The 124412-nt window shown below is 30.3% G+C and overlaps 9 protein-coding genes, 1 non-coding gene and 1 pseudogene across 15 annotated transcripts; 5 read left to right on the top strand and 6 right to left on the bottom strand.

Moving 5' to 3' along the window:
* The first annotated feature begins 2790 nt into the window (after positions 1-2790).
* On the top strand, positions 2791-17852 carry LOC112786747 (DNA-directed RNA polymerase III subunit 1). 2 transcript variants are annotated; one of them, XM_072232205.1, is made up of 28 exons: positions 2791-3237; positions 3439-3588; positions 4172-4331; positions 5498-5685; positions 5876-5985; positions 6862-6958; positions 7352-7567; positions 7863-8011; positions 8105-8246; positions 8321-8461; positions 8823-9011; positions 9550-9766; positions 10064-10157; positions 10447-10681; positions 10960-11151; positions 11600-11698; positions 12029-12232; positions 12344-12610; positions 12805-12952; positions 13079-13230; positions 13418-13573; positions 13659-13775; positions 13903-13988; positions 14126-14330; positions 14416-14618; positions 15424-15559; positions 15638-15701; positions 16590-17852. In XM_072232205.1, exons 1-26 carry the CDS (start codon positions 3034-3036, stop codon positions 15476-15478), a joined length of 4176 nt encoding a protein of 1391 aa, XP_072088306.1. In that variant the 5' UTR covers positions 2791-3033; the 3' UTR covers positions 15479-15559; positions 15638-15701; positions 16590-17852. The 2 variants fall into 2 exon arrangements, with proteins under 2 accessions (XP_072088306.1, XP_025685910.1); XM_025830125.3 differs by lacking the exon at positions 16590-17852 and having other exon boundaries at positions 15638-15978.
* LOC112786770 (BTB/POZ domain-containing protein At5g60050) lies at positions 16238-18757 on the bottom strand. Its single transcript, XM_025830152.3, has 2 exons — positions 18049-18757; positions 16238-17548 (listed from the first exon to the last, which is right to left on the bottom strand). Exons 1-2 carry the CDS (start codon positions 18595-18597, stop codon positions 16586-16588), a joined length of 1512 nt encoding a protein of 503 aa, XP_025685937.1. The 5' UTR covers positions 18598-18757; the 3' UTR covers positions 16238-16585.
* Positions 18758-20697: 1940 nt separating this feature from the next.
* LOC112786739 (phototropin-1) lies at positions 20698-30447 on the bottom strand. The gene is made up of 21 exons (XM_025830114.2): positions 29544-30447; positions 29041-29223; positions 27265-27356; positions 26226-26541; positions 25853-26063; positions 25441-25511; positions 25064-25170; positions 24853-24902; positions 24655-24759; positions 24507-24566; positions 24338-24427; positions 24179-24255; positions 23820-23985; positions 23612-23715; positions 22860-22909; positions 22661-22767; positions 22427-22549; positions 22201-22252; positions 21810-21922; positions 21120-21260; positions 20698-21038 (listed from the first exon to the last, which is right to left on the bottom strand). The coding sequence occupies exons 1-21, from the start codon at positions 30041-30043 to the stop codon at positions 20931-20933; spliced, it is 2826 nt and encodes a 941-aa protein (XP_025685899.1). The 5' UTR covers positions 30044-30447; the 3' UTR covers positions 20698-20930.
* Positions 30448-37008: 6561 nt separating this feature from the next.
* On the top strand, positions 37009-39758 carry LOC112786695 (uncharacterized). Its single transcript, XM_025830066.3, has 3 exons — positions 37009-38254; positions 38418-38960; positions 39362-39758. Exons 1-3 carry the CDS (start codon positions 37322-37324, stop codon positions 39467-39469), a joined length of 1584 nt encoding a protein of 527 aa, XP_025685851.1. The 5' UTR covers positions 37009-37321; the 3' UTR covers positions 39470-39758.
* LOC112786724 (uncharacterized) lies at positions 39738-40697 on the bottom strand. Of its 2 annotated transcripts, none has more exons than XM_025830105.3 (2): positions 40328-40697; positions 39738-39961 (listed from the first exon to the last, which is right to left on the bottom strand). In XM_025830105.3, the coding sequence occupies exons 1-2, from the start codon at positions 40611-40613 to the stop codon at positions 39774-39776; spliced, it is 474 nt and encodes a 157-aa protein (XP_025685890.1). In that variant the 5' UTR covers positions 40614-40697; the 3' UTR covers positions 39738-39773. The 2 variants fall into 2 exon arrangements, with proteins under 2 accessions (XP_025685890.1, XP_025685883.1); XM_025830098.3 differs by having other exon boundaries at positions 39774-39964; positions 40328-40679.
* A 1364-nt stretch (positions 40698-42061) lies between these two features.
* On the bottom strand, positions 42062-45716 carry LOC112786704 (probable serine/threonine-protein kinase PBL7). 3 transcript variants are annotated; one of them, XR_003815603.2, is made up of 6 exons: positions 45388-45707; positions 44402-44655; positions 44062-44251; positions 43579-43970; positions 42857-43022; positions 42062-42582 (listed from the first exon to the last, which is right to left on the bottom strand). XR_003815603.2 is itself a non-coding variant. In XM_025830078.3 (5 exons), the coding sequence occupies exons 1-5, from the start codon at positions 45482-45484 to the stop codon at positions 42283-42285; spliced, it is 1233 nt and encodes a 410-aa protein (XP_025685863.1). In that variant the 5' UTR covers positions 45485-45716; the 3' UTR covers positions 42062-42282. The 3 variants fall into 3 exon arrangements, 1 of the variants encoding a protein (XP_025685863.1); XR_003194305.3 differs by having other exon boundaries at positions 42857-42998; XM_025830078.3 differs by lacking the exon at positions 42857-43022 and having other exon boundaries at positions 45388-45716.
* An 8808-nt stretch (positions 45717-54524) lies between these two features.
* LOC112786685 (two-component response regulator-like PRR37) lies at positions 54525-62930 on the bottom strand (annotated as a pseudogene).
* An 8466-nt stretch (positions 62931-71396) lies between these two features.
* Positions 71397-74627, bottom strand: LOC112786677 (mitogen-activated protein kinase 13). The gene is made up of 7 exons (XM_072232211.1): positions 74363-74627; positions 74151-74280; positions 73725-73862; positions 72550-72882; positions 72254-72437; positions 71996-72175; positions 71397-71872 (listed from the first exon to the last, which is right to left on the bottom strand). The coding sequence occupies exons 1-6, from the start codon at positions 74509-74511 to the stop codon at positions 72000-72002; spliced, it is 1110 nt and encodes a 369-aa protein (XP_072088312.1). The 5' UTR covers positions 74512-74627; the 3' UTR covers positions 71397-71872; positions 71996-71999.
* A 16157-nt stretch (positions 74628-90784) lies between these two features.
* On the top strand, positions 90785-93758 carry LOC112786669 (rRNA 2'-O-methyltransferase fibrillarin 2). The gene is made up of 7 exons (XM_025830035.3): positions 90785-90927; positions 91313-91629; positions 91778-91873; positions 91978-92055; positions 92136-92312; positions 93205-93273; positions 93430-93758. Exons 1-7 carry the CDS (start codon positions 90912-90914, stop codon positions 93604-93606), a joined length of 930 nt encoding a protein of 309 aa, XP_025685820.1. The 5' UTR covers positions 90785-90911; the 3' UTR covers positions 93607-93758.
* On the top strand, positions 92828-92898 carry LOC112793568 (small nucleolar RNA snoR60). The gene has a single exon (XR_003198262.1). It is a non-coding gene; the product is annotated as a small nucleolar RNA snoR60 (small nucleolar RNA).
* Positions 93759-111551: 17793 nt separating the features above from the next.
* Positions 111552-115410, top strand: LOC112786652 (ethylene-responsive transcription factor RAP2-7). 2 transcript variants are annotated; one of them, XM_025830020.3, is made up of 10 exons: positions 111552-112583; positions 112772-112797; positions 112922-112952; positions 113095-113182; positions 113278-113423; positions 113675-113719; positions 113835-113938; positions 114023-114144; positions 114316-114429; positions 114894-115410. In XM_025830020.3, exons 1-10 carry the CDS (start codon positions 112075-112077, stop codon positions 115167-115169), a joined length of 1461 nt encoding a protein of 486 aa, XP_025685805.1. In that variant the 5' UTR covers positions 111552-112074; the 3' UTR covers positions 115170-115410. The 2 variants fall into 2 exon arrangements, with proteins under 2 accessions (XP_025685805.1, XP_025685811.1); XM_025830026.3 differs by lacking the exon at positions 113675-113719 and having other exon boundaries at positions 111556-112583.
* Positions 115411-124412: the final 9002 nt, after the last annotated feature.

Raw genomic sequence — 124412 nt, 5'->3', positions numbered from 1 at the left:
GTCAGACTTAGCATTAAAATAGCCTGTAATAGGCTCTAGACCAGGTCCAAACTAGTAAACTATATTGCAGCCTCACCTATTTCCATTTGGCCAAGTTGTGTGAAAGTATATGTTTTATCTATGACTTGTGGATACTATTTCTTATGTTTCAATTATAATGTTTGATATAGTGGACGAACCATCCTGTTCAACCCCAAGAAAAAGATCCTTCAATTTACCCAGTGTTTCATCCATAGAAGAACTAAGAACTCCCTCATTTGAGGAATTGCTGAAGTCATTCTGGGATGCTAAGTCTCCAAAACAACATGCAAATGGTGATGTTAGATATAATAATGGGAACTATGAAGCTGCTCAATCTGTAACAGATTCCAGAGTTCCTCTCATTGCAAGTAACTAGGATAGTCGAATATTTGTACATAGTTTATTGTTTAAATGTAATTCTATTGAGAAAAAAATGCATTTGTTTATTGAGGGTTTTCTGGAGAAAGAAGGGGATAGAGAGTGAAAAGAAAAGAATATTTTTTCTGGAGGCAGAGGCAAAATATGTAAAATTTTAGAGAATCGAAATTTTGTTGGATTTATCTATCAATTTGATTTAACATATAAATATATTTTCTATTGCTCTTTATTTCTTTTTGGTTATACAATCACTCACATAACAAAAGGGATGGGATCATAAACTAAATTTTGCTTATTGCAGAAATTAATTTCAGGTGCACTCTATATATATCAGGAGTGTAAGATTGCCAAGTATGAGGTCTCTTACATAATAAGTCTTTTTGGTATACAAGATTATACAAGTTGGTACAAATCCAACAAAAATAACTCTTAATTTGTAGTGCTTGTAAACTCGTGCTTTCCCAACTCTTGAATAGTGCAAACGATTCCTCTCTCAATCAAAACCGCAACGCTCAAAATTCAAACAAGGATCAACATCTCTAAAAAATCTCTCAAATTATTGCAAAAAGTGAGGGAAGTTGCGAAGATGATTTTGAAAAGAATTATAAGAAAATGAAATAAGATGACGAAGAAGAAGCAGCAGAAGATAAGGAAGAGGAAGAGGAAAAATTTTGAATTATGCAGAACTTATTAGCACCATACATCGAAAATTCTTAAATAATACACTCAAATATCTTCGTGTTACACCCAAATTTGCTTCAAATACAGAAAAATGTTTCGTCTAATGCTGCATTTTTTCCTTCTTTTTTTCCTTATTTCTTTCTTTCTTTTAGTTGAATGAATGTAAGTTCATCATCTTTTAAGTAATTTTGCAGCATTATGTATTTCTTCTTCTTCTTTGTTTGATTTTTTTTGTTTTTATTCTTGTTAAGAGAGTAAAATAAGAAGAAACTTAAGAAGGTAAAACAAAAAGGAAAAGATAAATAAGAAAAAAAAAGAAGAAGAAAATGGTGATGATGATAAAAAAGAAGAAGAAGAAGCAGCAGAAGATGAAGAAGAGGAAGAGAAAAATTTTGAATTATGCAGAACTTATCAGCATACATACACCGAAAATTCTTAAATAATATACTCAAATATCTTCGTGTTACATCTAAATATCTTCGTGTTACATCCAATTTGCTGCAAATACAGAAAAATGTTTCCTCTAATCATATATTTTTTTTCTTCTTCTTCTTTTCCTTATATTTTTCTTTCTTTTAGTTGAATGAATATAAGTTCATCATCTTCCAAGTAATTTTGTACCATTATGTGTTTTTTCTTCTTCTTTGTTTGATTTTTTTTTGTTTTTATTCTTGTTAAAAGAGTAAAATAAGAATAAAATTGAGAAGATAAAACAAGAAAAAAAAGATGAATAAGAAGAAAAAACAAGATGATAATGATGAAAAAGAAGAAGAAGAAGCAGCAAAAAATGAGGAGGAGGGAAAAAAAAGAATTTTAAATTATGCAGAACTTATCAGCATACATACACCGAAAATTCTTAAACAATACACTCAAATATCCTCGTGTTACACCAAAATTTGCTACAAATACAGAAAAATATGTTCTTTAATGCACAACTTTTACATTACATTCAATTCAAACCATCAACGTTGAACAATAATTTTCACAAACAAAAATAACATTATTCACCTACAGAATCATAAACTACTAACGAAACCATTAATTAGAATCGAACTACAACTCAACCACTTGATTGGATTCAAAACAATAATCAACTTCATTATGGTTCAATTGACAATCTGGACTTGAATTCTTCAGTATCTTCAATAACGAGATAAATGCTCAAAACTGATTTTAGAGTTTGATTTAAAAAACGTAGAGAACGAACGAAGAGAAACGCAGAGAACACAGAGATGAAAGAGAACGTAGATCGAAAACGTTGAGAAAATTCAAAAACGGAAACGAAATCCTTTCGAAAAAGGTAGTTATACATTCGCACGTTGATTGAAAGTTAATTAGATTAAGAGGCACGTGAGGTGAATTCGAATAAAATGACTTGTATAAACTTGTAGAGAATATCTGAAAATATAAATAATAACATATGAATAACTATATTTCAATAATTTAAGAATGAATGTAGAATTTATAACTTAAAAAGATTTTGAGATGAATTTCTTACAATAATCTTATTCTCAAAAAGTCAGTTTCTCACCATAATTATAACCTTGAAAGTAGCTAAAAAATAAGAAATGTGACACTCATAAGTGTATTAGATATTTACCTCATTAAAAAAAATAAAAATAAACCTTAAGAAGAGAGAGGGAAACATAACATAACATTAACACATGATAATGATAATGAAATAGTATTTGGTTTCTCTCCTTGACTTTTATGTAATAAAAATTTTTTTTTTTCGGTAGGCGAAAAAAAAAAAACCAAAAAATAAAGTCCAAGAAAAAGAAAGTATTAAAGAAAAGAAAATAACCCTAAACCCTGAGAGAAGAAGAGAGAGAATCTTCTTCTTCCCATTTCCCCCACTTTTTTACTTCAAAACCGCGCAGTGCAGTTTAATTTGCTGCAGCTATTAACAAAGGTTGTTGCATTTTGAAGAAGAAGAAGAAGAAGAAGAAGAAGATGGATAGAAACAGAGCGAAAGGCATTACTTTCACGAAGGAACCGTACATCGAAGATGCAGGGCCACGCATTGTGAAGAGCATGAAGTTCAGTTCCTTATCTGACTCTGAGATTGGAAAACTCGCTGAAGTTCAAGTCTTCAAAGGCTCTTACTATGATCACTTCAAAAAACCCATCCCTGGTGGCTTGTTGGATCCTCGCATGGTACACTCTTTCATTCTTTTATTCAATTCATGTCCTCTTTTTCTTGTTAGTGTAAGTGTGGATTAAGTTGTTTTAGGTTATAAACAGTTTATAGATGTTTTCTTTCTTCCATTTGTAGTGGACTAATGATCATCTGGTTTTGTTGCATTGAATGCTAATAAAGATATGGTTTTTTTTGCTTGTGTGTGTGTGTGATTTCAGGGTCCTGCTAATAAGGAGCTTATTTGCGCGACATGCGGTGGTGACTTTGCTCATTGTCCGGGCCACTTCGGATACTTAACTCTTGCCCTTCCCATCTTCAATATTGGATTCTTGGGTACCATTGTGGAAATATTGAAGTCCATTTGCAAGGTATCCGAATCGTCTGTGTGTTCCTTGTCTGTTTGCTTTGTGGATTTTGGCTTTTCATTGATTAATTATCAACATGATACTCTACTTGTTAGTCTCGTTTATGTTAACTTGGCATATAAGTTATAGCAACTCACAGAACATGCACGTACTTGAATGTCATAATACCAGGATGGTTAGCTTTAGGGATGGCTTTTTGAAGGGCAGTTGAGATTCAAGCATCCTTTTGCACCTGCTTGAACTTTCAGTTATCTATGCTATCTTTAAAATTGCAAATTGAGTGACTACATGTCACTGTTATTCTTATAATTGCAGTGTTCCCTGATATGTGCAAGACTTTGACAAAAGGGCAAACAAAAGATATAAGAATGTTTGTGATGGAAGTTTGTTCACAAGTTTACATGTCATACTAATTACTAATAAACATCCTATTTGAGGCTGAGTCAAACGTTTCTTTTTCAGTACTGTTATATAATGTGAAAGATGTGTGTAGTATAGCATTCTTTTGAACATTTAGTCATCCTGATTTTATGCTTCTGAATATTTTGTTTGATCTATATGTAAATTTTTAATGCTTTCTTTACAGTGCTGTGCTCGAATTCTTCTCAATGAAGATATACGTAAAGATCGCTTGAAAAAAATGAGAAGACCCAGAATTGATGCACTGGCAAAGGCTGAATTAGCGAAAAAGGTTGTAGAGGCATGCAGCAAAGTATCAATGTGCTCGAGATGTGGATATAAGAATGGTTTGTTTTATGCTTTTCATTGACTTCCCCCTTTTTTAACAATAGAGCACTTTATTCAACTTCGTCATTGGAAATTGTTTTAAACTTGCATACTAGGTATAAGTTTTTCTTTCAATCAATAATACATATTTAGTTAGATATTTTAGAATCCATTTTCTTTCTTGGTCTTTTTGTAATGTACGGAATATGGATTTCCATGCTCTTGTCTTGACAGTTGACACTATATGAATTATCCTATAACGGCTAAATGGGTAGGGAAGTGGTCAATTCTGGTATGATATGGTCGTTACAGTCTCACATTTGCCAGAATTAAGGCCTATATAAGCTTTTATAACTATTTGGCAACCCGCCCTTGGTGAGCTAGCTTTTGGAACTAAGTTGAAAAGTAATAAAGTATTTAATTTTGAGATGGTATCAATGTATCCTACATTTTATGTTCAGCCACCACAGATATTCAGTCGTGCAAACGTTACGTTCCATCTGTTCGCTTGTGGGGTGAGTGTAGTGTGTTAAGGTCCCACATAGGCTTGGCAGTGTTTATAAGTACCCTATCAATTAGCTTTTAGGGTTAAGATAGATCCATTCAGTTCTAGCAATCAAACAAATAAGCTTTTTACTTGGTTCTAACAACTCTTGTACCCACATTATTGATTGAGAGGCTGTCACTTATGGCAATTCCATTTCCATGTTTTAATCTGAATCTAAGCATTTTAAATTACCACTACCCGCAATGCAAAAATCAATGCCTGGCTAGATAGATGTTCGATGTGCTGGGTTCTTTGAAGCCTTAAGGACTCACGAACAACCTTGTATTACATTTACATATTGGCTACCATGTGTGAGTTATTATCAAGTTAGGCCCCATTGTTAAACAAGTTTAGGCTTTGGGAATTTGATTCAATTCTTGTGTTAGCTTACATAACAATTGACATAGCAATGAACTAACATAGTCTCAAAAGGATTCTATTGTTGACTTGCTTGGAATGTTGCTGATATTAGACAACCATCTTTTGAACTAATTATGATTTTTTCTTAACTTTTATAGAAAATTACCATGTTGCTTGAGAGGATTGAGAATTAACTATTATTGTATTGCTTGTTGCCTCTTAAGATATGCATTTATTGTATTTTGTATGATGATATTGATGATGGCTATTGTAATACAGGTTCGGTAAAGAAGCTTGTGGGTTCGCTAAAAATCACTCATGATCGCTCAAAATGTAATGATAGTAGCATTGAAGAATTTCAAACAGCACTTTCACATGCAAGAGAATCTAGATTGACCAGCGCTGTGGATACTCATATTCTAAACCCATTCCAAGCTTTATCCCTGTTTAAAAGGATGCTGGATGAGGTGAAAATTTATACATATGCGGGTTGTTTCTTTTTATTTTTGGGCCTGGTTTTCCTCATCACTTCATTCTGAAGTGTGGATTAAAATAGCAATTTTTAAGTAGATTATTTTTCAAAGATTGCAATATTGCATGCCATGCAGAGGTTTACTTAACTCTCTAGTAAGAATAATTTATTACATATTGTTGTAGGACTGTGAATTACTTTATCTTGCTGAAAGACCGGAGAAACTCATCATTACAAACATTGCAGTGCCCCCATTGGCTATGCGACCTTCAGTTATAATGGATGGATCACAGAGGTAATACCAACATGTATTCGGCTATATTGACATCTCTCTCTGTTTTTCCCTTTTGTTAACTTTGATGCCATTCTTATATTTATGGTCTGATGGTATACTTGTTGCAAATATGCTACAGTGTTGTGCACTTTGTTTATGGAAAACATAAAAAACTACCGCCATTCCTGAGTTGTCAATGCCACTACCTTTTCTGTCCACCTTATCTGTGATTGAATAAATTTTAAAATATAGTAAGTGGGTATTTTGACTGTAGCACTTGAGGCATAAAGAGCTGTTGTGTGAGTGGCCATATTAGAATTATAAAAATTCCATTCTTTAATAGCTAAAGGAATGTTTAACTTCCAGTTCAGGTGAACGTAGAGGAAAAAATTTCTCTATTCCCAAGAACCAAATGTTTGAAGTCACTGTCCAATTATAAAGAACCTAAAAGCAATTTTACCATATGTTATAGATGTGTAAAACTCAGTTTGTTCCAAACCATCACATTGCAATAAGGTTTAAGGGTGCTATTCTTTGACAGAAAGCATACAGTGTACTTAGCTAGAGTGAAATGCTAGAATTTACAGCTGTTGGTGGTGGCAATTATGACGTCCAAATATTATTTGCGTTAGGATTGCATTCTGCGCTTTCTTGTAGAATTACTTTGTCCATCATCATGTTTTTAAAGGGTTTTATTTGTTGCACATTTTGATTGAGTAGAGAGATCATACGAGGTTATGCTTGTATTTTCTGATGGAATTTTAGCCTAACCTTATTTTGTTGTTTTAAGGAGGATTTGTGAACCATCCTCTGTATTTTTAAGCCTTTCCTAAAACAAAAAAAAAGGGAAAAAAAAAAAGAAAACTGATGTTGTGGCTATTGTCTTAATTTATGCAGCAATGAAAATGATGTAACAGAGAGGCTAAAGCAAATAGTCCAAGCTAATGCTCATGTGCGCCAAGAATTAGAAGAAATTGCTTCATTAAGATCTCTGGTATAGATGTGCCTTTTGAGTGATCAAAATTTTGCTACTTTGAGGACTTGTTGATTGATATAATGACAGGTTTTCCGAAATGTTACATGCTTGGAATAATTGAATGAGCTCATTTTTCATGTGTGCTTTAAATGTGATTATATAGTATGTGGTTAGTCGTTTGGATTATCCACAAATATTTATTCTAGAATACTGTCAATGAGATGTCTCCACTTCAAAGGGTGTAGAATTATCCCTATTTGGGCAGTGGCATTTGCCATGTCCACAAGTTGCCATATGTGAATAATAGAATTTACTTTATCTGCTCGCTTCTGATATTCTGTTTCATCTCGAGATCGTTTCTTTTAGTTCCGATGAATTGCGGTTGTGATTTTGTTGATGGTTCTGTTTTAGGATGGTTGGGAAACGCTTCAATTTGAGGCTGCTCAATTCATAAATAGTGAGGTTCGTGGTATACCATACCACCAGCAACGGGAAAAGACAATGGCGGGTTTAGTTCAACGCCTTAAAGGGAAGCAGGGACGTTTTCGTGGCAACTTATCTGGGAAACGTGTTGAATTTACTGGCAGGACAGTTATTTCACCGGATCCTAATTTAAAGATTACTGAGGTGAGACATTCGAAGCTTGGCATATATACTATCTTCTATCTTTTAGATGAAGCATGAGCCAATAACCTGAATATCTACTTAACAAAAAACAATGTGATGTTTGCTGTACAGGCTTATTTTTTCTTACTTACACAGTTCGTTCATTTTTCTTCTCTGTGACATAACCAATACGATGCATATTTCTCAATTCACATTCCCTAAGTATTATTCCATGAAAACCATAAGACCCTGGAGTGCCTTCCCTTCTCAAAGGTTCTTACAAGTTTTTGCACTGTGACTTGTTTTTTTGCTTCAGGTTGCAATACCCATGCTTATGGCTCGTATATTGAGTTATCCTGAGCGTGTTTCACATCACAACATTGAAAAGCTGAGACAGTGTATAAGAAATGGTCCTGATAAGTATCCTGGTGCAAGACAGTATAGAGATGCCTCGGGTTCCACATGGTTTTTGCTGTTTCTTTTTCCCTTATATTGATTAATCTCAAGCCAGCTATATTGTTTTGCTAATGATCTAATTCTATTTTCATAATTTTCCAGGACCTTAAGAGTTCCTCACAGGAAGCGCTTTGCAGACCAGCTGAAATTTGGTGATATAGTTGATCGTCATTTGGAAGATGGCGACATCATTCTTTTTAATAGGCAGCCAAGCTTGCATCGGATGTCTATAATGTGTCATAGGGTAATTCATTGAACTTTGTATATCGATAATGTCAAATTGGAACAAATTGCATGAGTCTTCTTTTGCATATGCAGGCGAGGATTATGCCTTGGAGAACTTTGAGATTCAATGAATCTGTTTGTAACCCATATAATGCTGATTTTGACGGTGATGAGATGAACTTACATGTGCCACAGACTGAGGAAGCACGGACAGAGGCTATTTTGTTGATGGGGGTAAAATCAGCATTTCTCATTGTCATTGAGGATTACTTGTCAATCAATTATAATCTCCCCCCCCCCCCCAAAACACACACACACACTCTCTCTCTCTCTCACTAAAAAAAAAAAAAATCACTAGCCATTCTATTATATTTATCCAAAAAGAAGTTAGTCCCAACATGCAATAGGGTTAGAATATTTTATTTTTACTTGATCTGGCTGTTTAGTTATCAGTATTTACAGTGTTGTGTTATGTGATTCGTTCAACTGTATATGATGGTCAATAAATTGTAAGCATTTCATGAACTTTTTACAATGTGTTTTTTGTTGCGTGTTCTCTTCATGTAGATCCTAATGAGAGTTTGCTTGTTTTCAGGTGCAAAATAATCTGTGCACACCAAAAAATGGTGAAATTTTGGTTGCCTCTACTCAAGACTTCTTAACCTCTTCCTATCTCATAACTAGAAAAGATACATTTTATGATCGTTCAACCTTTTCACTTATTTGCTCATACATGGGGGATGGCATGGATCTTGTTGATCTGCCAACTCCCGCAATTATTAAGGTGAGAGTGGGAGCTTTCATGGATGCACATTACAAGATATACTCACATGTTTGTTTATATTCTTGAAATAGAGAAGTGATCCACTTTCTGTAGGATCTTGCAATTACATTTTTGAATGACATTTTTCTAGTATTCAAGTTTTGGCCAATCAAGCTGTTAATAATGTGAAAAGTTATGTTGAAGTCTTGAAAGATCATGCAACATATAGTAGATGGTCAATGTCTATTAATATTTTAAAACAATACTGTTTACCAAATAAAGTGGCGTGATCAAATATCAACTAAGATTTAAAGTATTTGAAAATTTATGGATTTGGTCTATGCCAAATGGCAAATGAAATTTAATGGTGGTTGTGGTTAGATTAATGAAGTTTAACTTTCACCGAAATTAATATATTCTTTTTGTATCTTGTTTAGATCAGTGCTTCAGAGCTTTGATATAATAAGCTGCATGAACCAAACTTTTTCCTGGTGATTCAGTCATGTTTGCTAATTTATATATTTGGTGCATATTTTTACTTGCGCGATATTCTTTTCAGCCAGTTGAGCTTTGGAGTGGTAAACAGTTATTTAGCATTCTATTGCGCCCAAATGCAAATGTGAGGGTCTATGTGAATCTTACTGTTAAGGAGAAAATATACAGTACAAAGCTTGATGACAAGAAACGAGAAATGAAAACGATGTGCCCAAGTGATGGGTTTGTCTATTTTCGCAATAGTGAGTTGATATCAGGACAACTTGGAAAGGTGACTTTAGGTTAGTTTTTCTAAATGAACTTTGATCTTATCTATGATTTCATTTTGTACGTTCAATAAGGTTGTATTAATGTAGATATGTCAAGTAACTGTTAATACTACTTGCGTGCTTCTATTAAACATTGAAAATAACTCTGAATAGTGGTGCCATAGTTAATCTTTTATGCTTTTGCTTTCCTATTTTGTTCTAAGTTGTAGCTTTTTAATGTCAAACTTCTTTCAAACTCCACTACTTCATGCTTTTATATATATATATAAATATATAAGTTGGTGACCTGCTTTTTTAGCATGAATTCAGGGAATGGAAATAAGGATGGTCTTTTCTCTGTGCTACTAAGAGACTATAAACCACATGCTGCTGCTGCTTGCATGAATCGTGTAGCTAAATTGAGGTAAAAATATATCTGCATTATGTTTGATTTAAGTGCTAAAGGGGTAATAAATAAGATGAAATGTTGCAATGTTAGCTTGTAGGAAAGCACTTGTTTAAAGTGGGAACTGTTTCCATCAGTCCCATGAGTGAGGACTAGTCCCACACCCAGAGGGAGTAGAAAACATTGGTGAACAAAAAATGTTATCAAATGTAATCTCTGCTAATATTTGAGTTTAGGCAGTTTGATGTTTTTTCTTTTATCCATTGCCAAGCTAAAGAAAGTATATGATCCTTTTGCTTTGATGCAGTGCTCGATGGATCGGAAATCATGGGTTCTCAATTGGCATTGATGATGTCCAACCAAAAGAGGTTTTGATAGAACAGAAAGATAAAACAATATCTGATAATTATAAAAAATGTGATGATTTTATAGCAGCTTTCAATAAAGGAAAGCTAGAACTCAAAGCCGGTTGTGATGCTGCTCAGACATTAGAAACTCTGATAACTGGTGTCTTGAATGGTATACGAGATACAGCAGGAAAGGTATCTATTTCTTTCATGTGAAGTATTCTGTCCTTGTGTTTTCACACATATCTATCTCTTAGTGTTAAGATCATCGTCAACAAAATGGTGGATAGTCCCTACCTTCACCTTTACTTTTTTTTTTTTTAAAAAAAAAATTTTCAAAAAGAAGCTACATGTAAAATACAACGGTGCCCCTCCAAAAATCTAATCATTATCCCTCACATAAGAGAAAAGCAATTTATTCTGATTTTCCCTGTATCGGTAACTGACTCCATTATATTATACAATTTTCCCAGGTTTGTATGCAAACCCTACACTGGAGAAATAGCCCACTGATCATGTCGCAGTGTGGCTCCAAAGGATCTCCAATTAATATCAGTCAGATGGTTGCTTGTGTGGGTCAACAATCAGTTGGAGGTCGTCGTGCTCCTAATGGTTTCGTGGACCGTAGTCTTCCTCATTTCCCTAGAAAAGCAAAAACCCCAGCCGTATGTTCAGTTTCCATCATTTAGAAGTAGAATTTTAAATGTTTGTGCACAATTTCAATTGCCGCTTATCCTTAATTTGTTAATTTTTTTTTCATCCATACTGCTTTTGTATTTGTTCATTGATAATATTAATGTTGAAGTGATTCACAGTTGTGAAGTTAACAACAAACAGAATATTGCATACACATTTATGTAACACACCTATACATGAGAAGCTATCTGGAATTTGTACATAACTTTGAAGCTTTGTCATATATTGTCGTCACAAGCAATTGTTTTCACTTTATTATCAGGACAGGACAGTAGTAAACTACTATTGTAGAATATTGTTTTCATTTAATATTATTTGTTTGTAACGGACACCAGAACTGGTGTAGCTATTGCTATTATTGTGCATTACATATTCTGTTTTCTGACATCGAAAACTGGTATGTCACTGTTGATGCAGGCTAAAGGTTTTGTTGCCGAATCTTTTTACAGTGGATTGTCTGCTACTGAGTTTTTCTTCCACACAATGGGAGGGCGTGAAGGGCTTGTTGATACAGCGGTAGGGTGCATATTTTGAATATATTATGCAATATATAATCAATCAGAGCTGCTTTCAGTTAAATCAACAGTTACTATTATTATTATTTTTTATTAAAATCAGAAACTAACTGACAACCCCACCAAAGAAAAAAAAAAATCCTTGGATCTGAAATTATGAATGTCATAAGAGTGGACCTCAAATTTCTCACTTGGGAATGGTTCATGTTAATAAAATTGATAAAATGTAGGAGCTGCTGGGTTGGTTATTAGTTTATTATTATTGTTGTTTTCTGGTAGCCAAAACTTTGAAATTCATTAAATAGTTTGTGTGATAATTGTCACTTTGCAGGTTAAAACTGCAGACACTGGATACATGTCTCGTAGATTAATGAAATGTCTAGAGGATTTGTTCTTACAGTATGATTACACTGTAAGAAATGCTGCTGGTGGTATTGTTCAATTTTGTTATGGAGATGATGGCATGGATCCAGCTGGCATGGAAGGAAAAGATGGAAAACCACTAAATTTTGACCGGCTGTTTTTGAGAAGCCAGGTTTGAAAGCTGATACTGTTGTTTTTATGGTTTGATTATTTTTGTTTGACTCCCTCAAACTTATAAAATAGTTGGTTTTTCTTGTTATATGCTGTTTTATTCTCTTTTTAGGCCATATGTCCAAGTGATGAAGACGATGATATCTTGTCTTCCTCAGATGTGCATGAAGTAGTTCAAAGGAAGCTTTCAGAAGTTGGTATGTGCAAGTTAGTCAAGCAAGAGGCTTCAGCGGATGATTCCTCTGCCGGCTTTGTAAATTCTCTTCAATCCTTTGTCAAAGGGAAAATAGAATCAACAGAACCTTCCACCAAAGAGGATTCTGAAAAGCTGAAAAAGTTTATTCAGAGGATTTCTGGGATTACTCGCAGACAACTAGAGGTATTTATGGTCTAGTCCTTACATTGTTGTAAGCCAGTTTGTCCCCAATGCTAATCTTGTTTGCTTTCAGTTGGTTATGCAGTTTCTTTATTTCATTTACATTCCACACAGTACTCTAATTTTCTTATGCTATATATTTCTGCTATTTACTTTACTTTTGTTTTGCAATTTACTGTATGCTCTCTATATTTCAGGTTTTTCTTGATATTTGTTTATCTCGTTACCATTCAAAAAAAATTGAGGCTGGAACTCCCATCGGAGCAATTGGAGCTCATAGTATTGGAGAGCCTGGAACCCAGATGACTTTGAAAACTTTTCACTTTGCTGGGGTTGCAAGCATGAGTATCCTTTATTATTAGACTCTGTTGCCTGCTTTGATTATCATTATTGTCCTGTTTGACACTATACTGGAATTTTTCTGTATGTGTTGATGGGTTTTCAAAGTTGTGCCTTAACCTAGCGCCTTAGATGTGACCCTTGGAGTTCCTCGCATCAAAGAAATTATAAATGGATCCAAAAAGATCAGCACACCAATCATCACTGCAATACTTGAGACAGATAATAATCCAAATACCGCAAGGATAGTAAAAGGTCGCATAGAAAAAACCAACTTAGGCCAGGTATGCAGCTGTAGAGAGGGGGAAAAAATATTGCTTTTGTCAATGAATGACCCTTTGAACATTCTACCTAGTTATTTACATTTTTTTCAGCTGTCATTTAGGTATTATATCAGAAGTTTGTTGTAAATAGTGTTTATTTTAACGAAAGTGTCTCAAAAACACAATCATGTCATGCCAATTAATACAGGTCGCAAAGAGTATAAAAGTTGTTATAACTTCAAGATCAGCATCAATTGTCATCTCGCTTGACATGGAAAGAATTCGAGATGCACATCTGCATGTAGATGCCAATATTGTAAAAGAGTCAATTTTGCATACTCCAAAACTAAAATTGAAGCAAGACGTAAGGGGTTACTTGTTCTCTCTTGTAATTTTGAGTCACTTCTTCATTCATGCTTGCATTACTGAAAGTCTTTGTTGATATGCAGAATGTTAAGATCTTAGATATCAAAAAGCTCAGGATTGTTCCCCCAGATGGTGATAGAAGTAAAATCCAATTTCAACTTAACCATCTTAAAAATTTGCTTCCTTCAGTTGTTGTGAAGGTAATATTATTTGACTTTCTTGATAGGTTACCTGATGAAGAATATACCATGTTTGTTTTGATATCTTCATATTTAAATTTATTGTCAGGTTGAAAAGTGCACCTAACTTTTCTTTTCTTAATTCCAGGGAATTAAAACTGCTGAACGTGTTGTTATCAGTAAAGAAGAAGATAAAGAGGCAAAAACTGAAAAGTTCAAATTACTGGTGGAAGGGTTAGTTCATACTATTTTTCAATATAATATATGCTTCCTTCAATCCCTTGTATATATATACCTGCTTGGCTGTTGCGGCATTGCCGCTTCTTATTCCTTATTTTCATGTATTCTATTTTCTTTGTATTTACCTTCAGCACGGGTCTTCTAGATGTTATGGGAATTGAAGGGGTTGATGGACTTAATACTCTTAGTAATCATATAGATGAAGTGAGTGAGTCTCTGGGAATTGAAGCTGCTAGAAGGACTATCATTGAGGAGATAAAAGTAGTTATGGGAAGTCACGGTATGAGTATAGACATACGCCATATGATGCTTCTAGCAGATGTGATGACTGTTATGGTGAGTTATTTCAGTTATTCAGCAAAAATTATAAAGAAATTTTATGCTGAATACTTATATTTCCTCGTGCAATTTATTAATGCAGGGCAGAGTCCTTGGAATAACCAGATTCGGAATTCAAAAGATGGGCAAAAGTGTATTGATGCTTGCGTCTTTTGAGAGGACATCGGATCATCTTTTCAATGCAGCGGTACATGGGACAGAGGACCTGATTGAAGGAGTAAGTGAACGCGTAATCATGGGTATACCGATTCAGATAGGCACCGGAATGATCAAGGTCAAACAAAGGTAAGGCAAGGATGCATGTCATGCGAATGTAGCCCTACTTGTTGCATCCATCAACTCAAAATCTACCTATAAAATTTCTATAGGAATTAGGAAATTATTTACTGGTGTTAGCCTGAGTGAAAGTATATATTTATGAATGGGTCTTAGTTAATAATGTCTATAAATAACTTAAATTATGAAAAATATGATCATAAATTTGTATTGAAAACAAAAGCGGGTGCATCAAAATTAGATCATTATCTATAGATATAAGACATTTATCACTCTCCCTCTTAGGTACATCTTTGAATCAATTTAGCTGGATACAATAGATCCAATTTATTGTTCTAATTAAACATAAGAAAACAACCATGCTACGTCTACAGAAAAAATCAGTCATCTTTTGAAAAATATGATCATAAATTTGTATTGAAAACAAAAGCGGGTGCATCAAAATTAGATCATTATCTATAGATATAAGACATTTATCACTCTCCCTCTTAGGTACATCTTTTGAATCAATTTAGCTGGATACAATAGATCCAATTTATTGTTCTAATTAAACATAAGAAAACAACCATGCTACGTCTACAGAAAAAATCAGTCATCTGTATAAAATACATGTTGAAGTACATACACATTTAAAGTGTTTGAAATAACACATTTATTTATACACAAATACATAGTGATTGATTTGGTGGTTAATTTTTAGTGTGCACATAAAATTTTTTATATAAAAAAAGTGATGGTGATAGATAAAGGGGATTGCAGGAAGTATTAATTAGGATCATTGAAAAACTCTTTATCAAACTCTCCCATTTTTCAGGTTGAGCCCTCCAGAGTTGCTTCAAGGAACTCCTCCTATTCTATCTTATGTTTGAAGTTGTCTATGTGTTTGCGGCAAGAGTGGATTATGCATGATAGAGTGCAATTGAAGGGTTTGCGTTGACTGTTAAGATTAGGTAACTTGTTTCTCTTGTCTTTGCCTTTGTTGCTACTTTTCGTATTCAATCTGATGATGTTGTGTCTTTTATTTTCAGCTAGCTTTTCACCAAGTTGAATATTGTGAGCTGCTTACAATTGACACTGCAAAAGGGCTGATTGGTAAGGAGGGGTGAGGTTGATGGTAAAATGATCACACTACTATGTTGTAAATGAAAAGGAAAGAAACAAAAAGTGAAAAAGGGGGACGGTAGAGTTTAATTTTGCACCTCATTGTACAGATTTTATTTTCTTTTATTTTTGATGTTTTGTGCATAGAGTAGTTTAGTTGCCACTAGTCTAATGCTTTTGTTCCTGTGGATATAGTCATTGAGAAAAGTTAGATAACAAACAATTTTTTTATGAATCAATACTAGCCAACTTTCTTTTTTCACTAAAAGTATTGGTCTTCTAGAGACTTGTCTATTTCTTTACTATTTGCTCCGGTTTTGAGGGGGTTTACACTAGTATTGTGTTGACTAACCATGTTTTTCATTCCTTTTTAAAAAACACAAACAAAAGGAACTCAACATTAATGAAAATATTGATTCATGAATTTTAGTGCAAAATTTCAGTTTTACCGCAAATTCGTTTACTTACACCTTTAGCAAAACTAATAATTTATAACTTACGGCATAAACAGAAAACATACACATCAGTAGTTCAACAACATCAATATCAATTCTCTCCTGTAATATTTGGTATGCTGACTATTATATGCTCATGAATACATCAATGTCATCCCTCTATACTTTGCCAAACTTAACAGAATTCAAATCAAATCTTTACAAAGAGAAATTGGCTTTACATATTTTATGAACAAATTTTCAGTTCATTTCCCCTTCAATTATTTGTCCCTGTTTACCCAGAACTTTAGCTCAGGTCATAAATCATAGCAGCAGAAACTAGAAGTGGAAATGGAAAATATCACTTCACACTTGCAAATATGAATGAAGTTCATTTTCCCGTTTGTTTTGTTCTTTCATTTAAGGTTTTTCATATGACTTTCAGCTCTGGTAATCAGAGAGAGTTATTTGCAACTTGGAATGATCAGTATCTGCTGAATATTTTCTGATGAAAGCTCTTCTCCACCAAATCTCAAACGCCTTCTGAATATTTGGACAATCATCTCCTTTGTTAAGAAACCTGTCAAACCATTTGAGCAACAGAGCTTGCTGTTGAAGCAAAGGGAGTGTAAGTATTGTTTGGCACAGTCCATCCTCAACCGATTTCTTGTCGACAGCTCTAGAAGCTCGACGCATCCATCCAAAGTCATCATACAGAGCTTCTAGCCATGTCGATAACAATGAAAATCGAGTTTCCTTGGGCACCAATATGTGCCCCCTTCCAATGCCGATACAGAGTTGTGCAGTGATCCTGCTGATCTCGTGCCGGTAGACAGTCGGAACTCTAGAATGAAGTGCAGCGAGTTCTTTCTGATCAGCCCATATCTTCACGAATTCCTCGCCTATCTTCTTGGCAATCAAGATGTCAACAATCCACTGAATATTGTCAGCCTCCCGAGCTATTTCGGTAATTAAAGCCCCTCGATCCGGCCTCTCGGCAGTGCTGCTGGCGTCAGAGAGGCACAAGACAAGAGAATTGATGCAATTGTGGCAAAGATGATAAAGCGTGTCTTTAGAAACATCGAGTTTGGTTCTATCATGAGAGCAAGACGGATCCTCTTGAAGCAATTTTGATAGCAGAGCCTTCATTTCCCTACGAGCTTTGTCATCTTTTGCTTGTAAAACACCGGTCAGAAGGCTTGCAAAGATGTCGTCGGCACTCATTCTTGGCGCAGTAGATGGATCAGACGATAGTCTAAGAAGCAGTTGAGATGCAGAGCGATGAAGCTGAAGATAACCAAGCTGAGACATGATTTCATCTTGTTCGTCTTCTGTCCATGGAATTGCTTCCAAATAGTCTAAACAAGCCGCAACCCCAATATCAAACATGATAGCCGCTGAAACCTAACCAAAATTCAAAATTAGTTTTACATGCATCTTCTAATTGGTAGAAATTCAGCTGCAGTCGACTTCACGTGAAGTTGATAACTGAGAGTCGTTAGATGATTTAATTGATTTGACTAAATTTTCATCTAACGGCTCTCAGCTATCGACTTCACATGAAGTCAACTAAATCGACTGCACTTGAGTTTTCACCATTCTAATTATGATACAGCCAGCAAAAATGTCTACTCTTATTCAGGTGTAAACTCACGTGCAATTATTTTCGCCTGAAATTGATAATTGAGATTTTTTAGCTTACAATTTAGTCAAATCTACTGTGGTTCTCAACTATTTTGCTATTTATAGTGTAAATAGTCATCTAAAAAAAAGAATAAACATAACTAGAAGACTGGTTAAACCGTTTTACATTATGAATGCATGAAAATGAAAGTCCTAAACTGAAGAATTAAATGTTTGGATAATTACATAGAAATGGTTTAAGAGTATTAAGAGAAACTGACCTTGAGCAAGGTCAAGATTTTTGAAACAGATTGACCAATGAGCTTCTTCATCACATTGTCTTCGCAGTACATGAACACCACAACCTCCACGTAAGCCTCCACGTCATCACTCTCGCACTCGCTGATCTCCACCGTGTGCGACTGCGATTGCGATGAACCGCCGCGAAGCTTGTCGGCGAAGAACCTGCTCTTCTGAGAGAGCACACTCTTGTCCACATCCATGGTGACTCTGAACCCGTCCTTCTCCACCACCGTCACCCTGACGTCACCAGGGTTAGCGTGAAAGGGAGCGTGTTGGAGCAGCTTCGAGATTCTGTCTTGAATTCTGCGGCGAGTCTCGTCGGAGTGCTTGGTACCTGACATCATTTCGAAGAGCGTTTGTGTGTGCGGAGGCGGCGCTGGCGGCGGAGGAGAAGATGAGAAGGTTCTGGAAGGTGAGAGTGTTGACGGAGAGTCGGGGATGAAGCCGTGCTTGATCATGGCGGAGACTGAGACTTGTCTTTCTCTGTCTCTGTCTCTGTCTCTATTGGCAGATGCAGGTGCCGCCATTGGAGGAAGCTAAGCAAGCAATTGAGTTTGGAATCGAAAAAAAGAAAGAAAGAAAGAAAGAAAAGAGTGTGCGAGTGAGTGTGAAATTAGATTTTCAGAGAGACAGAGAATCCAAGACAGCCATCTTCCTGTTACAATTTACAAATATAAATATAAATATAAATAAATAATTAAACAAATATATTATGCATAACAAATTAAATCATTAAATCTATTATTATATAGACTAATTTTTTGTATTTGTATAATAACATAATGTTAATTAAATAAGTTAGATTAAGATTTTTGGGCATGATCATAAATCAATTCATGTTATAGTAGGAAGTGCCTACTGATATTGACTCTTTAGCGTGACTCAAAGATTCGATCAGGCGAGTGTATTATATCATTTGAGTTATAATTTATTGATAATATATCTTATTTTTTTTAGTTTATTGTATATTATGTATAGATTTTTATTGACTGAAGGCTCCATCTTCTTAATATAATATTTGGACTCGATTACTTTTCACTACACTTACATTGTTATATGGAATGGCTTAAATTTGTTTAAAGTAAAAATTAATAGTTTGTGTGTACTTTAATCTGTAAAAATCAAACATCACCTTCTTAAACATGTTTCTAATTTTGGATCTAGCAGATAGATGAAGTTCCTTTCCAATCTAATGTTTATTTACAAATAAAAAAGTAAAATATTAATGAGGGAAACCAAACAAAAAACAAGTGGGAGTTAGTTGGAAAGTGATGGGAGATTATTGCTGCCATGTGCATACAACTGCCTTCCTTCTTCGGAAAACTCTTTTTTTCGATACATTGATTTGCCTCTCATTTACATACAAATTAAACAGATTCATCACTCTCATCTCTAGGGACAAAATAAATAATAATTTATTTTTTTTCTTTCGAACCTCATTGACGTGCTGATCCAAATTACAATGATCTTGTTTCTACTAAATAATTCTTTACCTTTTATATCTTTATATTATATTATAATTTTTTTTTATGTTCAATCAATTTTAAGATATTGTCTGCTTTAACACCTCTCAGTTTTATTTTTATTATTCAACCCATCAAAAATTGTCTAAAAAATTATCCACATTCATTATATGTTTTATTCTCCTTTTAAACTGAGATGAAATTTTATAGAGTTCCATTTAAAGATTTATTGTCCACTAATAGGTTATTGCATGCATAAGATAAAATTTAAATTCTTGATTTTTATTTAAACAGATTAGTAAACTAATTTTTAGACCAATCTAATTTAATTATATATATTGTTAAATATGAATATGCAAAAAATAAGATTAATCTATTAACAATTAAATACTACAGTTACGGAAGGATTATTACACTTGAAGCTGGCACCTTAATAATAATTAAGATTCTAGTAAAGTAACTTCTTTTGTTAATTATTTTTCGAGATGTACAAGGATTTGTTGTGTTTTTCTTTCATGTGAATTACTTTATCGGATCGGAGCAAGTGCTTGAAACTACACAATGGCCCCAATATTGTGGCAATAATATACATATTATTAGACAACTTAGTTAAAGGGGCACAAACATTAAAAAATTTGTCGAAAATCTTGATTATTAATATCTGCTGAAAAGTTGTAGGTAAGTGACATATCATGTCATGATTAAATTAAAGGACTTAATTATATTATAGATAAATTAGGCAAAATATAGTTTCATGATCAATCTTTGAGGGTTTTATTATTAGTAAATTATACAATAATGAGTACCTTATAAAATAATTATTATTTCAATTTTTTTTTATATATTAAAAATTATATATTTAAATGTATTGACTTTTTAACAATAGAAATTGTTAAAATAATAGTTATTTTAAAATAAAAGAATGCACATAAATGATCAAACTTTGATAATCAATGAACTGGCCCATCTGGCCAACACCAAAGCAAATAAAAGAAATCATAATTCCATTAACTTTTCAATAAACCTTATTATTATATATCATAATGAATAAAATGAGACATTCTTGGATGCTAATAGAGTGCTTATTAAATATAATATAATGCACTCCATGATGTTGTTAATAATTTCATATTTTAGCTAAATATACAATACAAGAATATAGAATTTAGATGACATGTCACTTTATAAATGGCATGAGTATAATTTATTAATCAAGTACTTTATAAATTTACATAATAATTTTTATTATTATATAGATAAATAAATCGATAGATATACAAAATTTAATTTCGATGCACTATATAAAAGAGTTTAACTAAATATGTAAAATAATTTACACTGTGCATCAAAAATTAAATTTTACATATAATCATAGAGAGATAAGAAGAACATTATTTCTAAAAGATATTTATTTCTTCTATGTCTGAATTTACATCTTTTACTTGCTCTTCTTCTTCTTCTTCCTCAGTTTTCTCAAATAGAGGAGCATCAAGTGTAGGAGGATTCTGAAAAAGAAGATTATAGTATATGAGCATTAATTAATTAATTAAAAAGTAGCTAATTATTATAGTTATGAATGTTACTACCATGCATCTGACGAGAGCCCAATTGACACCACGAAAAAATGAGTGTGTCTTAATTTCATTAGCTCCTCCTTGTGAACCCATTCTACTTTTTGGATCTTTTTGTAACAATCCATATATTAAATGCTTTGCATGTAGACTTACCTGCATAATCACACACTCCATTCTTATTAGTATTATTATTATTGAGGTTATTTAGATTATTTTATCAGAGTCATTTTAAGAATTTTAATAGTGTTTAATTTGTAGTATAATGGCTGCAACACTTTATAGTAGATGTAATTATTTAAAAAAAAGTAAAATGAAAAATAAATTTATCAGAATTTATATTTTGAATAAATTAATTCTTAAAAAAATATTAATAAAATTTTTTAAGATAATAAATTAATTATAGGGACTAATTTAAAGATAGTGTGTCTATATTTGTTATTTTAAAAAATTTTAATAATTTTTTTTAAGAATTAATCTATCTGAAGTATAAATTTTTAGAAATTTATTTATTACTTACTCTAAAAAAATAATGAGAAAATATTGTTATATTATAAGAATGTTACATGATCAATAAAATTTATTATTTTTAATTAATATTTAATCAATATTTTATACTCTAAATATTAAATTTTAAATTTTAAATCCTAATAATAAAAATCTACAAATTGGTAAATAATTATGATGGAAATAAAACAATCTCACCTGTTTACTTTTGGGAAACTTAAGATCCTTATTGAGAATATTTGTAAATGTTTTTTGCCTATTCTTTCCTCTGAATGGCGTAAATCCATAAAGCATTTCATATAAAAGAATTCCTGAAAAAATATTATTGCACCAGATCCAAACAATTTCTAAGTAGGATTCATGAATATATATAAATATAGAGAATAAATAGTGTAAATATTTTATGTGTCAAGTTATATATTCATGTAAACATGATAGTAAAAAATTATGTTAGATAATTTAATACATTTGATTAAATTATTTAATATAATATATGATAATATTTTAATAATATTTTTATATAAAATATTTTTTTATTTAAACTCTTTTATTTATTGCAATATTTTTTAAAATCAAAATCAAAATTTACCTAGAGCCCACCAATCAACAGCACTAGTATGGCCTGCACCAGTTACAATTTCCTGCACAATAATTGAATAAAATTGTCGATAAAAATTGAATGAATGTGTATTTAATTAGCAACAAGCTTAATTATTAATAAAAACACATTAATCTTATCATGTATGTGATGTATGCTTCAATATATATACATAATCTTGCATTGATTTGATGAGCAGAAATAATTAATAACAAACCGGAGCTATATACTCTTCTGTGCCAACAAAAGAATTTGATTCTCTTATAGGTTCTGCCAAAAATATTGGAGTTTCTGGACCTTTTTGATGTTTCTTCTTTTCATTTGTAGTTGGAGTTATAAGCTGTGAATATATATATATAAGAATCAAATATAATATAAATGAAATTAGTTCAATCATCAAAGGTATATTAATATATCTCTTAATTAAAATGTAAAATTACTATTAAGATACCTGTGGTTTGCTAGATGTTAAACATGATAAATCAAAATCTGTTAGAGAAACATGTCCATTGCTCTGAAGTAACACATTCTCTGGCTTCAAATCTCGGTAAATTATTCCTGTATTAGTGTATTCTCACCAAATAATTAACAAGTTTTGTCAATTAAACGAGAAGTTAGCAACATCATTAGTAGTAGATAAGAGACTATACCTTGACAATGAAGGTACTCCAACGCAACCACTACCTCGGCAGCATAAAATCTGTTATTGTTATTCAATAGAATTAGTGATTAGTATAAAGAGTTTAATTTTGATGCTCTTTTGGATGATTATTATTCACGTAATCAATTTAAAAGGTAATTATTTTTATTGATGTGTCATTTTATAATTAGATGCACGTTATACTAACAGTACATTAAAATTAAATTTTTAGTATATATAATAGCTTATGAAATGAAAATATACATAAATGAAATTTAAAGATCTTTTCAGAAGGATGTAATTAAAACATAAAATTTAAGCAGACTGATCAAAATTATAGAATGAGAGAGTATATTTGATTTAAGCAAAGTGTTGAGTAATAAAAGATAAGCATGGACATAAGCTTATAGCTTAGTGGGACAAGTATAAAGATGTTTAGATGAATGAACCATTAAGTTCTTATAGACAAAAAGAAAAATGAGGATGTGAAAAAAAAAATTGTAATAGTACTTATTAATATAAATGTGGTAGAATACTATTTTAGATAGTTTGTACATGTGAAAAGAATATTGGTAGAACATTCGACTAAAAGGGTATATTGATAAGGGGAAATTGAAGAAGATCATACACAAGGTTAAAGAAAATTTATACATAAACGATTTCACTATAAATATGATACACAATGACATTATTTAATTTATATAGTCGACCTAATGAGATAAGACTTTGTTATTATATATATATATATATATATATAGGTACCTGACAGCATCTTCCTTGAGAACCTTAGATGGCTGGCGATCAAGAAGTAGGAATAATTCACCACCAGGGCAGTAATCAGTTATCAAACAAACATGGGTTTGAGTCTGTATATATGATGTCAAATGCAATAATCAGAAGTTAGTAAGTATTTGAATGCATTATATATATTCTCTTTTAAATTGAAATGATAATAATAATAATAATGAACCTGAAAGGAAGCATATAAAGCAGGAAGAAAAGGGTGGTCCAACATGTCAAGGATTTCTCTCTCAGTGGAAGCTCTATGCACCTTGTTTCGATTCATCATCACATCTTTCTGCATTGCCTTCATTGCAAAGTATTGTCCACTTCCACATAGCTCCACCAAATACACACTTATGGAAAAAAATAATCCAATAAATAATCAAATCGAAATTCAGAAGAACAATGTTTCTTGACATTAAAAGATACTATAAAAAATTGTTGGAATAACGACCGTTTTTAACAACCAATCAAATTTTTTTATGACTAAAAAAGATTGGTCGTTAAATCGGTCGCTATTCTAGTAATTTTTTGTAGTGGACCTACCTGCCAGTATCTCCTGTTCCCAAAGGTTTTATCGGCCTAAAATGCTTCAACTCTATCTGTTCTCCACTATCCAAAATCTGCAAAAACCCCATAATACCCTCATAATTTACCCTTAATTAATTAATTATTGGAATATTTAGTGAAAAATTAGTAACAAACCTTTTGAATAGCTGCCCAAGCAGCAGCATCTTTTCTATGAGGTTTAGGGTGAACAACTTTTGAATGGTTCATCCATAGATCTTCTGGTTTCTGAAAAGGTTCATGCATGCAAACACATTTATGAGCACTCAATAATAACAAGACTGGCCAAATAAATATAATTAATTACCATATTAGCATCTGGAAGTTCTCTAACAGCATCATCAACATTTTCAGCAGTTTGTTTTACCTGATCAACACAGATACATACCAACAATTATCCAATGTAAAATAGAGAGAATTGCAAGAACTAATTAATGATTAGAAATTAAACAGACCAATAATTGTCCCTCTTTGGCAGTATCATCTGCAATGCAGTTGTGAAGAGGTTCCAATTGTTGGCTACCATCAAGTTGAACACCAATAAAATACTGAACTTCTCCCTGTTAAGAAAAACACAATCTTAAAACTGGTTAATTAAATTTAGTATGATTATCTATATGTGCGCGCGCGTGCGCGTGCGTGTTGTTCCTTACCTTCTGATCTCGCATAGGTTGCAAATGAAACAAATTCCAAAACTTCTTACCTGAATTATTGAGTAGAAATTAAGAATCTTCAGTAGCAAGTAGAATAATAAGATTTACATTGTTACATTTGTTGTTTTTCTCTGTAGAGTACAGACTGCAGAGTAATCAAAGGATATAGAAAGAATAAATGTTAATCAAAGAAGCTTATATTAATTATTACCACTCTTTGTATAATTAATGAGCTGCACAGTAATTTCTATTTGGTTGTCAATGGCCTCCCTAATTTTTCTCACTGTAGCTCGATCAGTTTCAGGTCCTTGCAGAAATCTAAAGTCAACCAAATAGAATCAAGATTAAAATAAGCATCACTATGATCATAGAAACAATTATACATATAATAATTGAAGCTTGTGGAAAAGTTAGAAGCATAATTAATTACACAATGAAATTTATTGAATGCATACTTCTAGGGACTAAATTTCTACCTTATTTGTATGTCATAATATAATATATCTATTATGAACCAAAAGTAAAGTAAGTAATGTTGGTTTTTCATTTTCATAGCAGTAATTAATTTAATGCATGCACATACATTACCTGCAATTTCTTCCCAAGATCTCTTCTCTACTATACTCTGTAAGTTCCAAGAAGCTATCAGATGCAAAGATCTGAAAAACCATACACAAACTTTAGCTTCTTCACCATCTGCTGCAGAATAAAATGTATATATACACTCGACAGTGTTAAGCGTTTTACATGATCGATCATTCACTTAGATTGATGCGTCTAGAAGACTTTTTAAATTGTGAATTCAAAAATTAATTATTTTTGCTACTGTGAAAATATACGATTTGTTGTTTATACAAAACTTTTTTATACTACCAGCATGTGAAAATTAATAAATTCAAGTCGGTACAAAATTTTTTATAGTTGTGCAATCACATCATTTTATTTAATAATTATTCACGTGATCAATGTAAAAGGTAATTATTTTTATTGATGTTATTACTATAGGGTTATCAGGTAGCCTTGGATCAGTAATGACGAAGTTCTTCTCAATGCGTTCGAGTGTGGTAGCAAGATCAAACCCCTTTCTCTTTTCCCCCACATTACAGTCGTCATAATCTTCTTCTTTATTATCATTATCATCCTCTTCGTCACTGTCCTCATCAGCTTCATAGTTAAAACTTTCATAGTTCGACATACTTTTCCTAATTAACCTGTTATATAATATAGCAAAACAAAATAATTTTAAAAAATGAAGTCTAACAATCATGATAGGTCATTTTTTTTGTCTATTTTAAAATTTTTATCATTTTCAATTATTTTTGTTAATGTATGAATCTTTCGGATATAATTTTGATAGTTTATAGCGGACATACCCGATGAAAGAAAGGCGACGGCGGGAGGTAGTCTTAGTATGTTTGTTGTTGTTAGGAGGAAGAGGAGGAACGCGAGAGAGCATTGAGTTGCTTCTAGAGTGTTCTGAAAGTGATTTACGTGTAGAAGAAGTAATGATGCTACTATCTGATTTTCTTCTTAATAATGATGATCTTGGAGGAGCTGCTTTGTTGTTCTTCTTATTATTATTATTGGACTCATTAGAGTTTGTGTTTGATTCACTGAGCCTCTTCATCTTCATCTTCATGGCTTCCACTAACTCTCTTGCTGAATTCCCTGCCTTCTCTTTCTCTCTAGCTGCATTTGCATAATCATATTTCTATTTTATTATTACAAATTTATTAATAATTGATCATGCTAGAGAGATAAAAAAAATTAATTTATTTTATTTAATATTTATTAATTTTAATAACAACTAATGAATATTAAATAAAACAAGTTCTAATTATTTTTGGTTAATTTTTTTTATTATCAAACATTTTTTATTAGTAATGGTAAATGCTTAAGTTTCAAGTTTTTTTATTTAATTTGTTTATTTTAGTTCTCACTTCCTTTTATCTGAAAAAAAAAATTTCTCCGCTTTAATAGGCCTATCGTTTCTCATAAAACGATTTATTCCGAAAATTTTAAATACTTATATTTCTAATTGTTATATGTTTTTTCCTATCAAATAAAATTTGTGGGATAAATAATCTATTACTAATATCATAATTATACTGGTAAAAATCTAAAATTTAATTCTTATTCATTATAACAAATAACATAGTATAAAAAAATATAAAATATTCATATACAAAATTTTTACAATTTAATTAAAACAAATTCTTACATATTATAATATGTAAAAGAGTAACATTGAATAACCAACAAATTTATTATTTTTTATTAATATTTAATCAATATTTTATCCTTTAAGTATTAAATATCAAAGCTTAAATTTTAATAATATAAATTATTTATATATTTTGAACTAATTTGAACAAGTGATTTGATGAAAAGGAGTGTGGAAAAGTTGCATACCGGCATATCGAATCAATGATTCAGGGAGGCCATTGGGGCGTAACATGTTTTCCTTTGACCCCTCTGTGTGCTTGCTAACCTCCACTAACATTCTGCCACGTACCCATTTTCCATTTTTCATTTTCATGCAACGTATGTTATTATAAACACACATCATTATGTTACATCTATATATTTGAGTTGTATCTAAGATTCTAAGTATCAAACAGAATGAAAATTCACAAGTAATTATTTTTATATAAAGTTATTAGATAATAATTTAATAAAAAATATAAGTTATTTAATGATTTTTACCTAATAATTTTACGTAAAAATAATTGTTTCATTGTTTAAAGGTGTTTATAAATTGGATTCGATTCGCAATATCTACAATATTTATTTAAATCCGATCTAAAAATTGTGGATATGGATCTGATCCATAAAACTTTCGGATAGGATCGAATCTAACCTTAAAAACTGTGAATATTGGATCCGATCCGATCCGCAAACACCCCTACCACCCTCAAACAAATTATTTATTTTCCTTCAATTTGAAAGAACTATTTCAAAAGCGTAGTATCAATTCAATTCTTGCTATATAGTTAGTAGGTAACATTATATTCCTATCATGGTAGGACCATGTTTACAGAGACCTATCACGATATTTATTTTGTGCAGTCACTTAATGTTATTTATTAATATATCCAAACCCTACAAACAAGTAGTAATAAGTAGATATATGATATATCTGAAATTTGACACAAGAAGTTTATTAATAAATAGAAAGAAAAGGAAATCTGTGAGAGAGATAGAGAGTGGTCATTATCATAACTGGGATTCAATGGGGGCCTCCCCTAACTCTTATCCTGTGATTTCATATAAGACATACATTACTTATATCTATAAAATGACTATACCAACTAAAAGTCATCAATTGTTTTTGGACACTATATCTACAAGGTCCCAAGCTATATATACATATGCATATGCCCCATCAAATCAAACCAATATATAGTCAAGACAATGACATATATATGATACAAATCACAAATATCGTTAATAGCCAGCTATATATATATATGCTACTTGATTCAATTATTATTTATTAATATACCTCCAAATTAAAATGAAACAATTTAGTTCGTACGATATGGGAAAGTATAGTGGGGGCTAATTAACCGACAATGAGTTCTTATATATATATATGGTGTTATTCATATTAAGATGTTATTATGTAAAAATAATATATATGATTAAATTATTTAATATAATAATATTATATTTTATTTATCCTTTTCAACAAATACCAATACATATTTGAAAAAAATAAGTAATGTAGTATTTTTTTCAATCCTAAAATTTAAATACTAAATTCTAAACTCTAAGTTTTAATTTCTAAAATTTTGAATTTAAAATTTTAAATCATAAATATTAAATCTAAATTATTAATATAGAATATAATAAATAGCTAGAAAGTTCTTTGTTTAATAAAAAATAAAGAAAATCACAAATAAGTTATTACCTCTTATTTAAAAAACAAATAAATTATTGACTAATTGAAAATATAAAAACGTCTTTCACCTTTTAAAAATGAGACATTTAAGCTTTTTTAAAAAATTAATTTATTTTTATATATTTTGGATGAAAAATTTAAATGTCTCATATTTAAAAAGTAAATGATATTTTTATATTTTTAATTAGTAAAAAAGTTATGTATTTTTAAATTAAAAAGTAAAGAATTTATTTGTTTTTTTTAATATTTAAAATTAATAATTATTTATAGATATATATAATTACCCGATAAATTTGAGGACATTTCCATCATGGTCTTTGATTGGAGAAATAGTGAGAAGGTTCCAAAAGGGAGTGCCATCTTTCTTGTAGTTAAGCAACCTTCCACAATAACTTGTCCCCATGTTCAGAGCTTCCCTTATCTTTGCCACGTCAGCTGGATCTGTATCTGCCCCCTGTAAAAACCGACTGCACGCACAACAGACTCTCAAACTTTTGCATAAAATTAAACATTTGCATAGGCATAATTAATGTGTAGCATATTGTTCCTAGCTATTAAAAAAAATTGAATTCTATTAGTTTTATTTAAGATGGGACTCGACTACAGTTAATTTTACATGAAATTAATACTTAAAAATTGTTAGAAGAAAATTTAGTTAAATCTAAATTTTTACCATTATCGAAATATTCTATATAGCTCTCAAGTATTATGATGATTATTTACAGTTATTTTTAATTGTACCTAAATTTGCAGCTTAATTAAGATGGAGATAGATAAGAGGGGATACCAGTTTCTGCCAATGACTTCTTTGGAGGTATAACCAGTCATCTTGAAGAATCCAGCACTCGCATACAGAATCGGATAATCTGCTTTCATCGCGTCCGAAACTACGAACGTCTGTTGAAACGTCGACAGCGCAGCTCTAACATCCTCCGATACACGTGGCACTCCACGCGCCACCCTCACTTCTCTACTACTACTGCTGCTGCTACTCGCTCCGCCGCCAACCTCCCCGCCTGATGTCCGAGGCGCCACTCCCCGCGGCTTTCCTGTCTCCTCGTCTGTCTTCAGCACCAGTCCCCACTCCGCTGCCCTCTGCGCCGCCGCCTCCGACGGAATGGACGCTTCTGAAGGAGCAGATTTCGAAGCCTGAGATCGCAACGGCGATGAGATTTGCGGCGGTTTCTCGTTCGAAGAAGGGTTGGACAACACTTGGAGCGTGCCGCTAGGGTCTCCCCGAAACGACGTCGTTCTGTTTGACGGCGACGACGATGTTTTCTCCTCCATATCCCTCTGTAGCAGTTTAATTATATTATTATAACCTGAATTAGTAGTTGTAGTATGAAATGGGAATAATAATGGGAGGGTTTAATTTTAATGTGCAACTAAGTTATGTATATATGGTAGCATTTGTGTAGCTGAAGAGACTAGTGTAGTAGTTGCATATGCATATTTAAATAAGATGAATCGATGAATTTTGTTGTTGTTGCTGTTGATTCTTCTTATAGAGGATTTGAAGGGGAACCAATTATAGTGGGGGCCGGGTATACTGATTGTGGTGGAACGAATTGAAGCATGCATGTCATAGTGATGATACATATATTTCATCACGACCAATGCGAGGAGTTCATTAAATTTTATAATTTGTAATTATTAATTAATTATTATTAGTTATTATTATTATTTTTAATAATATGAAATTATTCACTCTTCTTTTACTAGTTAAATGTTGACCAAATTTTAATAAAAATATTGGCCATAAATTTTTTTTGAAAAAGTATGAAGAATCAATGGAATATTTGTACAATGTGTACAATATGGAGTATTAGAGATATAACCATTAGTGTTACTTTTTTCTATCAGCTGAAACTTTTGGGATGAGTAGTATCATAACATGGTATTAAAGCGCTAGATCCAAAAAGTCAAGAATTTGATCCTTTGTGAACTCCAAAATTAGTTTAAACTTTTAGAAAGATGTTTATTATCCATAGAACTCAGATGATTATTTTATATAATATGTGGGATGTTCATTTTGTAATTCAATAGCTCATTGTACATATTGTACAAATAATTCATTGTCAGAGACTCTTTTTTCTTTTATTATATACAGTAAAATTCAGAATTAAGATGTTATGAGGACCTCAGAAATGGATGGATTAAAACGTGTGGAGGAGGGAGGGTAATTAAGTAAATTAAAGATGAATGGTTTGTTTTGATCGACACAAATTGGTGCAACAGAAATTAAGACTATGACAATGTTTGCTAATTATGCCAGAAGAACAGTACCAGGTTTCTGTGTTTGGGACCAGCCAAATCCCATCGAGACAACAAGGACACCTTTCGGATTATAATTGAATTCAATCTCTCCATATATATCAATTATGCATCAAAGGAATGTTCCGATCCTTTATATACAGTAGTGGTATAGTAGAATTAATATAGAATACAATAGTATTCAAGAGTTAAAAAACTTTCTTTTGCTTCCTTCATCAACTGAACATAAGATGAGCTCAAAACCGGTCAAATTAATGAGTTTCTCATTTTATAAATCCATCACTCTTTCATATTTTTTTGAATATAAAACTAACTTCAACACTTCTCATACTTACAACACTAATAATAACAAAATATTAGGTCTTCTTAATATATGTATATAAAAAATACTTGGAGGCACCAAAAATCAATGACCGAATCCTCCATAATGTATTTATATATGAATATATATATAATTTAATTTATTTTTAATATATTTTTTATATTTTAAAATATTTTCTACAATTAATAATAATAATTTTAGTGATTAATTTTAATATATACCCAGTTTGATTATATATATATATATATATTACATGTTATGTATAAACTTTTTACTGGGCCTATATAACTTTTTTCCGAAATGAACAAAAAAGAAAAAAAAAAGGGATATATAGCATTATTCACAAAATTGGAGCTTGTCACAAAGATATGATTGATTGCAAGGTCCACGTGAGACCACACATTATATGTCTTCTACATTATTAACAAATATATATGATTTTAATTTCGTATAAAGTTGCATGCCAAAAGTTAAAAATAATTTTGATGTAGTGATGAATAAACGTAACCGAATTTCAGTTAATTCAATTCCTTGATCATTTTCAACTTCGTGGTGATGTCTATAGTTGGATACCTAGGACATATAACTAGATAAGTTATACTTCAACTATCAATCAATCATAGATACCTCCCAAGTCCCAAGTTGCAAAAAAAAAAAGGAAAAACATATTACATTATTCAATCATTAAGTCAATCGTTACATGCTAGAGTATGATAATTGGTTGATGAGATGAGATGGATTTGTACATTTAATTAAGTTTCTAATTCCAAGCAAATAAATATCTCTAGAATATAATTAAAATCTATATATCTATTAATGATTAATACATTATTTCATATAAAAATATTTTCATAAAAAATAATAATTAAAATATAAACATGTTATATTAAACAGTATAATAACGATTCTCAACTATTTTTTATTGCCCTAACCTTACCTAATAACCTGCAAGTTTGCATGCATGGCTGAAACTTTGTTTTGTTTTGATTTCGAGTAAAAGAATGTTGCCTTCTTCGGACACTATGCCACCTTGTTATTCATTGTCTAAAATGATACTTTTTAGTTTTAAATTTTTGTGAATGTTTAATATGATGAATAGTGTATATATACGAGACAATACAATAATGTCAAAATAAAATGAATTATCCAACTCATATACATGTATATTAAAAAATGAAGATAGTAGATAAAAACGATGAGTAGGCGATGCCCCAGAAATGTTGGTGATGAGGTCCCATAACCATGTGATGAATTTGTATATGAGTCTGGTAGGGAGCCAATGAAATATTTGTACAATGTATATGAATTATTGAATTAAAAAATAAACATCATTCATATTATCTGAAATAACCACCAAGGATCAAACTTTTAATTTTTCGAATCTAAAACTTTAATACCATGTCATGATACCATTCATTATTTCAAAAGTTTAAGCTAATAGAAAAGAATAACACTAATTATTATATCTTTAATACTCTCTAAACTTTTATTATATACATTATACACATATTTTATTAACTCTTTATACTTTTTCTTTGTATATTATGCATATTGGCCGTTGCATAAGTACGTACGAGGGAAATTGTTTTTTTTTTTTAAATCACGGTCAAATATGTTCAATAATTTTTCTATGTACTCGTCCATATCTAGCTTTATGAATAACATATATAGTTAGTGCAAAAATTCTTAAAAACAATTTATGAGTTAATATTTAAAATGGTTTCTAAAATTTGACTTTTGACTCAATTTAGTTCTTAAATTTTTAATTAACTCAAATTGTATCTTAAAATTTTGACCCGTGTCTTAATTTGGCCCTTCTAACATTTTTTGTTACCGGAAAGTTGATTTGGCAATTTTAAATAATACGTGACTCTGTAACAATTAGATGACATGGCCAAAATTTTCAAAATATCAATTTAACCCCTAACAATTTGAACATAAAACCTAGCGCAGCCCCAATTCCCCCAAATCATAGTAGTTAATGTGTGTACTAAGTACACATGTTAAGTTTATTATTATTAAATTTTTTTAAATATTTTCATTTAATAAATATAAAATAAATACATTAAAAATTTAAAATTTTTTATATTTTTAATAAAAAATTTATTAATTTATAAACTTAACATGTCTCCGTAAGACACAAAATAGATAAACTTTTATTTTTATTAGTGACAAATAATTTTTGTATTTAACATACTAGGAGTTTTCTTAAATGGGTAAAGTATATTTTGATTCTTGGTGGTTCAAAATTCTTTTTGAATCATAATCATTGAAAATTTGAACTAATAGTTAAGATTCAACCATTTTATTAATTATATAATAATTATATTTATATTTAAATATTTTAAATAATAATTTTATTTTAAAATTTCAATTTTACCTTTTTTTTCTTCTTTTTTTCTCTCTCACTCTCGTTTCTGTACATCACTACGCCTGATTCAATTTCGTTTGTTCCTTCCCTGTCTCCTATCATAAATAACATAATCTCACATAATACACAACAAAAGCTTAAGAATGTTAGTTCTTATATTTTATTTTTTCTATTACAACTGCTATTTTTTCTATTTTCTTTCTTTCATTTGACTCATTTTTTCACATATTTAACTTTTTAATCTCAAACCACCAAATCTCTATTAACATCTAGGATAATAAGTCTTGGGAGTCCTAATAAATATGGATGTAAAATTTTTGGTCGATGCCTATTTGACAAATTTAAAAATTGAAATCTCAGAAAACAAAGACCGAAAATTTACAAGCTCAAATTACAATGCTTAGTTACATATATAGGTGATAAAGTGCCATGAAAGAAGGATCATACGGAGAGCAATTCCCTGTCGAAAAGATTCATAGCGCCTCAACCTTCATGAATGTCAATGGCCACATTTGAAAAGGTTGGTGGAAGAACTCGAGGTTCTATATTTAAAAAAGATAATAAAAAAAAGGATATTAATGACATTTTGCAAAATTATTTCATATTTTTTTTATAAAGACCATTAAGATCTAATAATCGATTATAATATATTTTGGTGGTGCAGTGGTTAGTGTGATAATAACAATGGTGATTGTTGGATGGTAGATGTTGAAGAAGATGTAAGAAGAGAAAAAAGATGTGAGAGGAAGAAGACGAAGATATTTATGTAATTTATTATTTTATTTTATAATTTTTTTTTATCAAACCGTTAGGTTTATGTTCAAATTGTGAGGGGTTAAATTGATGTTTTGAAAAATTTTAGTCATGTCATCTAATTATTACAGTGCCATGTGTCATTTAAAATTGTCAAGTCAGTTTTCTGGTGACGAAAAACGTCGAAAAGATCAAATTGAAATACTAGTCAAAATTTCATGATACAATTTGAATCAATTAAAAATTTAAAGGCTAAATTATATCAGATATCAAATTTCAAAGACCATTTTAAATATTAACTCAACGATTTATATTTAGACTTAGTTAAGAGAAAGTCAATTCTCTCTGCTCAATCACATTTTGAATTATACTACGTACACCGAAGCGAGGAAAAATAAATACTACACCGACTTTTTCATTATTATATGATGAAATATGAAAGTTTTATTAAAAGGAAAATATAATTTTTAGTAGAGATGTATATGTTCATGAAAATATATGTATAAATGAACGAGAAAAAAATTTAAATCAAATTTTTTATTTTTTTATAAGTATTTAATATCATTAAACTAATAATTTTATTTGCTAATAATTTAAATAATATTTGATATTACGAAGTGTTAATGACTAAATATTATGAATGAAAATAAATTTATTTTTTACAAATTAGGTTAAATTGATCAGGATGTAGGCAAAAATCATGCAAATTGAAAAATTTAAACAAATGAATAAAATTAATAGAAAATTAATCTGCATTTATTTTTATGTAAAATTAATAATAAAAATTTATTAAATAATTTGACATTTGATTAAATTATCATTTAACGGTTCTTGATTGTCAATTTCACGTTAAATAACTATATGTGAATGTTTCCTGTAAAATTAAGATGAAATTTAAATAAATGAATAAAATTAGGAAAAAATTACTGTTTTCATGTGAAATTTAAAATTAGAATGCTAGATTCGAAAGGTTCAGAGTTTGATTCTTGATGAACTCTAAAATCAGTTTAAGCTTTTGGAAAGATGTTTATCATTCCTAGTACTCGGATGATTATTCTAGATAGTATTTGTAACTCAATAGCCCATTGTATACATTGTACAAATAGTCCATTATCTCTCTAGCGGGACTCATTTGATTAAATTATCATTTAACAATGTTCGATTATCAATTTCACATAAAGACAACTATATATAAATTTTCACTATAAAATTAAGATGAAATTTGAAGTCTATCCTCTCTACCTGTCACCCAAGTGTCGCTTGCCTTAGATCACTTTCAGATTGCAGCAGTTCCTTCTAGTCCTGAGTGAATACTATATAGTGAATGGTGATAGTACTTATTGCTCTTCATATAATTGGACTTTTGGTGGCGACAAGATCCTCACATTATTATTCATTTGATTATACTGCCACATGGGTTCTGTCGTTCATTTTCATCCCTAATAAGGAAATAAAGACAAGTGATGCAGAGATCCACATACAGCAAATGTACGTGTGGATCTGGGAAATTAAAAGAAATCAGGAAAATTAACAGTAAGGACCACTAACATGATTCGAAATGTGAGTCGATTGATGCCGAATCTAATCGAAGGTTAAAGTAAAGTGGCTAGGTATTAAGGTATATAGATGAGATATCAAATCAAACTAAATCTGAATTGAACAATTGAGCTGTAATTCTAATAATCTTCATCCGCACAATTATATGTTTTGTTCACAATTTTTTATATATTGTTTTCAATTTCCAATTTCCAACATTGATACTTTAATATGTTGTTTCATATATTATTTTTATCTTTTCATAAACAAAGTGATAGAAGAGAGTTAACCCTCATTGATACAAAGACATTGCTCATGGACAAAGATAGGAAATTAGGAACACATGAATATATATCATCATATTATGCGTCTAGTTAATTTTATAAGCATTAAAGTTGTGTAAATATTATATTTAAAAAAAAATTCTTTCTTTGTTGTAAACAACTTTGGCCTGTAAGAGAATACTATGTCCTACCAAACTAGTATGCTGCATGAAAATAGGTCAACACGACCAAAATCACTAATGAGCCACAGTTGCGACACTATTTTTATACAGGAAAAATATTATATACATTATTTATTTTTGTGTACTTTTATTATATATTATTTGTTTTAGTAATAAAAATAATTGATAAAAATGACAAATTTATTTTATGCCACAAAAAGTATACAAAATATATAAAAGTGATGCAAATTGCAAACATATTTCTCTTTATACAATTGAGTCCAGCCCAAAATTTCAAAAGCATGAAAGAAGCTGTCCACAAAGATATGATAGAGCCATAACAAAAACAAATGATAGAGCATTTCAGCTAATCTTTTTTTTTTTTTTGGTAAACTTTGAGATAATCTATGAGAATGCCTTTTTCTTCTGGTAAAAAAATGAAGAGTACAGACCAAAAAAAAAAAAAGAAACCCAAAGGATGATCCTTGTTCGAATTGGGACAAAGATTGAGGTACTAGTACTACATGTTAGAAACCAAACATGTAATGCAACTTTCAACGTTGCTTCCATTTTAACCGCATTCAACTTCGCTTCATGACACAATAACCTTGGCTTAGAAGCACACCCACAAACATCTAATCCATAGAGGAAACAAAATAGCAATGCCCCCCTGTCTCTCTCTCTCTCTCTCCTTCAGTGCGATCCGAACAATTCTGAGTTTGAATGCCTTTGTCACCACCACCTTTCTTCCATCCCTACACTTGGGAGCTGAAATAGTAATGCAACAACCAGAAAGGAACTGAGGAAGCTAAGGACTAATTAGGAGGAACAGATTAATCTCACAGATTAAACTGGAAGAACCAAATGCCCTCTTCTTTCAGGCAACGCTTCATCACTTGGTTCATCCTTGTCATGATTTTACTATACATCCTTTATTCTTCCAATCTTTTCCTCTTCACAGGCCATAAGAAAAATTGTCCCACGGCGGTGCGAAATTTAGAAGATGAAAACGCCACGGATGAACGTGTACTTGAGATTGCTAATAACATTTCCACAACTATAACTGCTACGGTTGAAGATACTGTTGTTCATGATGAAGTGAAAAAAGAGAAGGAAGAGGTGGTGGTACCTGTGGTGGTGGAACGACAAGAAGAGGAAGATGAAGAAGAGATACCCATTGAACAGTTATCCCAAAGAGATGACACAGAGCTTAAGCACATTGTTTTTGGGATAGCGGCATCATCAAATTTGTGGAACATAAGGAAGGAATACATCAAGGTGTGGTGGAAGCCTAATCAAACAAGAGGGGTGGTGTGGTTGGATGAAAAAGTGAAGACAAATCCAAGCGAAGGGTTACCACAGGTTCGGGTTTCAGCGGATACATCAGAATTCAAATACACGAATAAACAGGGAATGAGATCTGCATTGAGGATTTCAAGGGTGGTAACGGAGACGCTGAAGCTTGGGATGAAGGATGTGAGATGGTTCATGATGGGAGACGATGACACAGTGTTTGTGGTTGATAACTTGGTTAGGGTTCTGTCCAAGTACGACCACACACAGTTCTATTATGTTGGAAGCACATCCGAAAGCCACGTCCAGAACATATTTTTCTCGTATGCAATGGCATATGGTGGAGGAGGATTCGCTATAAGCTATCCATTGGCTAGGGAGCTTGCAAAGATGCAAGATCGTTGCATGCAGAGATACCCTGCATTATATGGCAGTGATGACAGAATGCAAGCATGCATGGCTGAGCTAGGTGTCCCAGTAACCAAGGAAGCTGGCTTTCATCAGGTAATTTATGATTAACACCAGGTAAATTAGAATGAATCTAATGTATGTAAATAGATGCTATATCTAAAACAAAGACAGTGGTGGTTATATTCAAATAATTAGTGATATTCAGAAAGGATTGGGAATTGAAAATTGCTTATATCTATCTTGGTTGCTTATACAGTATGATGTGTACGGGGACCTGTTAGGACTTCTAGGGGCACATCCTGTGACCCCACTAGTGACATTGCACCACCTCGATATAGTGCAGCCAATATTCCCAAGCATGAATCGAGTGGAATCACTACGACACCTAATGAAAGCCGTGAAGCAAGACTCGGCTAGCATAATGCAACAATCAATCTGCTTTGACAATAAAAGGTATTGGTCCATTTCAGTTTCATGGGGCTATGTCGTTCAGGTTCTGAGGGGAGTCATGTCCCCTCGAGAGCTAGAGATGCCCACTCGGACCTTCCTGAATTGGTACAGAAGAGCTGATTACACTGGATATTCATTCAACACAAGGCCTTTCAGCAAAAACGCATGTCAGAAACCTTTTATTTACTACATGAACAGAACTCGATATGATCCAGTCAGAAAGAGAATTATTGGCACTTATTCTCGCTTGAGATCCAGGAGTCTTGAGTGCAAGTGGGAGATGGAGTCACCAGAGAAAATCAATACCATCATTGTTTCAAAAAGGCCAGATCCTCTCCGCTGGCAACGGGTAGGGATACTCCAAACCTCATTCATATGCATGCTTAGTATACAATAATGACACACTATCAACTTGGTTTGTTTCTTCAGTATATTTTTTAAATTCTCCTATAGCAAGAAAACCCATAAAAGAAAGTGAAAACGAAAAGATTGCTGTGCTGTATGTCATTTATAGCTTAGCTCTATAATTAGCTATCTAGCTTATTTCTCACATTCACTATATCTTGAATGCAATAGCAACAGTGTAGCATATTAAATTCAACCATGTAAAAATTTCTATATCTTTTCATTTCTATCAGAGAGTGTACTTTACTATGACATGTTTGTGTTGACATATGTGCTAAAATCAATATCAAAACATTGAAAACGATTCTCTTACTGACTGAACCATATGCTTGTATTATTTTGCAGTCTCCAAGGAGGGACTGTTGTAGAGTCCAGCCATCACGCAAGAAGTCAACTATGCGCCTATGGGTTGGACGTTGTCGAGAAGGAGAGGCCAGTGAGTTGCTTATTTAAAGGCTAAACCCCGATCTTCCAAACTACTGTTAGTTTGCCCAAATTCTTGGCCGTACCTGCATTAGATAGCGCACAGAACACAAAATTCAGCTATGCCATATTGATGATGATGTCATGTCAAATCTAGAGTTTCTACAGTTTTCACCATTTTTTTTAATTTATTGTATGTAAATTCAACAAAGCATGTAGCAGCAGTTATAGTTTTCTTGTAATGCACTCTATGTAAGAAGTTCCTGAAATTCATCCAAAGAGAGTTCAAAATTCTTACCGGAAAAAAAAAAAAAAAACAGATAGCACCAATCCTTCAATTAGGCGAACTTGCTGGATTCAAGTTTGTTTCGTCCTCGCCGGATGACACATTTTGAGGAATTGAAGGAATCGGTGATGCTGTTGAAACTGCGAGTATTGTGAGATCAATACGAGAATCGTTAGGTAGCGGCATGTTGATCTGCCTTATGGTTGTAATCCTACCATTATTGATCTCCACATCAACTGCTTCAGAATAGAAAAAGGAAAAAAGATTTCACTCAACAAAAACGAACGTAATTCAATTCCAAATCAACACATACGTTGAGAGGCAAACCAATCAGTTTCAGCAAGCAATTGCATCGCAATTGATACTAGAAATTTGTGATAAATGCATTTTGTCCTATTTTAGCAGCATAAATGAACAATATTACTTGCGTCTTGTTCTATTTTCACATAATCTTGCATCCTAAATCTGAATACAAATCTTGAGCGTGATAACATGGCCGGCCAAATAAGGAAAGATAATAAGAGAATAAGCATGAAAGAACATCACGCGCGATAGGAATATATGAGATTGAAGAAACAACGAAGGAAGTTACGTTGAGGTACCTGGAAAAGAGAACCACCAGAGAGTGAAGAGGCAGAGCAGAACGAGCGCGGGGATAGCATGGATCCATTTCTCCGGCGGCAAGCGCGACGAGCGACTGGAGAAATCCCTCCGGACGGGAGCTGCGGTGCGGAGGTGGTAGATCGGGAGGCCGTCAAGGAATTCGTTGTCTTCAGTGGTCTTTCGGCGCTTGGTGTGCTGATTCTGCTGCTGTTCTGCGGCGATGTTGATGGCTCTGTGTTCGTCGCCCGTGAAGCGCGAGCTCGAGCTTGAAGATCTCTGCTGCATCTCGAAGCACGTAGAGAAGAAGAAGAAGAAGAAGAAGAAGAAGAAGGAGGGTGAAGAGCTATGAAAGTGGAAGAAGAAGCTCGTGATTTTGTTTTCTGGCTAGGGTTGTTACGCCCGTTAACAACTTTTTGGCGGGAAAGTGTCCGCATGTGCAACTCACGTGCTATATTATTATATTATTTGCATTGCATAATTCTCCTTTTCTCTTAAAAATATATATACTCTTTTTAATAGTGTTAAATTTGAGTTATAAAATAGAAAATAACTCATACTTAGGTAAATATATAGTTTCTGGGATCAAATTTGTTACATTCATACCACAGTTTGGATATGGACTTAAAAAAATGTTACATATATTAAATTCAATTAGAGAAGTAATTTTTTTAAGTTAATATTATTTATTTTTATATTAAATCTTCAGTTCTAAACTTAAAATTTAAAATCTAAATTCTCAAAAAATAAAAGTTTTTATAATTAAAAAATGACTAATATTAACTAATTAAAGATTAGTTCTCTATATTTATTCATTTTAAAGATGTTTTTTGTTTTTCATTAAGAATGAATCGATTTATATTACATTATTACTAGTAAATACATCAATGTAATCTGATACTTACGTAATCAAAACATGAAATTATTTAAATTATAGTTATTGATTTGTATTGTTTATCGTTATGGCACAAGTGCACAACACCATTCAACAAGTTGGATCATCATTTTGTTTGCTTCTCCTAAGATTTGTCCAAGTGGTTTTAGATTTAGTGTTTCAAACAAATAGAGAAGACTTCTTTGAAATATCAACTCTAAATTCAAACTCAAAATTGCAACTAAAATTTGTCTCATTTTTTTAAAGAAAAAAAAAATAGTTTCATGATATTTGTCATGGGTTGTGGTATCCATTTTTTACTAGGAGACCACTTTAATAAAAACACTAAAAATATTTTTTTTAAATGTTTATATGTGTTATATTAAATCGGTTAATAATTTTTTTTAATAAATTAGAACAAAATCAGTTTATTATAACAATAATAATAAACCTAATTATTTACATTATAATTATTAGACCCGATTCGATCCAATCGAATTAAATAATCTAAATCGAATATCTTTCAATTTTTTGATAAAAAGACAAATATATCTCTAACTTTTTGTTTTGCAGACATTTAAATTCCTAAAAATTTAGATCCGTAAAAAAGATTAATTTTATTCTAATTTGTTAAGAAATTAAAAAATAACCAGTTCATTAATACGTCCAATAATAACGCGGCACGAAAGTGTCTTTACAAAAAGACATTTTACGCGTCTTTACGGAAGCATCCCCTATTTACTAACATACAAATCATTCTTCAATATTTGGTGTGGATTCCTATTGAGATCTATTGAGCATGTAACATGTTTCAAAATTAATTTTAAAAGAAATACGAAGAAAAAAGCTATAGTAGAGACCATGATGAAAGGAGCTGAGAAATTTTATAGAACAAGATAAGCTCGAATGTACACCAAGGAGTACTCTAAAAAGGTGATTTTTTTTTTTTTTTGGGGTTCTTTTTTCTGTATGTGAAAGACTTACATTTGAGGCACCAAGTTATCTTTCTATCAAACAAAAATTGATAACTAGGCACATTCACATTATGAACAGAGACAAATATACCAATCTAACCTACCTTTCCTAGTTTACAGATTTCTCTGACTCATTCTCATTACCGTCATCATCCCTTCTCGCTTTCGGAGAATTCGTACCTCTTCTAGAGCCCTGTACAGGAGGAATTTGAGGATCGTACTTCTGCGATGCGAGGTAGTTCAGAGCTGTGACGACGTCAACTATAACCGGCCGCATGTTAGGCTGCTCTTGAACACACATCGCCGCGATAGCAAGAGCTTGGTATAAACCTCTCACGGGGTATTTCCCTTCAAGCAAAGGATCGACCATTTGTGAGAACTTCCTCCGGTCTCTAAATAACGGTCTTGCCTGAAAAACAAATAACAAGTACTCTAAGTTCATAGTTCTCAAACTGGTAACTGAACTTCACACAAATCATCAAGCAGAAAATAAATTGACAGCATACAGAAATGAGATAGAATGTGTGCGGTATATGCAGTCGGCATGCTTAAAATGGGAATATGGAAACTTTTTAATGCTAGATTACGGCATCAGACAGCCGAAGCCGGTTACCTTAAAACAAAAAAGGGCATGAAAATTAGAACACATTATTTTTCGAGAGACTAACAAAGGAAAGGCATACCACCAAGCATTGAGCTCAATGTGGCAGAGAGGATGTTCACTTCACTGTGAGAGCTCAGATCGGGTTTTGTTTCCTCACCAAGATGCTTGATGGGCTAAGGTTAACCCTAGGCACCGCTTTGAACAGCATGGAATCGCTCGAGCTATTAAGATGCATAGTCCCCATGCTTAATACATGCATACATAGTATTACCTTTTTGTAACAGTATTTCAAGACTATGGCAAAACATTGAATGTACCTTCTTTCAGACTAATTGATTAAAACTTGTAAATTTCATATGACTAAAATTATAATCTTAGAAAAAGTGCGAGGGGGATGGGGTTTTTTTTATGGTCAAGCTCCTAACTAATTGTCTAATAGTTTTTCAAGGGGGAAGTGCATAAAATGAACAAGATTTGGAAAAAATGTCTAGCTGCCAAACTTTACGGTGTCCCTGAAAGAAAATTCACAACAAAAAAGAAGCTAATCTGTCTGCAATGGTTCAGAAGAGTCAGTAGTGTCCTATAAATCCCTACTAGGATATTTTAACTAACTTCCCATGCCAATTAAATTATAGGACACCATCGAAAATTCGAAACATGAGAGAAGATAACAAAGAAGTAACCACAAACTTAACCAAAAGTAATACAACTAATTATGCTCGCAACAATCACTACAAAGGTAAGTGAACAAACAAGGGGTTATCAGTTAAGTATAAATATAGGTAAAGAGCATTGACATACCCAAGCAACCAGATTTTGTTCTTTGCCGGATTTCGTATGGTCAATGGCCTTCCTGCCCGTGATGAGTTCCAAAAGAACAACCCCGAAGCTGTAAATATCCGACTTGAATGTCAACTGACCTGTCATCGCATAATCCGGGGCGCAATACCCGTATGTACCCATCACCCTTGTTGAAACATGTGTCTTGTCACCGCTCGGGCCTACTTTTGCCAACCCAAAATCAGATAACTTGGGATGATACCCCTCACCTAACAAAATGTTAGAGCATTTCAAGTCACGATATATGATGGGAGGCTTCATTTTATCGTGCAAATACTCCAACCCCCTAGCTGCACCGGCTGCTATTTGCATTCTTGTATTCCAATCAAGTGGTTTTTTACCGGGCGGAAGGTCTACAGTTACAAGAAAGAGGAAATGAGATGGACCAGAGACAAAAGAACATATAATTGTATTCTATAATAAGAAAATTGAGATAATATATACCTAGCAAATGATACTCGAGCGATCCCAACGGCATATACTCGTAAACCAACAGCCTCTGATCTCCATCAGTACAAAACCCAATCAGCTTGACCAGATTAGGGTGGTCTGCCTTACTCAGTGTCAACACTTCCGCGGCAAATTCCCGAACTCCTTGAAGTCCATTAGGGTCTAATTGCTTAATAGCTACAACCTACAAATCAAAGAAACTATAAACACGCAATCTAACATGATGCCACATGAATCCATTAACCTTATAAATATGCAAGTAAATGACAAGAGTAGAATCAGGTTCAATACATCAGCAGTTCCATCTTTTGCTCCCAACTTTTTTTTCACAAACCTGGTCTATTCTCTGCAAGTATCCTTTGTAGACCTTGCCGAACCCTCCTTCGCCCAAAAAGCAATCCAATGCAAAATTTCTGGTCGCAGCAGTAAGTTCGTCGAAAGTGAATATCTCTGCCCGACTACCGCTGTCTTCTCCTTCAATGGAAACATCCTGTTTCATATTCAAATTCCCCACATCCTGAGCAAGTTGATCATTCTTTGGAGTATCTTCTTTCTTAACATTTGGTTTCAATTCAACTTTGACCTTATCTGCAACACACCAAAGAACACAAAACAGAGAGATATCAAACAAAATAGCACATACAAAATTGTTTAAAGAAAAAATATAATAAAAAAAAAACAGATAATGCAGCCACCAAAGTTTGAAGCCAAATAAGGCACAAAAATAACAATTCACACAGCTTGGGCTTATGGATCAAACCATCAACCAGAAAGAAAAAACAAATTGAGCTTGATGATGGTGATGACTATGATCATTATTACCGAGCCTTCAAAAATATACCGTTCAACGTTCAAAACTCATTCAATGAATTCCAGAAGAGAGAGAAAGCTTATTAAAGTTAGCAGAAACTGCCATAAAGGTGCGTTACAACCGAATAACAATTACTAAAATTAATTATGTTGTTGGAAACAATTCAAACAATACGAAAGTGTAATCTTTCTCTTTCTTTTCCCCTAAAAGGTAATAATTCCAGTGAAACGCGCTTTCCAAATTGAAAACACAGAACCATTCAACAATTCTCACAAGAAAAAACCCAGTGACTAAAAAAGAACAAAACTTTGATCAGTCCAAGACATACCCACAAGCCACAACCAATAACTTCAGATTAAAACAAACAAACCCATTTAGAAATTAAAAAAAAAATCATGATCACAGATAATGGGCACAACAAAAATGGTGCCTTTTTTCTCTGTGTCAGTGAAATGCATTTCATGACAGAAACATTCAAGTAAAACACGAACCGAAGACAGAAAATTTACCTGAAGGAGAGAGATTGGAGGGTTTTTGAGTGTGGGTATAATCATCAGTCTCAAGCTTCTTCTTGCTTGATTTCCCTGACAAACAAAAGCAATTCATGTTCTTTCTCTAAGGGGCTGTATCTATCTATGAATCTATCTGAGCTTAGAACACAGAAAGAAAACCCCCCAAGAGAATGAACAGGGAAATCAAGAAAGAGTGTTATAGAAACTGAAGCTTAGAGAGAGAAAGAAGAGAGAAGGAGGGGTTTTGATGGAAGTTGTGGGCAACGTTAGAGGGTCTAATATATTCGGGGGTTCAATATGAGGTGGAAATGAATTCTAAACAAACAAATGTGCCACAAGTCACATAAGAAAACAAAGTACCGAAAAGGGTATTTTCGTCATTTCATACTCACGCGGATATGATAGCCTGCCTCGCATCCACCAAACGCCTATGTATTCGCGTTTCTTCTTTAAAAGACTCTAGTTTTAGTAATTAAAAAAAAGGTATCTTTAAGGTTTAGTTTAAAAAAATAACTTAATTAATCTATTTTTGAAAAAATAACTTAAGTAATAAATGATTATATTAAAAATAATCTATAAATAAGTTATTTTTTATTTAAATTTTTAGTTTTAAAAGTATTTATTTTAAAAAAATGTGATAAAAAATAGTAGTATTATGAAAAAAATCATTTTTTCTTTTCTATCAGCTTCTAAACAGCTTTTTAGAAAGCTGCAGTTTGATTTTAAAAATTATACTAGACATTAATACTACTACTTTTCATAAATTAAAAGTTCAAAAAAATTACTTTTAAAATTTTTTAAATAGGCCCTAAATAAGGATAAAAGGATTATCCTATTTGGTTTATAATTCGTTGATAAAAAATTTGTTTATTTAGTTTTTATTTTTAATGTGTGTTTATATTTGAGTCATTTTAGGATAAGGTTCTAGCAAATATATTAAAAATTTATTAAAATATAGTAAAGTTTATATAGTAAATAATTTTTTTGGTGTCATATGTAAATAATTTGGGATCAATTAAATAAAGTTTGAGATTTAAAAGGTAGCAAATTTTGGATAGGTTATTATTAATAATAAATAAGTTATTTGTACCATTGTACTATGTCATTCATTGTTTGATAGGTTAGTAATGCAAACTTTTGGTTTTAAGTTAACTTCTAAAAATGGCTATTAAAAATACTAATAATATAAAAAAATTAACTAAAATCAATATAATAAATTTACATCGTTGATATGTTAAACAATAAATAATATAAATCAAATAACATTTATTCTTGAAACACAAAAAATTATCAAATAATTTTATGATCAAATTAAGTGGTTAATTTTTTTTTATCTAGGTGTGATGTTTTATGTTTGACTACTATTTATTAATATAATAATATACTTAATTAAAGTTAATGCCTTTATGTTTATGTATATGTAAAGAGAATTATGTTAATAATATTATTTTTTATAAATCATGCAACATATAAAATAAAAATATGTGTAAAATAATATTATAAAAATAAGAATAATAATATATATAATTAGTCAATTAATCACAATCACACGTACAAAATATATTTAAAATAATATGTATATTTATATAAAAAATGACAATAATTAATTTATTTATATATATAATATTGTTTAGAAAAGTGATTTCTAATTTAAAATAGGAGAAAATGATAAATAACTTTTTTTGTTTTGATTATTCATAAATTTATGATATTCTTAATTTCAACAAGTAAAAAACTAATTTATTGTTATTCTAAATTTCATTTAAGCGTCGTCCCATTTACATATTATTATATATAGTAAAATTTGAATTTTTGACATATTATTATATAATAAAAGGTAAAAATTCAGGTGAAATCGACTTCACGTAAAATTAATATCTAAGAATTGTTAGATGATTTAGCTGATTTGACTAAATTTTTTATCCAACCGCTCTCAGGTATTAACTTCACGTAAAGTTACCATAATAAAATTTGAATTTTTGACATGTTTAAATGGAAATGAACTGGCCACTTGAATAATTAGCATTCATCTTTCCTTCAAGGTTAACAATTTGGTGACGTGGCTGCCAATGATTGGCTCGGTGCAAATTAGTGGAAGTTGGTTCGAAACACAGATCTTTGTCTTTCGCCGGTGGCATTGGCTCATACAAATCACATTGATTAATTACACATATATCATCTTTGAATAAATAAATAAAGTGAGGAAAAATAAAATTAAAAAAAAAAGAAAAGAAAAAGGTCAACGTCTCGAAAATTCAACTAGGCCCCACATGATGACGTAATAATGTGGGACCCATTTGCCTACGCGTATCGCACTTCATCAGTTTCCAATACTTGTGCTCTAACTCTAAACATCAGAGAATTCAAAAATAATTATTTATTATACATTCTAGTATTCTACACTCTACCAATCTGACCGTTTTTAAATGGAAAATAATTAACTTTCTCTGTAAAATGATATCTGAAATATTGTATGTATGTTGTTTTCTTTATTTTTTGCTATATTTTTTAATTTAATTAGCTAAAAAATAGATTTGAGTTTTATTAAGAATTTATTATTAATTAATAAATTGTTAGAGAGTGCATATATAAGATGGAGTTTTTTAAACGCTAACACTGACTTGAGTAAATGAGTAATTTAATTACTTGACTAATTCATCAAATTAATTTTAAGTATGTTAATTTGCACATTAAAAGAATTAGATTATTTTATATTAGTTTTTAAACTATAGAAGAGTTAATTAAATTATAGTTTTATTAGTTAGATAATAATTTGTCGCAAATAATTTATATTAGTTGTTATTTTAGAATTAATATGACTCATTAAATGCAATATATTAATGTAAATTTATTGCTATTAAAAAGTTTAGAAATTAAAAATAAAGTTTAATTATTCTGTTGGTTTTTATAATTTTATTAATTTTTTAATTAAGTCTTTATATTTTTTTTTATTAGACTTTATACTGTTTTAATTTTGTAATTAAGTCTTTTTTAGTGTAAAAAATATTATAATTAACTAAATACTTCTTTACAAATTAAAAATATTTATAATTAAAAAATTAATTAAATCTTTGACAATATGTATTTTGATAAAAATATTACGTTGATTTTAACATTTTTAATATAAAAAGAATGTAATTATAAAATTAAAAGCAGTGTAAGAAGTCAATTAAAAAATACAAATATAAAAACTTAATTAAAAATTTAATAAAATTATAAAAATTAATAAAATAATTAAACCTAAAAATAATAATTATAGTATTGGAGAAGGATATGAAAAGGAAAATGTAGGGATAACCACGTTGCATGGTCGGTTCACCAAAACAAAACAGAATAAGTAATCTAGAAAGTTCCATTTTCTCTCTCTCTCTCTCTCTCTCTATATATATATATATATATAGTGCCACTATTCAAATTCCAAATTTCAAGCACTACCTATTAAGTAATGTGAAAATTAAAAATTGTGGTGACAGCAATTAGCTTTGGTTAATTATTACCAAAAAGGAACAGGTTTATGCCCACGTATTGCTTAGAATAATCTCAGATTTTTTTAATTATTAATAATTATTGTATGTCATTAACAGATAAGAAGTTTATGAGCAAAGTAGGGGGGTTTGTGAAAGAGACACATGGAATAAGATTGGTAGTTGATTTGGTACGCATTCAACCGTTTTTATCAATGTATGTTATTGCGACATTTTTTGAATGATAATAAGACATGAAAGGTGACAAGAGATACACACACATGTCATTAAATTTAAGGTGGAAACTTTTAAGTTCGGATTAATGATGCGGAATATATGATTAACCTTTTAAGAAGATAATATATAATGTCATGGATTACTTTGAAGAGAGCACAATAATTTTTGTTTCCTTTTACTCTCTCTTATTAATGTTATTTTTATTTTTAAGTTTGTGTGGACGGTCCTTGATGTTGATAGCCACATATCACATATGTATATAATTAAGTATTTTGCAGGCTATTCATATTTAACTAAATAATCTTTTCCTTCCGGTTTAACTAATTAAATTAAACTTATGTATCCACCAGAAACTCGTAGCCGACAAATTTCTCCAAGTAGTTAGTAAAATAAATAATAAACAATAACAATTAAGAGACTATTTTAATAAAAACATTAAAAATAATTTTTTTAAAGACGTTCATACATATCATATTATTATTGGACATCCTTATTAAATTGGTTAATAATTTATTTTTTATTATAAACCAAAACAAAATCAGTTTATTATAGCAACAATAATAAATCTAATTGTCTGCATTATAATTATTAGACCCGATTTGATCCGATCGAATTATACTATCTAAATCAAATATTTTAAAATTATTTGATAAAAAAACAATTATATCCTAACTTTTTATTTTTCGGACATTTAAATTTCTAAAAATTTAAAAATACAATTAAATTCCTAAAAAAATAAGTTTATTGTTATTATTATAAAAAAATATCAGTTTTATTTTAATTTATTAAAAAATTTAAAAATAACCGATTAATTAATACATTTAATAATAATACGACACATAAATATCTTTATAAAAAAACATTTACACATCTTTATGAGAATATCCCCTAACAATTATACATCATTTAGTTCCGAATAAAATTGTTTAAAGATTTTGAATTATTTGAGTCAGGGATTTTTTGTTTTTTTGTTTTTATGGTAGATATATTTTTTCTCTCTCTATCTATTTGTTTTTATTATATATAACTAAACGACATTTAAATTTGACTTTTTTTTTTTACTTTAAAAAAATAAGGATATATAGATATGGATATAATATCTGTTAATTGGTGTATTGCATTCATTTTCTCTAAAATCATTTGATAATAATAATAACAATAATAATAATAATATATTAAAAAAACAGGTCAATATCATATTTAATTATCCAAACAGTTATCTTCACATTTTGAAATACAAGAAATTTAACTATCATAACCTAAATTTCCTTGTGATTATAGTGTATTTGATTGTTTGATAATAAAAATTTGTAAAATTTATACCATGTTAGCAAATTAAATTTGTTTTTTTCTGTATAAGCAATATATTGCCACATGAGGCAGTGCTTAATTTAACCACCGACTCTTTTATCTTTAAATTTTATAAATAAAAACACTTAGTTGGTTGAATAAAAATCTAAAGCTCTTTTTTATAATATATTATTATAAATTAAAATTAAATTCATTTTCTTATTAAAAAATGGCTTTTTGTTAGAACATGTGTCCGCAAGAGGTTCCTTTTAATTAGTTTACGCTGATAGGGGAGCAAATCTTTTATTCAAGTAAACATTGATTGATACCGAATTGACTAAGGAAGAAAATTACTTAACATATATTTTTTTGTATTAGAAAATTACTTAATATTAATGTATTATTATAGCACACTAAGCCTATATAGTCAGCCACCTTTATTATTCTTTTGAAAAAAGAGAGATCCTATGAGATATCCATATCCCATTTGTGCCAATGCAAGGGAAGTTGATGACGAATATGCCCATATCTCTGTCTCCACCTCACTACAACTATAGCTCTTAGTGGAACAAAGCAAATTTAATTTCATTTAATTTACATGCCATTATAGTGTATGTTCGAATTATTAGTTTAAAAGGTAAATACTCGCATGTAATTATTTTTGTTATATGAAATTGATAAACGAAAGATATTAAATATAGGGGTGTAAAAAAATTTTCAGGAGGCAAAGATCCTCGCGGGAATCGCTCCGAATGGAACTCTAATTGTGGAAAATTTTTTTCGTGGGGATGGAGAGCGAAATTTTCCCAAGACAAACGTGGGGACTCGAGCGGAAATTCCCGCTCCATCTCCGATAATTCTTCGAATCTTTGAACTTACTTAATAACTCTTACTTTATTTTTAATATAGGAGTTGTTTAGTAATTTCACCCGTTGAAAAACTCTAACCCTATTGTTCAAGATTTTATTTTATAGACTATGATTTGCTACGTTATATTTATGGACTTATAATCTTGAATAAGATATATTTGTGTGTTTGTAATAATATTTTGTAGTTTATTTTTTTATATTTTTTATTATAATTTTCATATGAATATTAAATATAAGAAGATGGGGAATGGACCCCGCGAAGAACGTGGAAAACAGAGAGAATGGAGATTAATTTTGGAGGCGGGAACGAAAAACAAGGAAACATCCCCACCCCATTGACATCCCTAGTTAAATAACAATTGAATCAAATATATTAAATCATTTAATAATTTTTAATTAATAACTTCATATAATAAAGACAACTGTACTTAAATTTTTTTACTAGTTTCAACTTTCAAACTATTTATAATCCGAGTTTGTGTTAGATATTTTAACTTTTAGATTTTGTCACAGTTGAAAAGCTTCTTAACAGATGTTTTTTGCTAAAGTGTTTACCTACCTTAGAATTTTGAGAATTTATTATAAAATAAATGTAAAAATAACTTAAACTCACTTAAAATTTAAGAATTATTTATGTGAAACTGTAAAGAAAATGTAGTACTATTTTCAAATGGTTAACAGCACATATATGATATATGATATATGAATGGAAAATGGAGAGAAATATTCGCTTCTATTAATTTACGTGTTCTTAGCAAAAAAATATCAACATTTTAAAATGACAAATCTATATTATATATAAAGAAAACATAGACGAAAGTTGGGTATACATTTTTTTTTTCAAAACATCTTTCATCATATATATAATTTATCAAAAAAATATTTGAATACACGACCTTTTGATTTTAATATATCATACTATTTTATTTGATTTCAAATTCGTTATTATTATTTATTTTAATTTACAAAAGGTAGATACAGAAGTACTTCATAACATCTTAATTACATTGGTAGAAATAGTATTTGAACCTGAAACTTTGTACAAACTTCTGGCCATTATATCATTTTGTAAACGAATTGAAGTTCCATTGATTCAAGTATTTCTTCCATAATTAACTTGGTTAGATATTCGTAGCTTGAGGTTGTGGTTTCTTTAAGCAACTTTTTTTCTTTAAAACCCCACAAAAAGCAGAAGTGGAAAGTGGAAACTGTGCCTATTTGGGTTGCCAAAGCACGAACTTTATTTGTCCTATGGTATTTTGGCTATGTACTCGATTTAGTGAAGGGATTCTCCAATCCACCATCATTTTAATGGTAGCGCCAATATGGCTAATCAATGAAAAAGTGCATGTGCTCCACGATGGAGGGTATGGACCTTTGTTTAGTTTAGGGTCAAAGAAAGAAGAAAGAAAGAAGGTACCTCTATTACTAGCTAGCCCACTTTGAATCACACATTTTAGTGTTTTACCCTAACTATGTTACTTAAACATAGTATAACCATGTCAATTCGAACACTTTATTTTTTTGAACAAAAAACAAAGATGGTAAAAGAAAGAAAGATGAGAGTTAAATATCCATTTTCAAACTCAACATAATGATACTATTCATATATTAATCATTTCTGATATCAATATAAAATATAGTTGTCATTAGTAAAATATATATTTAAATTATTTATGATTAATAAAACAAAAATATATTAATTAATGAAAAATATCAGCACACCAAAAATTAGCTATCAAATTAATTATTCATATAAAATATATATTAAAATATAAAATTTGCATTAAAAATAAATTAAACAAAACATTAATTTATACACAAATACATAACATCTAATTTAATACACAACACTCTTGAAAAAATATATAACAAGATTGAACTCAAATAAAATGCAATAGGGATAAAGCAATGACCTATTTCGTATGTTGCCCTAAAAAAAATGATCCAATTTACTCGTTTTATTCCCTATGTAGGGCCGTAGGGGTATTATAGCAATGCAACTGGATTCCCAACAAGAGATGATGCCCCTCTTTCGATGGACGTAGGTACATGGAATATGGGCAAGTGCTTAATAACCAATAAGAATGTTTGTGCCCTGAGAATGTACTACTATAAATCTGCTATGGTTCAGAGGTGAGACATCATTTATGACTAGCAAGTGCTAAACTCCAAGGAAGTTGATGAGCTACAAACATATATAGGTAGGTAGCTAGGCATCATTAGGTCGGCTAATGAAGCAAAATAGCATTGGTTTGTAGTGTGGTCCCCAATGCTTCAACGAAACCAATTGGATCTAACAACTTGCTTTTAATCATTTTAGAATCCAATCCAGAGAAGAATGGAAAAAGGAAGGAAGGAAGGAAGGAACCCTCTCTGTTGCATTCCAACCAGCAAATTGAGAGCGGTGACATGACATTTCAGAGTATCATAAGAAAATGATTGAACATACAGGGATTCAAACTAAAACAATCCTTGCTAGGAGCTATAGGTATCGTTTAGTTCAAATGTTTGAAAGAAAATAAAATATGGACTAAAACTTAGAATTGTCTTTATGATAGTTTTTGTATTTTCAAAATAAAAAACCGAAATTTTGAGTATTCAAATAAAAAAATATTGAGGATATTTTTATGTAAAAATGTAAGTTCAATGACTTATACGTGTCATATTACGGTTCACAAAATAACTGATTTATATTTAAGAAACAGTTCAATTGTAATATAAAAAAAAATCGATTTCATCATTGAACCTCTATTTCCAAACGAAGACAATTCTTTTCTTTTTTTATTGTGTGTTTCTCTCTTTAAAATAAAATAAAAACCCCCAAATTTTACATTTCTGTCTCTTATCTGTCAGAGTCAGAGGACATGAACCAAACACTGAATAACATAATTTATTATTGGCTTGTTTGTATGTCAGCTTTTTTTTAAAATAGTAAAAATTTAAAAGAGGAGTTTTGCCATTTGAAGACAATCTAGAAGAGTTAGATTTTCTTTCATTTGGATGAATGTGAACATGGTTGAAACTTGAGACATGAAATGGACTTGGTTTTTGAGGTTTGACACATTTGCCTTACGTCTAATTCACACACATGCACATGATTGAGACATTCCCCTGAACCTCACGCGCTTCCTAGTCATGAACACATGGCAAGGTAAACCCTCTCCCATTTCGTTTTCAACCACCATAACTAAACTTTAACTAATTCCACTTCCACAAAACCTAACTCAGAAGTGGGTCTCTACTCTCTAGAATAACAGTTAGCCATAGAGAATGCACGCTAACATGATAAAATTTATTTCATCAGAGGTTAACCTGTCCAAAGGCAACCACTTCCATGGGTCCATTGGAGTTTTTACAAGTTTCACAGACATAATAAATAGAATATAGAGCAATGTCTTCAGGTCTCAAATTAATAAAGGTGTCTCTCACACAACCAAGGTAGACCTACTCACAGATTTTTCTAGCACAAACCTTCACAAATCTTTGGAGTTGAGCGTGTAAGTGGCTAGTTTTGATAGCTTGAAGCTAGAGGCAGCTACTCGAACAAAATCAGTTAAATAACAAGAAGCATCTTGTGGGCTCAGCTGTTGTCATTGGAGAGCATCGCTTGAATCCATGTTGTTGCTTTCTATATCTCTTTCTTCTTTGGGGTCAGACCTGAAGGGAGAAAAAGAATGGACAGAAGTTAGCCCAGCACTTCCATAAAGATGCGTAAAAAAGAGAAAAAGATTAAATGAATTCAAGAATGGGGCAACATACGCTATCCGTCGAACAAATTGTCCACGGATTCGTGGCCGCTGTTCGGCTAGCTTTTTCCGGCTGTGGTATCGAACCTGGAAAGAGTAAAGGGCAATTCCAGAACATAGAAACAAGTCAAATTTATGTTAGCATATAAAACGTATGCACCTAGTAATAATGAGATCATGTCATTGACCTGAACATGAACAGCACATCTTGCAACGAAAATAAATTTTAGGAAGATATCTTAAGGGTAAATAAGGCAGAAATAATTTGAAAAAATTAGCTGAAATTTAAAATATGCAGAATGGAGAGTGGAACATTAGGCCACAGAGAGATAATGTCCATGGCAATACAGAATGGATCTGCTCAAGTGAAAATTTACATAATCCAAACGTTTTCACCAAGCCAGGTGAAGAGCCAGATAACAGCTCTTGTCAATGGTAAACATAACCGAGGCATATGAAATTTTCATACAGGATATTATCATAATAGGATCAGACTCTTTCAAACAAGTAGATCTTATTAACAGCATCTTCCATCTTGGTGGGACTTCCATGAGCCATCAATCCAACTAGGAATTACAAGATGAGCAGCGCAGGAAAAAAATCCTTATACTCGAAAATTCTGCAGGCTACAAAGATTTCAGCATATAACAGATATATTATGGACAATGTAATTAGGAATAAATCACCTTCTTCTCAAAGCATCTTTCTTTTCTCTTCTGACGAAATTTTGTCAAGGCAGCCTCTCTCAACGCCATTCTTTCTTCATCTGCACCATTCCCAATGTTTTTCCTATCATTGCAACATCCTCCATTGCTCCCACTTGCTACATGACCGTTTTCCACATTCATAGTTCTAACTGTCAAGGTGTTACTGCATGCATCCTGTCCATTGCTCCCATGATCACTCTCAACCGCATTTCCATCTATGCCAAAATTTGCAGCATTACTTTCTGCTGGCCCACCAAAGACATTTGATGATACACATTGCTGGGCAGCCTTGGAGGAGCCTTTCATTGAGGGATCATCATGACCTGACCGGAGATCTAGAGCAGCTTTGTGAGCGATGTGATTGTAATGATGAATTTGATAGTGATTTTGCTGGAGTTGTAATCCTTGTTCAGAGCATTCCACTTGTCCTTTAACAATTTCTGCATATTCTCCTTGGGCAGAAATTTTCTTTTGAGATGAAGTGATACTATTGTGCTGCACAGTTTGCAATGCGGAAGAATTAAAAGAGCCAATCCCTCTTGCAGATTCTGGCTTTTTGTCCAAAGTTTCAGGTTTGGTCCCAAGACATGCATTAGTGGAGGCCATGTCATTGGTGTTGTTGCTCCCATTAGACTGCTGATTTGGAGGAGTGCTGTTTGAATGAGATGGAAAGTTGTGTAATGTCTCTGCATTTGGTGCAGCTAAGCTATTGTCAAGTGGTGAACAGCTTCCAACATTTCCAGTTTGAGCCTGATAAAAAGCACAGATAACATGAGGTTCGCACTAGGATAGAGGTTTGGAGCTGGACACTATTCTCCAGCAACCCTACTGGCATTTACTAGCCAACCAACTATTAAGTACTAAGAGTCAAAGCATGTTTATCCTTTCTTAATCCTGTATGTGAGAACTATTATGATAATTCAGTTATTCTTTCACTATCCTGCTCTTTGTTGGTTAGACATAATTGCACATCATATCTGACACATATCAAGGAGTATAGCAATAACCACATAAATCCACGATATGACTGGAAATTGGGCAGAAATATGCATATGCAATACAAAAACCTTAGGATGTGTTTGCTTTATGTTTCATTTTCAGTGTTTTCTGTTTTCAAAATTTTGTTAAGGAAAAAGAAAAAACAATGAAAACAATAAAATCCTGTTTTCTGTTTTCACCTCCAGTTTTCTCTCCTTGAAGAGAGAATATGAAAACACAAACCAGATGCACCCTTAATTTCTCTCAAATATATATGGTTCCTGCTGTTAAGGACCACAAAACATCACCTGGTTAGCAGAAGAGGCAGTATTATATCTGCAAAAGGAAAAAAGAGAAACACATTATTAAGTACTAACCAGTATAAATATTTATACTCATAAGCCATAAGGTAATCATGCTAGAAGATTTCCTCTTACTTTGAGAATGCCGACAGATCTGAATGTCTCAAAATATTGCATTCATCACTTGTGACAATTTTAGTATCTCTTGCTTCTCCAAGTCTTTTCAAAGTCAGTTCAAGTGAAGGATGCTGTTTAAAGGAACAACTTGCTTTAGTTTGTGAGAAACCGGAAAATCCATTTGGAGTATTCAAGTCTCTGCTTTCAGCCTGCGGACTGCTGCTATCAGTAACATCAACAACATTCATAGCCTGATTTTCCCGAGGCCTGTTTTTATCACTGTTGAAATCCAGTTGTCCTTTTTCACAGACATTACTATGTCCCTTATTGAGTTGCTTACCATCTACATCAGACATAATATTTATCCCTTTACCCGAAGGATTGCTAGACAACTCCTTGGGTGCATGCTCTAGTTGCACATTCAAAGTTATTCCCATAGCTAAATCTTTACCCATTGCAACATTATCTGTAAAGTGACCAAGAGGTTTATTTGGGTAAAGTATGCAAATTTAGATAGATATGTGATAAAATATATACTATCAATTCATACCAAGATGGTCAACCAGTTCATGGCACTCTTTTTCTGTTGCATGCATCCACCTACTACTAGCTTTTTCAGGCTTTGTATGCATCACTTCGGCACACGTGCTATCAGGGGCATCAATCAATTGCTTATGAGGTGAAACTGGATGAGAACTGCCAACTTGAACTAGACACTTGGTCCATGAACTCTACATAAAATAGGAATGTTACTATGATTTTTTGGGTATTTACATGAAAATTAAATCATTAAATAAGAACTCACAATTTACGAATCCCTAGAAAAAATATTACTTGTTTATTCATTTTGGAACAATCACCGACAAGTCATCAAAGAAGTCTTATTGACATATCAATATGAAATGTTATATCCACTTATGAAATTCAATATTTTATTTTTAGAGGAACTTATGAAACACCTAAGAGCATGAACCATGGCATCATATCCCTAGTGCCTCCAACATTTAGAGTATTAATCAATAGATTTTAGACAAAGAAATGATAAGTTATGGATAATAAGACAGTTCAATGATGCTTGTTGTAATGGTTAATGGACTTGATCAATGAAAGATACCCTGTATTCATGCCTTCTTTATTGATCATTCAGGTTAACTACCAAAAATAAAAATTTAGACTCTTTGGCTATGTTTGGGAGTTCAAAAAAGGGTGGAAGAGGATCAATAATGGAATGCAATGGTCAGTTATTGGGGAAGGTAATAGTGGAAAAAAAAGTATCAATTGTTTTTTTCCCTCCAATACTAACCCTTTTATATTATGAGTGTACTTTTTTATATGTATATTTAATAAGGGTGAAAGCTATGGTCCCAAATTTTGGTGGGTCTCTAAAACTCAATGTTTCAAGAGGGGGGGCACTCTCAACCCTCTCCCACCATCCCCACCAAATAAAACACTCCCATACACATTTGAAACAAAACTTGCCGCCCTTCCACTAGAAACTTTAAACCTGCTCAAATACACCCCATAATTTTGATCTGTCATAGTACATAGTTACAGACCTTCTACACCCATACAACTCTAGAAACTTTAAACCTGTTTCCCAGGCACCAAAATTTACTACAATTGAATTTATCCAGTTCAATTCCTTTTCTCTTATTGTATATTTTGGCTCTTAACATGTCGGAGTGGGAAAGTCCTCTAAAAACAAAAAATGAGATTTTACACTAAATAGAGGCTAGACGTGTAATTTTATCCCATAAAACTTGTTTATCTGAAAATTAACAATAAAGGTGCATAAATTGCACTAGAACCAAATGCTCTAAATAGTGGCATATATTGCACATTACCACATAGGGATTGGCATGCACACAAAGGGATAAGTTCTATTGTGGTAATTGAGCTTTTGAGCATGTTGTCATATAACATATAAATGGATTGGGATGCATTTTTGCAAGGTTTATCTTTTGTATTTTGCCTGTTTTGGGTTTCTTTGTACGGAAACCTTATCCTCTTTTGCACTCTTTCCTTCTCTTGTAATAAATTTCTGAATTATTTTTTTTTCATGAATAAACAGGTTTATTGAGACTGGATATTGCTATAGGTTTACCTTCAGATAGAAAAGTTTTTTCTTTCAAAACACATCTATTTAAGTATGAGAGTTGTCCAATACCTGAGTGCCACTTCCATTGTCACTTCCATCTCGAACAGTCAAGCCTCTACTTCCACAATCATTCTCATCACTGCTGTCACTATTATTTTCTGAGGCATCGTTACTTCTTGTCTTGGCAGATTTTCTGTTATGTGTCCCACTTTCGCTCCCACTACCACTAGACTGAGGAAGCATGTTAATCCAAGTTTAGAAGTGAAAATCATTTTGACAAATAAACTTTGATATCTAAGTTATCAGTGAAAAGACCCACAGATAATTATCTTGCCACAGAAATAAGGTAAGCTACATTAATTCATTACTGCTTCTTTATAAAGGAATAAATATATGTCTAGTAAATCCTTAGATCAGTTGAGGATGATATTATTAAACGGTGAGCAGAATAGTTGGATATTCAAGCTCGTCAACATATGATCCATAATATAAACTGGGATCACGTGCAAATTAGATAGGTTTTACATGACTATATATCTACAGCTTTTTTGATACATCAATCTCTACATAAAAGAAATGTAAAGCATCTCACACTGTGGCATCTTCTCCAAACGTGCTGCCAGAGGTTTCTAAGTTCATTCCTCCGAATAGGTTTCACTAAAAAGTCAACTGCACCTTTTGACAAACACTTAAACGCTATGCCCATAGAATCTTGAGATGACACGCTATGCCCATAGAATCTTGAGATGACATCACTGCATTTCAACGTGTATGGAAAGCAAAACACCAGATGAAAAATAATTACCAAAAACACATACTTAAGTTTTGATATAAAGTATAAGTTTGGAATGGGACTTACTAATCACGGGAATATTTTTCAGTGTTTTGTGGTTCATGATCTTGCACAAAAGACCTATTCCAGATAAAATCGGTATAGCTACCTCTGTAAGGACAAGATCAATGTGATTTCCTGGATCTTCCAGGATTTTCCATGCTTGAAGACCATTGGACACAGCAGTGACTGTAAATACCATAGATAAAGAAAAAACCGTTTTAAGAATTATCGCCTTCATTGTTCAAGCACTTTTCCTTAAAAGAAAGAAAACTAAGCTTACATCAAGACCAAAATGTTAAACATGTTATGAAAACCACCCCAAGGAGTCTTTCCATTTATTAACAGTTTTTACATGCAAAAAAATTGATTGAAACTAATCCTTGCACTGGAAACTAGGGAGTATTATCCTCACATTTTAAATTTGAATTTTCCAGACACAAGGAGTACTAAGTACATTATGTATAGGCTATCAAGTTTCAATATAATATCCACAACTATCTCTCAGTTCACTAAGGAAACATGTAAGCTATAAGTTGTTTTCTCAGGAGCTGATACTTAGCAGTTGAGCATCTGACTTCGGCAAAACAAAGCTAAAGAGTATCAATTTTTTCCCCCTAGTAAAATTGGAATGGATAATAAAGTCATGTTTGTGTTGTTTTTGTGTCTCGATCATGTTGGAGTTACAAGTGGACAGAAATGGACTCCGGTGCCAAGGAACGATTAACCACAAATAGGAACAGACAACATTAATACCTTCATAACTACAATTTCGTAAAAGAGCTCGGACAACATGGCGTGTTGAATCATCATCTTCCACCAGCAGAACTTTTATGGATCTTATAGGGAGAAATCTCTCCCAGCATATAACTGGTCCTTGAGGTGGTTGTTGCGAAATCTGCATGCTGTCATGGACTTGAATTTGCCCCCGCAACCCATTGTTTCCATCCCTGGTTTGCCTGTTAAATCTTGTGTTATCATCATTTGATGACCCAGAACCCAGCTCTCCATTAACTACTCCATTATTGAGCCTCTTATTGTCAAAAAACTTATGATTTTGTTCTGCCAGACCTCTTTTCCCAACATTATTGCTCATTGGACCACCCTATATCAACCACACTCAAAAAACATGGGTGAAGAATTAACAGGATTACACAAACGCAATACCCTCATCAATTCACCCATGGATTCTCCACATCCTAAGCACTTCAACTATCAACTTCTGCAAACATTAACTATAGTTATCAGTCAAGTCAAAACTTTATCAAACATCACAGTTCTGAAGGACAGAATACCCTATACCTGGGGGTACTCCACCCAAGAGAGGCTCAAACAAAATAATATAAGTATAAACACATCACACATATCACAAACAGTAATATCAGCAGCTGCTCACAGAATATATAAAATAAAATCCTGAATTGACTATACAAACATAAATGTCCTTTGGAAGAAAGTTAACATAGAAGTATAATAAATTCATACCTCCAAACTCCAGCCCCCAGACAGAAACCAAAAGCCCAAAAACTAAAATTTCAAAGCAAATTAATGAAATGGAACGACAACCTGTTCCTGCATCAAAGAACCCTCAAAGCTTCTGAGTCCTGACTCAGCACAAAGTTTTACTTTCCATTCATACGATACCCTGAGAAACGAATATGACAATTAAACTCACTTACCATTCCTACAGAAACTGCAGACGAAATCTGACATGACATGCGTGCATAGTGAGACTGGTCACATATTATTTTACAGGGAGACATCAGCAGGGACTTCAGAAATTCAAACAGTCAATGGCATATTCATCAAGACAAAACATACCACAAGTTCCATAAACCATAATCTACAATACCTTCTTCTTTGTTTTCTCTTTCCCTTTCTTTTACTTTACAGTAATTTTTATCCACCTATTAACATGGAGCCGGATGCACTCCAAGGCAGGAAAAATGGAAGATCCAACAATAGATTAATTAATAAATAATAGTAATAAATAGATTAATAAATAACAACAACAACAACAACAACAAGAACCACCAAAAATCTGACAAGCATCTTCTATCCTATGAAAAAAAACAAACTATAAAACAGAATACACAAATCCAGATATAGCAATAAAGCTTCTATGTCTTAGTATCACAAATTCAGAATTACAATCTAAAATAAAATTTCTCTTCATTATTTTCTTTTTCCTTTTATGATTATTCTTTTCCATGCACAAAAGCTAGCTAAGAATCAATCATAGTAAAGCGAATTACAGATGTAGCGTGACGGAACAGACCTTCAAAGCTTCACCGTGGAGAACCAAACCTCCATTTACTCGCAAAGCTCGATTCAGCAACTTGGAAAAATCAAAGTTCCAAATCCAAATAGAAACAAAACAAAAATTAAATAATAGTCAAAGCTCCAAATCTAGTTTTAAATATCAAAAGACCGAAAATAAAAATTAAAGAAATAAACAAATTCAGCAAGCAAGCGAGGTTCTAACATTTATCAGATGCAACAACCTCTCTTCCGTAAATTTTCTTGTTCCTTTTTTCTCCTCCTCCGTTATTCTGCGAAAACCGAAAAATGCTTTTGCGCTGTGTTTGTGTGTGGAAAAATACTTGACTGGCAGAGAAATAGCGAAGGCTTAAAAGTTTTTTTTTTTTGCTTAGAGAGAGAAAGAGTGTTGAGAGAGAAAGAGAGGGAGAGAGAGGGAGAAGATATTATTCTGAGGGAAGGGAGGGGAGGTGATGACATGGACAAAATGAAGGCTTGAGTGGCTGGGGAAGTCCACGTAGGACGATGACGTGGCGGGTGTGAGAGGCATTGGATTGTGGAGTGAGGTGGAGAAAATCAAAAGCTGAGAGAAGAGAGAGGAGAGAGAGATGGAATCAAATGCGATCTTCCAGATCTGGAACCCACCACGTGGCTCACTCGTTTGGAGTATAAAGGTTCGCTCTTCAAACCCACAAGCCCCTCACTATGCACAAATAGATTATAGTTTCGGTGCCACCTTCTTCCAATAATAGTGTACAATAACATGGGCCTCCAATTGGGCTTATCCACCACACCAAAACAAAATGAATCTGGTTAATTTTCTTATTTCTGGCTAATGTGTTTTGAAAAAAGTGAAAACTCTAAGTGGAGTTGATAGTTGAAAATGTTAAATAATAATTTAATTAAATTTATTAAATTATTTAATAATTTTTAGTTATTAATTTTACATAAAATTAATTGTATTTAAATTTTTATTTTTAAAAAGAATAAATATTTTAGTATTTTTTTATACAATATAATGACAAATAAATTCCTAAAGATTTATATTTTCTTAAAAAAAATATCAATAAAATTTTTTAGGATAGCAGATGTAGACACACTAATTTTAAATTAGTTCCTATAATTAAAATAAAAAAATTTAATTTAAATTAATTTGTCCATATTTATTATCATTTTATTGGTACTTTTTTTATAGGGATTAATATGTTCAAAATGTAAATTTTTAAAGGTTTATTTGTCACTATACTTTTTTATAATATAATTTAACTATTAAAAGTAACAAATAAGTTAGTATTTTTTGAGTTTTTATATTTTATAATATTAAAAAATAGTTAATCTTATTAGTAAGTTATTTTTTAAAATTTTAAACTATTAATATAAAATAATAAATACATAATTAAAATATATTTAATTAGTAAGGATTTTTAACGATGAGTCATATTTTATTGATTTGATCATTATATTAGTGAAACTTGTTTATATTGACTTTTATCTAACCAAATATCAATATTTGTAATTATTTATTTATTATTTTTTTCAATTTTTAAACATTATAGATGAGCATTGTAGAGTTAATTATTGCAATTGCTTTTTTGGAAAAATTGTGGAAATTGCTTATATAGTATGTATTAAATATGTTTTAAGAATATATAATATTCTCTTTTAATTATTAAGGTGTTGTGTAATAGGAGAGACGAGACAGGGTTGATTGGATAAGGTGATCTTTGTGGCTAAAATTTTTATATATGAATAATTTTAATGTGAAATACAAAAGTATTTGATCATTTTGGTGTTTTACACAGTTGTGGTAGTAGTACAAAACGTCACTGACGTTTTGTAATAAAAAAAATTTTGATCATAAAAGAACAAAACGTCGCTGACGTTTTGTTAAAAAAATATTATTTAATTAAAAAAATACAAAACGTCACTGACGTTTGTAATAAAAAAAATTTTTGATCATGAAAGAACAAAACGTCGCTGACGTTTTGTTAAAAAAAATATTATTTGATTAAAAAAATACAAAACGTCACTGACGTTTGTAAATGGCCATAGTTGTGTTTAACACACAGTTGGTTCATAATGAAGAATTTCACCTCTAGTAATACAATATTAAAAAGAAAAAGTTCGATCTTTGTTCTTATTATTAAAATAGTGTGTTTGGTAGTTAGAACATGAAATAAATATATTTAATTTTAAATATATTTTTGTAAAGTATTATCCTTGTCTTGTCTCTTAATTGACTATCAAATATTAAAGATGTAATTATGAGTTAGAAATTTTAGAAGCAATAATACTAGAAAGATAAAAAAACAGTCATAATTTATTTTATTTAGTATTTATTAATTATTATAATAATTAATAAATATTAAATAAAATACGTTTTGGCTATTTTTATTTACATAACTAAACAATATAAATATCAATCATGGAGCACTGCTTAAAAGGTATGAGAATGATGTTACCATGCTTCACATATTGGAGGATGAGAATGAGAAGTACATCTTTATACTTAAATGGTCCTGGGGAATTTGTGTTAATTGGAGGGGGGGAAAAGTTGTCAAAGTTAAAATTATTCTTCATGGATGCTAGTTTTGGATATTTGTTTGGTGTCACTATTTTATTAGTGTTTAAGAGGCCGGAATTAACCTAAATGTTTATCTAGGTTAATTAACTCAGACAAAAACACAATGGACTTTTAATTGAAGATAATTCAACAAATTGGTGGTGGAGGGGCTATGTGAATCGTAGAGAGGAGAATGAATTTTTTTTTTAATATATAGACATATTTAATTTTAATGCGTAGATATGAAGAATTTTAATATTTTCATATTATCAAAAATAAAATCGTAAAATTTGAAGTGCAAAACATATTATATCTATAAAATAAATAGATAAAATTAGTGTTTAAATCGATATGCAAACAAAAACGTTAGACTCTATATTAAAAATAGTATTTGAAAATTCTTATTTTTACCGGACATATAAATTTATTTGATAATTAAGATATATAGTTAAGAAATGGTAATGTAATTTTTTGGTGGAGATTAAAAAAGTTATGTATTTTTCTTTTTTTATAAAAACGGTTGTAAAAATAGAATACTAAAACAAAACTTTTTTTACACTTTTGATTTTGTCTTTATATTCATATTTTGTATTTATCTTTAATGGTAAAAAATTAGGTATAATTGATTTTACGAGAAATTGATATCTAAGGGATATCAACTTTATGTGAAATCGACTGCATCTACCATCTTTAATACGTTACTATTTCTATCTGTATTTATATCTCAAACGAAATCAATTGGTACAACCGTAGACATAAATTATGGACTACGAGTTATTTATTTATTTATTGTCTTGAGAATATTATGTCTACTTCACTTTGAAATTGGATTTTTTACGTTCTTATTTACGCAAGTGTTTGGTGAGGTTTGAGATGAATAAATATAACCTATGTAATTCTTTTAATTACAGGATGAGAATTCTACTTTGGAAAATTTGTATTGAAGATTGTCTAGTTAATTTTAGGTTTTATAATAATTAAAATTTAATTTTGATATATTATCGGCGTAAAATTATTGTATACATATATCCAATTACATAATATTTATATTAATAAAATTAACTATCTTTTATATTAATTGCGTAAATAATCATCTAAAAAACGATTGTGATTCCATGGCTAAATGCATAAAAATTAAACTATAATAATTATATACTTGCTTAACTTTTCCTACTTTTGCTTATGAATCATATATAGTTAGCTAGTTGAGCACTTTAAATGTTTAATCAATATTAATCTCTAAAAATGAATTCGTGATAATAATAACAATAATAATAGAGGCTACCCTCTTTTTATTTTATTAAAAAAAAATACCTCCTTTGAAAATAGTGAAACCTAAGATGACGTGAATGGTATCAGAGAAGGTATTCATAAGTACGATGTGAAAACATTTTTGGACCTTTTATATAAACTATGTAATATATGCATATTCTAATAATATTCATTATTTTTTCTCCGCCTGTAATTTCTGCAACCAATGATTTTATATTTTTATTATTTGTTGAAAAATATTTCCATATTACCATGCATGTTCATTCATGTGATATTCCTGGATGTAATGATTATAGATGCAAGTTGCCAATGCAAATACTATTAATATTAATAAATGAATCATAGATATTTGGAACATGTTATCTCCATAGTTTCATGGCATATAATTAAGCCACGTTGGTCCCCCACTATTGGCTTCTAAATGAGGTTAAACTGTATAGCTAGTAGCATCTATATTAGTAAACCAAATAGAAGTTCTTTTAAGTTTTAATATACCACTTTTTCTTGTTCCCACGATATTTTTAACTCAACAGGTTAAAGACTAATTAGTCGTGAATCTGAATTCCATTTAAAAAATTTTTATTGGCCAATTATTTACTATATATACAAAGTAAAATTCAAACCACTAATACTTATTTAAATAAACGAATGAATTGACCATTCAACTAATCTAAATTAATTGTTTTTATATACCACTTTAAGATGTAATATTAGGGTTATAATAATCTCTTTAATTAAACTAAAGATATTACATGCGTTAACTTAGCCGTTTTCGTCCGTTTAAATTCTTTTGTTTATTTAAATAAGGGTTAAAAAATTTAAATTTTATTTTATATATATAGTAATTTATTAACTAACAGAACTCTATTAAATAGAAATTTAAATCTTTTAAATTTTAAATTTTCACTTTAAAAAATAAAGTGTTTTAAATAATTTCTCTATCATAAAATTTAAATCTACAACAAATTAATCCTTATCCTTTTAAATTAAGAGATATCCTAGACAAAAAAAAATATACTACATGCTCAATTCATCAAGGATTGTACAAATAATAATAATAATAATAATAATAATAATATACTCTTCAACATATTTTAGTTATTTTTTCTAATTTTTTACTAAAAAAATTCAATGTAATTAAATGTCTTAAAATCATTTAAAAATAAAAATACTCAACTTTTTTATTTAAGAAGATTAGGAAGATAGTTTAATAAAATAAAGTTAGAGAAAATTATTCATTTTAAAAGAAACAAATTTCCTTGTCTACGTGAATGACATGCTATATAACTTCTTTTGCGTGGTAATTAAAACTACTGTCCATCTTCATTAAAATTGAAATATTTGAAAGTGATTTCTTATACTAAAAATTAACAAAATTATGAATGAATTATTCCTGAAGGGTAGTTAATTAAAGAATGAGTGAGACATGAGTCACATGGAATTTAACACTAAAATTAAATAAAATATTTTTAAAAACTAATAAGGAATTAATTTGATGTACATATACTGTAAAATAATTTTACATAATTATTCAATAAAATTAATGCATTTAAATAATTTTTTACGTTGTGAAATTTAAAAAATAATTTTTTTTTATAATGCGATAATATACGATAAAATTTACATGGTATGAAAATCAAATTCAAGTAATAATATCACTACATTGTTAAATTCAACCAATTAATATTTGAAAGTGATAATATTCAAATTTTAAAAAGTTGAGAAGGTTAAATTAAAGGAAAATACTATTTGTACACTAAAATCAGCTACCAATGTATTTATGTATAGATACATAAGTGGTTTAATTTATTTTCAATGTATATTTATATTCGAGTACATATTTTATACTGGTGGCTGATTTTGGTAATTAATTTTAGTGTATATATACCATAACTCTAAATTAAATAGTCAAAGGTGGTGGATCATTACACCCTCGTGAAGGGATCTCCTTTTTTTTTTGTTTTCAAATATGTCTTATTTTCTTTGTTTGTGCTGTTACTTTTTTCTTTATCATCATGTGCCTATCTACTTTGCTAGAAGAGCATATTGGTGTAATTCTTAAGATGCAACCAAAGAAACACCACAACCACAAATTTGATGCAACTTTCTTTCAGGGGATTCTGTATGGTTGCAAAGGTGGAAGATATGACCACAGAAAAAGCTAAGCTGAGCTACCTTGAGTGATGAACAGACAAATGAAACACAACCTTTTGATCTTGTACAAAGATATATCGAATAATAAAAATGTTATGTGTACATTAAAAATCAGTTATTAAATTAGTATACTACGTTATTTCATAAATTTTTAATATATATTTTATATTATATGTATAAATAATTAATTTAGTAATTATTTTTTGTGTATGTGTAACATGATTGATTTAATAATATTACGCTATAATTATGTCACATGAATTTTTAATTTAAATTATTTTATTTCTTATATATTTGTTCCTGTATATTCTGTTTCATATAACGAATCAGCAAAAATCAATTATTAGGATCATCTTTCAGCCGGACCAATACTAAACAATAAAAAGATATACTTTAAAGATATAAAAAGGGAAAAAGTAATTAAGGTAGGAGTTTAAGGAAGTCAGATTTATGTATTATCCATTAGGGTATCTTATGTGTCATTTCATTATTTAACTTCTTAAGAGAAATAATTCATTCATGGTATAAAATAAATTTTTAGCTAATAAAGTAATTCCCCGAGAAAACGTTCTTGTTAAGTGTTGCCGACATCACTCTTAATAGAAAAGTTCATTTATGTGTAAGCTTAAACATTATTTATGGGTATACTTTTCTCGCTTTAACTTAATTATTTAGAATAATATTATTTATTCACTATATACATACATTAAATATGCAAAGTATTTTATGATGAGGTTGCAAATATATGTGTGTGTGCACTTATAATATGTATTTTCAACGTATAAATAAAATTATATTATTCAATAGTTCAAGGATGGTTCACGAATAAATAAATTTATATATAATATAAATATAGACAAACTAAACAAAGAGAAATGATGAAGGAATAATAATTGAAGTGGAAATGAAAAATAATATCAAGACATCGTTGGTCACTTCTTCGTACATAAACTTTTTGTACTAAATATCCTTTTCCCAAATAAAATTGCTTCTCTTTAATATTGTAGGTTTGTTTAGATATTATAGTAATTAATAAGGGGAAACTAGGGCCGGAAACTTTGTTATTCATACTCGGTGTCTGATTTTGCTGGGAATAAATATTTTTATTTTCAACAAAGAAAAAGTAAATATTTTTTCACAATTTTATCTTGTATGATCTATGAAATTTTTCTTTTGTTATATGTCATGTTTGAGTCTCATTTTTTAGAATTAATGTGAAAAATTATACCTGACTAAATCACTTGGGAAAATATATTCTATTTATTTATTTATTTGGAGGAAAAAAATGTGGCTTTTAAAAAGGCACTTTTCTCTCCCACTTTACCAGTTTCATGCATTAGAATCTTTCTAGGATGTTATATTAGATCCTAGGAGGGAGTAATGGTGGAAATTGGTGAATGAATAGGACTTTTATCATCATACATGTTCTTGTATGGATGAATTTTTGAAGTGTAATTCGTCTCTTATGCTGTTGTAATACGCCTTTCCTTTAAAGGAATAAGAATAACTTAGACGTTAAAGAATACAGTGAGTGGATATTTCTAAAAGACATTCTGACACTTAAATTAGTAAATGTTTAAAAAATATAAGAATTCTATGATATAAAATGTTCAACATAAAATAGAATTTATCATGTGGTCTTCTTTGAAATATAGAAATTAGTGTTTTTATAGGCTCTTGATGAATCGAATTTATGTTATAACCGGTGGTCATTAAGTCAGAATAATAGTTATTAAGATCGTTCATTGTAAATTTAGAATGAAGATAAATAAAATCAAGTTATGAATCATAATGCACAATAAAAACTGAATTATAAAGTAACAGATCAATACACTTTCAGTTGTAGAAGGATGTTAATATGTGCTTAGCTAATAAGTGTTTCTCTTCTGGGAAAAGAGGCAGAAAGAGCATACATAGCTTTAGTTTTCACAATATTTAGATTAGGTCTTAAGTGACACATATTTTCTCATTTAGTCATTTTAGATGTGTTTGTTTCAAGTTTGAACTTTTCTTTTGATAAAAATGAGCTTTTTTGTCTAATAAATAAAAGAGAAATAGAGCTTTCACATATTTTAATAAATATTATACAATATTTAGATGTTAAAAAAAAAGAAAAAGCCAAATAATATATCTTCTAATAAAATTAGTTTTCAACTTTTATTCAACTATATTAAAAATAAATTATATATTTTTTGAAAATAAAAATCACACACAATGTACATAATTGTAGTGCAAAATTACTTTAAGATAACATCTTCTAGTAATAATGTTATATTGTTATGTAATTATAGCTTTTGTTAAATAATTTCAAATTCTTATATCTAACCGGTGAACATGCATTAAGAAAAACGATTATAAATAAATAAATAAATTCGAGAGCTCACTGCACATTCAATGGTTAATTTATATAAGTCATGTTCCCTCCAATTTTCCCATGTTTTAATTTATATAATAATGGTCCTTAATAATGTACTCCTACATAAATCATAACCTCTGTGCTTGAGAATCAAAATGAAATTAGATCTAAAAACATAAAAGAATGAATGATTAGCAGCTCAATAAAGCTGTAGTGAGCTTAAATAGTTAAATGCTCAGTATAACTGAGATTTAAAAAAGTAATATGAAAAAAGTTACCTGAACACAATTGAGACAAATTTAAGGCCTAGCCTAAAACGTCTCCTAATCACCGATTAAAAATTAAAAAAAATTCTTTCAAGTTTCAATTATATCGTAATTTTTAAATAATATAACTCGTATATAAAACAACAATTTCACTTAACGGATTATGATTTCTGATTTTAAGAAAAGAGCATTTCAGAGGCTTAAGCTAAAAGAATTAATTATAAGAATTTATTTTGATACAACAATAGTAAAAAAGAATTTTAAACATGCATCTAATTATATATCATCCAAAAATACACATATAATTAAATGACTGTAAAATAATTTACGGTCTTGCATAAAAATATATGGCTTAACCGATGAAATCACAGACGAAAATTCAAAGTGGCATTTAGGTCTACAATTACAGCAATTAAATCACTTCTCAGCAAATAAACGGTCAGATTTATTTTAGAAAACCAATGTATAAATAAATTCGAGAGACAGATTATTATATCACAATCAACTTCAGAGTTAATTTCTTATTTATAAGTAAGACTAACAATAGATCCAGTTTAATTATATCATCAAATCAAAATGTAAAACATATATACAGAAGATTTCAAACTTTTCAACTTAACCAAGTGAAAAGACAGACAAAAAACAAAACCAGCGTTATAAGCACTGAAGCACCACTATATTGTGGGCTTGTGGCTTATCTTAAAGCAACTCTGCATGCTGCTATATATGGATTTATATTTTATACAATGCTAAGCCAAAGACAAAGGCCTTAAAGGCATATGCGCCTTCCATTTATGTATACCAAACCAACAATGCTAAGCTGGTACTAGAATCCCCCCAAGGAAAAAAACAGAAACAAAAACACTTACTTTATCACTTGTCCTCCGAGGACAACGGAGCTGGGAGGATTCATCTTCTAACCACTCTTCCTTGACTAGTAACTACAGGTTACTAGAATCACGTACACCGCTAAGAAACATTTTTATAACATGTTTCATTGAATCAAACCACTTTTTGCACCAAACTCTAAACATGTATTATGGAAGTCCATAGAATTGAAAAGATAAAAAGGAAAATGACCATCTTGCTTACTGATTTATTCAAGCATCTGATCCTGGCTGAAGTTCAGAGACTCTTGCCATATGAGCTCCTTTATATCTTCTTCATTCAGACTTGTCTGTTCAAAATCAAAGATGAATGGACTCGGGCAAGTGGGCTCCTCATTGATCTCATGAAGGCTTGCCAAATATGGGTGATTCAGTGCTTCCTCAACTATAAAACCATATAATATTAGTTAAAAATGAAGGAAGAAATGAGTGACGATGATAAAATAAGGATTGAATAACATACCAGTTATGCGTTTTGAGGGATCAAAAACCAACATTTTCTCAGCAAGATCAATTGCCAATGGAGACACATCAGGAAACCTCAGCGCAAATGGCTGCTTTTCTACATGTGGGAGCTGCTTAACATATTTCTTTGCATTCTCACTTCTGAGAAATCCAAGATCCGATTCATCTGGTGAACCTAGTAACTGTTTTGGGACAAAATTGTGAGGACTTAGCTCATCAAGATTTCACCATTTGCAAGTTTGCAAAACGAAGTTATTCTAAAAAATTTCAAGTATTGAAGACACGGACAAATACCTCAGTTATAAGTGCCAACTGCTGAACATAATCCTTACCAGGAAACAAAGGTTCCCTTCTAATTATTTCCATCAAAATACATCCAACAGACCAGATATCAATAGCTGCAGTATATTCTGAACAGTTCAATAGCAATTCAGGGGCTCTGTACCAACGAGTGACAACATATTCTGTCATAAAATCTGTCTCAGATGTTGTTCTGGCAAGCCCAAAGTCACATATTTTGAGATCACAGTTTGCATTGAGAAGTAAATTGCTTGGCTTTAGATCTCGGTGCAAAACATTGGCAGAGTGTACATACTTTAATCCTCTCAAGAGCTGGTATAAGAAATACTGCAATGACATTCAACACATTGCTTTAGCTTTATCCCCCTTAACAATTTCTTAGTAGCAAATCGAATCTACAATGATCAAAGATTCAACGAACAACGAATGAATTTGAATTTGTAAGCTACTAATTCCATATGAGCTTCCAATTCAAATATCAAAACCAAATCATAATATAAATCTGCAAGCATAAATGATATTACAAACCATATCTACATGACAATTTTAACTGTTTGTCTATTTCATATTAGCAATTTAGCATCAACGTTCTGTTACTAATATGTCTCTAATATCACTTAGGAAGTTAAGTTGAATAAACAAATGAGAAGAAATATTTTGTTCTGTTCTCACTTTCTTAGACAAGGTTATAAAACATTTACTAAAACAACTCCCAAACTTCAAAATCCTTTCACAAAACTCCCATATCATTCCCCTTCTCAAACAAAAAACAAGGCTTTTTCATCACAGCACAATAAAATCCTTTTTCCCTTCACAAAAACACCCACATCAACTCTAAAGCACATTTCTACATTCAACAACTTCTGTCCCCATTTTTTTTCACATAAACATCACACTGACAAGTCAAGGAAAATACACTCAATGTCAAGCACAACACAATCAAGGCATGTGATGATAGTTTGGCAATCAATACTCTCTTTTGGAAACGAAGCAATTCAAGTACTGTGTACACATAATTGGAGTGATTGATATTGATCCAAGCTACAAGCTCTGTGTGATGAGCCATTGCAACGTTCACGCTATAACTTAATTACATTCATTTCCTTCACACAGTCCTTGCAAATTTCGCTCGTAAACACATCACAGAGACAACGAATCGAACGAAGTACCTGGCAGTGATCATCAGTGAGAGGCTGGTTAGACTGAATAATCTGATGGAGATCAGTGTCCATCAGCTCATAAACTATGTACACATCATTGAACTTTTCCCTCTCCGCTGGCCTTATTATATCCTTTATCTTAATCACCTACACACAGTGTTAGAATATAATTAGGATCAATTAAGTGTATTATTGAGTGTAATCAAGTTGTCTATCCAAGTTGTCCGGAATGATACAATATAAAAGAGTATTTATAGATACTAAGAAAATCGTAATAACAAGACGTAATCTCCTATAATAAATATTCAGATATACTAAATAATACTAATTTATCTTAATTGATCCTAATTATATTCTAACACACAGAATTCACACCAAAAACTTCAAAACCAAAAGCGAATCAAAAACTTATTAGAGAAAAATGAAATTGATTACATTATCATGGTCCATGTGACAGAGGAGCTTGATTTCCCTGAGAGTCCTCTTGGCATCGATCCGGTTGTCAAAGGCATTCCCGATCTTCTTGATGGCAACACCTTCTTTGGTCTCCGAATTCGTCGCGCAGCTGAAAGAGAAAGAAGATGAGGAAAATTGAATGAAATTGAAAAGAGAGAGAGAGAGAGAGTTGAAGAGTCGAAGAGAGATACCAAACGACGCCGTAAGCGCCACGACCAACGGGTTGAATGGGAGGAACGTAGTGAGCATAAACGTCGAACAAGTTTCCAAGAATGTTGTAGCGAACGTATTTGGAATCAAGTGCGATATCGCCGTTTTGGTTCTCCTTTTCCATTTGCATTTGCTTCTAAGATTCTTGCTTCCTTGATTTGTGAGTGGACAAGGCTTTTACGAAGCTCATCGTCATGTTGGTGGGGTTTGCTTTTTTCCTCTCCAATTTCAAATTCATTCAATTCAATTTTCAAATGTGAACGGGGGATTATGTTATGTATCCGTTATTTTTTATTTATTCATAATAATATAATGGTAAATACAATGCTGCTTAAAAAATAGTGTTTATTTATTAAAAAAGGTTAAATATTAATATTTAATTTAAAAATATAAAAATAAATAATTTTTAAAAAATCAAAATTTAGTTTAAAAGATAAATTAGGTAAAATTTAAGTAACAACTTATAGATACCATAAAATTGACATAATATAATATATTTAAAAATTTGTATATATTTATACACATAATTTTCTTATTTTTTAACTAAATTATTAACTACTAAAATAACTAAATATGTTATAATTTTTGTTAGCATTTAAAACAAAAATGGTAAATCTCTTTGGAAAAGTGTGTAACTTCTTTTTTTTTTTTTGGGTCCAGCTAGTCAGATACGTCAAATATTATGTCTAAATAGTCACATATCCAATTATTAGTTTGGGCCCAAAGGTAAGCCCAATTGAGAGGGCCTTAAGAGGCTAAGAGGAAAAACAAAACGAAACAAAAGCCTGTTTATCTTTCTCAAGGCTTGTGATCTCCGACCCAGAAATAAAAATGCTTGTGTGTAAACTAACTTGGGTTAATTAGGAATGAACACGGTAAATGGTTAGCTGGATATATGGTGAATATAGGAAATTGTACAGCTTTTCAAGCAGAATTATGGGGACTGCTACATGGATTGAGAACAGCTTGGGAGCTTGGACTAAGAAGAATCGTGTTTGAAATTGATGCTAGAGCGGTGTACAACCTAATGATCAAACCCAAGCGATGCATGAATCATCACGAGCCACTGGTTAGACAAATTCACCAAATGACGATAAGGGAATGAAAAATTGAATTCAGACATACATATAGGGAAGGAAACAGAGGAGCGGACTTCTTATCCCGTAAAAGCTTGATGGCAGCACCGGAATTTCATTTTGTTGACTTACCGTCTGCAGAACTTAGGAATATTGTCTTAGATGATGCGAGAGGGGCTGTACTACCCCGAACTATTTCTATAATGTAATTTTGGGCTTCCAGCCCCGTTTAGTATACCAAAAAAAAAAAAAAACTAACTTGGGTTGGTTGAGTGGTCAACTCACTCGTCCGCTTAAACAAGTATCGGGGGTTTAAATTCCGCCTTATGCATGCAGCAACCCATTGGCCAGCGGTAGACTCTTAAATGTAGTTTAGATCCGCAACGGATTAATTCTTGACTTGTCGGATTGAGAAATACTGCGACAAACAAAAAAAAATTTGCTGGTGCGTAGCAGGATAGGTAGTCAGCCTTGATTGCAAAAATATCTTTAAAAAACTAAAATAATAAAAATGTTATAACATCAGCTTGATACCTTGATTGATAGAGTGAGCGCTTTACCCATTCGCTTAAATAAATGTTGGGTTGGATTCCAAATTCAGATTAACCATAAATTAGTTTTTGACAAATTATATTAAAAATATTACGACAACCCAAAAATTAAATCTGAATCAAGGTAAAATTTAAAAGAATTCAAATTTAAAATAAGGTAACTTCTAAACTTAGAATAAATTTAGTATATATATCGTTGATTAATAAATTATTATATAAAAAAAATAAGATTCAAGTTTTTTATTTTTATTTAAATGGATAAATAAGCTCGTGATTTGACGATTTTTGTTTCTTCTTATTTTGATTTGTAAATAAACATCGAAATGTGACCTCTCACCCATTTGTTAGGCACCACATGCACTAAATAACTCGCAAATTGCTCATAAATCTTACTTGCCTGATTCATCAACCAGTATTCAGAAATTTGACTTATTAATAAGCACTTTCCTTGCTGCGAAAGGAACTGAATAATAACTAGAAGTACATCTAGAACAAGAGGAGAGGATGTGATGATTGATGAGCTTATGAAGTAGGACTACTTGAATCTTAATTCAATTATTCTATAATTCAAGCTTTTAATTTGCATTATGTGCTAGTTGACGCACGCCTACACATTAAATTCTAGAAATTCTCTACATATTGGTCAAAGGCAAAATTCAAATATCTATTTTTTTGTTGTCTAAAAATTAAAATATTTATGTCTTCAACTTAACGCGATGATGTCAACTTTGACAATAATATAATACAATTATAATATATACCCACAAAAATTAACTATTAAATTAGATATTCATATAAAATATATAAAATAGTATATATAATAATTAATTTTATAACTGATTTTTCTATGTATATATAATGCTTTTTAATATAGTATAGTATAATAATGAACAATGATAGATATTGTATGAAGAGTCTAGGGTGAAGTATTGAAGTACTCTCAACATTGTCAAGGAGTAACAAATATATAGAATGTTGTGTTAAGAAAAAAAAAATTCCAATGCATTGAATAATGTATCATGTTATAAAATAACTAAATAAATAAGGAAGAAGTAACAAATAAAATATGGAAATATAATTAGATAACTCAAGTAGTAATATTTACTAGAATTACTATCTCAATATAATAGAGGTGATTAATATATTTACTAATATTAAATATAAAAGTAAGAGAAAAGAGTACTTAAAATACTTGTAAGGAGAGAGAACGTTGTTATTATTAATTGTGTGTTGTGTGAAATGCATCAGATGATGCCTTCTATTTATACATGTAAAATGTATTCATTTTCAACCTTCATTTAATTAAGTCATCCTTGGTAAGGAGAGGTTCTTTGAAAATGGGCATCCAACTCATCCCTTATCACAACACTCTCACTTGGATGACCATTTAGGATTATTGCCTCGTTAAAATCTTCCTAAAGAAAAACCCAGTGGGAAAAAACCTTAGTGAAGGAAAAAGAGTACAATATCCTTTAGTGATGGGGACTGCCTCATTAAAAACCTTGTCAAGAAAAACCCAATGGAAAAAAAACCTGACCAAGGAAAAAAGAGTACAGTCTCCCCCTTTTGTCGACATCATTTAATGTCTCGAAATCGGCGCATCCCAATCTCATGTACCAATCTTTCAAAGGAGGATTTTGGGAGTGACTTTGTGAATAAATCAGCCAGATTGTCACTTGAGCGGATCTGTTGGACATCAATTGTCCCCTGATTTTGAAGATCATGAGTGAAAAAGAATTTGGGAGAAATATGCTTTGTTCTGTCGCCTTTGATGTATCCGCCTTTAAGTTGAGCAATGCATGCTGTATTATCTTCAAACAGGACAGTTGGAGCTATCTTATGATCAACCAGTCCACATGATGACAGAATATATTGAATCAGACTCCTCAGCAAAAAACATTCGCGACTAGCTTCATGAATCGCCAGTATTTCACCATGATTAGAGGAGGTTACTGTTATCGTCTGTTTCGTGGACCTCCATGATATAGCTGTACCACCATATGTGAACAGGTATCCTGTTTGAGATCTTTCTTTATGTAGATCAGACAAGTAGCCAGCATCTGCATAACCAACTAGTCGTGACTTGGATCCATAGGGATAAAGCAATCCCATATCAACCGTTCCATGAAGATATCGAAAAATTTGTTTGATTCCACTCCAATGTCTTCTGGTTGGAGAGGAACTATACCTTGCTAGTAAATTCACCGCGAATGATATGTCAGGTCGCGTATTATTAGCAAGATACATTAGCGCTCCAATGGCACTAAGATATGGTACTTCAGGACCAAGGATATCTTCATTTTCTTCTTTAGGGCGGAATTGATCCTTTTTCACATCCAAAGATCTTACGATCATTGGGGTACTTAATGGATGTGATTTATCCATATAAAATCTTTTCAAGATCTTCTATGTGTATGTCGCTTGATGAATAAAGATCCCATTTTTTGTATGCTCGATCTGCAGGCCGAGACAAAATTTAGTCCTTTCAAGATCTTTCATCTCAAACTCTTCTTTCAGAGTTTTTATAATTGTTGGAATCTCTTCAAGAGTCCCAATGATATTTAAATCATCAACATACACAGCAATTATAATGAATCCATATGCGGTTTTCTTTATGAAAACACATGGACAGATTTCATCATTCTTGAATCCATTTTTGGCTAGATACTCAGTAAGACGATTATACCACATTCGTCCAGATTGCTTTAGACCATATAAAGATCTTTGCAATTTGATTGAGTATAACCCTTGCGAATATTCATTGGATGGTTTAAATATCTTTAATCATTCAGGGACTTTCATATAGATATCCCTATCTAATGAGCCGTATAAATAGGCTGTTACCACATCCATTAAATGCATATGTAGTTTATGATATGCAAATAAACTGACCAAATAACGCAATGTTATCGCATCCACTACAGGGGGATACGTTTCTTCATAATCTATACCGGGCCTTTGTGAAAAATCTTGTGCCACAAGTCGGGCTTTATAGCGCACAGCTTCATTTTTCTCATTTCGTTTTCTCACAAATATCCACTTATATCCAACAGATTTTACATCTTCAGGTGTACGGACTACAGGTCCAAAGACTTCACGTTTTGCAAGTGAGTCTAATTCAGCCTTCATGGCTTCTTTCCATTTTGGCCAATCATTTCTTTGTCGACATTCTTCAACTGATCTTGGCTCAAGATCCTTACTTTCATGCATGATATCTAATGTCACATTATATGCAAATATTTCATTGACAATTGTCTTATTTCGGTCCCATTTCTCTCCTATAAAGACATAATTTATCGAGATCTCGTCATTTTCACAATTTTCAGGTACCTGAATGTCTTCTGGCGTTAACATTATATCAAAATTTTGGACAACTGCAGGTGTCTCTACTATGTCTTTTTCAACAGGAATTGTATTTACCTCTTTTCTCTTTCGAGAATTTTTATCTTTGGAACCGACAGGCCTGCCACGCTTCTGGCGTGTATTTGCTTCAGTGGCTATTTGTCCTACTGGGACATCAATTCGAATTGGGACATTTTCTGCCCTGCCACGCTTCTGACGTGAATTTGCTTCAGTGGCTACTTGTCCTACTGGGACATCAATTCGAATTGGGGCATTTTTTGCTGGTATATAAGATTTGGTTATCCTCTTTGTATCGAAAAATGCATCAGGCAATTCATTTGCTATTCTTTGCAATTGTATAATCTTTTGAACTTCCAGTTCATATTGCCCTGATCGAGGATCTAAATGCATCAACGATGATGCATTCCAATTAAGTTCCTTTTCAGGAAGCTTATTCTCTCCCCCTAATGTTGGAAATTTTGATTCATCAAAATGACAATCCGCAAATCGGGCTTTAAATACATCTCCCATTTGTATCTCAAGATACCTCACTATAGAGGGAGAATTATATCCAACATATATCCCCAATTTTCTTTGGGATCCCATTTTGATGCGATTAGGTGGTGCAATGGGAACATATATCGCACACCCAAATATTCTTAAATAGGAAACATTTGGCTGCTGGCCAAAAGCTAATTGCATAAGAGAGAATTGATGGTAACTCGTTGGCCTCAAACGCATAAGTGCTGCGGCATGTAAAACAGCATGCCCCCAAACCGAGGTTGGGAGATTTGTTCTCATAAGTAAGGGTCTAGCAATTAATTGGAAGCGTTTAATAAGTGATTCTGCTAACCCATTTTGTGTGTGAACATAAGCTACTGGATGTTCAACACTTATTCCATTAGCCATACAATAAGCATCAAAAGCTTGGGAAGTAAATTCACTAGCATTATCAAGACGAATTGATTTGATTGGATTTTCTGGAAATTGTGCTTTTAATCGAATAATTTGAGCCAGTAATCTCGCAAACGCCAGGTTGCGAGAAGATAATAAGCACACATGTGACCATCTCGAATATGCGTCTATTAGGACCATAAAATATCTAAAAGATCCACATAGTGGATGAATAGGCCCACATATATCACCTTGAATCCTTTCTAGGAATTCAGGGGACTCAAATCCAATCTTTACTGGTGATGGCCTTAAAATTAACTTTCCCTGAAAACATGCAGCACAACAAAATTCACTAGTTTTAAGAATCTTCTGGTTCTTTAGTGAATGTCCATGAGAGTTTTCAATAATTCTCCTCATCATGGTTGTTCCCGGATGACCCAATCGGTCGTGCCAAGTTATGAACTCATTTGAGATAGTAAACTTCTGGTTTACAATGGCATGTGATTCAATTGCACTAATCTTCGTATAATACATCCCAGATGAAAATGAGGGTAATTTTTCTAATATAACTTTCTTATTTGAATCATGAGTTGTGATACATAAGTACTCATGACTTCCCTCATTCATAGTCTCAATATGATATCCATTTCGGCGAATATCTTTGAAACTCAACAAGTTTCTTAGAGACTTGGTAGACAATAGTGCGTTATTTATTATAAATTTTGTTCCTCCAGAAAACAAAATTATAGCTCTTTCGGAGCCTTCTATCACATTGTCCGAGTCAATAATAGTATTAATATACTCTTCTTTTGGCACAAGATGGGTAAAATATATATCACTTTTAAGAATAGTGTGCGAACTTGCACTATCCGCAAGGCAAATATCTTCAGAATATGTCCTTGCCATTTTTCTTTCAAAAACAAATGATAATAATAATAAAATGAGTAAAAGTACATGCACAGTAAAATTATTCATATGAATACTTAGCAAACACACATATTAAACTATTCCATCATTGATCAAATAGCCAATATTTCCTTCAGAATCCTTAAAGAAATTAGATACATCATAATGAGTGGTGGAATTTTCATCATTTGAAACAAAATTTGTTTCATTTCCTTTGTCATCCTTTTTCAAGGATGCTTGATAAAGATCAACTAGGTGCCTTGGGGTATGACAGGTACGTGACCAATGACCCTTTCCACCACAACGGAAGCATTTATCCTCAATTGATATACTTTGCCCATTATTTCTTTATTTATCCTTCTGGTGAGATCTTTCTTGTGAATATAATTTCTTTTTCCTTCCATAATTTTTCTTGTTATCAAAATCTTGCCATTTACCTCTTCTGGGGTTAATTGCTGCATTTACTTCAGGAAATGGGGCGGCGCCAACTGGGCGCGCTTCATGATTCCTTAAAAGTAACTCATTGTTGCGTTCAGCAACAAGAAAGCAAGAAATTAAATCAGAATATTTTTAAATTCTCTTTCTCGATACTGCTGTTGCAGGAGCACATTCGAGACATGGAAGGTCAAAAAAGTTTTTCCTAACATATTGGGCTTGAGGAAGTATCACATGATTGTACATTTCTTCAAAGTCTTTCCACAGATCTGCAGGATCTATTAATGTGGGATATTCATTTTTCAATCATACGTCAAGATGACGACGAAAGAAAATTATGGCTTTGACTTTATCCTTCTGGGATGTATTATTTTCAACCTCAATGGTATTTTCAAGATCCATTGAATCAAGATGGATTTCAACATCTATATCCATGATAAATAATTATTTCCAAATATATCAAAAGCATTATATTCAAGATGAAAGAGTTTCGACATAATAAAAAATTTGTTATCTGAAGTCTTCCTAAAAATTTGATCAGAGTCTCGTGCTGATAACGTGTTATAAAATAACTAAATAAATAAGGAAGAAGTAACAAATAAAATATGGAAATATAATTAGATAACTCAAGTAGTAATATTTACTAGAATTACTATCTCAATATAATAGAGGTGATTAATATATTTACTAATATTAAATATAAAAGTAAGAGAAAAGAGTACTTAAAATACTTGTAAGGAGAGAGAATATAAAAGAGAGAGAGAACGTTATTATTATTAATTATGTGTTGTGTGAAATGCATCAGATGATGCCTTCTATTTATACATGTAAAATGTATTCATTTTCAACCTTCATTTAATTAAGTCATCCTTAGTAAAGAGAGGTTCTTTGAAAATGGGCATCCAATTCATTCCTTATCACAACAATCAAAACTTTTTTAAAAATTTTTGTTCACTATATATTTGCTCTTGATAAAAAAAGTAAATAAAAAATTTAAGGAAGTTGTTAAGAAAAATACTTGTTGAAATTTTTTATATGCATGCATTACGTTCATAGTTTTGAAGAAATTATTAACTTTGAAAGAAGTAAACAATCAAATGGTAGTAGGTACATAGTCATATAGACAGAATTAAGAAGAGAAAATATCACATAAATTCTTGCGCGACAATGGAGGACCCATGAAAGCGACTTTGTCAAAAAGCACGTAACTAAATTCAGTAATGTTAAAAAAACAAAAAAAATAAAATTTACTTTATTTAATATTTATTAAATAAAATAAATTTCAACAGTTTTGTTTTGTTTTTTGTTATTAAACATTCCGAAACTAAATTTTGCACATTTTTGTTATCTTTGCCATGGAGCACTCATACTATAATTAAATTCAAAACTACTTGAAAAATACAAGAGGATCTTAAATTTCTGTCGTCGAATATATGGTGGGGACTGGGGAGTTAGTTTTATCTTCTTATATATATTATTTTCTTTTTACTTTTAAAGATGCTAAACACAAAACACAATCACCAAATGAACGTGACAATTTATACGTCTGCTTACTATTTCACCCAATTAAGTAATTAAGAATAAAATAGGAGTGTTAGGAATTAATATTCTTAATAAAAAATAGAGAAAATACTATTTTTCTATAAGATGTTAAAATGACACTTTTCTTCCCTCTATTTATAAAATGTATATTTTCATCTTTTATAACTTTTAAAAAATCATATATTTAATCCATTTTAAATTTTTTTGTGTTAACTATATTGTTAATATGTATAACAATTAATATATATTTATATTGAAAAATAATCTTATTAAGATTTTTTATTTAATATTAAAATAATATATATTGATATAAAAAATTAATAATAAAATATAAAAAATATTAACGAAAATATTGGTAAAATTATAATTTAATAATTAAAAAATTATTGAAGGGTATCTTAAAAAAAATTAATTATTAAATTTTTTGAAAATATTTTGGTAAAAATACAATTTAATCAATAAAAAATAATTTATTAAAGAGTATTTTAGTAAACAAAATTTAATGATAAAACATAAAACTTTTGTTAAAGGATATTTTTATAAAAAATAATTTATTTTTTTTAAATAGATAAAGTTAATATTAATTAATACAAAAAAATTAAAACAGATTAAAGAGAAAGTTTTTTAAAAATTATAAGAGAGGGAAATATACATTTTATAAATATAAAAAAGAAAAATGTCATTTTAATATCTCGCACAGAGGAAAATGGTATTTTCTCCAATAAAAAATAAAGAGTTAATGAAACAAATGTTAATTCAAGTGCAAAATAAGTTCAAACAAATATTAATCAACACGCCTAACATTTTTATAATAAAAAATATAAATATATCTTCTAACAATTTAACGATATAATCTTTTTGTGGGGGAGTGAAGATTCTTCTCATTACTAGATATATGCTGCATATATAGTTTTTTTTTTTAAATATGCGATGCATATAAAATCGTAGAAGTTAGGAGATGCTCAAATGTTACTTGTGTATACACTATACAAGCGATGAAGTTATGAAGAAGGGAATATAATTATTAAAATGGGAAACCTAAACAGATTAATTAAGCTCGTACAAGTATCTAACGAACCATAAAAACGTTTTAGTAATTGATTGAGATCGATAATGCTAAAAAAAATTAAAACTTGTTTTATTTAATATTTATTAATTGTTACAATAATTAATAAATATTAAATGAAATAAATTTTAGTTATTTTTTGTTAATTTTTTTTTGTTATTAAACATTTTCAAATTGAGATAATATAGTAGTGATTAAGAAATATTCCAACTGTGGTTGTTCATTAATCAACAAAGTGCTATAATAATTTGCATTTGTCAAAGAATCCACTTCTATGTATGCTTGTCATTTTCGTTTCACAGTTCATGATTAAGACAAAATCACGTGATGGATTGTTTACTTTAAATAATGTTCCCCCATCAAAAAGCTTTAACCTAGTAAATAGGATAAAATGTGTGCATTTTATTCCTAATATTTTTTGTTTATTTTAAATTGTCTCTAATATTTAATTTGAATCGTCAATTATCTCTTAATGTTTGTAGAAAATTTCCATAATTTTATCTCTGTTATTAATTTTTTTTTTGTCAACAAGTTAATTAGTTATATTAGTAATGATTAAGGCAAAACTAGAAAAAAAAAACTAATTATGGACTGTAAAAAGAATAATATTAGAAGTTGAATTGAAATTATTTTTAAATTTTAAGGACAATATTAAATCAAATAAAATATTAAAAATAATTTCTAAAATATTTGAAAACATTTTGGACAAAAAAACAAAAATAATGTTTCTTATTCACAAATCAAACTTCTCCTGAGTTTTCAAATTTTGCAAACAAATAACGTAACCTGAACGGTGATGTTTCATTGGCAATTAGTATCTTTTAGCTTGCACACAAAATCAAAATAAATAAATAATTGTACCCTTGTAACATGAGATATTGACATGGTTTTTTGGTAATGTTTGGATGGGAGACTAAATTATACCAATTAAATAAGATTTTTTTTGTTCTTTTTTTTTAAATACTGAAATATGATTAATTTTTAAAAAATTTAATTTCAATCTCTCATCATAAATCACAATACTAAATGATCCAAGTCAGTGAAGTAATCACCAATACTCTTATTTGTGAAGGAAACAATAAACTAATTTGAATGTGGACTAATAGCGGTGGATATTCTATAGCGTCGAGTTAGCGTAGTTCTTCCCTGATCGATGCAAGCAATAAAAGCTTTGGATGAACATATGGAAGATAAAAAATCAATCTAGAGTAAAAAAATTTACCAGAAAAATGGCTCATGAAAACTTACCAGTTAACCAAAAGCTGAATTATAGAATTGTTTTTTCTATTCTGATGTGTATTCGTTGACAAATGAAAGAAGAATAAGTGGGTCATTGCATTTTTGACTATCCGGACATGGAGACTCGTTGCACAACAAACAGAACTATGAAAGCGATGGTTAGAGTTCATACAAGCAAGCAGACTTCGAAGCCACAACTATTCATTGATATATATAGAGCTAGCAGTGAACCTGTGTTGACAGATCTAGAAAGCAAAGAATGAATTGGTCTTCAATAAAAAACGGAAGACACTTTGAATCTCTGTTGAAGCGGCTCACCGATTAAAAAGAGATAAAGAAAATGAAGAAAATGAATTGAGCATGGTATTTTTTGCGAGAAAGAGAATAACCAAACTTCTTTTGAGAAATTAGAAAAGTTACTTAATCAATATAATTCAATTACATCTATAGCATTTATTAGATCTTTTCCAAAATTGCCCCTATGTGTAGTCCCTAGTGGACCTTTCATTTCATTTTATTAATGAAATATGATTTTGATAAAAAAAAAAATACTAATTTTCCTAGAAACGTTACCAAAGATGCTATTATTTCTTGTCAACCAATCATGCAATTGGTGTAATATCCATTCTCCCCATGTCCAAAGAAAAGAAAAAAACTATCCTTAAGTTGTATTTTTCTTATTCATATAGAACAGTATATTAAAAGTTGCATATAAAACATTTCTTGCTAATTGAAGCAATGTTTGAACTTTGAATAATGAAGTTACCAAATAACTACTACACTAGATGAAGCGCTCTTGGCCATTGAATCAAAAAGTCAAAACCAACAGAGAGCATCACAAAAATCATCATGATGTTAATCAAGAACACACAAAAAATATTGGAAAATTCTTATACATACATACATACATACATATATACAGTACAATTTATGAGTTCTTAGCTTTCCGATACATAACAAATTAACGATAACACCATTCATAGATCAATCTTCCAAAACCCTAATTCCCTTTTTAATAAGGCTATTATGAATCGGAGCTATAGCTACGTGGAGTTGGAGGAGAAGAGCTCAGAGGAGCTCTGTTTTCTTCTTCTTCTTCTACTTCGTGTCGTTTTGTGTGGGAAAAGGAGCCAAACGACGTCGCAGACTTCACCACTGCCTTGAGAATCTTCAGCTTGATCCGGTTTTGGCCCCTTCGAGGAGGTACCGTCTGCGAGTACCTCCATTTTTTTGCTTCCATTATTGAGTTGCTGCGACCAGCAGATGAAATCGTAGTAGATTCTGCCATCTCCTTCACCGATTCGAACTCCGAAATTTCGAGTGAGAGAGAGAGAGAGAGAGAGAGAGAGAGAGAGTAATCGAGGTAAGTTTATGGTCATGGATGCGTGGTGTTTGATGTTATTTATACAGGGGGAGCGAGTTCATGCGATGTGACTCAGTAACTTGGGGACGAAGACTCCTTGAGTCACTAACTCGGTACGGCCTTTTGGAATATTCTGTTATTGGTTACTTACACTAGTTGGGTTGTGTGCTGAGTAAGAAAGTGAAGTGAAGTGACGTGGAGTGAAGTGAAGTGCATGGGCTCAGTTTTCTTTTAAGTTCAAGTTGGGCTTTTAATTGTTTTTGTTTGGCCCAATATGGCTTGACTTTTTGACCTGCATGAATTTTCAGGATAACAGGGACCATATAACCAATTTCTTTTATTATAAAAATTAATTTTAAATAATTAACTAATATTGACTTAAAAATTTAGTTCTTTAATTGAACTAGATTGATGACCAACTAGATTGATGACCACCAAGATATTTTTTAATAATTAAAATTTAACACATATAATCAATTAAATTGTGTTATTTTTGTTAAAATTAAGCTAAATAAATTGATTTGACCGAAAAATGATAAATTAAATCTTAAACTGATTTAAATTAATATTATTTTTATAGAAAATAACTACAATATCCTATTATAAAAAATAACTAAAACACTTCTATTATACATATTAATTTTGAGAACCTTCAATTTTAGTTCTTTGTTTTTTATGGTAGAGTTAGGATATATATATAAATATATAAAATAAGAGTATTTTAATCATTCTCTGTAATAAAGGTATTGTAATTATTTTTTATAAAAAGAATAATATTAATTTAGATCAGTTTAAGATTTGATTCACCATTTTTTCAATTAAATCAATTTGTCTAGTCTAATTTTGACAAAAATAACACAATTTAATGGATTATATATATATATATATATATGTTAAATTTTAATTATTGAAAAATATCTTAAAAAAAACGTTTTAAACGTCTTTATCTGAGTGGCTCTCACAAGATAGAGCATATGCGATGTGTATACATGCACCTTATAACACATATGACACAACCACACTTTTAGAATATTCACAAATTTTGAATACAGAGTCAATTTATCTAGAGCGGAAATTAAAAAAAAAAATGAAAATCTTGAAAGTAATATTGGACCAGGTGGAGCCAACACACAAAGCAGCTAATACTTGCTTTGCATTATTATACAACACTTAGAAGAAAATTACATTGAAAGCGAAGCTAGTAAATAATTTAAGGTACAAAGAAGATAGCATAACACAACAACAATGCTGTAAATTACGATCTTGCCCAACCTCAAAAACATTGGTATTGCAAGCCATATTATGTTATTCACAGCACAAATCCACTTTATATAAAAGTATATATGTGGTACTTAACTATAAAAGCATCTTCTGTCTGCAATTTAAAAAACAAACAGACACAGATGCTTCTAACTTAATATCATAAGCTTCAATTTTAGTATATTCTTATATTAAAGAATATACCGGTTATAACATCAATATTTACATTGTTGTAATAATGATGAGTTACTTTAATTCATAGATGGAGTTTGGATTTCACAAACTTGAGTAGGATGTTAAATATTTTAGCTTTGATCTTGCCCCTTCTTGGGGGAAACCTTCTTGTTGTGATCTCCTTGCATGGTTTGGAAGTTGAAGTTGGCATTGTATAATCTGTAAATTAAAATAATGATGAAACATGAGAAAGAAACATGAGAAACTAACGATATAGTTACTAGCTGAAGTTTTGGAAGGAACAAAAAGGTAAAACATGAAGAGTATATGATTCTCTTCAAAGTCTTTTCCTTTCGTTTGTTCTCCAAATTTTCAACATACAATTATAAAAGTAATTAACTTCATAATAAAAAGACTACCAAAATTTAGGATCAAACTTTAGAAACAAAAGCAAAATTATAAAATGCAATGTTAAATTTAACAGCCTCTATGAGGGGAAGAAAAGGGAGAAAGGGGGTTTCTATCTCTCTTTTTTTTTTTTTTTTTTTTTTTTTGAGCATTGGACTTTAGCATTATGATAGAAGTGAAACTATGTATGTAAATTTATAGGGCGACCCAAAAGAACATTAAAAAAAAAATTCGAACTATACGAAGCTAGGAAGAAATAATGTAACCATATGTGAGATACCAAATTACGTAGTTGGTGTTTAAGATACCATTAGGGATAATGAACAAGAAATTTCCCTTAAAATTAATTTAATTGGTTGTTGACTTGATAAAAGGAGAAAAGGGAAAGTTGAGTGGGCCAAGTAATCACCGTCCAAGAGTTCATTTTAGTCACTTTTCACACTCTTCGGGTTTGATGAGTGGCTTTATCAATCTGTTGCATACTTCTAGTTCTAGATAGTTGATAGTGATATTAAAGAGTAAGAAGAACATATCAGTAATACAAAAAAAAAAAGAAAAAAAACATATCAGTATCATATGTTAAAATAGAAACTAGAAAGAGATAATTCTGACTTACATTAAATGTATTTATTTAGATACTTGTCATTTTTTCAATTTTATGTATAGAATGGAGTGAGAATTTTATCTTAAATATGCTTTACGCTCTAAAGATACAAATTAATGTATCATTGTCTAAAAGAACAGTTATTATCAAAAATAATTATACTCCATGTATATTAAAAAATTAATTTTTAATTATTTATTAAAAATACATATTATAATTTAAAAATATATAAATATATGCGTGAAACAACACATATAAATTAATTATGTTACATTTATATAAAAAAATATTAGCCATTAAATTAGATAATTATATAATATATATTATAATACATATTGAAAACATCAGTGACGGATCCAGAAAATTTTGGTAGTGGGGGCAAAATTTATATAACATCATAATTATTTTTATAATAAAAATAATATATGTATATAAAAAATTAAATATTAAATTATTTATTAATTATTATATATCTGTGTATAAATATATGTATTGTTTAACTTATTTTTAATGTGTATTTTATATTTTAATATATATTTTATACAAATAATTATTTTTTATGTACATATAACATAATTATTGTTATGATTGTATTTTATTATTGTAAAATATGATTAGCTTTCAAAATATCTAATATATAAATTACAATACTAAAATAATAATTTAAATAATAATATATAATTTAAATTTCTATTATTTTAGGTTTTATATTTAAAAAAATTAAATAATTTTTCTGTTAACTACCATCAAAATTTCTCTCTTTTTATATATATTACTAAATAATTATTAAAAAATTCACTTCCTAACACAATTAGAAGTCGACTCTTATTTATATTTATAGTTAAAAAAGTTCTTTCAATTAATACAGTTGCTATGCAAAAATTAAAGCTAATTTGAAAAGAAGATAAATAATATTTTTTTGAGTTGATTTTTAAAAAAGAACACTAATTTCGTTTAAATTTGAGAATTGATCATTCTAAATTCTAACGAATTTCTAATATAAAATTTTTAAATTGATGATTAAGTACCAAAAGTTGAGTAAAAATTTATTGTGGGGTCAAATTTAATAATCTAATGGGAGCAAATAAATATTATTATCATATACTACTCAAAAAAATTCTAAATTGTAGTGGGGCGCTTGTCCCCACAACAATGTATGTAGAACCGTCCCTGAAAACATCCGTACACACATGTATATATACGGTAGCAATTTCTTTCTGATATGAATATAGTATTTTTGTATATAAAGAAATATTCAAATATATAATAAATAATTTGATAACTAATTATATATATATATATATATATATATATATATAATATTTTTGTATTAAACAAACTAAAAAAAAACAAAGATATGACAAACTACATTGAAAAAGAAGTTTTAATTTTTTTGTTGCCATTTGTTTGGGCTTGTCCAGCCCATTATATTTTTGTTATTTAAATGGGCTTACCCACCAAAAACTTCTTCCCATTATTTTCTTTTGTTTATTATTATTCATTATTTTATTATACTTGATTTAAAAAAAAAAAAAACACAAAACCCTAATCTAAACCCTAACTTTCGTAGTTTTTTCATTCAGCTATAAAAGCTTCATATCTCCTCTGCTTTTCTTAGTTCAGTTCACTTCGTTTGCATTTCGCCGTTCACTGCTTCCAACTTTTTGAAGATGGCTCCTCCTAGAGGTAACTGAAGTTATTCCCTTTCTCTGTTTAGGGTTATCTTTCCATTGATTGATTCCTCAGAACAAGTCTATTGCATTTGTAGCTGAATGTGTCAACTTTCATTGTTACTTTTTGGCTTAATTGAATACAAACTTTGGATTTTTAGCTCATTGAGACCGTTTTTGAGTGTAGAACTGAAATGACGTTAGGATATTTGTGAAGTATTTTAGTGTTTTGAAGAAATTTCATTCTTGTTGGTAGAAGAGTTTAGTTATGTAGTGACATTTCTTTTTCCTTTGTTTTGGTGTTTGAACTGTTTTGTTTTCGTGTTTTTATTGGTAGAAGAGTGTAGTGGAGTAGCAGCATTCCTTTTATTATGTTGATAATGGTGGTTGATTTTGTGCAGGTCGTGGTGGTGCTGGAGGAGGGTTCAGGGGAAGAGGTGACAGAGGAGGTAGAGGGAGAGGTGGATTTGGTGGAAGAGGAGGAGGAGATAGAGGCACCCCATTCAAAGCAAGAGGTGGTGGTAGGGGTGGCCGTGGGGGAGGAAGAGGTGGAGGTCGTGGTGGTGGAAGGGGTGGAATGAAGGGAGGGAGCAAGGTTGTGGTTGAGCCTCACAGACACGAAGGGATCTTCATTGCCAAGGGAAAAGAAGATGCCCTTGTTACAAAGAACATGGTTCCTGGTGAGGCTGTTTACAACGAGAAAAGGATTACTGTGCAGGTAATTTTTCTTTCTCATCTTATAGCATTATGCAGTCATGATTTCAAATGATATATTATGTGTATGTGTATGCACTTGTGTGTTGTATATCATGATAGTAATATTGATAATAGTAATATGCTGACAATGAAATCGTTATGATATTCAGAAAGAGGATGGTACAAAAGATGAGTATAGAGTTTGGAACCCTTTCCGTTCCAAGTTGGCGGCTGCCATCCTTGGTGGGGTTGACAACATATGGATTGTAAGAAAATTCATTTTGTTAAAAGACTTCTTGTATGTTGTTGCTGTGATTCTAATTAGTAACTTCATATCTAATTTATTTTGTATGGTTTATGTCCAATATAGAAACCTGGGGCCCGAGTCCTCTATCTTGGAGCTGCTTCTGGAACAACAGTCTCTCATGTGTCTGATGTTGTTGGACCGGTATGAAGCAATTCAGATTCGGATAGTATTTACATGTCTGGTCTTGAGAGATGCTTATATAATATGTTCTTTGTATGCAGACAGGAGTTGTGTATGCAGTAGAATTCTCTCATAGAAGTGGCCGTGACTTGGTCAACATGGCAAAGAAGCGTACCAATGTTATCCCCATTATTGAAGATGCTAGACATCCAGCCAAGTACAGGATGTTGGTTGGCATGGTTGATGTTATATTTTCCGATGTTGCTCAGCCTGATCAGGTTTGATCTAAGTTTCACAATATATCGATGTACTTCTACCTGTATTTTGCTATATCGCCATGTATAGTATATATGTCTTAGTTCATTCAGTTGTTTGGCTGTTGAGTTTCAGTTGGTTCCTTCACATCAATTTTGTGTCTTTGCTTATTCTGAGCTTTTGCATTTGTCTTTTTTTACCTGTTCTCCTCTAACTTAAAGTAGTGCTATTCTGCATTTCTTTCAAGTTATTTCATATACTTGCTATTGTTTGTAGTCATCGTTCTACTTGGTTGCTATCGTGGATTTCAATTATGTGTTAGATTTTAAACATTGATCTGCTGAGCAAACTTTTCTTTAATCTATATTTATATTGTGTATCCCCTTTGATTTAAAACATAATTAGAGGCTCTCAGTTTTCACTAGAGTTCTTCTGTGAGTGGAAAATGTTTATCTAATGTTGTTTTGTACTGCTCAATATTGAGCTTATCTTCTGACCCCAAGATATATTGGTTATTCCATTCAAAATTTCTTAATCTGTGCTATGATGAGTTAACTCGGATTCCCCTTCAGGACATCATGGATGATGCAGACCCGAGCTTCTGATGCACATAAGTAAATTAAAAAAAAAATGCTTGATTTGTTGTATTATTTAATTATTTTCAATTTTGAAATGAGTTATCAGACAAGTTGGTTTTCATTTGCTACATGTTTTTCATGTTCAACATAGCATAGTCACTGTTGGATTAATGTGTTTGTTCATCCATGCGATGTTAATTTGTGCATTTATTTACATTTCAACTTTTGCTGGAGACATGCTGTGAAAGAAGTGTTCTCCATACACTTCCTCCCATCTCACAAAATCGAATCCAGTCCAAGGATTATTGTGGTTTATGCTATTTGGTGTGTAATGCAGGCAAGGATATTGGGGTTGAATGCTTCATACTTTCTCAAATCAGGAGGCCATTTTGTTATTTCAATCAAGGTTTGTTCCGAAATTTAATATTGCTCTTATATGCTTATATCAAGTTTCATCACAATTAAGACATTGTGTAGTATAAAGAATCAAGATCACGATAAGAGTCTTCGATCCGGTGTTATGCCAAATCATCTTCACTTGATTTTATTGTAATATGTTCAGGCTAACTGCATAGACTCGACGGTTCCGGCAGAGTCGGTGTTTGCCAGTGAAGTGAACAAGCTGAAGGCAGATCAATTCAAACCCTTTGAGCAAGTGACACTTGAGCCATTTGAACGTGATCATGCTTGTGTTGTTGGTGGATACAGAGTGCCTAAGAAGAAAAAAGATGCTGAGTAGATTTGCTTGAAAATTGTATGCATTGATATCAAATTTTCCAGTCACATTAGATTTTCACTGTTAATTTTGTATTATTGACTAAAAGAATGTGTGCTCTTTTTGGTAGTATTTATGCCTTTGCTAGGTTTTGATGAGAATATGCTTTGATTTTACTTGTCATCTACTTTCTTAGGGTAGGTTACATCAATTCGGAATATGCTTTCAATATAATAGAACTATATTAGTGAGTGCTATATGAATCCTGAAATGGTATCAGACTATATAATGATATAAAAGAAAAAAAGTAGAAAATGCTATATGAATCCTGAAATGGTATCAGACTATATAATGATATAAAAGAAAAAAAAAATAGAGCGATGATTGTACACTTTTCTAAAGTTCAAATATTTCTATATTTATAATTATAGGATATTACTGAAAATCCTCGCAGGTTACTATATAAGTGTTTTGTGATTTGTGAACCTATCAAATGTATTGGTTCTTTTTGTGTAAACTGTTAACCATATAAATTCAAATCAATTCAACATTCAATATTGGATTGGGTCAAAGTTTTGGTTTGTATTTATAGCGAAACAAATCTGTATAATATGATTCCAGCATGATAAGGATTTTGGTCCGATTGATTTTCGAATTCTTTTTTAAGATTTTGTTCATCGACTTGTCCAAAAAACAAAAAATTTGTTCACCGAAAATGCAATTGTATCCCAACCGAAGCTTGATCATATTGAAATTGGCTGCTAATGTAATTTTTTAGGACACGTGATGTACATTGTCAACCCAAAATATGAATGTAGTGTTTAGGACATAATATGTTTATCAACCGCATTTAATTTTGGTGGGTTACATGTTATGGTAGCTTTAAAAAGTGTATTCAGTTTGCATTTTTATTTTCTATTTTTAATTATAGTATTCTTTTGTATTTAGTATCTTTTTCACTGTTCTTTTTTTCTTTCACAAAATTTTAAAAACATAAAATATTAAAAATAAAAAATAGAAATAAAAACCAACTTCACCCTAATATTTCTAGCTCAAACTAGAGGTAAGGTAGCACATTATACTATGCATGTATAAAATAGTCTAGGGAAAAAAAAGAGCACGTTACAAAGTAATAGAAAGATCTTATCATATAAGACAAACGAATATGATATAAACTTACAAAAAGATAGTAAAATTAGATCAATTGAGTTTTGACTAAGTTGCCCATTTCCATCTGATTGGCAAGCCATGCATTTCAGTGATAATTAATCACCATTAAAATGTGCATGATTGATTACACCTAATAATGCTATTATATCTGATTCATTACAATAACCATGCTATAGTAGTGCACAATAGAGGCATAAGCCAAGAAGATGAAGAAGCATTTGATGATTATAATTATAATAATAGTAGTAAAAGGAACATGCAATCCTTTGATCAGATCAAAGGTCCATCTCTCTTAAGTAGTGTTTGTTTTCAGAGATTAAGATTAGAAGATTGAAATTTAATATTGTATTTGATGATCAGAGACTAAAATTAAAATTTTGATCTTGAAATATAAAATTTCAGTTTTTTCAGTACATCTAAAAAGTGGAAACATAATATTTCTTTTTTAAAATATTTTAATTTAACTTTTTAAATTTTAAATCTATCTCTTAATCTTTATATTTATCTTAAATTAAACATAATACTGAGATATATCTCACTTTAATACATCTTACACTAAACACAATACAGAGACTTAATTTAGTCTCTGTCTCTTAACCTATATTTTTTAATCTCTTAGTGTAAGTCTCCCTTTCAAATGCAGCCTTATAGTTCTATGTTAAATCTTGCTTTAATGCCTCAAGGAATTACCTTACATACTAATCATGAAATGGAAAACTTTATTGACTACCCAATTAGAGCTAAGATTTCATACAAGAAATATCTTAGGTTACACTCCATCATGATATCATAAAAAAACTAAGGAAGTAAGACATTGGTTGCATTTTCTAAACTAAAGAATGCCAAGAACAAATGTTCCTTCTTAGTGCTAACTATTATGTTTTCTTAATTAGGAGAAAGTTAAAAGTACTATGCATGCCGACAGAACCCAAAGATTCAAAGAGATTTTAAGGTTTTGTTCTTCCCCTTAAAAATTGAAGAATTCAAACATGATGGAACTTTTATATGACTTTTTCTTTTATGAAAATGTACTTTTTTAAGTTTCTGAGGGAAAAAAAATGAACTATATATTTTATTCATTTATTTTAATTTTTGACCTCTTTAGGATATGTGTGTTTTTTTGTGTCTGTGTAGGGGAAATATTTTTGTTGTCTTTTACTTTTGGTCTCAAAAGAATTGAAAACAAATCACCCTCAACCTCTTTTGTCTTTATATATGTCTTATAAGGCATAATCAAACTATAATGAAAAAAAAATGACAAAAAATTATAGCTAGTGATGTAAGTCTTAAATCCATATCTATATTATTATTTATAAAGCAAATTCCTTTTGTAATTATGTATGGTGTCTAAATTTCTTGTACTTGTTTGTTATCATTTTCAGTTAATTTTCCTATTAAAGTTTGGTCTTAAAAATAATTTTTATGTTTATGCTAAAAAAATTCCACTAATTAAAATAAAGGGATCAATAATTTTTTAAATCAATATTATTTGTTACATATTTTTTTTAAATAAACATTGTTGTTAATATTATCAGTAAACTATCTTATGATAATAATATATACAACTTTTTTAAAAGATAGATGCTAAAAATATGTATCTCCAATATATGTAAATAAATGTTCAATAACAATCATTTTGAAGTAGCAATGGATGTAGTACTCTCTTGAATATATGGACAAGATATAAATTATTCCTTCTTAACAATAAATGCAAAATGAAGAAATAATTTATTTAACATGAAAAAAAGAAATTAAGATGAACAATCTGATTACCTCAACATAAGGATACAACTCATTTTATTGAATTTTTATATGATAATATTAAATATATATGCTTGTATTTTAATGTTATTATGAGAAAGCAAATATTTTTTTTTTAAAATGACTACAAAAATGAGTATATTAAAAAAACTGGTGATGAAAACAATTGAGATTTGAATCTATCATATATGGACAAGCAGTTAAATCTAAGCCACTAAATCACATAATATTTTTTATTTTTTCAAACTCATATCTCCTATATATAATTAGGTTTGGACGGTGGTGGTCTTTAATATAATAATATCCTTGAAATAAATGTGTCTCGTCTCCTATATCAGTTAAATCGTTTCATATGATTTTTTCTACTCTTGCTAGGTTAGAACTCACTCTAGCTAGCTACCTTATCTGAACAATTAATGTAGAAGTGAGGGGAAAAATTGAAAAAGATAGGGCTTGATTTTGACAATTGCTTATTAATTAATAACCTATAAATAACTATATGTCTAGATTTGGAACACAACTAAATTATATAATGAATGAGAAAATCATTTCAAAATTTATAGAGAAAAAATAAATAAATTCCTAATTTTATAATTTAAAAACATATAAATTTTTGACTAAATAAAAATATAAAAACGCCTCACACTTTTTAAAATAGGAAATATTTAAGTTTATGTGTTAAAAATATATAAGGATAAATAGATTTTTTGAAAATATTTAAATGTCTTACGTTTTAAAAAATATGGGACGTTTTTATATTTTTAATTAATTGATAATTTATTTATCTTTGAGATAAAAATTCAGGACTTATTTATCGTTTTCTCAAATTTATATAAAATTAAGTATTTGAGGATTACTAAATAAAGTGGATCCGAAAGCCTTACTTTAATTTGAAAATGGGCAAACTTGATTTGAGTTAGATTAGGTAAAGTTTCATAAATTATGAATATTGATAGTTTACACTTTACACCAACGAAAAATTATTAATATTAGCAAAAAATTAAAATTGTGATTTGTCATTATATTAAAAATGTTTAAAAAAATCACTTCATCTTTTTTTTTTAAATATTGTTTTAACTATCTTAATACACTAAAACTTAATATATAAAAAAGTTAAAAAGTCAAAACTAACTATAGTTGTTTTGAAATGGAAAATATAATAAATTAGTTTTATTTTTGCTGCATCAAAATTTAAAAAATGTTTTATAGTATTTAAACATATTTAATAGGAGAATAGTAATGAAGAAACACTTTTTACTGATTTAATTTTTAAAATTGGTTTGTCAACAAAAAGACAAGAGAGGATGTTGATGGAGTACTTTCCATGAATGGAAGAGGAGCTTCCACGACTGCAAAGTCTTAAACCTCGTACATCATGCCGACAATTTATGTTCTCTTCCAAAAGCATTGCAAAACCCTACTTTATTTTATTTAATCTTCTCTTATTTTTACTATACATTTTCTTTTATGCCCAAATCATTATCATTATTGTCCCAATGTGTTTAAAATAGACTATAAATACGAGAAAAATACTAAAATATGATATTCACAGTTATAGTTTTTTTTTATATTTTAAAATTCGATAGGTTAAAGATTAAATTATCATAAATTTAAATTTTATTTAATAATTTATTATTAATTAAATTCTTAATACTTATTTTATATATAAATTATTTTATATATAAAATATAATTTAAATTCTTAATACTTAAATTATATCTTATCAACATAGTTGAATATATAGTGCTAACACCTTAGATGCCGTTGTAATAAACTTGCAGTTGTTCTTTTAAGCTGCGTTTATTTATAGGAATAGGATATTGAGATAGGGATATTAAGACACAAAATTGTATTTAACAGATGAGATATAGACAGAAATTTTATATCTAAAAATACTGAATTAATATATTTTGTGTTCATCTGGACAGAAAAGACACAGAGACATTAACAAGAGACGCAACTTATTTTTTATTTTTTCTTTCATTATTCTTGTTAGTTTTTTATAATTATACTTTTTATTATTATAGTTTTTTCTCAAAATTTTAAATTAAAAAAACGAAAATAAATTAAATTTTCATAATTTATTCTACTTTATTATCAAATAGAATACAAAAATACTAAATTTTATGTCTATATCTTATATCTTGTTCTTAGTATCTTGTCTTATCCTAAGACCCACGTTAAACTAAATAATTAAATAATAAGTTTTTTTTTCAAAAGATTAGGTCTTCATATTAATAGTTTCTTTAGTAAGAATACTTTATTTTACATCAGAAATATTAGATCATTAATATTTTTATATCTGAACCAATACTAATTTTTCAATTTTTTTCCACTAAAAATAAATCTTATCCCTTAACAGTTAACATTTCCCATTTTATATTTCCTCTACATATTTTGAATATTTCATATAGGTTAGTTTCACTTGAAAAAAAAAACACCCTTAAAATCTGTAATTACTACGCTTTTTCGGTTTTTTTTTTTTTTTTGTTATGGCTGAGGACATATATATATAGATGGATATTTGTTGTTAGATTAATGAAACTCTAGATTTCTGCTTATTCATTTGTCATATTGCATGAATTATTTAACTTGTTTTCTACCAATAAATATTAATTAGTTTTTGAGTATAATATCTCTATTATTTACTTGAGTATAGTAGTATATATTTGTAGAATACAATGTGCCTTAGAAAATACGAAAGATGGAAGAAATATTAGTTGATAATTTCTTGATCAACTAAGAAAAACGAAGAAAAAATGTGCTAACAAATGAACTTAAGAATAATTTTGGTAGTAGGAGGAGTTTGGTTACAACATTACATCAATGACTCCAATTTTCACGTAACTGATGTCTAATTATATCACAAACTTAGAATAATGAGACTTGTTAACTATTCTTTTATGTAAAACTCCAATACCTATATATATGTAATTATGTATAAACTATAGAGTAAAATAAAAAATATATATTAAAGTACACTATAAGTAAATTAGATTGATTGAAATATAAAAGCGAAGAATAATTATGTACATATATATAACCAACATCCTACTTATTCTGGTTAAAAAATAATATTTTTTTTGGATAAAGTATATTTTTCTTTAAGATATTTGCAATTTTTTAAAAAATATTTAATATTTAATTTTATACAATTTTATTTTTAATATTTTTTATTTATATTAAAATTATCTCAAAATATTAAATTCATTTAAAATAATAAGAGCAAAATTAAAAATATCTGAGAATAATTTTAAAACAAATTAAAAATATTAGAGATAAAATTAAATAAAATTATACGTTAAAAATATTTTTAAAAAATCACAAATGTTAAAAATATTTTTTTTTCTTACTTTAGTTATTCATGTGCATGAAATGAAATGTAATGTGCTTGCATTGTTAATAAGTTATATTATATAATTAATAATTAAGTTGCATTGTAAAAGGTCTTGCATCATTATGCGAGCTAAAAATTGAAATTGTTGACGTAATTAAAGAGCCAATAATGGCGCGTGATGAATTATTATTAGGTGAGTTCTATGGTGTAGAAAGAAAAAAATTTCTATACCTATAGATATGTGTTGGCTCATTGGAGAGTTTGACAAGTGTTTAAAGAAAGAGACAAAGTTTATACTCTTTGTAGGAATGATATAAAAAAATTCTCTTTTTTATATAGAATTTAAGTGAGTAATTATTTTCATTATGACTAATTATGTTGACATAATAATAGACCTCATCATAAATTGGATTTCTGTTTTATTATTGTTCGAAAAATAACGACTCAGTTTAAGCTATTAACCATTTAATCTAAATTTATTTTTTATTTACAAAATATATAGTAAATTATTTTATATGTCAATATTGTTTAAAAATAAAGGGTTGTATGATATCTAATAAAAAAAATATTTGTGTCATAAGTTTTATATTATTAAATTGTCTTAAAAATATGTTTACCGTCACAAAATTTAAAAAATTGTAAATAACAATATAATAAATAATATTTTTTATTGTTAACTTTTAATTTAATTAAACGTATTTAGTGAATTTAGATGCTAGCAAAAATTAGTGTAATTTATTTTATTTTAATAATAAAAAGATCATTAAGTATATATTGCTCATAATGTAAAAAAATTAATTACAAATGAATATTGTTAGTATGACTAATTATATAATATGTGAGTCATATTTCTGGAATACATTACAATTGTATTTTGGCTTACAATATAACACAATGAATATATTTTTTATTTGGAGCTTATTTATTCCATTAATTTTTATAATTTTATGAAATTTTTAATTAAGTTTTTATATATTTTTTTTAATTGAGTCTTTGCTCTAAAGTTTTTTTAATTGAGTCTCTATACGATAAAAAAGGACCTAATTAAAAAAATTAATGCAAAAATCAAATTAAAAAAATATAAAGACCTAATTGAAAATTTTGTAAAATTATAGAAACCAACAAAATAATTAAATTTTTATTTGGATTTAACAAAGTTTACTATAATAGTAATAACAATAATAAATATGGATTAAAAATAAAAATAATAAGTTAGTTTATTAAAAGATTAAAATGATTCAAAGTTCAAACAAAATAAAATATATAAACTGAAGCCTTTTATTGTAGTTGTTAAAGATCGATAAAAAAATAATTTTATGGTGAGGTTTATCATCTTACTAAATTTAATTTTAATTAGTATAATTAGTCAATCAAAATTTTGACCTAACCACTTGCAGAAAAAATAAGGTCCTTGTACTTCTTCTGCAAAGAGTACAGATTTTGTCTCCCTTTAAACACTTGTCAAGCTCTCCAATGAACCAACACATATCTATAAGTATAGAAATTTTTTTCTTTCTACACCACAGAACTCACCTTATTATTATTATATTCAATGGCATAAAGAAAGAAACACCTAAATTTTTTTTTTCACGTTTGATTGTTTGAAAGGGACGTACACACCATTATTACCAAACTACAGTTTCTTCTTCTTGGTTTGGATGTTCAATTATGAAGGTAATTAAGTATATATATATGACACATTTTCATAATGCCATTTTAGACTAAGCTAACCTACCAAAAATATATTTAAAAGATTAAGATTCTGACAAAATTAATTATAGAAAATAAAAATGACAAAAATTCTAAAAAAATAGTATTAATATATTTCAAAAAGCTTTTACAATATTTTTAATAATATTTACTTTGTATTAATTCTATCCTTATTAATTAATATTTAAAATACATTTTTATTCTATTGAATTAAGATTGTTGATATTAAGCTTTGCATGGGGTGCCATCAAAGATGTGATTATTGTTTGAATAAGTTATGAAAATATTTTTTCTTCTAATTAATTAGAATTATTGTAATTCGTTTTTTAATAATCACTTGTTTTGAAATCATGATCGTTGATTTTATGTTTGAATGTGGTTAAGGTGAAAATAATTTCAAAGTAAGGTATTTTGTTTGAGTTGTACATAAAAACTGTGTTTATAATAATAAATAAATCATAATATATATAGTATAAATAATATATTTATATGATGCATTATTCAATATGAAATATTTGGAATTGCAGATAAAAATCATGATTTTTTTATGTCCGTACAACTATTTTTATGCTATAAATTTGGTTTCTAGCTTAAATATTAATTTGGCGAGTTAAAATGCTAACGTAATAATAAGATACAACAAAAACTATTATTAACTTATTAATTAGCATTAATAAAGGGAAACAAATATAATAACAATAGCTAAATAAAACATTTTAAAACCAAAATCTAGAAATTACAAGAATTAAAACAAAAATCACTAATTTGTAAGAAATTAAAAATTTACCCATTATTTTCTGTTATAAACCATCATCTCTTTTAGCATCGAATTTATAATAAGATTTTAATCCTGAATAAAAAAAGAAGAAAAAAACTAGTTTAATAGTTTACTGTTTTCTAAAGTCTAAAACAGTATATCTCAGGCGCATGTTTGAATTATTGAAGCGTTGTACGAAGGGTTATAACAGTTTTGGACGTCAAATCAAAGATAAGGATTAGAATAATATTGAATTATTTAACTCTTAGTTTTTTAAATATTATAATTTTAAATGAATTAATTAATTAATTATAAAAAATAAAAATTAAATAATAAATACCATAGAGAATTGACCTTTGTTTTGGATCCTTAATTAGTGATATATATTGCATCATTGTTAGAGGAAAGTTCATGAAACAAAAAGTTATAGGGTGGGCACCAACAAGCACCTTTCAGCCATTATTATTGTTATGTTCCATGATTTGGACAAGACACCCCATTACTTTATGGAAAAATCAATTTCTACCTCCATACACCTTTTTTTAATTATTTTCTTCTTTTTATTTATTTTTTCTAAAGTCTACAATTTCAATCTAAAATAATAAAAGAATTGAATATATATTTTACTTGCTGTCAAATATATATTCTTATTTTATTTTATCTTATATCACTATAATAATAAAATAATACTTTTGCGACGATTTTTTTAATATTTGGTGATAGTTTTAACCGTCACTAAATATTTCTGTGACAATTCAAAAAATATCACGGATTTGAGCGTCGTCAATTAATATAGTGACGGTTTTGGACAATTATTAGTAAAGAGTGTCACTAAAAGAATTGGTATATCTTTTACTTACTGTCAAATAATATATATATATTTTTACTTTATTTTATCTTATAAAAAAGATTTTAAATATATCAGTACACTGATATTTCAATAAATTTTAACTATTAATTTTAATTATATATATTTTATAATTAAAATTCACGATTAAAAATCATTGAAATACGAATATATGAATAATTTGATAAATTTAAAAAATTTTCTATCTTTATATCTTATATATGCAAGGTCATACTTTTGACCCTAATTGCACTTAATTAACCGCTACTACGCTAATTAAGGATATGCTGTTGGCCTGTTGCATTGACAATTGCTCTTATTTAACAATTTTTGGATCTTTTTTTTTTTTGCTTATTTGATAATAGAAATTAGATTTCAAAGCAAAAAACTCAAACTCTTGTATATTAAATATGCTAACGTAGTATTTACTTATATTATTTTTATAATATATTTTAATATTTATTTTTTAAAAAATTGAACTAGATTAAAATATAAAAAATTGTTCTATTTTGAGATGTTCAAAACTAGCTAGCTAGCATATCTGTGGTGAAAGTTAATCAAAGGATAACAAAAATGATAATTATTGGCTTTAATACCTAAAAACACTCAACTAATCTTTTTATAGGATCATAATTTAATTTGTTATAACACTAAAAACAAAGCTTTTCTTATTTTAATAGTTCATGTTTCTTCAGAAAAACATTATATTTTCGAAGCTTAACCTTTCTTTTTGGCAATAATTTTAAATCTTAAAAGAATAATCCTGACCTAACTTCATCAAATGGCGAGACACGTTTGGAAAACAAAAAAAAAAAAGGTTTAATTTAAAGTTATTCAGACATTGGGTTTTATTAATTTTTGTTTGGTCCCACGTGTCTACAATATTTTATCATTTTCCTTAAGATATTTTTTCCTCATAGACAATGTGAGCTTTTTATGTGGGTCCAATGAATGTGAAATTATAAAATATATACATACAATTTGTGTGTGAATTTACCGAAAGACATTTTAAAAAGGAAAATTATAAAAGATAATCATCTTTGGATTATAATATATAAATAGTTTATAATTGAAACTAATAATTTTTAGCTAAAAAATAACACATATATAATTGACATCTATATTTTGAAACTTACAAAAACTTCTTATTTCTGAATTGTAATGATTTTATTAATTTGACCGCAAGTATAAATATTAAATAATATAAATAATCATATCATCTTGCTTTTTAATTATACCATTATTTAAAAAGATTTTTTTTCATACATTTCAAACACAATAAATTTTCTTAATTAAAACACTTTTCAACTAAAATATCTAAATATAAATTAATTTTCACATAATTAATTATTTTAAAAAGTAATTATTTAAAAATTATTAAAATAAATTTAATTTTTTAATTATGTTAATTAAAACATAAATATGTGTATATATTATGGATTATGGATATATATTACAATGCATGCAACCACGTCTTAATTATCCATCTAATAATAGGTTTGGCATAAAATAGAGACTCCATCAGACATAGGTTTGGCATGTGCACCAAACTGAAGCCAAATCCTACAAGTTATTAATTAGGAGAAAATAGTCAACAAATACGAGCTACTCAAAAACCAAACACCACATTGATCCGACCCGGGGAGAAATTATTAAATAGCTTTTGGAGCATATATAAAATATAGAATTTAATTTTAATACATTTTTGATATAAAACAGTTTTATACGTATATTATTTAATTGTATAATATTATTCTAATAAAAATAATTATATTTTATATTAATTATATAAATAATTATCTAAAAAAATATAATTAAATAATAATATAAAATAATTTATATTATTAATGTATTAAAATTAAACTCTTTAATATATACTCCCAAAAGATTTTGGTCTAACACACTTTTCATATTGATTCGAGTGTCGGAATATCTTAAATACCAACACATCGTGCTCTTATTTGTTAAAGTGTTTCTCATGCATGTAATTATGGGAGCAAGTGTTTCATTTAAATTAAAAAAATAAATAAATAGTACAATATGATAATTATACATTGACTATCAATCTTGTGAGGGCTTGAACTATTTATGAAGCATAAATATATAATTGTAAATGTTTTTTAAATTCATGTTAAATAATAAAGCAACACAAAAGAAGCAAGGCTCCCAAAAAATCGATTGGTTAGTATCATTACACCTCCTATAGAAACGTGAGTCCACCTAATAATACATGCAAAATTCTGGTTTAAGCCAAACCTAATTTAATTATAAGCCACACACAAATGATTGCAAATAGAATCCAAATAAGTACTTTAATTTTGATAAATTTTGATTTATGCTCCAAGAAGCAAGTGACCTAATTAATTAAGTGGGATTACTATTAAAATTGGCCACCCAAGAAAACAACATCAACTACAGTGCTAATTATATTTAGAAAAAAGATAAATTGATTTTTAATATTTTGGTTTGTAGACATTTAAATTTCTAAAAATTTAAAAATATATTTAAATTTTTAATCTATTTAAAATTTAGATACATCAATCTGTAAGTCTAATTTATCCCATTTTAAAAAATGTCTCAAATGTACATCTATATTATGGGAGCCATATTTAATTTCTGTTGGATTTAACATACCTCAATAAACAGAAGAATTGATGTGTCCAAATTTTAAAAAATTTAAAAATTTAAATATATTTTTAAATATTAAAAAATATAAATGTCTGCATATTAAAAAGTTAAAGACCTATTTATTTTTTTTTTTATTTAAAATTGTCTTTTATTTTTTTTTTCTCTTTTATTTATTATCCAATAATTAACTAAGTTATTAAATAATAGAAGTCACTAATTGATAGGAAAGGTTCAAACTAGTTTTTCTTGTGAAAAATGTTAAGGGATTAGTATCTCTTTTTTATATTTATTTTTTCATGTGAAATTGTGAATGACATTTTCGTGTTTTTTTTTATTATTATCTTTGTAGGGAACAGTTGATAAATCAGTACTTGAAACAAGTGTCAATGTTATATAGAATATTATGTATCATATTAACCAATTTGGATTAGTCGTGTGATTAGTTCATTCGTTCGTTTAAGTAAATATTAGAAGTTCGAATTTTACTTTGTGTATATAATAATTCATTAGCTAACAGCAGACCGTTAAATAAAACTAAGATTCAATTTGTCAGACTGAAAAATACTGTGTACTACCAAAAATATTATACACCATGTTCTAATTATTTTGTTGTTTTTTATGATTGGACTAACATATGCAGTCACTCAGTTGAAAGGTAAGTAAATACTAAATAGTGCACAAAAGAAACATGCATGAACCGTTAACCTAGTTTGGTGGAATGATGAGAGGAAACAAATTAAGAAGAAAACTTAAATAATTAGTAAGAAGCAGTTTAAAATAGACATTTATTTAAAAAAAATCTAAAATTATCTTATTTTATATTTTTTAATTATTATTTAAATAATTAGATCATTTTAAATATATAATCATATATATTATATACATAAGATTATAAATATTAGATAAAATAATTTTAAATTATTATCTTTTTAACGTTATTATATTTGAAATTTGCAACAATATAATTGCTTTTTATTTTTAATATAAAAAAAGTGTGGAGTGATACAACGTTATGGAGAAGAAAGATATTTTTTCTGCATGTGGTGTAAGAGGAGCTGAAATCGGACCGAGAAATTTAGAGCAAGGAATTTGGATAATCCGATTAGAGGATATTTACAAAAAAAACATTTTTTAATAAAATTCGAAAGGTCCATTTTGATTTTAAGAAAAAAAAAAACAAAAAGTCTAAAGGATGGTCCGTTTTGATTTTTAAAAAAATAAAAATAAAATGTGTAAACAGAGAATCCGTTTTGATTTTAAGGAAAAAAAATCTAAAACGGATGGTCCGTTTTGTTTTTAAGAAAAAAATTAAAAAAAATTAATCTGACGGTTCAATTAGTGGTCAACGAATTTTCTAACAAAGAATTCAGATGGTGCGATTTCTTCTCGTATTATTCAAAAAAGTCTATTGCACATCTGTGTCTAACATCTGTTACTTGTATATATCATAATCAAACACAACTCACACACCCCTGCAATATCAAAAAAATTAACCTATATACTTGTGACTTCATATCTCTCAAACGCAACGATTAATTACTTTATTGTTTTTGATATATATCATTCAAATATAATGATTAATTTTTTATTGTTCTCGACCTCTTAATTAAAGAATTAGATATATAATGAGCCATCAAACAACACCCACAAATAATTATGACTTTAATTAGACCAAACAATGAAATTAAAGGTTAGCATTATACAAAGATGTGCACTAGCTATAGTAGTTGGGTGTTATGATTGGTACATCATTAACACATACATGTCCTATTCCTATAAATAGGTTTATGTGGCTATACAAATTGCTTCCTAACTTTTGAAACCTTCCTTAACTTTTTTCTTAAATCCACAAGTCTAATGTACTACATATACTAGTAGCACCGAATTATGGAATTAGATTAATAGACAAATGTACTACGTGTTTGTACTAATTAAGGTAACACCAAATTATGTACATCCCTATATATATATATATTTATATATATTAATCAATCCATTTTTTATTATAATAAAAATTATTTTGAAATTAGTCAAAATGATGGTAAGCTAAATAAGTGCTAAAATGAACAAGTATTTATGAATTTAATTTTTATAAATATTTTTTTATAAATTATTTATAATGAATGGTATTTTAAAAAATAAATTTATATACTAACTCTCTTTTATATTTTCATTATATATAATATATATAGAGAGATAAATATATATCGTAGTTTTTCTTATTCTAAAGAGGTATATTCATATACGGTGATCTAACAAAAGAATTAGGATTTAAATTGTAGAATGGAAAATAGCAAAATTTTGTTTTTATAATTTCTGTTTTTCCATTCGGAAAATAACAAAAATAGGAATAAAAGTAAAAGCAAAAAGTAAGGAAGGTTAACAATAAATTAATATATGGAAATGTAGCATATGTTAATTGTGATGGAGGGACCACCATGTGTGAATGTGAATGTGGGATGAGGCCCTTTTTGGTAAATACAAACGTGAATTGAATGAGACGTCGGCATAGAACATTGCCAAATTAACCACCTTAGTTTAGACGATAGTAATTAATTTGAGTTGGTTGAGTCGTCAATTTATTCGTTTGTTTAAGTAAGTGTTAAAATTTTGAATCTTACTTCATATATACAGCAATTTTAAATACGTAAGGGTATGCATTTTTTAACTATTTCTAAAATAATGAGGTATAATTTTTTTCAAAATATTAAAAAATATAAAATATAAAATCACACCCACATTTGTTTTCAAAACGGTTTGCATATTTTTGAAAATTACAAAAAATGACAGTATTTTTTAAATTGATACGTGTTAAAAGCATATTAAAATTTTTTAGCCATAAATAGGGCTGGCAATTCATACTCTACTCGCGAGTACTCAATCCGGTCCAACCCGTTCGGGTAGGGTAGGCAGCGAGTAGGGTAGGGTACGGTCCGAATATGCCTGAAGGAAGTGAGAGTTGAACCCACAACCTCTCTTATGTAATAACTTAACAATCATAAAACTAGTTAGTTAATTAAATAATTTAGAGCATTAATTTTTTATTTTTTATGTTATTAATACGTATAAAATTCGAAATAATTGAATTTTATATTTACTTTGAAAAAATTTGATATTTCTGCGGGTAAGGTAGGGTAAGATAGGATTTAGAATTTTAGGGTGCGGGTAGGGTTAGGGTTGAGAGATTCTCAACCCGCAAATAAGGTAGGGTAGAGTTTTAATGAAATTTTCAACCCGCGGGTAGGGTTAGGGTAGGGTCCAAACTCTACCCTACCCTACCCATTACCAACCCTAGCCATAAATTACAGTCATTGTTTTCAAATAAAAAAATTAGTCATTGGCCACTTCTAAATTTTAGATAATAATACATTTAGTACTAAAAAATGTGTAATAAAATTGCCTTATTTATATTTTTTAAAAATTTTGATACAACTTTTTTTTTTTAATTTTCGTTCAATCACTGCAAAATTATAATAAAAATAAAATTTTTTATTTTGCTCACGTTATTTGCAAAATTGAAATATAGTGCATAAAAATATAACTCTTTCTACTATTATTTAAATTAGAAAATATAAAAAAATATTTAAATAAAAAGCATCATATTTGTCACATTAAATTGATTCATTTTTCAAACATATTTTATCAGCAATTTTTTTTTGTGCACCAAGGTGCAAATTAACGAGCTCATTAACATAGATTAACAAAGTCAAGAAAAAAAAATATATAAAAATACCAATGTATTTTATGTTTATATTTTTTAAGAACCGAGTTAAAGTATTTAATCTTTCATAGTACAAACTGATTTTATCAGTGATTTTTCAATGATTATCTTTTTAACACATTAACCCTTTAATTTGAAATATAACACTATGAGTTGCGCATGGCTTATGATGTCACTCCTATAAGTATATGTATTGTACTATATGCATGCGAAGAATAATTGATAATTTCTATGGGAAATTTTTGTAAACACTTTATTATTATTATTTTTTTTCTTTTCTTTTTTTGAGACTTTTAAGAAGATAAGTGTATTTAAGATAGAGAAATTTTTGAATATCAATCATTTTTAGTATTTTTTGTTATTATTTGACTATATAAAAATTAAATTATTTTTAACAAATAAATTTTACTAATTCATGTGTATAAATTTTAAAAAAATATAAATATAAATTGTATTAATTTATGTATCAAAATTTTAATAAATATAAATATAAAATATATATTTTTTGTATGTAAAATTTTTATAAATATGATATAAATTATTGTTGATTACATACTGACAAAAAAAAATATTTATTGATTATATAATATTGTTTTAAGATAATCTCAATGAAAATATTTTAATCCTTTACATAGTGTAGTTATGCAAATGAATGTAGATTATCAAAAAAGGAAAATATTACTCTTTAAGATAATCTCTATGGAAAATTTTTAATCCTTTATATAGTGTAGTTATGCAAATGAATTTAGATTATCAAAAAAGAAAATCCTTGAATGCTTAATTTCCATAAACATCTATGGACGCCATCTTTTTTTTTTTTAAAGTCAAATCACTCTAAATATCAAATCAACTTGCCACAGTTTGGTTTTATCTTTAGATGGCTTCAAATCATTGGTTATATGTCTTTATCATTTTCAATTAATATCTGACTTTGTTTAATCAATGTTATCTAACCTTAATCTACACAGACCTATCAAATTAAATTTAGAAATAAACACATTTTCCAATGTTCAATAGCGTCGCTAAAGCAATAATGTTTTACAAGAAAGTACCATGAAAATGATTTTCGTATGAACATAATTATAGTATATATAAATTAGGCAGACATTTAAAAGTATATATGAAAATGCAAAAGAATTTTTGTTAAGCTCTAATTAACTCACATCCATCATCTTGCATAACAGTACAGTAGTAGTAAGAACGTTTTGTTTTAAGTTACTAGAATTCAATTATAATTTCGGAAAATTATGCTACAATAAGTTAATAAAATTAAAATCAAGTTCAATTGTTGAAATACAATAATAATCTCCCATTATTGCTACTCCGATGATATTTAAAAGAAAAAAAATATTTATTTATCTAATAAAAAACAATTTCCTCTAGTAAAATAAAAATTTGATAGAATAATGCTGTACGAATTTATTTAAAGATTTATCGTTAATCAATAATTTATTATATAAATAAAACGAAATTAAAATTTCTAATATTTACCAAAATGCAGGTCGAATTAACTATTTAATTAACTCAAAATATTATAATTTGTAATTATTAAATTATAATGTATATATTATATAAAATAAAGTTTAATTTTAATACATCAATAATATAAAATATTTTATAGCGTTGTATAATTATATTTATTTTTTAATATAAAAGTAGTATTTTTATTGATGTAATAATACTGCAAAGTGTATTAAAATTAAATTTTATAAAATATAATCAATAAAAATAAGCGAAGACTCAATGCTCATTCTCCATCAACAATCATGCAAAAGAAACAACCCTCACACACTAGAAAAAGAATAACAAGAAAGTTGCAAACACAAAATTCAACTAGGCCGTTAGTGTTCCCGTTCATGAGACCATAGCCACTGTGTGTGCGCCAAAGAGAAGAGTAGCAAGTAACAAGTAACAACTAACAACCCAAAAAGAAGAAAAATAATAAAATATCCAATATTACTCACCGGTAACCGAACCAACCAGTCCCTCCCCGAAAACAGAGAGAAGAATAATAATAATAAAAATAAATTGCTTATATATTCCTTTTCCCTCTTAAAACGGGCTCTGAAAGTTGTTTTCCCTTGGCACTCTCTCTATTCCCCTCACCGATAACGGAATCCAAATAATCGGCGATGTTTTCACTCTCTCTCTCTCTTCCACCATCGCCGAGTAACTCACAAATGCAACTACCTTAACTAGTTATTTCTCTCTCTCTCTCTTTTTTTTTTAACGGTTGCTTTGTTCTGTGAGTTTCTCAACACTCCTATTTCATTTTTTCCGGCAGCCGGAAAATTAGCCGGCGTGTACTCCGGTACGAAAGAACCAGCTCAGGATTCTGTTTTCTTTATATTTTGTTTCTGTTTTCCTCTGATCGGATCTATTTTTCGCCGTCGGAATAATCATCGGAAGAAAATCGACGGCGATGTTGAAGTGAGAACGAACTAGCTGAGTTTTATTGCTTTAAGCTAATAGAGAAATAGAAAGAAAAAAAATAAATAAATAAATCTAAGAGTTCGGTTTAGGTTGTTGAAGATTTATAAGAGGCGTATCGTATTATCATCATGTTCGATCTTAATCTAAATGCGGATTGCGACGATTCGACTCAGAACGGTGACTCGGAAGTTGTGATGCTGTGCGAGAAGCTTCCAGAAGGTTCCTGGAACCAAATGACGGAGTCGACCGGGACATCGAACTCCTCCGTCGTCAATGCCGACGGTTCGAGCAACAACGACGACTCGTCGTGCTCAACGCGCGTCACCGACAACGCGCTCACTTTCAATTTCGGAATCCTGAAAGCGGACGACAACGGCGTCGTGACGAAGGAGCTGTTTCCGGTGAACGGAGGAGCGAACTTCGTTGATTCCGTGAACTGGCAGAAGAGTAAGTTTCAAGGAACGAACGGCTCGATTGATCTCTCGTTCAATCGGCAGGGAGTGGTGGACGGTGAGGTAAAGGTGGTTCAGGTTCAACAACCGGCGAAGAAGAGTAGAAGAGGACCAAGGTCTCGGAGCTCGCAGTACAGAGGCGTCACCTTCTATAGAAGAACAGGACGATGGGAATCGCATATCTGGTTCGTAATCTTCAATGGTCAAATATGAATTGTGAATTCTGGCGGTTTTTCTTTTCCTTAGTTATGATTTTGCTTGATTAATTATTACAACTAGGAAGGACATAATATTATGTGAGATATGGATTTTCATGTGATTATTTATATGTATATGTATTAATTTTCATTTTTAAGTTTGTTTTGTGGTGTAGGGATTGCGGTAAACAAGTTTATTTGGGTATGGATTTCATTTCATTTTATTATTATAATAATTATTGTGAATCTTACTATTATTTTGAATCTATATTACATTATTATTATATTTAGCGTGTTTTTGACGAAATTGGTATTGAAAATTGTAGGCGGATTCGACACTGCTCATGCTGCTGCTAGGTAAATAAAACATTGCACTTGTTTTGATTGATTGATTTTTTTGTGGTGATTGAACTTAGAAAACGGTTCTTTATACTTTTTGAGACTTCAGAATTTGATTTGCTATTTTACCTTTGCTTGACTTGGGGTTTCAAACAATTAGAGCCTATGATCGAGCTGCTATTAAGTTCAGAGGAGTTGAAGCTGATATCAATTTCAATCTGAGTGATTACGAGGACGATCTTAAACAGGTTAGAAACCCCACTACTAGCACTTGATGAGTATGAAAGTGGATGGTGCATAATATCACATCAGATTTCTGAACAATTTTCTTAATAATGAGCAGACGAAGAATCTATCCAAGGAGGAATTCGTGCACATACTCCGTCGCCAAAGCACTGGTTTCTCAAGGGGGAGTTCAAAGTACCGAGGAGTGACACTCCACAAGTGTGGCCGTTGGGAGGCTCGAATGGGACAATTCCTTGGCAAAAAGTGAGGACATGTTATTTTTCATATTAATTGAAGTAGTGATCAATTGTGCTTGTAGGATTAGATGTTGGGAATTCAAGTACGTAGTTGGCTGCAAAGAGAGTTGGTTTCTTCTGCAGCCTAGTACTCAATGGGTCTTTACGCTTTTTACGTTTTTGGAGAAACATGTATAAGATTGTAGTATGCATGTTTCAAAGAAACGATTGGTAAAAGGCGTTTCGGTTATGGAGATTGCGATGCTTTTCATGATGCAGGTATATATATCTTGGGCTATTCGACAGCGAAGTAGAAGCTGCAAGGTCCTAGTGATACGTGAATTACATTCTACCTGCACTGAATTTATTACCCTGAATTTTCAAGCTCACTAGGACTCCAATCCAACACGTGTATCCCTTTTGATTTTCTGGAATTCAGGGCTTATGACAAGGCTGCTATCAAATGCAATGGAAGGGAAGCAGTGACTAACTTTGAGCCAAGTACATATGAAGGAGAGATGAAATCTCCAGCCATCAATGAAGGTATAACAATGATCTGTTTTGCTCCTTTTAATGTACAAGTGACTAATGTCACTGTAAAATTGAATTTGTGTTTGTTTTCTACAGGTGGCAGTCCTAATCTTGAACTTAATTTGGGCATAGCAACTCCAGGACATGGTCTGAAAGAAAACAGGGGGCAACTCCAGTTCCCCTGGGTCCCTTACAGCATGCATGCTGGAAGAACAATGGTATAGTTGAACATCAAATCTACATTTTTTTAAGGTTCATTCTTATGCTTTCGCAAGCCTTCATTCAAATATGGCTTTCTCTTTTTGAAGGTTTGTTGTATAGTTCTATTAATTCTTCACATCTTTGTCCTACCTAGTGATCATAACATGTCGGGCTCTCTTCGTTTGCAGGTGGAAACCAATGTTAATTCGGTAATTGGTAATCCATCTTCAGAAAGGCTGGTTGCAACTGAAGAGCATCCTTCTCGGTGGAATGGCGTGAATCCTAGTTTCTTTCCCAATCAGGTAAATTTGCTATCTGATATCTCCTTTTAGAATTGGAGTTGATTGCACATTTCCTTCAAGTACTTCACATTAATGCGTTTGAATGATACCTAAAGTTAGTTGATTTTTATGTTCAGGTATAAGTAATGAATTTTGTGAAATTTTGGCCAATCGATCTTGTTGGATATAAAGGGAATTGTATCTGTGTGTGTTTATATCATTTAATTTTCGTATTTCAATTTTGTTAAAAAAAAAGTGCCTGAAAATATTATTTGGTGTTCAATCATAAACAAAACGATGAATAATAAAGAGCTCAGCAACATTATATTTTTGCAAACTATCCATAGAAGGTTCAGACGTTGCAACACTCTGCTTCCATTGAAATTGAACTCTCTAGTGTAATCAATTCCATGATGGCATGCTTTATTATATGTGGCAAAAATCTTTGTATCCTGGCTTCAAAGGAATGTTGAAATATATGGCAGGAGAGAGCTGATAGGATCAGCATAGATCATTCCAAAGGACTCCCCGGTTGGCCATGGCAAATGCACAACCAAATCACTGCTACCCCAGTGCCTCCTTTCTCTGTTGCAGCATCATCAGGATTCTCCATCTCAGCTACATTTCCATCGAACGCCATCTTTCCGGCAAAATCCATGAACTCAACTCCCCAAAGTCTTTGTTTTCCTTCATCTGCCGCTCCTATCAGCACTGCAACTCAATATTACTACCAGGCTAAGCCCCGGCAGGCACCACCCTAGCACCTGTAAAACAGATTGAAGACAAAACCATAAGAATTTGTTTGTTTTCAAAATTCTTTGTGAAATTAGGCTACTGATTGATGTATTCTAAAGACCTGAAATATGTTCGCTGCTTGCTTAAACTGTTTGTAGTCTAAGAAGCTTAGCATGTATGCTTTGTGGATTTTTTGTTTGTTTGTTTGTTTGTGAAAATTTAAGAAAACAGTAAATTCGAGTGCACTAGTTACTAGTTGCCCACCAATTTTCAGATTATAGTAATTGCTTGTGCACCCCAAAAAAAAATGATTGAGTTAGAGTAAGTAAATGATGCTTGCCATGTTGCAGTACTCACTACCAATATGGATTTGGCAAATAACATAGATGAGCTCAGTACTATTTTCAGAACAATGACAGTTAAATCAGTTTCGGTAGGTGAGCTAGAACCTAACGTTACAATGTTACTGTCTCTTTCCTTCGCGACTAAACCTAAGGACCAAAAGTAAAACAGATGCAGCGGTTTAAAGGCCGGTAGTAGTACACTAACATATATTTCGGGCAAGAAACTATCCTTTCTTTTTCTCTTCAAAACTTATTTTGGGAATTACTTTGGTTACTGGTTGGTGGTGGTGACAAGTACCTGTCAGATCCAAGTGAAAGTGAGGCTAAAGGAAAATAAAAATTGAACTCTTATGAGATGTGAGTTGTGAAATTGTGATAAGGCACCCTGCGATTTTGTTCAAATAAGGATTGGCCACGTCCTACAGCAATACGCCAAATGGGTGACAGAAGTGATTGCACTAGTTACTATGTTATTATACTGGTAGCAAGCAGTACAGTTTCATTCAGATTTGACAGCAATGGAAATAAAATGGTCCAAACCTTTGGAATTGGATGTTACTGCTCAACACTCATGCCTCACATATTATCTCTCTTCTGTTCTGTTATGTTCTGTTGTACCTTCTGAGCAACAGTTAAATGATAGAAAGGAAAAAAAAAGAGCAGTCCTCTTTTTTTTTTCTGGGTCAACGGGTATAGGTGTTAAGGTTTATATGGGAGGGTAGTGTCTTGAAAACCAAGGGATGGAGATGGTTACCCTTAGCCTCCGGCCCCCACCCATTAGGGTAGGCTTATCAGAATAGAGTCCATTATTGTGTGAGTGCTATTGCTGGGTAGGGGACCAGCCCTCCCTTGTGTTTTCCCTCCCAACTAACTCCAAATAAGTACTACACACATAGACCCTTCATTTAAAGTTCAAACATATATATGTCACGTAACTACATAAAAATTCATATCATGCAAAATTCTAGCTTTATATTACTGTACGATCGTTACCAGAGAGTAGTTGAAAGAAAAAGACATTAAATCATTTTTAATTAGTAGTGATTTATGATTTTGATCACTCCAGAATTTTCCTTCTACACTTCTAGTTTTGGCTAAAAAAATTAAATAACTTATAGTTTATTTTTACTACAATATGGCACGTGATATAAATACAAATCATAATAAAAAAATTATATTATTTCAAATTTTCAATTTATTCATTATGTTAAAATGATTATTTGTTTTTAATCTTTAGCAACTTCAGTATCTTTACTTAGTAAATTCATAAGTTAATTCCTAAAATATAAAGAGTTACAAACAAGTAAAATATGAATTTTTTGGTCATTCACTCATTTATGTTGTCATATATGATTGCATATGTTCTCGTTGTGAGCATCTATCCAAATGGTGGCCATATTCAACTATTCTCCCACTTCTTCAACCTCCATACTTGATGATACCAATCTAAATTCATAAATAATGTCATTTTCATGATAGACAAAGTTCAATTTGAACCACAAGCATTATCTTGATTTTATCAATCCTAAATATTTTATTTCATGGTTGTGAGTAGGTTTAAGTTCATTTTTGGATGAGATTCTATCCCATCATCATGCATCTTCCTTCCTCCTCCTGCTCCTTCTTTGGAGCATAATGGTATCAACTATTAACAGTGATGGAATTTCTAGCAACATACACCACCTACCAATTATACAATATTTGCTGCTGTTACATCCACCCACTTTCGAAACTTATATTACTAAAAAAATTTACTTGTGCATAATTGTAGAAAGTTATTATATGATAATTATGAACTTTAAATATATTAATAATAAATTTACTGAAATGATTTTTGTACATTAGTCATATTACTAAAATGATAAATAAAATATTATATATATATATATAATTAATTACTAAATCAATCATTACATAAATATATATTATTTAATTTATTTTTAATATTTATTTTATATTCTAATAAATATTTTATACGAATGACTCATTTAATAATTAATTTTTAATATACACATAAGATGGTTGAATAATAAATCTTTATAATATTTAAAAAATAAATTTGTATCCTTTAAATTTTTAATTTTTATTTTAGAGGGTAAAGTGTGATCTCTCACTCTTAAATAATTTTTTTTCATATTTTTTTGTCCTACCTATAAAATAAATAATGAAAGATCACATTTTACTTTCTAAAGTAAATGATGTCCAGAAGATTTGGCAAAAAAAATTTATTAAGTTATTTAATTTAAAGTGTGTGCAAATATCCACGGCTCCATTTTAAAATTAAAAAACAAATTTACACCAAATAAATAAATAGAAGAACCTCAAACGCGTGGCTCCAAAGATGACACCGAATTGGGTTGTATTGGAAGCCCACATGGTGTGTAGCAGGCCTTTGTTTAATCCCATTTACTATTAACAAAACTTTAGGTGGCTTATACAAAAAAAAAAAAAATACACTTTAGGTGGCTTACCATCCCACTAACGTGTAACGTAACAGTGTATCCTTTAAAAGCACTAGTCAAACTCTGAAATGGATCATCTTCAATTTTTTTAACACTTGAAAAAATGTAGTATAAATTTTTATCATTAATTTTATAAGTGGGATCAAAATTAAATATAAAAAAAATATTAAAAAATAAAAAATCACAATTAACACTATTTAATTTTTTTTTCATTAAAAAAATCTACTCTTCTAGTAACTCTAGTATAACCAAAAACAAAAAAAAAAAAATAATAATAACAGATCTTTAAATAAAACTTAAATCTATCACAAATTAATTATTAATCCTTTAAACTGAATACGGTAAACAACCAAAATAATAATAATAATAATAATAATAATAATAATAATAATAATAATTAAATGTACCAAAAAATCTAAGAGTGTCTTGAAAGTATTCAAGTCTTCATTAATTTGTGACTTAGTCCTACAATAGCAAGCAAAAATGCAAAATGTTATCTGCCATTTAGACTACAAATAAATTAAGGTGTACATTAGCGTGAAGTTATTTTATGTGAAATTAATAGTTAAAAAATTGAATATATTAAATTATTTAATAATTTGTAATTAATAATTTTTTATAAAAATAGTTGTATATAAAATTTTATCATAAATTATTTATACACTTAAAAATTGAATATTTATTAATATATAACACTATCTAAAGATAAAATAGAATAAAAATTTTAAATATTAAAGTAGAAGACAACCAAAAATAAAGAATAAGTGAGGAAAATAGAAAGAGAACATATATATTATATTATTAATTTATTATATATTAAAGAGACACCAAAAAAATATTATATATTAAAGAGTAAGTATAAAATAATTTATGGATAGTTCAGACAAACAGAACCTACATTAGTGTGCAGGCTATTTTTAACGTTTGTCATCAGATAAGATATGTATTATATTTATCAAAATTAATTAGAGGAGATAAGTGTTATGCTCTAAAATCTTAAGGGATAACTCCGTAATATTTTTAAATTTTTTTAAAATTATTCTTAATATTTAATTTAATTTAATTTAATTTTATCTCTAATATTTGAAGTAGTTTTAATTTTATTCCTATTGTTAAATTTTTACTGATCAATCGTTAGTCAATTTTTTTTTCACTTTTAACCTTCTCTCATCTAACCCTAACTAATTTTAACCCCTCCAACTCTTCACTTCTCTACAATCATCACATCACATCTACCACAACTGCCACATGCACTCCCTCATTTTATCATTTTCACTGCAACATCCTTCAACTCACCGCTACCATTACAGCACCATTTTTCACTCACTATCACACTCAACCCCATCACAATAGTAACTACTAAATCTTCACTCTCACACACAATAATAGCAAGTATTTTTTTTCCAAAAATAAACAAGCTTGACAAGAGAAATAGAGAGCAGAAGGAGGAGAGAGATGAGGCACAACTAAAAACAGAATGAAAAGGGTGGATGAGGACAAATCGGAGGCTGAAGGGAGGATGAGAGCGGCGAATTCGAGGCGGAAGAAAGGGCGAGCCAGAGGCGAAAACGGAAGAGAAGACGAGCGCGAGCCGAGGTGTAGGGGAGGGCGAACCAAAAGCAGAGGCAAAGTGGAAGACGAGAGCGACAAATCCAAGGCAGAGGAAAAGGCAAACTAGAGGTGGAGGTAAGGACGAGGGTTACAAATCCGAGGCGGATTGATGAGAGTAACGGTGGGAGAGTGAGGGTCAGACTGACGGAGACGGTGGACATTTGGAATTAGAAATTTTTGTTGGGGTTAAAATTGAAAAAAAAAATTAACTAACCGTTGACCGATAAAAATTTGACAATAAGGAATAAAATTAAAACCCTTTTAAAAGTCACACAAAAGATTGAATCAAATTAAATATTAAAGATAATTTTAAAAATTTTTAAAAATATTAAGAACAAAAAACATATTTTACCATATAAATTTCAAAAGAAAAAATAGACAAAAGTATATCTGAATTTTTATACGGTGGACAAATATACTCTTTAATTTTTTAATGAGTCATTTGCATATATGAATATAAAATTTTATTGTCAATTCTATTCTTCCGTGGCCTGAGTAAAGTTTCCGACAGTGATGGAGGCCAAATAGCACGGTATTGTATGATGTGGTTAATTTGAGGTGACATTGTGAAAAATAGAAATATTCATTATGAAAGTTGTTAAAATAAATATAAAAAAAAATAATGAAATCACTATTCATCCTCTTCCTTCTCTAATTTTTTCGAACCATATGAACCCTAACACCCAAAATGATAACAACGGTTTTTTAAACTACAATCAGAAATCTATAGGTCCAAATGAAAATACCAAAACTAAAAAACTCCTTTGTCCAAAGCAACTAATTTTGAGTTGCAGCTATTGTTCCAGTTCTAATTGCTGATTTTCTTCTACTGCTTCGGATCAAGTGTGTTCAGATACTCCCATGCTCCAGTATTGATTCGTTGTAGTCCAACATTGCAGCATCAAATTCTTGAGTTGTGGTGGCTCGACCACACTCCCACATAGCCGGAATCAGACCCTGTTCAATTAATATGTCTGGTTAATACAATTGAAGTTCCAACCATATTAACAACAACTAACTGCATACTTTTTGTTGGTCACTAATGAAGTTCCAACCATGAACCTTGTAGTTGCCCAAGTCATTGTGTAAATGTTTCAAGAACCATCAGTTATCTCTAGTTTCTGAATCCACCACGGCATAAGCAATTGGGAAAATCTAGTTGTTCGCATCTTGACCTATTGCAGTGAGTAGCTATCCTCCATAGAAGCCCTTTAAGAATGTGCCATCAAGGCCAATGAAAGGTCTACATCCGTGTTAGGGTTCATATGGTTCGAAGAAATTAGAGAAGGAAAAGGATGAACAGTGATTTTATTATTCCCTTTTCTTATATTTATTTCAACAAATTTCATAATAAATATTTCTATTTTTCACAGTGTCACCTCAAATTGGCTACATCATACAATATCGTGTCACCTGACCTCCACCACTACCGGAAAATTTACTAAGGCCACGGAAGGGTAGAATTGACAACGGAGTTTTATATTCATATGTGCAAATGACTCATTAAAAATTTGAGGAGTACATCTATCCTCCGTATGAAAATCTGGGTGTAATTTTGTCTATTTTTCCATTTCAAAAAGTTCGGCTATACCCATCACAAAACCAAAATAAAAAGAGGGAAACAAACAAAAAAAAAGCAACAAAATAGACCTTCATTACTGTTAGAAACAAGAGACAAAACTAAAGAAAGTGTTTTGTGTATTATTCAGTTGAAAGAAAAGTACAATGTACAAGGGTATATATAGCTGCTAGTAGAATCAAAGTAATAAAAACATAGAATCCTACAATTAATATACAGATACGCTATATAAATACAAATGATACTAATTGATTTAATTGGATACTAATTATTCTTAACATCCCCTTCAAACTCAAGTGGGAGTTAAGGATACCATCTTGAGTTTGGATAACAGAGTCCGGAAACGAGTCGGATGATGAGCCTTCGTGAAGATATCAGCTGTTTGATCCAGTGTTCCAACAGCGATGAGACGAACAATATCAATAAGGATACGTTGTCGAACAAAGTGACAATCAATCTCAATGTGTTTGGTGCGTTCATGAAATACATCATTATGGGCAATCTGAATAGCACTACGGTTGTGACAAAAAACATCAGTTGGGAATGACTGAGGAGCACCCAAGTCTTCGAGAAGCCAACAAATCGAGATAACTTCAATAGTGGTGTCAACGAGAGCACGGTATTCAGCTTCTGAGCTTGATCGAGCAGTGAATGTTTGCTTCTTAGCTCGCCAGAAAATGAGAGAGTCGCCAAGAAACAAATAATAACCAGTAGTGGAACGACGATCAGTGGGATCTCCAGCCCAATCAGCATCTGAGTACGCTAGAAGGGATGAAGATGAATGGGCAGAAAAATAAAGGCCTTGGAATAGGGTGCCTTTGATGTAGCAAAGAATGCGAAGAACTGTCGCATTAGTACGAGGAGCTGACAAGAACTGACTAAGGACATGAACCGGATAGGCGATGTCTGGTCGGGTGACAGTTAAGTAGATGAGTCCTCTAACTAGCTGTTGATAAAGAGTAGGATTATCCAAAACAGTGCCATTCATAGGAGTAAATCGAACATTAGGCTCAAGAGGAGTAGACTCAGTGCGACTATCTGTGATTCCGGCTCGAGCAAGGAGATCTGAAGCATATTTAGCTTGAGAGAGATCGACGCCATCATCGGTGGATATGACTTCTAAACCAAGAAAGTTGCTGAGAGAACCAAGATCTTTCATCTCAAAAGTACGCTGAAGGGATGCCTTGAGATCAGAGATACCATTAACATCATCTCCAGTAATGATCATGTCATCAACATACAGAAGTAGAAGAACAACTCCATGATTGCTTTTACGAATGAAGAGAGCATTCTCATGAGGATTGCAAGTGAAACCAAGATTGCATATGGTAGTGCTGAACTTTTCAAACCATTCACGAGGAGCTTGCTTAAGTCCATAGAGTGTCTTGCGAAGGAGACAAACTTTGCTAGAAGGACAAGGATAACTCGGAGGGGGTTTCATATAGACCGTCATTTTCAAATCTCCATTAAGAAAGGCATTCTTCACGTCCATCTTACTGAGAGACCATTTTCTGACCGCAGCAATAGCTAGAAGAGCTCGAACAGATGTGAGCCGCGCAACAGGAGCAAAAGTCTCTTCGTAGTCAATACCATACTCTTACGTACAATCCTGAGCAACCAATCGTGCTTTATAACGATCAATGGAACCATCATAGCGAGTCTTGATCTTGTATACCCATATGCTTCCCACAACTTCCTGATTAGAAGGAGGATCAACCAAATCCCAAGTATGTGCTTTTTCAAGTGCCTGTATTTCTTCCTGCATTGCTTGTTGCCAATGTAGATTTGTGGAGGCTTCTCTAAATGACTTAGGTTCATGTTGATGAAGAATAGTAGAAAAACAATGATAATCAAGAAGATGATGAGGGGGATTTCTTACCCTAGAAGAACGAGTGGGAGGAGGAGGCATGACGATAGGAGCAGGATCGACGTCCGGTCGGGAATCATCGGGGGATGGAGAAGGCGGAAGAATAGGAGGCTGTGGAGGGTGACTCGAGATAGTGCGTGTAGAATCATCACTAGGAAAGAGAAGAACATCGGGGGTAGTGAAAAAAGGTGACTGCGTAGAAGGAATGGACTCAAAGGAGAACCGAGAAAACATGTGATGCTCCCAGAAAATAACATGACGAGATATGTGAATACGTTTAGAGAGAGGATCCCAACAACGATAACCCTTGTGTTCAGTCCCATAACCAAGGAAACAACACATACGAGCCCGAGGTTCAAGTTTACTATGTTCATGAGGCTGAAGAAGAACAAAACAGACACAACCAAAAACTTGAAGAGAACTATAATCTGGAGAGGTATGATAAAGACGCTCAAAGGGAGTAATATTACCAAGAACAGAAGAAGGGAGTCTATTGATAACATGAACAGCAGTAAGAACAGCTTCACCCCAAGTACGTTCAGGACATGAAGAAGAAAGAAGCATGGCACGAATAGAGTCAAGAATGTGATGGTGTTTACGTTCAACTCGTCCATTTTGTTGAGATGTACCAAGACAAGAAAACTCAGACAAAGTACCCTGTTCTACAAGGAAGATCAAAAGTTTGGAGTCACGGTATTCCACAGCATTATTGCGTCGAAAAACCTTAATAACCTTGGAAAACTGAGTTTTAATCATAGTGACAAAGTTAGTATAAATCTGAGGTAACTCATGGTGATTAGTCATCAAATAAACTCAAATAAAAGGAGAACAAAATGAGAGCAAGCAAGAGAGAAATTATTGTGAAAAGATAAAACAGGTTGTTTGGCAATTTGACAAGGAATGCAATCAAAAGATTCATTAGGAACCTGACCCAAAACTCCCTGAGATACAAGAGGACGCAATTTTTCTAAGGTGTTGTGGGTAAGACGTTGATGCCATAAGTGAAGGGTAGATGGAGAGGAAACATCACAGAGATTTGGTACAGGAGGAATATGGAGATTTTCCAGTTCAAACAACCTTCTGACCTTATGTACAGTCCCGATGATTTGTCCCGTTTGACGATCCTGTACACGACAACCAGAATTGGAGAAGGTAACATCAAAACCCATATCAACAACTTGACCAACAGAAATAAGTTGAAATTTAATTTGGGAATATAGTAAGTATCAGGAAGATCAAGAGTCGACTGGGAGTTAGAACCCTTGTGTGTTGCTAGCAAGAGGGAACCATTAGCAGTATTGACAAAAGGTGCATTTGTAGTGGTAGACAGAGATGAGAAAAGATCACGCAATGGAGACATGTGATTAAAGCAACACGAGTCAAAATACCATTTAGAATTACCTAGA

The sequence above is a fragment of the Arachis hypogaea genome, chromosome 3, assembly GCF_003086295.3.
Source record: "Arachis hypogaea cultivar Tifrunner chromosome 3, arahy.Tifrunner.gnm2.J5K5, whole genome shotgun sequence".
Classification (NCBI taxonomy): domain Eukaryota; kingdom Viridiplantae; phylum Streptophyta; class Magnoliopsida; order Fabales; family Fabaceae; genus Arachis; species Arachis hypogaea.
The sequence above is the reverse complement of the archived record's forward strand: the minus strand, read 5'-3'. Positions and strand labels throughout refer to the sequence as shown.

Coding starts and splice junctions, on each gene's coding strand:
- LOC112786739 (XM_025830114.2), bottom strand. CDS start 30,043: ATGGAGGAGAAAACATCGTCGTCGCCGTCAAACAGAACGACGTCGTTT. Junction 25,171..25,440: donor ATCTTGGGAAGAAATTGCAG/GTAATGTATGTG, acceptor GGTTGACTTTAG/ATTTCTGCAAGGACCTGAAA. Junction 24,760..24,852: donor AACCTATGCGAGATCAGAAG/GTAAGGAACAAC, acceptor TTTTCTTAACAG/GGAGAAGTTCAGTATTTTAT.
- LOC112786652 (XM_025830020.3), top strand. CDS start 112,075: ATGTTCGATCTTAATCTAAATGCGGATTGCGACGATTCGACTCAGAAC. Junction 112,584..112,771: donor CGATGGGAATCGCATATCTG/GTTCGTAATCTT, acceptor TTTGTGGTGTAG/GGATTGCGGTAAACAAGTTT. Junction 113,424..113,674: donor GGACAATTCCTTGGCAAAAA/GTGAGGACATGT, acceptor TTCATGATGCAG/GTATATATATCTTGGGCTAT.
- LOC112786669 (XM_025830035.3), top strand. Junction 91,630..91,777: donor AGAAAAGGATTACTGTGCAG/GTAATTTTTCTT, acceptor TATGATATTCAG/AAAGAGGATGGTACAAAAGA. Junction 92,313..93,204: donor ATGTTGCTCAGCCTGATCAG/GTTTGATCTAAG, acceptor TGTGTAATGCAG/GCAAGGATATTGGGGTTGAA.
- LOC112786770 (XM_025830152.3), bottom strand. CDS start 18,597: ATGGCGGCACCTGCATCTGCCAATAGAGACAGAGACAGAGACAGAGAA. Junction 17,549..18,048: donor AAATCTTGACCTTGCTCAAG/GTCAGTTTCTCT, acceptor AATTTTGGTTAG/GTTTCAGCGGCTATCATGTT.
- LOC112786704 (XM_025830078.3), bottom strand. CDS start 45,484: ATGAATTGCTTTTGTTTGTCAGGGAAATCAAGCAAGAAGAAGCTTGAG. Junction 43,971..44,061: donor GCTCGAGTATCATTTGCTAG/GTATATATTATC, acceptor TTGTAACTGTAG/ACCTTCCGCCCGGTAAAAAA. Junction 42,583..43,578: donor AACAAAATCTGGTTGCTTGG/GTATGTCAATGC, acceptor TTTGTTTTTCAG/GCAAGACCGTTATTTAGAGA.
- LOC112786724 (XM_025830098.3), bottom strand. CDS start 40,613: ATGCAGCAGAGATCTTCAAGCTCGAGCTCGCGCTTCACGGGCGACGAA. Junction 39,965..40,327: donor CTGGTGGTTCTCTTTTCCAG/GTACCTCAACGT, acceptor TCTATTCTGAAG/CAGTTGATGTGGAGATCAAT.
- LOC112786747 (XM_072232205.1), top strand. CDS start 3,034: ATGGATAGAAACAGAGCGAAAGGCATTACTTTCACGAAGGAACCGTAC. Junction 12,233..12,343: donor GGCTGTTTTTGAGAAGCCAG/GTTTGAAAGCTG, acceptor TTCTCTTTTTAG/GCCATATGTCCAAGTGATGA. Junction 12,953..13,078: donor TGCTGGGGTTGCAAGCATGA/GTATCCTTTATT, acceptor CTAGCGCCTTAG/ATGTGACCCTTGGAGTTCCT.
- LOC112786695 (XM_025830066.3), top strand. CDS start 37,322: ATGCCCTCTTCTTTCAGGCAACGCTTCATCACTTGGTTCATCCTTGTC. Junction 38,255..38,417: donor AGGAAGCTGGCTTTCATCAG/GTAATTTATGAT, acceptor TTGCTTATACAG/TATGATGTGTACGGGGACCT. Junction 38,961..39,361: donor ATCCTCTCCGCTGGCAACGG/GTAGGGATACTC, acceptor ATTATTTTGCAG/TCTCCAAGGAGGGACTGTTG.
- LOC112786677 (XM_072232211.1), bottom strand. CDS start 74,511: ATGCAAATGGAAAAGGAGAACCAAAACGGCGATATCGCACTTGATTCC. Junction 74,281..74,362: donor GGCGCTTACGGCGTCGTTTG/GTATCTCTCTTC, acceptor TTTCTCTTTCAG/CTGCGCGACGAATTCGGAGA. Junction 73,863..74,150: donor GTCACATGGACCATGATAAT/GTAATCAATTTC, acceptor CACTGTGTGTAG/GTGATTAAGATAAAGGATAT.